The sequence below is a fragment of the Scyliorhinus torazame genome, chromosome 18 (assembly GCF_047496885.1).
Source record: "Scyliorhinus torazame isolate Kashiwa2021f chromosome 18, sScyTor2.1, whole genome shotgun sequence".
NCBI lineage: Eukaryota > Metazoa > Chordata > Chondrichthyes > Carcharhiniformes > Scyliorhinidae > Scyliorhinus > Scyliorhinus torazame.
Window position 1 is genome coordinate 17,023,877 of NC_092724.1, and position 144,179 is coordinate 17,168,055.

Consider the following 144,179-nt stretch of genomic DNA (forward strand, 5'->3'; position numbering starts at 1 on the left):
GATGGAGGGTGTTGGAGACAGCTGTGACAGAAAGTAAGTGTCATCCTCAGACCCGAGTTCCGGGGTGTCCTGGGTCTGGGGTGGAGGGCTGGTGTCCGAGCTGCTCCCATCACTGCTCGGCTCACAGGGGGGCTCCGGCTGTGGCACTGTCTGGGGGTGGGGATACCCAGATGGACCAGCCCCAAGTCCAACAGGTCCCGCAAGACACAGGACAAGACGCATGATTAGACCGCGGGTTGGGGGAGGGGGGGGAGTGGGGGTGAGCGTGAGGGTGGTGTCCAAGAGGGTCTCCAGCTCGGCATTGGTAAACCTCGGGGCTGGCATCCTCGCTGCCATCTTGTTGGCTGGGATGGTGTGCGTGAGGAGTGAAGTGTGTATATGCGGCTGCAGCTTGGCAACCTTTGAGCGTGAATCGCGAAACCGGCAAATCCCACACCGTTCCCATTGGAATCGATTGCGTTCTCAGTAGCGCTGGTGCCAGCCTCTGAGCAGCAGTGGAAGCGGTCCAGGTGTGGCGGCAGTTTTTCTGTCTTGAAAGTCCACGAATTCTGCATTGGCGTTAACACCTTGGGTGGGATCCTCCAGGCAGCGACGCCGAAATCGCGTTCGGCAATTGGCCGGAAAATCCCCATTTGTGGCGAAATCAGGGGTGGCGCCACTTCTGCGGTGCTCCTCCCCCACGCCAACACCACCGCATGGACAGCCTCAGGACGTCACCTGAGGCCCTCTCCCGGTGCTCCGCCCCCGATGGGCCGAATTCCTGAGGGCATGGGCCACTCATGCCTATTTTTTACCGGGAACACGGCGTGGTGGCTGTGCATTGAGTCCAGCGCCGCCACAGTCGGGAGGGAGTCATTCCCCAGGCAGGGGGGAGGCTTTGGCGGGGGCTGGAAGCATTGGTTGGGGGGGGGGGGGGGGGTCCGGGGGGGGGGCGAGGTGGGCTTACTGAGGGGCAGTATGTGGCAGGCCGGGTCTGCAGACTGCCTCCGTGCGCATGCGCAGCCACGGACCCGGCCATTCTCCGGCCCTGTCCGCAGGTAAAGCCGGGTGCTTTACGCTGCGTGCCTGCTAGCCCCCCCGCCAGACCGAGGATCGGTGCAGCTGTTCCCACGCCCGCCTCAGCACATGGTGTTCAAATTGGAGAAACCAGCCCCTAGTCTCAGAAATGGAGACCCCCGCCCCTGGTCTACAAGATGTGCCGCCGTCTACGTCCGCTCGACAGCACCTTCCAAACCCACGACCCCTACCACCAGCATGGACAACAGGCGCACGGGACCATCACCAGCTACAATTGCCCTCCGCCTCACACATCCTGACTTGGAACCAAATCGTCGTTCTTTCACATTGGGGTGACAATCCGCGAACTCTCTCCCGAACAGCACTGTAGGTATGCCGAACATCAGGTGGACTGCCCCAGTTCAGGAATGTCACTCAACCGCCACCTTCTCGTTGTTAATTAGGGTTGAGTAACGAATGCACGCCCAATGACGCCCACATGACATTACAGAATAAATAAAGAATGACATTCAATTAGATCAGTCATTGAATCTGCACATAGTGCAACAAAACTAAAGGGTTGGGTAAATGTCACGTTCATATCCTGACAGATCAAATCATAGAATTTACAGTGCAGAAGGAGGCCATTCGGCCCATCGAGTCTGCAAAGGCTCTTGGAACGAGCACCCTACCCAAGCCCACACCTCCACCCTATTCCCATAACCCAGTAACCCCACCCAACACTAAGGGCAATTTTGGACACTAAGGGCAATTTAGCATGGTCAATCCACCTAACCTGCACATCTTTGGACTGTGGGAGGAAACCGGAGCACCCGGAGGAAATCCACGCAGACACGGGGAGGATGTGCAGACTCCGCACAGACAGCGACCCAAGCCGGAATCGAACTTGGGACCCTGGAGCTGTGAAGCAATCATGCTAACCACTGTGCTGCCGTGCTGCCCACTTCTTTGCCCAAAGGTTTATTTTGGTTGAACCAAGTTGTGACCTTTGCACAATAATTGGGGAGAGAAGAACTGCTTTAATTGTTCTCGAATTTGAAAAGAAGCTTTTTCATTCACAGGCTGCAAGGGGAGTTTGGTCAGGGCCGGCCAACCCAGAGGTTGCAGGAGGGGTCACTGGGGAAGAATTTACTGTGATCTTAAAGATGGAGATGGGAAGGAAACATGGGGTGGGGATTTTCCACGACCCCCCCACCTCCCGCAGCATATTTCACGGTCCTACCCCCGCGATTCTCAGTGCCGGATGAGCCGAGCGGCCTGCCCAAAACGGCGGGATCCCCCCGGCACCGTCCACACCTGGTCGCTGCCGGCGGGGGTAGCGCGGGAACGCTGGGGGGGCGGCCTGCGGGGGGGGGGGCCTCAAATGGGGTCTGGCCCGCGATCGGTGCCCACCGATCGTCGGGCCGGCCTCTCTGAAGGAGGACCTCCTTCCTTCCGCAGCCCCGCAAGATCCGTCAGACATCTTCTTGCGGGGCGACTCGGAGAGGACGGCAACCACGCATGCGCGGGTTGGCGCCGGCCAACCCGTGCATGTGCGGGTGATGCCAGTTATGCGGCGCCGGCCGCGTCATGTATGCGGCACCGCCTTTACGCGGCGCCAAGGCCTGGCGCGCGTAAATGATGCGGCGCCGCTCCTAGCCCATTATCGGGCCCTGAATCGGTCGGGATAGGGGCCGTTTCGCGCCGTTGTGAACCTCGACGGCGTTCACGACGGCGCAAGCACTCTGCCTCCATTTTGGAGAATCCCGCCCCGAAGCAGGGGTTTCGCCGTTCGTGGGATTGGGAGATCCCGCCTGCGGGAACGGCGAGAAAACTCCGGCCATATAATTTGGCTGAAGTTGAAATTCGTCCAACTGATCAACAACGGGTTTGCGTTGCCAGGGAGATGAATCCTGAGCGCAGCCTGCCCCCTTGTGATTCCAATGGATTGAGAGGTGAATGGATAACCCACCTGCTCTATGGAGGTGCGTTGCTACTTTGACGTTGTAGCGAGGCTGCGTGTCTCACATTTCAACACCATTTCAAATGTAACTCACACGATCATGTCTTCTGGGACTCAGGAAACCTGGCAGCTGAAGCGAGGCAAGGGCTGCCAAACCGGCACTCCCTCCCAAGGTTGCCAATATCGAATCCCTCCATCCGCCCTTACGAATGTAAGACCCCCAGAAACTATTCCGCCTCCTGCCCTGGGATCTGGGAACTCAGCGATGTATGGGGAGGTGATGGCGTTATGCTATTGTCATGGGATGGATGACAATGCTCTGGGTCGGCAGGTTCGCATCCCACCATTGCAGGCGGTGAGATTTGAATTCAATAAAAAAGAAATGTGGAATTGGGGACTGGATTCTCCGCACCCCGACGCCGAAATCACGCCCGGCACCAGGACGGAGAATCCGCTTTCGTGCATGGAATCGGGACCGCCACCGGTTCGGTGATTCTCCGACCCCGAAAAGCGGCGTACTCGGGTATCCACCGTCGGAGGCCATTGCCAGAGGCCCGCCCTGCTATTCTCCGCCCCCGACCGGCCGAATCCCCGACGGCGTGGACCACTCATGGTCCTGCCGTTCGGGATACACACGAGGTGGCTGCGGATTCTGTCCACGGCAGCCATAGTCGGGGGAGGGCCTATCGGGGGGTTGGGGGGGGGCATCATACAGGACTGGGCCTTTATTGTCCGGGTTGGGTGCGCGGCCGATCGGGGGCACTTTTCGGCGGTCCAGGTCCGCGGTCTGAGTCCGCCATGGAGCAAGGTGCGGCCGCTGGAGGCCGCTGCCGTGCGCATGTGCGCCCTCTGACCCGGACGTGCGGGGGGGCCGTATCTGCAGCTAGAGCTGCGAGCTCCACGACGGCTGCCTGCTCACCCCCTGCAAGGTTGTGAATCGGTGGCCATTTGACGCCAGTGTTTCTGCTGTAAAAGGCCACAGTTTCCATGACGGCGTGGGGACATAGTCCCTGAAACAGAGAATCCAGCCCTGGAAGTTTAACGATGACCATGAAACCATTGTCGATTGTTGTAAGAACCCATCTGGTTCACCAATGTCCTTTAGGGAAGGAAATCTGTCGCCCTTCCCCAGTCTGGCTGACATGTGACTCCAGACCCACAGCAATGTGGTTGACTCTTAATTGCAACGGCCCAGCAAGCTACTCAGTTTAAAGGCAGTTAGGGATGGGGAATAATTATTAGTTCAGTGATACTCACATCCCATGAATGAATAAAAAATCCAGACTTGTAAGTTTCTACATGCTTCCAGGTTCCTTTGCAGACCTCCTGGTGGACGTTCTTCCCAAAGAATCTGTTTGCTCCTCTATAAGCTGGAGGAAGGCAGGGTGATGGGCATGTTGGTCAACTAATGGCGGAAACAGAAGGTCATCTGATGAAGTTTCTACGGATACTAGCCGTTGGGAGTTGGTGGCTCAGTGGGGAGCATACAAACCCAAACTTTCTGGGTTCAAATCCCATTCTGGGACATTAGCACAAGACGAAAGGCTGACACACCTTTGCAGGACAGAGGGAGTGTTGTACTGTCAGAGCTGGTGCATTTAGAATGACAAGTTATCATCCTCACGCTCACAAGGATGTCAAAGATTTCACAGCCACTAGTTTGAAGAAGCACTTGAGAGTTAATCCCCGTTCCCTGACCAATATTTATCCCCCAATCAACACCACACAAACAATCGCTTCTCGGCCTGTTGGCTCAGTTCAAGCATCAGATAATAATAGCTTATTGTCACAAGTAGGCTTCAATTAAGTTACTGTGAAAAGCCCCTAGTCGCTGTGGTGATATACATCATTGTAAGTACACAAAGGGTTAATGTACATACACTACACCTAGCTAGACACTAGAGGGAGCACCAGAGACATGACACACAGACATTCAACCAATAGGTCAGTAAGATAGGACACGACCAATGGGCATTCACGATACACATAGAGGTGACATTACCACAGGGGGGCATTACACCAACCCATATAAAAGGACACATCACACATGCTCAGGCTCTTTCCAGTGGAGACACTCGGTGAGTATAGACACAGGGTTGATTGAACATCTCACCCACCACGTGGATTGTAGCAGACTGGTTCGTCAGTCTGAGTAGCTATAGCAGGATTAACAGTAGAGTCGAATCCAAGTAGGAGAATTGTTAATAGTATAATAAACGTGTTAAAGCTATCTCCATGTCTGAACCTTCCTTTGTCAGACTGCACATCAAGGAAGCCGCTTATGCTACGTCAAGAGCATAACAAAACAGTCGCCACATTCCGGCACCTGTTCGGGGAGGCCGGTACGGGAATTGAATCCGCGCTGCTGGCCTTGTGCTGCACTACAAGCCAGCTGCTTCGCCCACTGTGCTAAACCAGCCCCTGTCAAGCCCAAGATGAGGGGCAATGCCTTTTCTTGCCAGCTTGGATCGAGGAGACCATGAATTGGGTTCAATTTGAATAGTTTTTTGGATCGAGCAATGAGATGGATTAAGGGTTTGCCCTATCCACTCTGCACATTGGCTTTGTACCTTTAAGGACGGGATAATTGGAAAAAAAAATCACACGGACAGGTTAGCTGGCTAGTAACGGATTGCTTTTTAAAAAAAAAGTTTATTAATGCATTTGGAAATGAAATAAACATCAAACAAAACCACAACCAAGATAAACAGATAACCAACAGATAACAAACGGGAGAACACAGCGTAACTCAATAAATAGCCAACAACCGCAACCCGCCTTCCCTACCATACCCCCCACCCTCTCTGCCTCCACTTTTTCTAGTTAATCCTAACCCCCCCCCCCCTGCCGCCGCTGGCTGGCTGAACTGTCCTGGAAGAAATCAATGAACGTTTTCCATCTCCGGGCGAACGCTTCCATCGACCCCCTTAAGGCAAATTTAATTTTCTCCAGCTTAAGGAAATCCTCGGGTCGCTCACCCACACCCCCGGATTCGGAGGCTCCGAGTCCTGCCACACCAACAGGATCCGTCTCCGAGCTGCCAGAGAATAAAGGCCAGAACATCGGCCTCTCTCGCCCCCTGGGCTACCGGGAATTCCGACACTCCAAACACTGCCAATTTGGGAGTCGGGACCACCTTCACCCCCAGTACCTCTGACAACACGCTAGCGAACCCCCGCCAAAATCCCTGCAACTTAGGGCAGACCAAAACACCATGGTTCCACCAGCCCCCCCCTCCTACCCTCCCCACCTATCCTCCACCCTGCTCATACTGGCCACCGTTATATGAGCCCTATGGATTACCTTAAATTGAATGAGACTCAGCCTGGCGCACGGGGAGGACCCATTTACCCTCCTCAATGCTTCCTCCCCGAACCCAGCCTCCAGCTCACCCCCCAGCTCCTCCTCCCACTTTTGTTTAACTACTCCTATCGGGGTGCCCTCCCAGTCCATCAATTCCTTATACATCTCTGACACCCTGCCCTCTCCAACCCCTGTCCTGCAACCCCGGGGGTAGCAGGGAAGGACGGCACCTGCTTTCTCACGTGGTTCCGCACCTATAAATATTGGAACCCATTTCCACTGGGCAACTTGCACTCCTCCACCAGTCCTACCAAACTCGGGAAGCTGCCCTCCAAACCTCTCAATCCCCGCCCACTGCCCTGAAAACCCCCATATCAGTTCCCACGGAGCGAACCTATGATTCCCGCAGATCGGGGCCCAAACCGAGGCTCCCTCAAGCCTCAAGTGCTTCGCCACTATCCCCACACCCTCAGGCCGCCACTACTACTTGGGCTTGGCGAGAACGGCAGAGGCGCTGTCAACAGCGCTCCCAGCTTCGTACCCTTACAAGAGGCTGCCTCCACCTGTTCCCAAACCAACCTAGTATTGCATTGCTATTAGTGGGATCTTGCTGTGCATAAATTGGCTGTTGTGCTTTATCCATTACAGCAGTGACTAAACTTCAAAATGCTTGAGCAGCTGTAAAGTGCTTTGGGATATTCATTGATCAAGAAATACCCTATTTGATTGCAAGTCCATTTCTAATCACATGTGCCAGAGCTGGAGGAATGCCAGATGCCATCCTACATTTGAGGAGGTAGCACCTGTACTGATTGACATTTTAAAACTGTTTGTCATTCCATGGATTGGGGTGGGGAGATGGCCGATGCTGGGGGCGGGGGGGGGGGGAGATTAATTCTGTTGTAAATGCCTTTGAAGGATTGTAACATATCATCAGTAGAAAGGAAGTTTGTCATGTGATCCAGTCTTCATTTCTTTTTTTTGCTTTGAGCCGAATACACACATTCACGCACACACACACACACACACACCTCTGATGTCTTCAAACCTTATACCTATGTATAAATGTTCTCATGTGCCAGGTCTTAATAAATAAACCCACTTATTCACCCAATCCCAAATGAGCGATTGGGGCCTTGTGTCATGCATAATAAATAAGCGAAAGGCATGGGGCTGGTTTCTCTGCCCCGCCGGGCCACATTTCTGCCCCGACCCGCTGGCGGGATTCTCCGTTACGTGGTCGGTCAATGGGGTTTCCCATTGTCGGGCATCCCCACGCCATCGGGAAACCCCCGGGCACCGGCAAAATGGAGAATCCCACCTATGGTATCTCATTATACTGACACCACCCACATGCACACTGCCCAAAGAATGCTGGAAACTCAATAATTTGAAGGAATTTCCTTAAAAGTAGGAACTCGTAGTCGAGGTCCTGGTTCTTGAATCATCTATCCGTTTGTTAGTGTTTAAAGTGATTTGTTTTTGTGCTTAATGCTTTTGCCATGTGCTTGACTTTTTAATGTATTGTTTGATATTTTGTTTCTAAGTTTTTATTCAGTTCTTATTCAAGTGTGCTCAAGTGAGTAATTAACAATAATAAAGTCGGATATTTGACGCCTCCCACCAACCGGACTACCGATTCTTATTAGAAGGTAAAATAAGAGTCCCACAGTTTGGCGTTATAGATTTATATATATTTCGATCCCCTCTGACTAGAGAATAGTCTACTAATTGAGGCACGGGGTTAGAAAATGCTATTTTGGAGTTGAAATGGCAGCTGAAAATCTGCCTACAACTTCTGGGATGGCCAAGCCCCACCGGATATTTCTGCCGAAAAAATATTCCAAATAACAAAGGCTCAGATAGAGCAGCGATTTGACTTGGCTGAAGCCAGCACAGAGATTGAGGAAAAGTACGATACCTCCACAGGACAATTGTCCTTGGAAGATATTAAAAGAGTCTGGGGGAAAAACAACACATATGAAAGACCAATTGAAAGTACTGCATGAACATATCCAGACAAGGAATGTCGAAACAGTGGCTTCTGCTGCTGAAGAGGGTTGCAGAGAAATACAAGCTTGGCCTGTATGAAATGAAATGAAAATTGCTTGTCACAAGTCGGCTTCAATGAAGCCCCTAGTCACCACATTCCAGCGCCTGTTCAGCAAGGCTGGATATAGGAATTGAACCCGCGCTGCTGGGTTGGCTTGGTCTGCTTTCAAAGCCAGCGATTTAGCCCTGTGCTAAACCAGGTCAGCTTATAGGCTTGCAGTTTGGCAGTGGTTCAATTTGAATTCTTCAAAACAAGTTACAAGTGAAATGTAAAGATTTCTTTCAAATTGGTTAAGTAACTAAATAGAAATTGGTTTAAAGGAATAAAATAAAGGATATAGGAAAATAAATTGGAGTACTGAAGTTAACTATTTTAGCATGCATTTGAATAATTTTTAAATTGCCCAGAAACCTAAGTGTCTAAATTCATAGGGCAATTTTGAACACTAAGGGCAATTTAGCATGGTCAATCCACCTAACCTGCACATTTTTGGACTGTGGAAGGAAACCAGAGCAGCCGGAGGAAACATACGCAGACACGGGGAGAACGTGCAGACTCCGCACAGACGGTATCCGAAGCCGGGAATCGAACCTGCAATCCTAGCGCTGTGAAGCAACAGTGGACCTTGGCTGCAGTGTCCTGTCTAAGATCACTCCGAGGTACGTTGGAGTTTGGAGGTGCTTTGACTAGTAGACATTCATTTGGATGTTAAGCTCTTCCTTGTCTTTTTGCATTGTGAAAAGTAGGGATGATTAAAGAAAAGGGGTCCCCCGATCATGTTTCCTCCTTCAGTCAAAACAAAGAGACATCCAGTTGAAAACTTTTACACCACCCCCTTTTCAAACAAGCAGAGAATTAACCCCTGCTTGTTAACAGCTGAAGATGTATTTATATTTGTACAGGAATTGGGAGTTACAAATTTTAAGTTTGAATTGTCAGATATTTGATTTGATTTGATTTGATTTATTGTCACATGTACCTAAGTACAGTGAAAAGTATTTTTCTGCGGCCGAGGGAACGTACACGGTACGTACATAGTAGACACAAGAATAATCGACAGAGAACATTGACAAATGGTACATCGACAAACAGTGATTGGTTATAGTTCAGAACAAGGGGCCAAACAAAGCAAATACATGAGCAAGAGCAGCATAGAGCGTCGTGAATAGTGTTCTTACAGGGAACAGATCAGTCCATGGGGGAGTCGTTGAGGAATCTTGTAGCTGTGGGGAAGAAGCTGTTCTTTTGTCTGGATGTGCGAGTCTTCAGACTGTTCACCTCCTGCCTGATGGAAGGGTCTGGAAGAAGGCAATGCCTGGGCGGGAAGGGTCTCTGATAATGCTGTCTGCCTTCCTGAGGCAACGAGAGGTGTGTACAGAATCAATGTGGGGGTGGCAAATTTGTGCGATGCGTTGGGCTGAGTTCACCACACTCTGCAGTTTCATGCGGTCTTGGCCTGAGCAGTTGCCATACCAGGCTGTGATGCAGCCGGATAGGATGCTCTCTATCGCACATCTGTAGAAGTTTGTGACCCATTATAAGTGACCTGGAGTCTGTTACTCCAACAGTTGCTGTTGGATATAGGGAATCCATATAGAACGCCCCTTGGTGCAGATTCTGATGATGGGAAGATTGAAAATGATTGCAGGTGCTAAAAGGGCTCAAGAGGAGTGTCTATTATTTAAATGAGTGGGTTACAGTGGTTAAGGACGAGAGGAATAGCCAAGTGGGATATACGGACATTGAGGAAAGGAATATGTATGTGATGTGCAGATTGGAATTGAGGAAGTGAGTAGGGCAGGAGAAGAGCGATTAGAGGTCATTGTGACCCTGTTTGTCGATGGGGTATGGCAGAATGAATGCAGAGTCAAGAACAGGATGGGCGATAGTTGAACAAGGCGGGATGCAATTAAAAGTGGAATCTACTTCCTGGGTAACAAGAGCAAAAAATAACATACAGTTCAGCTGGTGTCCATGTAGTTAAGGACAAAGCCTCTTTTGAAGAAGAAATCGTACTACTTAAGACAAAGAAGAGGTGAACTGGACATTAATAATTTGAAAGCCAACAACACTGTTGTTTGAATTTGGGACAATTCTGGGATGTAGGAAGACCGTCTAATTTAGCAAGTTACGTGAAGAAAAGATGTCATTTAAGACAAAGAACGAGCAATTAAAATGTTACTGCCTGGAATCAAATGGAAATGTTGGATTTCTCTTGTAAACATGAAGATATTTTATTGGACTGCAACCTTTCACTAGGGCTCATGGTTAGGATAGGGTTAAGTAATTGAGGGTACCCGACTGAGACAGGAAATCAAAACAGGGAATGGGAATTGGAATATTGGGTGCAATTCAAGTGAATATTTCAATCTGGCATTAATATGAAGGGGAAAGTCTAGAGGAGGCTAGTAAATTGATAAACTTTCTCTTGGTAATGCTTGTGTCCTTGTCTATGCTTTTATTTAAGAGAACAAAGTTTGATACTCTGGCCAGCACCCAAGGCATCTGGGCCATACGTGGAGAGATAAGCAACACCTTTGAGATCTTTTGATAAACTCACGAAAGGTTCAAGAATGTGGGGTATGGCATTGGGGGTACTGTGAACGTGTACAGGTGAGTTACGTGTGAAGTAAATAATAGACAGGAAACCAGTTCACAATAGACCCTTTCTTTTTATTTTATAAAAGTTTTATTGAGGTATTTCTTTGGCATTTCAACAGCAAAAAAATCAACAATATACATAACAAGAAAAATATAAACACAGTGCAAATTCCACCTCCCTCTCCCACAGGTCTTGCCATTATTTACCCCCCTAACCTACACTAACCTAACCCTCTCACTCTCCCCCCCCCCCCCCTTTCTGCTGACGATTAGTTCTCTGCGAGGAAGTCGACGAATGGTTGCCACCTCCGGGCGAACCCCAGCAGAGACCCTCTCATGGCAAACTTAATTTTCTCCAGGCAGAGGAAGCCAGCCATGTCTGAAAACCAGGGGCGAAATTCTCCCCCAACGGCGGGATGCCCGCCGACTGGCGCCAAAGCTGGCGCAAATCAGACGGGCATCGCGCCGGCAAAAAGGTGCGGAAGTCTCCGCATCTTTGGCGGCCTAGCCCCAACATTGAGGGGCTAGGCCGACGCCGGAGGGATTTCCGCCCCGCCAGCTGGCGGAAATGGCGTTTGTTGCCCCGCCAGCTGGCGCGGAAATGCGGCGCATGCGCGGGAGCGTCAGCGGCCGCTGTCAGTTTCTCCGCGCATGCGCGGGAGCGTCAGCGGCCGCCGAAAGTTTCCCGCGCATGCGCAGTGGGGAGAGTCTCTTCCGCCTCCGCCATGGTGGAGGCCGTAGCGGAGGCGGAAGGGAAAGAGTGCCCCCACGGCACAGGCCCGCCCGCGGATCGGTGGGCCCCGATCGCGGGCCAGGCCACCGTGGGGGCACCCCCCGGGGTCAGATCGCCCCGCGCCCCCCCCCAGGACCCCGGAGCCCGCCCACGCCGCCTGGTCCCGCCGGTAAATACCAGGTTTGATTTACGCCGGCGGGACAGGCAGTTTCTGGGCGGGACTTCGGCCCATCCGGGCCGGAGAATCCAGCGGGGGGTCCCGCCAACCGGCGCGGCTGGATTCCCGCCCCCGCCCAATCTCCGGGAGCGGAGACTTCGGCGGGGGCGGGGGCGGGATTCACGGCGGCCAACGGCCATTCTCCGACCCGGCGGGGGGTCGGAGAATGACGCCCCAGGTCTCCGATTTTGGGGGCTTTGAGTCCCTCCATGCCAGCAATATCCGCCTGCGGGCTACCAGGGAAGCAAAGGCCAGAACATCCGCCTCTCTCCCCTCCTGGATTCCCGTGTAAAGTGACAGGGTAAATTATGTGGATAAGAAAAGTAAGGGCCTGGTTGCAAGTAAACCTGGTGAGGAATGTTCACAAGGTGGATACAGATGACTGCAGAGCTGGAGAATATTTGAAGTCTATGCATGATGTTACTTTGAATGATGTTTGAGTAAGATGATTTGCAGAGTGTCAGAGAGAAAGGGGGATCAATCCAATTATTCGGAGATCACATTCAAGTTACAATAGTTACAATAGATTATGGAATAAGCTGGAATTTAACACAAGTTATGTGAAGGGAAAGCTGGAATCAAAAACAAAAACAAAGATGTGAATTTTCTCCCTGCACAGATCACCCCACCCAAGGGCTGGAGGAAGAAAGTGACCAAGAATAATAATGAGATAAGGGGTGGAAGGGTAAGATCTCACCCCGTGAAAACTGGAACCGTATTATCCGTTACTCACAAGTTGAAATGACATTTGATCCACATAGGGAACAAAGAATGAAATTAATAACAGCAAGTAATTAAAGATTGTTTGTTTGTGAGTTACAATGACATGGGCGAAGCCAGTCTGGTACCCACACTTACACAATAAGACACACAGCAGTGGAGTTATTATGTGGGGCATCAAATGCCCAGGCAATCCTGGCCTCAAGGTAGAGAAACCAATGTTAAATTATTTATTTTAGTTTAGTTAACACATAATCGATGTATGGAAACTCAATATGATTTTATAGTCAATTTCAGATCAAAAGCTCATCCCATGACCCAGTCTTAGCTTCACACTGAAACTTGACAAGGGAGAAAGAATATATGGCCTTAAGACAGTGCTGTGAGATGTCAAGGTTGAACAATTACTGATACAAACTATCAGTCCAAAGAAGTAAACGTGCTATTGCTGCACGTGACAGGTTTTTTGCTCTTTTTATTCCTTTTGATGGTGATGCCAAGGTAGCCGAAGGGTTTAATAAAATGGCAGTCATCATAGAAAAGATAGCTAATGATATCTCCGCAGCCCTGTTCAAGATTTCCGCTGAAATGCTAGCTATCCGTACTGTGGCCTTGCAAAATTGAATGGATCTAGATTATATTCTTGCCGAGAGAGGTGGGACATGTGCCCTGATTGGGTCAGAATGTTGTTCTTACATTACAGATAGCTCCGAAGGGATCACTGATTTGGCGAAAACACATCAAGATGGAGGTTGAAAAACTGAAGCAACCTGAGTCCAGCAGCCTTTGGGGTTAGGCGATTAGGTGGCTAGGGTCCTTGGGAGCCTCAGTGGTGCAAGGCATTGGTCATTTTTGTCGTTATTTTTGCTCTGTATGTTATGTTTCTGATGATCAAATGTACCTGCAAGAGAATGGCAAGTAGCCCTAAAATGGTGCCTCTGCATTCGCTTAAACAAATACCTCCACGGGGTATGAGCAGCTCTTACTATCAGCCCAAATTGATTGTAACTCTTTCAAGCCTCTCCCACTCCAGTGTTGAAGGCTGTTCTTAAACAAACGGACCATCAAAGGCAACAGTGAATGTGTTCTTTTAGCTTTTCCCCCCCTTTTTGCTTTACTTTAATTGTGATTCATTCTATTAGGTTTAGAAGAATCAAAGGGGGGATGGATAGAGTCTCGTTTTAGTCACAGGTTTATTCATATAGGTGCCAGATGAATTTATATTGCTCAAAGAATGCAAAATATTAAAAGTGTCTTGACTGTGAGACAGTGTCTCATTTAACCATTGTATTCCAGTGTATTCAGCACTGAGAACGTATTGTTATCTGTCTAATCAACTAATTAGGGGCTGGTTTAGCACAGTGGGCTAAACAGCTGGCTTGTGATGCAGAACAAGGCAGCAGCGTGGTTCAATTCTCGTACCGGCCGACCGAACAGGTGCCAGAATGTGGCGACTAGGGGCTTTTCACAGTAACTTCACTGCTTGTGACAATAAGTGATTATTATTATTAACCAATTATTAAGGTCTCTGCCAAGCTATGAGACATCGTGAAATGTGGGAAAAGATATGCAATACTTTTCTTAAGCACGCATATGCTAAGCTAGTTTTGATAGGCACCAGTCAATCTTGAATAATGTCCAATGTTTGATTCACAAATCATCCTCTAAGTAACAGACATTCATTTGAACAAATCTGAGGTCTAAGCTGAGAATTAGAAGCCAATGAAAGTAAATTAGGGGTTAAACCAGAGATAAAAATTCCCTTAAAAGTTGGACCTCGTGGTCGAGGTCTTTGTTCCTGAATTCTTGAATCATCTATCTGCTTGTTTGTGTTTAAAGTGATTTATTTTTGTGCTTAATGCTTTTGCCATGTGCTTGACTTTTTAATGTATTGTTTGATATTTTGTTTCTAAGTTTTTATTCAGTTCTTATTCAAGTGTGCTCAAGTGAGTAATTAACAATAATAAAGTCGGATATTTGACGCCTCCCACCAACCGGACTACCGATTCTTATTAGAAGGTAAAATAAGAGTCCCACAGTTTGGCGTTATAGATTTATATATATTGCGATCCCCTCTGACTAGAGAATAGTCTACTAATTGAGGCACGGGGTTAGAAAATGCTATTTTGGAGTTGAAATGGCAGCTGAAAATCTGCCAACAACTTCTGGGATGGCCAAGCCCCACCGGATATTTCTGCCGAAAAAATATTCCAGTTCTTATTCAAGTGTATACCAGTGAGTAATTAACAATAATAAACTCGGATTTTTGACCCCTCCCACCAACCGGACTACCGATTCTTATTAGAAGGTAAAATAAGAGTCCCACAGCAATTCACCTAAGCTGCACATCTTTGGACTGTGGGAGGAAACCGGAGCACCCGGAGGAAACCCACGCAGACACGGGGAGAAAGTGCAAACTCCACACAGACAGTCACCCGAGGCCGGAATTGAACCCAGGACCCTGGAGCTGTGAGGCAGCTGTGCTGACCATTGTGCCACCGTCCCGCCCATGTTCTGCGTACAGTTTAGAGACATCATATACTATCGATACACAATGTAAATTCATAGACATCGGGTGAAGCATGCAGAGTATAGTGACACTCAGTAGAGAAGATGTGTGGGGAGATCAATTCAGTCCATAAGAGGGTCATTCAGGAGAATGGTAACAGCGGGAAAGAAGCTGGTTTTGAATCTAGTAGTGTGTGTTCTCAGACCTTTGTATCTCCTGCCTGATGGACGAGTTTGGAATAGAGAATAACCTGGGTGGGAGCGGTCTTTGATTATGCTGCCCACTTTCCCACGTCAGCGGGAGGTGTAGACAGAGTCAATGAATGGGAGGCGGGTTCGCGTGATGGACTGAGTTGTGTTCACGACTCTCTGTAGTTTCTTATGGTCTTGGGCCGAGCAGTTGCCATACCAGGCTGTGATGCAGCTAGATAGGATTCCTTCTATGGTGCATCTGTAAAAATTGGTAAGGGGCAATGTGGAATGCTGAATTTCTTTAGTTTCCTGTTCTGCTTTCTTGGTCATAGCATCGACGTGGGTGGACCAAGACAGATTGTTGGTGATGTTTACACCTAGGAATTTGAAGCTGTCAACCATCTCCGCCTTGGCACCATTGATGCAGTCAGGGATATGTATGATACTTCACTTCCTGAAGTCAATGACCAGCTCCTTAGTTTTGCTGACATTGAGGGAGAGACTGTTGTTACACCACTCCACGAGGTTCTCATTCTCCTCCTGTACGCTGACTCATCATTGTTTGAGATCCGATCAACTACAGTTGTGTCGTCAGCAAACTTGTAGCTGGAGTTGGAGCCAAATTTTGCCATACAGTTGTGTGTGTAGGGAGTATTGTAAGGGACTAAATATGCAGCCTTGTGGGCCCCTGGTATTGAGGACTATCGTGGAGGAGGTGTTGTTACCCTTACTGTTTGTGGTCTAGAGGTCAGGAAGTTGAGGTTCCAGTTGCAGAGGGAGGAGCCAAGTCCTAGGTTTTGAAGTTTTGATATGAGCTTGGCTGGGATTATGGTGTTGAAGGTGGAGCTGTAATCAATGAATAGGAGTTTGGCGTAGGAGTCCTTGTTGTTGACATGCTCCAGGGAGATGGCGTCTGCTGTGGACCAGTTGCGGCAGTATGCGAATTGCAGTGGAGCAAGGCATTCTGGGAGTATGGAGTTGATGTGTCGCATTACCAACCTCTCGAAGCACTTCATAATGATAGATGTCAAGGTCACCAGACGGTAGTCATTGAGGCACGTTGCCTGTTTCTTCTTTGGCACCAGTGATGGTGGTCTTCTTGAAGCAGATAGGAACCTCGGAACGGAATATGGAGAGGTTGAATATGTCCGTGAACACATCTGCCAGTTGGTCAGATGTGTGTTGTCTGAGGCTGCTGGGCCAGTTGACAACGGTTTGTTGGTTTCCTGCTCGAAACGGACATAGAATGCATTGAATTCATCTGGGAGGAGTGCGCTGTTGCCGGAGATTCTACTCGGCTTTGCTTTGTAGCCCGTTATGTTGTTTAAGCCTTGCCACAACCAACAAACGTCCGTGTCTTAGGTCTGTGACTCGAGCTTAGTCTGGCATTATCTCTTGGCATCCCTGATGTCTTTGTGGAGGTCGTACCTGGATTTCTTGTATAGGCGAGGGTCGTCAATCTTGAATGCCTCAGACCTGGCCTTCAGTAGGGAGTGAATCTCCTGGTTAAATCATGGTTTCCGGTTGGGGAACGCACGTACTATCTCCTTTGGCATGCAAACTTCTTCACACTTACTAGTGAAGTCTGTGACGGTGGTGGCATACTCGTTTAGGTTGGCCACTGAGTTCTTGAATATGGGCCAGTCCACTGACTCCAAGCAGTCGCGTAGGAGCTCTTCAGTTGCCTTAGACCAGCACTGCATGACCTTCTTAATCGCATTCTCCTGCTTAAGTTTCAGCTTGTATGCTGGGAGAAGGAGCACCGTCTTGTGGTCCGAATTTCTGAAGTGTGGTTGGGGGATCGATCGGTAGGCGCCCTTGATGTTTGTGTAGTGGTGGTCAAGGATGTTGGGGCCCCTGGAGGGACAGGAGACGTGCTGGTGGAATTTTGGCAGTGTACTCTTGAGGTCGGCCTGGTTGAAGTCCCCGGCAACGATGAACAAGGCTTCCGGGTATTCTGTATCATTGTTGTTTATAGCGGTGTACAATTCATCAAGCGCCTTCTTCACGTCCGCCTGGGGTGGGATGTAGATCACCTTGATGATGGCAGAACTGCGCTCCCATGGAAGGCAGTATGGGCGACACTTCACAGTCAAATATTCCAAGTCCAGGGAGTAGTAATTCGCCAGGGTTGCTTCCTCAGTCGGCGGCTGCCTCTGGATGGTCCCGAAATCCGATGGGAGAAGTCTGATCTTGTGGACGGCAAGTTGTTGCGTCTGGCGGGGCCCCGGGCTCTAGTTACGATTTTGGGGTCAAGCCCGGCAGGGTCCCGGTTTCAATTTCAGTTGGAAACTCTCGGAGGAGTAAGGCTGGACAACCCTGATTGAAGGTATTTCTAGAGGCTTGAGCATGAGACCTTCTGACCACATGGCCATACCTGGTCACCTGGCATCTGGTTACATGACATTTGCCAAGGGGGCGTGGTCAAGGTGGCACTGGCATAACACCTGTCAGCTGTGGTTAAATCCTACAGTTTGAAAGCATTGGATAGCTTTTCAGTTCCAGACTTTCACAAATTGAATTCAAATTCCAGCAGTTGCCATAATGGGATTTGAACCGTGTTCCCAGAGTACTAACCTGTGCCTCTGGATAAATAATGCAGTGAAATCACCACTACAGGGGAGGCGGTAGCATAGTGGTATTCTGACTCCTCTAATGCTCTGGGGACCCGTCTTCGAATCCCACCCCGGCAGATGGTAGAATTTGAATCCAATAAAAATTAAAAGGCTAACGTCGACAATGAAACCATTGCTGATTTTCAAAAATAATCCACCTGACTGACTAACTTAGGGAAGGCCAGAGCCACAGCAATAGGATTGACTCATAAATGCCCTCTGTTCAATTCAAGGGCAATTAGCAATGGGCAACCAATAATGGGTCAGCCAGCGACATGATCGAATAAAAAAAAAACCCACTGTCTCTCCTGTGATAACCCGAAACTGGAACACACGGGACATTAAAACCTGCTGACTAGCTTAGGTCATGTGAAACCAAAGAGAAAATGCTGGAAAATCTCAGCAGGTCTGGCAGCATCTGTAGGGAGAGAAAAGAGCTAACGTTTCGAGTCCAGATGACACTTAGGTCATGTGATGTTGTCCATTGATGAGTCAGTTTAAGGTTAACAATCAGCTTCCATGGGGGGGGGGGTGGTGGATTTTGCGGCCTTTCCCATCAGTGGGATTCGGGGGTGGTGGATTTTGTGGCCTTTCCCGTCAGTGGGATTCGTCCCCAGTGGCAAAAACACCAGGCCACCCCATGCCACCAGAAAACATGCTGCGGGGGATAGTGGTGGGGGGAGGGGGGGCCACAAAACACTGCCTATGTTTTTGGTCAAAGTTCAATGTTCACCTTAGGTGATGCAATGTGGATATTAGTGCACCGGCAGCATTAATGGGTTTTGTCAGCTCTCTCTCTTTGTTCTAAGTCCAGGCCGTTTGCTGCTCCCTTATTTTATTGACTGCAATTAGTCCACACAGTGTGAGGTTACACACGGCTGTCGTTTGAGCTTTGCCCTGTTTTACTGTTGGAAGTTTCCAGAGTTGCAGCCAAGTTGCAAATCACATGATCTGTAACAGCCCTCTTTTTTTAGGTCCGGCAAAGCAGAACAGTAGCGTTTGATTTGCAGTTTATGATCTCTTTCATGTCCTCTGGTCATGACAGAAAATCTTAATTGATTGAGCCACATGTTGATGGAAAACAGAGGAAGAATTATGAAACCTTGTGGGAGACCAGTCCATCTCTATCCCTGGGCTTTGTATGTACACACAATGGGTCTTCTTTTGCTACCAGAATGCTTCTAAACTCATAGAATCACTACAGTGCAGAAGGAGACCATTCAGCCCATCGCGTTGCGCCGACCCTCTGAAAGATCACCCTACCAAGCCCACTTCCTCACCCTATCCCTGTAACCCAGTAACCCAACCTCACTTTTGGGCCCCAAGAAGTAATTTTATCATGGCCAATCCACCTAACCGGCACATCTTTGGACTGTGGGAGGAAACCGGAGCACCCGCAGGAAACCTATGCAGACAGGGGGACAACGTGCAGACTCCACTCAGGCAGTCACCCGAGGTAGGAATTGAACCCGGGTCCCTGGCACTGTGAGGCAATAGTGCTAACCGCTGTGCCACCGTGTCGCCCTGTCATTAGTTATGTCACGGATGGAAAAATAAACCAGACTAAATCGAAATTCTTAACTGAGGGCTCAATTTCTGCCCCAACACCAAAATGGACCCACCCGTTTCATCCTGGACCACAACGTATTCACCTTCGACAACCAGTTCTTCATCCAGACACACGGAACAACTTTGGGGACCAGATTTGCACCTGAATATGCCAACATCTTCATTCACAAGCATGGGACGTGCAAACGATGCTATACACCAGATACATTAACGACATTTTCTTTGAACTCATGGCGAAGAATAACTGAAACGCCTATATGATGACATAAACAAGTTCCATCCCACCATCAGACTCACCATGGACTACTCTCCAGAATCGATTGCATTCTTGGACACGCGTCTCCATCAAGGATGGATACCTTGGTACTTCACTCTCCCACAAGCCCTCAGATAATCTCACGATACTCCCCTTCACCAGCTTCCACCCTGAACACGTTTGTGGTATTATAGGTATTACGGTACCTGATAGGCTAAAGCACCATTGGTGGAAACTGTATGCTTTCTATTGGTTAGAATGTATGATCTCTCCGCCCTGCAAGGCGGGGTATATGAACCCGTGCCGCCCCTGCAGCCTTCATTCTGTACCTGAGCTGCTGGGGAAACATCTAGCTTATTAAAGCCTTCAGTTGGACTACAACCTCGCTTTAGTGGTCATTGATCGTGCATCAATTTAATAAGCTAGTTCTTTTAAGTAGAAAGGATGGAGCTCCGAATCAAGCCGTAGTGTCTGCAACTTAGGCCCCACGTGGCGAACTCAGCGGCAATATTTAAGCACTGGCTGGCGTGCTTTAAAGAATATCTCGAGACGGCCGAAAACGCACCAACGGGAGAGCAGAAACTGCACGTCCTGCACTCAAGGGTGAGCCCGGAGATTTACACCCTCATCGAGGAAGCGGAAGACTTCGATGCAGCAATAGAGCTGCTAAAAGGACACTATATTCGCCCGGTAAACCAGGTACACGCCCGGCACCTGCTTGCAACAAGGCAACAAACCCCTGGGGAATCGCTGGAGGAATTCTACCGTGCACTCCTGGTGTTGGGCAGAAGCTGCGGCTGCCCGCAAGTTTTGGCGAGCGAACACACGGAACTCTTAGTCTGGGATGCTTTCGTGGCAGGTATGCTATCGTCACAAATCCGCCAGCTCCTGTTAGAAAAGGACACCCTGGGTCTCAGGGAGGCACGGGCCCTTGCAAGCTCCCTGGACGTGGCCTCCAGGAACACCCGCGCTTACGTTCCCGACGACGCGGCAGACCCCTGGGTCGCGTGGAACCCCTCCGCGGCCGACCCCCGAGACTTCCTCCATTCCACCACAGGCCTGCGCTGCAAGGCGGCCTGGCAACTCCGAGCGGCCCCGCTGCTACTTTTGCGGGCAGGCCAAGCACCCCCGCCAGCGCTGCCCGGCCCGCACATCCACCTGCAAGGGATGCGGCAAAAAGGGCCATTTCGTGGAGGTATGCCAGGCCCGGGCGGTTGCCGCGGTCTCCGGCGGCGAATGCGGGCCGCAACCACTAACTTCTCCACGGGCCCCGTGCGGCCAGCGGTCGCCGCCATCGTCATATTCCAGGGCCACGTGCGGACCCCGGGGGCCGCCATCTTGTTCCGCGGACGCCATGTTGGAGGGATGGGCGCCGCCATTTTGTGCACTCCCGGCCATGTGCGACATGGGCCCGTGCCTCCCTGAGACCCAGGGTGTCCTTTTCTAATGGGAGATGCCATCTTGGATGAACCCCAAGTACCCAGCTCGGCTGACCATGCACTGCCTGAAGAGAACTCTCAACTGCTGCGATTAGCCTCGGTGACTCTGGATCAGTGCCGGCCTCGAACTCTCTCAACTGCTACGACGACCATATTCATCAACGGGCACGAGACGTCCTGTCCAATCGACTCTGGGAGCACAGAGAGCTTCATACACCCTGACACGGTAAGGCGCTGTTCTCTCCTCATCCACCCCATAAACAGCACTTCAAGGGCGGTAGAGCGGTGCAGTGGTTAGCACTGCTGCCTCACGGAGCCAAGGATCCCGGCTCTGGGTCACTGTCCGTGTGGAGTTTGCACATTCTCCCTATGCCTGCATGGGTTTCACCCCACAACCCAAGGATGTGCAGGGTAGGTGGATTGGCCACACTAAATTGCCCCTTAATTGGAAAAACACAGCACGTCAAATGAACTTGGAAGTAAAGGTGATACTTGCATTTACGAAGCAGTTTTTCTGCTGTTTGTGAAGTTCCTTCAGAAACCTTCATGAACTCTCTCTCAGTGGCTTTTCAAATCCTTCTGCTTACCTGTTCAAACAGGATTCTTTCTCTCTGTAAGTTCCACCTCGCCCCTCAAACAATGGTTCTTACCTGGGTGTTCCCAGCTTGAACACATTACTGTTATCTTGGCTGTTTGATTTCCCATTCCCTCTTATACAAACAGAGCCCTGCTGTTGATATGCAACCAACCTTCCATTTATAGACTTTGAAATGGGCCTGGGGCCAACTTAGCTCACTTGGCTAGACAGCTGGTTTGTGTTGCGGAGGGCAGGTTCAATACCCGTACCGGCTGAGATCATTCATGATGGCCCAGCCTTCTCAACCTTGACTTTCGCCTGAGGTGTGGTGATTCTCAGGTTAAACCAGCACCACTCAGCTCTCTGGGACCATGGCACCTTTACCTAATGGGTTAATGGTAGGTCATTGGATCTTGAGTGACTCATCCCGACTGAACAGGGGTACCCTGTGTATTCCCACTAAAGGGTTTCAGTCTGAATGATAAAATGTAACTCTGGCCAGGGCGTACCTATGCTGAGGGTTTTTCCCTCAGTCTGTTAACCCCTAAATTGCCGACTACATCTTCAATACCGTTTCTGGACCCAAGTTCCAAATATCTCCCTCGTGACAGGGCAAGCAGGATATAACAAAAACAGAAAATCCTGGACAATCTCAGCAGGTCTGACAGTATCTGTGGAGAAAAAACTGAGCTAACGTCTCGAATCCAGATGACTCTTTGTCAAAGCTTTGATTGTCCAGCATTTTCTGTTTTTGTTTCAGATTCCAGCATCCGTAGTAATTTGCATTTATTTCAGCAGGATACAACCTGTGGTTTTGCTGCTGAGCTTGGCTAGTGGTCTTTATCTACACTGCACATGACAATTTTTCTACAGGACATCCCCTGTGGATCCCATTGATGCAGCGTACAATCAGGCGGATCACCCTGTGATTGGTCAAACTGTGGCAGACCTCACTTATCCTCACTTTCCTGGTCCGTTGAGGCCCTACACTCCTTGGCCATGCGTCCTCCCCGTCCACAATGATAACAGTACTGATCGTAGGTCCCTCTACTACCAGTATGCGGTAGTCACCACTGTTGTATTATATTGTATATATGGGTATTACGGTAAGGCCCCTGTACTACAGGTACGGGGGTTGATCCCTGCCAGCTGGCTCTGCCCAGGAGGCAGAGTATAAATGTGTGTGCTCCCCGAACAGCAGCCATTTCGTAAGCTGCTGTAGGAGGCCACACATCTCTGTGTAATAAAGCCTCGATTACATTCTACTCTCGTCTCGTTGTAATTGATAGTGCATCACTGCACTGGGTTGTCTTTGTGCTTTTCCCTTTTTCAGTTTTGGCTCCTGTCTGACTCCTGGTCAACGTCGAAGGGCTCGCCGTCAATTCTAGTGTCCTGTCCCATGTAACTGCTCACAGGCATTGGGCGGGATTCTCCTATCGCCGACGCCAAAATCGTGTTGGGCGATTGGCCGGAGAATCCATATTTACGCCGGAATCGGGGACAGCGCCGTTTTTGCGATGCTCCGCCTCCTCAAAAACGGCGTAGTCGGGGCGTACACCGCACACTGTCAATATTTCCATTACAGAAAGTACAATGATGTTCACATTATACACATAGGTCTTGTTGCACCTTGAGGTTCTTCAGAACAGCTACATTTACTATGTAGAGTCAAAAACAAGCTTACAAGCTTACATCGGAGGGGTTTTATACGGCTACCAGCCCCTCGATGTAAAACAGTTGGAAGGCCTTAACTCACAGGCCTTTCCACATTGTGTCTCTTGACTGATGTTTATCTTCTGTCTTCTCTTCCTCTCGACGATGATGTGCGCTTATCTTCCAAACCCTTATTTTATACACTGTTCCCAGCATTGCTCTGTGTCATATTAGGTAAAACCCCATTTCTGTCCATTTGATTGGTCAGTCAAAACGTAACTGCCCCCTTCAGAATGGTTTCCTAAGCCTGTTTTAGGTCATCGCCGTTCGGAGGTCTCAGTGTGGTGGCTGGAGACAGACTCCGGAGGCTTCCAGTACTAAACAAAGGCTGTTATTTAAAAAAGAAAACTTAGGGTATCCAATTCTTTTTTTTTCCAATTAAGGGGCAATTTAGCGTGGCCAATCCACCTACGCTGCACATCTTTTGGGTTGTGGGGGTGAGACCCACGCAGACATGGGGAGAATGTGCAAACTCCACACGGACAGTGACCCAGGGCTGGGATCAAACCTGGGTCCTCAGCGCCGTGAGGCAGCAGTGCTAATTACTGCGCCGCCGTGCCTCCCTACAAAGCGGTTTATTGGTGACAGGCACAGAACACTATACAACACTGTTTTACACTTCAGCTCCCTGGTCCACACTGCCCAGGGTCCTGCTGCCAGGGACCCCGCACAAACTCCCCTTTGGCCAGGGTTCACCTGCTCCAAGCCAGTCACATGGCCTGTGGAGCCCGCCCTCTTAAAGGGGCCACGCTACCTCATCCAGTTTCCTGCTTCCTTGCTCTTTATTCATTAACGATGACCACTTAACAAGCTGTAAGGTGTTTGTCCAGTTGCATAGCCCATTTGGCTGAACATGTCTACTGTTGTTGCTGAACAAAAATGTGGTGATCCACTGCAATAGGAGATGTAAGGTAGAACCTGCACTACAGGTTCGCCGGTAGCTCATGCCGGCTGGCTCCGCCCAGGGAGAACTGTATAACCTCCAGTGCCCTGCCATTTCGCCAGCTGCAGCAGGAGGCCTCGCATCTGACTGTAATAAAGCCACAGTTGTACCCGACTTTAGTCTTTGTGCAATTGATCGTGCATCAATTTATTAGTCAGATTTTCCACAGAATGGATATCCGAATTAAGCCCGATCGCCTGCAGCTGGATCCGTACTCGCCCGACGTCAGAAAAGACTTTACTCACTGGCTAGCATGCTTCGAGGCTTACGTCAATGCGGCGGACTCCGAGCCAATGGAGGCTCAGAAGATAAACGTCCTGGACTCCAGACTGAGCTCCAGCGTGTTCCCGTTGATCCAAGACGCCACGACTTCCACAAAAGCGATGGAACTCCTCAAAGAACACTACACACAGAAGGCGAACACGCTCTTCGCCAGGCATGTACTTGCCACCCACTCGCAACTACCTGGTGAGTCCATCGAAGACTTCTGGCGGGCCCTAATTCCACTTGTCTGGGACTGTGACTGTCAGGCCGTCACGGCCACCGAACACGCGAATCTCCTCATGCGCGATGCCTTCGTGACGGGGATTGCATCGGACCGCATCCGAGAACGATTGCTGGAAGGGGCCACGCTTGAACTGGCGGAGACGAAAACCTTGGCGCTCTCCATGACGGTCGCATCCCGTAACATACAACCGTACCTCTCCCGCCGTGCTGCCCACCCTTCTATCCCTTCCTACCCCTCCTGGACACCGCCGCCGACCTCCTGCGCCGGGGCCCTGCCTTCGCAATATGCCTGCGCCGCACGCCGATCCGCGCACCCCGGGGGTCCCCGCTGCTACTTCTGCAGTCAGCAGAAGCACCCCCGCCAACACTGCCCGGCCCGCACTGCAGTTTGTAAAGCCTGCAGTAAAAAGGGCCACTTCGCGGCTGTGTGCCAGGCCCGCGCAGTCGCTGCGATCGCGCCCGCTATCGCCCCTCCCCCACGCCAGACGCACAATGGGAGCCGCAATCTTGTCCCGACCCCACAATGTGCGCACCATGGGCGCCGCCATCTTGTCCCGACCCAGCAATGTGCGCACCATGGGCGCCGCCATCTTGTTCCCCACAGGGTCCCCGGACATCTCGACATCGGAACCGCAGCCGCTCGGCACCCGAAGCATCCGATGGCTACCTGCAGCTGGCTTCGATGACGCTGGACCAATCTCACCCGCACAACCTGGCCACCGCGTCGACGACGGTTAAAGTCAACGGCCACGCGACCTCGTGCCTGCTGGACTCCGGGAGCACCGAAAGCTTTGTTCTCCCAGATACGGTAAGGCGCTGCTCCCTCGCGGTCCACCCGGCCAATCAAAGGATCTCCCTAGCCTCCGGATCCCACTCCGTCCCGATCCATGGCTTTTGTACAGTCACCCTTACGGTCCATGGCGTAGAATGGAGTAACTTCCGCCTCTATGTCCTTCCTAATCTCTGCGCTGCACCCCTGTTGGCCTGGACTTCCAGTGCAACCTCCAGAGCCTCACCCTCAAATTCAGCGGGCCCTTACCCCCCCCTTACCGTTTGTGGCCTCGCGACCCTCAAGGCGATCCCCCCTCCCTTTTTGCAAATCTAACTGCGGATTGCAAGCCCGTTGCCACTAGCAGATGGTACAGCACCCAGGACAAGACCTTCATCAGGTCCGAAGTCCAGCGGCTGCTCAAGGAGGGTATTATCGAGGCCAGCAACAGCCCCTGGAGAGTCCAAGTGGTAGTGGTTAAAACTGGGGAGAAACACAGGATGGTCGTGGACTACAGCCAGACCATCAATCGGTACACGCAGCTCGACGCGTACCCCCTCCCACGCATATCTGATATGGTCAATCAGATTGCGCAGTACCGGGTCTTCTCAACAATTGACCTGAAATCCGCCTACCACCAGCTCCCCATCCGGAAGTCGGACCGGCCATACACGGCCTTCGAGTCAGACGGTCACCTCTACCACTTCCTTAGGGTCCCTTTTGGTGTCACAAATGGGGTCTTGGTCTTCCAAAGAGAGATGGACCGAATGGTCGACCAGTACGGTTTGCAGGCCACCTTTCCGCACTTCGATAATGTCACCATCTGCGGCCATGACCAGCAGGACCACGATGCCAACCTCGTTAAATTCCTCCGCACTGCCACCCTTCTCAACCTGACCTGCAGCAAAGAGAAGTGTGCATTCAGCACGACCCGGTTAGCCATTCTCGGCTATGTAGTCCAAAACGGTCTTCTCGGGCCTGACCCCGAGCGCATGCGCCCCATCATGGAACTTCCCCTCCCCCACTGCCCAAGGCCCTCAAACGCTGCCTGGGGTTCTTTTCCTACTATGCTCAGTGAGTCCCAAACTATGCGGACAAGACCCGCCCACTCATTCAGTCCACACAATTCCCCCTTGCGGCCGAGGCACAACATGCCTTCGCCCGCATCAGAGCAGACATCGCCAAGGCCGGGATGCGCGCAGTGGACGAGTCACTGCCTTTCCAAGTAGAAAGTGACGCTTCAGACGTCGCCCTTGCCGCCACCCTAAACCAGGCAGGCAGACCAGTGGCATTCTTTTCCCGCACCCTTCATGCCCCTGAAATTCGACACTCATCCGTCGAGAAGGAGGCTCAAGCTATCGTTGAAGCTGTGCAGCATTGGAGGCATTACCTGGCCGGTAAGAGATTCACTCTCCTTACTGACCAATGGTCGGTAGCCTTCATGTTCAATAACACACAGCGGGGCAAGATCAAAAATGATAAAATCTTGCGGTGGAGAATCAAGCTCTCCACCTATAATTACGAGATCTTGTATCGCCCCGGTAAACTCAACGAGCCCCCAGACGCCCTCTCCCGAGGTACATGTGCCAGCGCACAAGTGGACCAACTCCGGGCCCTACACGACAGCCTTTATCATCCGGGAGTCACCCGATTGTACCATCTGGTCAAAGCTCGCAATCTGCCCTACTCAGTCAAGGAAGTAAGGACAGTCACCAGGGACTGCCAGGTCTGTGCGGAGTGCAAGCCGCACTTCTACCGGCCAGACCATGCGCGCCTGGTGAAGGCTTCCCACCCCTTTGAACGCCTCAGCGTGGATTTCACGAGGGCTCTGTGCGCTCTGTCCAATTCCAGGGGCCGAGGGAACACCCCAGCCCCCATCAACTTCTCCAACATGTCCGTCACATAGGCCCTCGCATCCGATCCCCCACTGCCTTCAGGGAGGCCAACAATTCTGAGATTCTGCCTCCTGGACCTATTCTCCAGGTCCTCCAGCTTCTCCTGCATTCTTTTCTGGCGGTCGTTCATCATCCCAACCTTGCTTTCCAGCATGGTTATATACTCCTCATGCTCGGACAACTTTTGTTCGACTTCCTGGATCGCTCTCCCGTGTTTCCTGATTCTGAACCACTTGATCAATCGAAGCCTTAATCGGGTCCAGCGTGTCCTTCTTCAGCTTGGCAAAGCAATCCTCGAAAAACTTCACCAGCTGCACTGTCAACCAGTGCACCGTCTCTCCGCGGCCCTTGCTCTCTGCCATGCTTTCCCGCGTTACCGGCTCTGTTTGCGTCTCCCTTATAGGACTTTGTCGTCCCACCCGGCCACTTCTGGTCCAATTCTCCATACACCGGAGGGGGATTTCTCCTTACTGTCTCACTCTTCACTGATTTATCCCATAACATCCGAACAAAACCAGGAGAAAAAGGTCCAAAAGTCCATAGGCGGGAGCTATCAAATGTGCGATCTACCTCTCCATGGTCACCACCAGAAGTCTGTGTCTGCACTTTCAACGTCACTAATTAACTCTATAGTGCTTTGTGATAAAAGCCATGCAGAAGATTGAGCATGATGTAGAGATGCTGGCGTTGGACTGGGGTGAGCACAGTAAGAGGTCTTACAACACCAGGTTAAAGTCCAACAGACACTAGCTTTCGGAGCACTGCTCCTTCCTCAGGTGAATGAAGAGGTATGTTCCAGAAACATATATATAGACAGATTCAAAGATGCAAGACAATGCTTGGAATGCGAGCATTTGCAGTTAATTAAGTGTTTACATATCCAGAGATAGGGGTAACCCCAGGTTAAAGAGGTGTGAATTGTCTCAAGCCTGGACAGTTGGTAGGATTCTTGGTGTGCATATAGGTGGCATAGTATTGTTGTCTCATCAAGATTGAGCAGCGAGACAGTTTTCTGCACTCCAGCTCATTCAGGGATCTTTAATCTGGTCCTGGCTGGGTGTTTCCCATTCTGAAAATGATCTCAGCTTTGAAGGCAACACTGAGAGGCTTTTAGATTTCAGATTCTTTAATCTGAGATTCAAGAGAAACGGCCAGAATACCAGAGCCCTGTTTAAAATTTTACTTCACTAAAAACAGATTCAAACGTACAACTTGGGCAATTCGTCAGAAACGTACATACACCAGGCCACGGATGATCAGGTCTGCATGAACGTTGGGGTTTTGGGGGTGATTGCCCAAGTCACATCATTCTAACCACAGCGATCTATTTATGCGTGAAAACCAGTTCCTACATTCTAACAGTGGCGGCACTTCAAAAAACTCTTCATTGACTTCGGAGCTCTTTGAGGTGCGCAGTGGTTGTGAAAAGTGCCATGTGAATGGAGGCTCTAAGGGTGGCGTAGTGGCACAGTGGTTAGCACTCCTCACGCTGCTGAGGACCTGGGTCCGATACTGGCTCCGGGTCACTGTTCCTGTGGAGTTTGCACATTCTCCCCGTGTCTGTGTGGGTCTCACCCCCACAACCCAGAGATGTGCAGGGTAGGTGGATTGGACACATTAAATTGCCCCTTAATTAGAAAAAACGAATTGAGTACTCTAAATTTATATTCTAAAAAACAAGTGAATGGAGGTTCTTTCTGTTAGTTATGGTTTGGGTAACTATTGTACAGACCAAGATCAAACTCCCACGGGACTCCCCCCACCCTGCTGACACCCAGAGCTATAATAATAATAATCTTTATTAGTGTCACAAGTAGGCTTACATTAACACTGCAATGAAGCTACTGTGAAAAGCCCCTAGTCCCCACACTCCAGCGCCTGTTCGGGTACACGGAGGGAGAATTCAATTCACCTAACAGCAAGGGCGGGATTCTCCGCGGTCGGCATGATGGCCCGACGCCGGCGCCAAAAATGGCGCGAACCACTCCGGCGTCGGGCCGACCGGAAGTACTGGAATTCTCCGCACTTCCGGGGGCTAAGCCCGGCGCCGGAGGGTTTGGTGCCGCGCCGGCCGGCGCCGAAGGGACTGCGCGAGTTAACGCATGCGCAAAACCGCCGCCTTGGTTCCGCATGTGCGGACCGGCCAGTGTATTTTGGCGCATGAGCAGGGGGGTGAATCCCGCCCCCGCCCGAAAACCGGGGGGGCGGTCGGAGAATCCCACCCCACGTCTTTTGGGACTTTGTGGGAGGGAACTGAGCACCCGGAGGAAACCCACGCAGACATGGGGAGAACGTGCAGACTCCGCACAGACAGTGACCCAAGCTGGGTCACTGACACTGTGAAGCAACAGTGCTAACCACTGTGTTACCAATTTCCCCATCCATGGGACTATCCTTCGATCCACAAGGGGTCTCCTGTCACACTCCATGGAACGCCCCCACCATGACCGCCAAATATTCTCCCACCAACAGTCTCTGACCAGGATTCCACACACCCTTCACAAGACCCCTCCCCCACCTCCCTGGGGGACTGACTCTCACCCTACTCCATAAGACCGTTAGATCCTGAGACATGGGAGCAGATTTAAACCGTTCGGCCAATTGAGTCTGCTCCGCCATTCAATCGTGACTGATATTTTTCTCATCTCTATTCTCCTGCCTTCTCCCCATAACCTCTGATCCTTTATTAATGAAGACTCCCCCAAGGCCTGACTGGACCTGACTGACCTGCCACTGACTGAGGAGTAATTCGGGCTGCTGACCTGCGATGATTGAATGTTCACATGGATGCCCTTTAAAAATGACGCCAGCACCTTTGACCCCATGAGGTAACAACAGGGCAGGCGACCTCCTGCCGCCCAGCAGGAATCATGCCGACTTTTCTGCCCACCACCTTTCATGGGCATAGCAACCCTGGACACCTGTCCTTTGGCAGTGCCACCCTGGCAGTGCTTCTGCCAGCTTGGCAGTGCCACATGGGCACCTTAACAATGTCAGGGAGGTACCCGCCTTCCAGGGGAGGGCCAGGGAGCTACCCAGGCCTATCCTTCACCACCCAGGGGCCTCCGATGGCCCCAGAGACCCTTGGTGTCGTTCCACCTAGTTCATGTCTGTGTGGACCAGCACTGAAAGGCGCCCAGCTGCAGCCTCGCTGGGGAGGTCGGTAGATCCCGGGCGGCTGGTAGATATCGGGAAAACTCGCCTAAGTAGATTTAAACCCTACTTAGGCGCACACGGTTTGGTCACACCCCTTTTGGGCAGGATTTCGATTCCGGCGCCTTGCGGGACATGGGTACATCCCACAAGGTGTGAAGGCTGCTGGGAAGCCCGCGGGAGGCTTCTGCCATGATCTACCAGCCACGCTGCACTCAAGCGAAAGCACAACGGGGCTGGTAGAACGCACCCTGAACGCTCTACTCAATCCACATCCCGTTTCACAAGCCCAGTCCCCAAAGAGTCACAAACTAGCTTAAATAGAGCCTGGCTCAGCCTCTGATAAAGCAAAGAGCCCAGAATTTCTGCAAATATCAGGCAAGGCCTAACTCATTGACTGGGCGTGCTGACTGACTGTCTTGTTGACCTGTCCAGATCCCCAACCCTCTCATGGAGCTGTCCTCTTTAACATTCGGAGACCCTCACAGCAGGTCACAGCTTTAATTATTATTTTGTCATCAACTCTTTGGAAAGGAGGTGCTGCAGCGCAGCGGGTAACCGCCCTGCCTCTGAGACAGAAGCTCCGAGTTCGAGTCTCGCCCCAGGACCTGGTGGCCAAGGAAGGTGGGTTTATAATGGGGCCAATCAGGTTGAGTATCAACTTGCAAAGTCCTTCCAACCAGGCCAGTGGCTGACGGTAAGAGTGGGAGAGACTCCTGATCATCCATGCTTATGTGGAGTCGTGCCCATCAAGCTGTAAGCCTCACCCGACAGGCTAGCAACCTATTCCGCGTAAAAAGACGCCACGGGAACAGGTTAAGCAAATCTGTCTTGTGCAACACCAGGTGCGGCAAGTGAAAAGAAATTCTCTGGATTGTGGCTGTTGCCAAGAAGCTGGATGGTTATTGAAACTGGCCGAGGACAAGGTGGTGAAAACCACAGGTATCTTGATCTCTGCAGTTCCTTGTGGTAAAGGTGCTCCCATGGGACTATTAGCGAGGGACTTCCTGGAATTTATCCCACTGTCAAGTGAAGGGATAGGAAGACCCCTACCTGTCCACATTGGGATGATGTGTGACTCAGAGGACATCACAACCAGGGGTGAGGAGTTGACCACCGTCTAAACCCCCCCAGGAGGATATCGCTGAAAGTCAAGTCAACTTCCTCCTTGGGCGCAGCCTTTATTACAAATAGCGTTTGCCATGGGTTCTCTGGCGCTCTTGTAGAACATTTTAACCCACATTGTTGAAGAGAAATTCCTTATGTTACCGGGATTTTAATTTCTTCACCAACTACATTTATTGGACTGAAGGAAGATAGACACAGAGGAAGAAACTTCATCCTGGCTGCTACCACCTCAAACTGTGAGCAAAAACAAGAGCTAAAATTAGGACTGAAACACTACAGAAAGACACCACTCAGCCAGTTGTTCCCAGGCCTGTGTTGGCTATTTCAGTCCTGGGGGCCAATAAAACTATTCAAATTTAGAATACCCAATTCATTTTTTTCCCCAATTAAGGGGCAATTTAGCGTGGCCAATCCACCTACTCTGCCCATCTTTGGATTGTGGGGGTGAAACCCACGCAGACACGGGGAGAATGTGCAAACTCCACACGGACTGTGACCCGGGGCTGGGATTGAACCCGAGTCCTCGGCGCCGTGAGGCAGCAGTGTTATAAACTACTCAGATTTCAACAAGAGACATTTTCTCTCCTTTTCCGCACTCTTCTCACAGGCCTTTCAGAGAGAATGTGCATGTTTACTCAATCCTGTCTCTCCAAGTTTCAACAGCAGTTGGCTTGGCCTTGTTTGGAAAAGCAGCACGAGTTTTAGCTGATAAAACCTGACTCTGTGGATCAGACTCTTAACGATTCAAGCAGCAGAATGGGGATAGGGGGACCTATCGAAGCTCGGTGCACTTACATTTAAAATAGGAGGAAACTTGATGCACTACCAATTACCACAAAGACGAGAGCAGTGGAATAATCAAGGCTTTATTGAGCAAAGATGTTGTGCCTCCTGTAGCTGGAACCAGAATGGCTGCAGCACCAGCGCGCACACACCTTTATACACCGCCTACTGGGCGGAGCCAGCAGGCAGGGATTTACCCATGTACCTCTACTATACCGGCAGTGCCGTAATACATATAATATACTACTAGTGGTGACTACCACATTCACCCCCTGTTAAAAAAGAGTCCGGTGGTGGTGGTGGAAAACATTACAAGTTTAGTTTGTTGGGGACCTTGACCCTCCTCTGCGATCGCCTCGGTCCTGGTGGTGACCTGCGACTTTGAGAGCGTGTTGTCCTCGTCTTCGTCACCCCTGAGTGGAACCAGTGGGAGGATGGATCCTGCTGGGGTGGAGGCTGCGGTGAGGTTCGCTGGAGGGAGGGTGAGTGGCGCAGGGGTGAATGAGGCAGCCGGGGGGGGGGGGGTGGGGGGGGCGTTGTCAGGTCGTGGGTGGGGATCCCGCGGGTGCCAGGTCCCGGAGGGAGACTGTGTCTTGGCGCCTGTCGGGGTGTGCCACGTAGGCGCACTGCGGGTTTGCATGTAAGAGGTGGACATTTTCAACCAAGGGGTCCGACTTATGGGTCCGCACATGCTTCCGGAGGAGGACGGGTCCAGGAACTGTCAGCCATGTTGGGAGCGAGACCCCGGAGGTGGGCTTCCTGGGGAAGGCAAACACGTTTGTGATGGGTCTCATTTGTCGCGGTGCAGAGGAGCGAATGGATGGAGTGGAGCGTGTCGAGGAGGACCTACTGCCAGTGGGAGACCGGGAGATTTTTAGATCGCAGGGCCAGCCGGACCGTCCTGTTCTCCCCCTCCACCTGTCCGTTTCCCCGGGGTTGGTCGTCCTGCTCGAGGCAATGCCCTTGCTAAGCAGGAACTAATGCAGCTCATCACTCATGAAGGATGATCCCCGATCGCTGTGGATGTAGGTGGGGAAACCGAACATAGTGAAGATGCTGTGCAGGGCCTTGATTACCATGGCAGAAGTCATATCGGGGCATGGGATGGCGAAAGGGAACTGTGAGTACTCAATCACGTTCAGAAAGAACGTGTTGCGGTCGGTGGAGGGGAGGGGCCCTTTGAAATCCATGCTGAGGCGCTCAAAGGGGCGGGAGGCCTTCACCAGGTACGCTCGATCTGGCCGGTAGAAGTGCGGCTTGCACTCCGCGCAGACTTGGCAGTCTCTGGTGACGGTCCTGACCTCCTCAATGGAGTAGGGCAGGTTGTGGGCCTTGATGAAATAGAAGAACAGGGTGACCCCCGGGTGGCAGAGGTCATAGTGGAGAGTCCGGAGTCGGTCCACTTGTGCGCTGGCACATGTACCGCGGGATAGGGCATCAGGGGGCTCGTTGAGCTTCCCCGGGCGATACAAAATCTCGTAATTATAGGTGGAGAACTCGATTCTCCACCTCAAGATCTTGTCATTTTTGATCTTGCCCCACTGTGTGTTATTGAACATGAAGACAGCCGACCGTTGGTCAGTGAGGAGAGTGAATCTCCTGCCGGCCAGGTAATGCCTCCAATGCCGTACAGCTTCCACAATGGCTTGGGCCTCCTTTTCGACAGAGGAGTGCCGAATTTCGGAGGCATGGAGGGTGCAGGAAAGAAGGCCACGGGCCTGCTCGCCTGGTTGAGGGTGGCGGACAGAGCTACGTCCGATGCATCGCTCTCCACCTGAAAGGAGAGGGACTCGTCGACGGCGTGCATCGTGGCCTTGGCGATGTCTGCCGTGATGCGGTTGAAGGCCTGGTGGGCCTCAGCCGCCAGGGGGAAAACTGTGGACTGAATGAGTGGGCGGGCCTTGTCCGCATGATTAGGGACCCACTGGGCATAGTAGGAGAAAAACCCCAAGCATCGTCTCAGGGCCTTGGGGCAGTGGGGGAGAGAGAGTTCCAGGAGGGGCCTCATGGGGTCGGGCCCTAGGACTCCATTTTCCACGACATAGCCAAGGATGGCTAAGCGGTTGGTGCGGAACACGCATTTCTCCTTATTGTATGTGAGATTAAGGAGTTTGGCAGTCTGGAGGAATTTTTGTAGGTTAGCGTCATGGTCCTGCTGATCGTGGCTGCAGATGGTGTCGTTATCTAGGTACGGGAAGGTGGCCCGCCGTCTGTACTGTTGTGTTGGGTGCTCTGGATCCGTGAAACACATACAGGCCACCAACACTTAAAATAGTGCAACACTATTTTATTAAGTTAGAAACTGTTGAACATACTTTCACTGTGGGTTAACATGATGTTAGATTAAACTAAAGACCTATGCCTGTCCTAACCAGTCTATGCACTCAGCACATGGTGAGGACCTGTGCTGTAAGCTGTAAGCTCTGTCCTTCTAGGAGGCTGCATCCCGAATGAGCGGGAACTCTGATGCCCCCTGTCTTTATAGTGAGTGTGCTCTAACTGGTGATTGGCTGCGGTGTTGTGTGTGTTGATTGGTCTTGCTGTGTGTCCATCAATGTGTGTGGCTGCACCATGATATACTGGTGTATATTATGACATCCCCCCTTTTATAAAAGAATGCATGTGTGTGGCAATAAATAATGTATGGTGAGAATGTTCCTAACTACGTGTGGGGTGCGAAGACATATTTACAGGACTACGTACATGAGAACTAAGCTATTTACATGGGAAGGTGCCTGTTGCAGAGAAGCAGTATGCAACAAGAGTAACGAGATCAACACTATATATAAACCAGGGAAACGATCAAACAAGGCAACGAAACAATTCAGAGAGTCCATAAGTTCGCAAAGTTCATAAATTTAGTCTCTGCGGTGGGCGACAAATTCTGGTTGACCGTAAGGGTGGCACACCACTCATCGTCTGGATCGATGAGTATACCGATAGAGGCTGGATTCTTTGCCTCGGGGACACCCTGTTTTTTGTGACAATACCGACTCGAAAAGGCGCCTTCGGGTCCTCGGTGTCAATATCGGGTAGCAGGTCCAAATCGGACTCAGTGACCATGGGTTGAATGGCCCGGACATTCCTGCGAGGCTGGCTGGAGCGAGAAGAGTTGGCAGGCTGAGCTGCTCTGCATACAGCAGCATAGTGGCCAAGTTTGCCACATCTCAGGCATTGTTGGGATTTGGCAGGGCATTGCCGCTTTAAGTGGGCGGAGCCACAGTTGCCGCACGTTGTAGCGTCAGTACGTTTGCTGCGCCACCGCGCATGCGCGGTGCGGTCGTACGTGGTACGCGCCTGCGCAGTACGTTCGTCGACGTCCCCTCGTTCGGTGCGCACAAGCGCGGGAGTCCGCGAAAAGCGCGCAAAATGGCCGCCATCATCCAGGCTGAGGCCCTGGAGTTGCTCGATTGCTTGGACCCGTTCTGCCTCGTGGGGACCTTGCCGCGCCGTTTCAGCCGCTTGGATGTGGGAATACCGACTAGTGGCGTGTTCGTGTAGCACGCAGGTCGCAATGGCAATCACTAGGGTGAGCTGCTTTACCTTGAGGAGTTGTTGTCGTAGGGGGTCCGACTGAACACCGAAAATGATCTGGTCGCGTATCATGGAGTCGGAGGTGGGCCCGTAATTACAGGACTGCGCAAGGATGCGGAGGTGGGTGAGAAAGGACTGGAAAGGTTCATCCTTACCCTACAAACGCTATTGGAATACATAGCGCTCAAAACTTTCATTCACCTCAATGTTGCAGTGACTGACAAACTTGAGGAGGACCGTCTTGAATTTTGATTTATCTTCACCATCAGCAAAGGTGAGAGAATTAAAAATGTGGATGGCATGTTCCCCGGCCGTGGATAGGAAGAGAGCGATCTTCCTGGTGGCTGAGGCAGTTTTCCGGTCTGTGGCTTCAAGGTAGAGCTGGAAGCGTTGTTTGAATATCTTCCAGTTGGCCCCCAGGTTACCGGTGATGCGGAGCGGCGGCGGCGGGCGGGCGCTGTCCATTTTGCAGGATGGCTGTATGCTGGTGGAAGGCAGATCACTTGCAAATAGGTCTAAGAAGTTCTAACATCCCTCAACTCCTGGTATCATGTTGTGTTGGGTGCTCTGGATCCGTGGAACACATACAGGCCACCAACACTTAAAATAGTACAACACTATTTTATTAAGTTAGAAACTGTTGAACATACTTTCACTGTGGGTTAACACGATGTTAGATTAATCTAAAGACCTATGCCTGTCCTAACCAGTCTATGCACTCAGCACATGGTGAGGACCTGTGCTGTAAGCTGTAAGCTCTGTCCTTCTAAGAGGCTGCATCCCGAATGAGCGGGAACTCTGATGCCCCCTGTCTTTATAGTGAGTGTGCTGTAACTGGTGATTGGCTGCGGTGTTGTGTGTGTTGATTGGTCCCACTGTGTGTCCATCAGTGTGTGTGTGTCTGCACCATGATATACTGGTGTATATTATGACACGTACCGGTCAACCATTCGGTCCATCTTTCGCTGCAAGACCGAGACCCCATTAGTGACGCTGAAGGGAACCCTAAGGAAGTGACAGAGGCGGCCATCTGCTTAGAATGCAGTGTATTGGCGGTCCTCCGGGCGGATGGGGAGCTGGTGGTAGGCGGACTTCAAGTCCACTGTGGTAAAGACCCGATACTGCGCAATCTGATTGACCATGTCAGATATGCGTGGGAGGGGGTACGTGTCGAGCTGCGTGTACCGATTGATGGTCCGACTGTAGTCAATGACCATCCTGTGTTTCTCCCCAGTCTTCACTATCACCACTTGAGCTCTCCAGGGGCTGTTGCTGGCCTCAATGACACCTTCCCGCAGAAGCCGTTGGACCTCCGACCTGATGAAGGTCCTGTCCTGGGCACTGTACCGTCTGCTCCTGGTGGCGACGGGTTTGCAATCTGGGGTGAGGTTCGCAAACAGGGAAGGTGGATCGACCTTAAGTGTTGTGAGGCAGCAGACGGTGAGGGGGGGTAGGGGTCCGCCGAATTTTAAAGTTAGCCTTTGGAGATGGCACTGAAAATCTAGGCCGAGTAACGGGGCAGCGCAGAGGTGGGGGAGGTCGTAGAGCCGGAAGTTGCTAAACTCTTCACCTTAGACGGTGAGGGCCGCGATGCAGTACCCCTGGATTTCCATGGAATGGGATCCGGAGGCCAGGGGGATTTTCTGGGTGACGGGGTGTACCGGGAGGGAGCAGCGCCTTACCATAGTGGGGTGGAGGAAGCTCTCTGTGCTCCCGGAGTCAAAGAGGCAGGTCGTCTCGTGCCCACCGATCTTCACCATTGTCGTCGCGGTCGCGAGGTTACGGGGCCGGGACTGATCCAGGGTGATAGAGGCGAGCTGCGGCAGATGCTGGGAGGTCCCGGGCTGGTCAGTGGTGGCGGAGGTAGCAGCAGGCGATGAACGGCCAGACGAGCAGAGGTCCTGAGACGGCGTCCAAAATGGCGTCGAAGATGGCGGCGCCCATGGCGGGCGGCATCAAAGATGGCGGCACCCACGGACCGCACGTGGCCTGCGGTGAGGAAGTGTGTAGGCACGTGGGGGGTGTAGGAACGCCGGGCCTGGAAACAGCGGCGACTGACCGGGCCTGGCAAACAGAAGCAATTCTGTTTCTTCCCACACCCGTTGCAGGTCGCACTCTGCGCCGGGCAGCGCTGCCTGGGGTGTTTGTTTTGCCCGCAAAAATAACACTTGGGCCCCCCAGAGTTGGCTGGCTGCCGCGCGGCACATGCTTGCGGTGAGCTGGTGTCGGCAGTTGGTGGGGCCCACGAGGGTGCCACGCGGTCGGGGGCGTCGGACTGAACATTACGGGAGGCCACTTCTAACGAATTAGCGAGCTGCCTAGTTCCCACAAGATCGAGCTTCCAGTACCCCCTTCCAGTAGCTGCTGGCGGAGGTACGCAGGCTTCATGAGCTCCATTGCTTCGGAGTAGGTGGGCGCATCCTGGATGAAGGGCAAAATGTCAGGGCTCAACCTTGCATAGAGGACTTGGAGCTTCTGCGAGTCTGAGGGTTCCTCAGCGGCTGTTCTGAGGTAGCTTTCGAAGCAGGCTAGCCAGTGATCAAAAGCGGACGTAGCGTTGGCTGCTTGAGGGCTCAGCTGCAGACAATCAGGCTTGATGCGGAGATCCATCATTTAAAATATCTTGCTCAATAAATTGATGCCCTATCAATTACCACAAAGACGGGAATAGTGGAACAATCGAGGCTTTATTGAGCAAGATGTTGTGCCTCCTGTAGCTGGAACCAGAATGGCTGCAGCACAGAAGAGCACACACATTTATACACCGCCTACTGGGCGGAGCCAGCAAGCAGGGATTTACCCATGTACCTCTACTATACCGGCAGTGCCGTAATACATTTAACATACTGTAGCGCCCAATGACTTACGAGAGAGACGAGTAGTGATGAAGTCGATGAGGCTTTATTAAGCGAGACTTGTCCCCAGCAGTTCACCAACAGAATGAAGCGGCGGGGAGAAGCTCAGGTTCTTATACTCCGCCTTCAGGGCGGAGCCAGGAGTCAACAGCCAACCAGGACCCGGGATCTGTCAGCCAATAGCATCACGGCTTCACAGTCCCACATGACCCCTAATACATACCACCACATTCACCCCTTGTTAAAAAGGAACCCGGCGGGGTGGTGGTTCGCATGGTGGTAGGGGTTTACAAGGCTAGTCCTGGGAGGAAAATTACAGGCATGTTACTACAGTTTTAGCCCTACACTGGGCTATGTACAAAGTTTGTGAAACTATTTACAATATTAGTAAGAGAAAAATATATTTTTTTTTGTTACAATCCAACAACATTCTTGGTGTCACGCCGATGCCACGAGTCGAGCGGGCGGTCTGGTCTTCCTCGTCGATCGCCTCAGCCCCGGTGGTGGTGCAGGTGCTTGTTCAGGCGTTGTCGTCTCCGGGAGCGTTTCGGTGTTCGTTCCTGTTTCACTCCTGGGCGGGCATGGGAGGAGGACCGATCCTCCCGGGAAGGGGGCGGTCGCGGGGTGCGCCGGTGGCAGGGAGGGGGTGATTGGTGTCGAAGGGGTGTGTGTGTTGCCGGCAGGCGCCAGGTCCCGCAGGGAGACCGTGTCCTGTCGGCCGTCGGCGTACGCCACGTAGGCGTACTGCGGGTTCGCGTGGAGAAGGTGAACCCTCTTGACCAACGGGTCCGATTTGTGCGCCCGCACATGTTTCCGGAGCAAGATGGGTCCTGGGGCCGCCAGCCAGGTCGGCAGCGACGTTCCGGAGGAGGACTTCCTGGGGAAGACAAGGAGGCGCTCATGAGGCGTTTGGTTAGTGGTGGTACACAGCAGCGACCGGATGGAGTGGAGAGCGTCCGGGAGGACCTCCTGCCACCGGGAAACTGGGAGATCTCTGGACCATAGGGCCAGTAGGACGGTCTTCCAGACCGTGCCGTTCTCCCTCTCTACTTGCCCGTTCCCCCGGGGGTTGTAGCTGGTCGTCCTGCTCGAGGCTATGCCCTTGCTGAGCAGGAACTGGCGCAGCTCGTCACTCATGAAGGAGGACCCCCTGTCGCTATGGATATATGCGGGGCAACCGAACAGTGTGAATATGGTGCCAAGGGCTTTAATGACTGTGGCCGCTGTCATGTCGGGGCAGGGGATGGCGAAGGGGAAACGGGAGTACTCGTCCACCACGTTCAGGAAGTATGCGTTGCAGCGCGGCGTAGAATTCTTCTAGTGATTCTCCGGGACTTTGCCGTCTCGTTGCGAGTTGGTAGCGCGCGTAGACCTGGTTCACGGGGCGAACGTAGATGCTCTTCAGTGATGCGAGCGCCGTCGGGAAACCCTCTGCGTCTTCTATGAGAGGGTAAATTTCCGGGCTTACCCTCGAATGCAGGACCTGCATTTTCTGGTCTTCTGTGATCCGGCCGGGGGCCGTTCGGAGGTAGCCTTCAAAACATGCTTGCCAGTGTTTAAATACTGCTGCCGAGTTCGCTGCGTGGGGGCTGATCCGCAGGCATTCCGGGGCGATCCGGAGCTCCATAGTCCTTTAAGCTCGCTTAATAAATTGTAGCGCACAATGACTTATGAGAGAGACGAGTAGTGATGAAGTCGATGAGGCTTTATTAAGCGAGACCTGTCCCCAGCAGTTCAGCAACAGAATGAAGCGGCGGGGAGAAGCTCAGGTTCTTATACTCCGCCTTCAGGGCGGAGCCAGGAGTCAACAGCCAACCAGGACCCGGGATCTGTCAGCCAATAGCATCACGGCTTCACAGTCCCACATGACCCCTAATACATACCACCACACATACTACTAGTGGTGACTACCACAAAGCTGTTGTATTAATTGTATGTTTTTGTGGAAACAGGAACATGTTGCAACCGCAGCTGGTTTCCTTCACCTCGTATATGTTACACTGCTGAGTACGGCTCGAGTTGCCTGCTGTTGATTAGAGGAGCCATTCCTTCCAGAATCAGCCTGTGAGCATTGGACGTAGCAGCTGGACAGGATCGGCTGAATGTGCAGCGCCAGTGACCCAAAGGTAAGAGTTCTATTATTCACTCCACTGAAGCAGCAAGGACAGGAATCTGGAGGGTAAGCAGGTAGAAGCAACGGTCATTCAGCCGAATGCCGCCCACACCAGCTGTGTAGAGTTTCACTCAGACAGGGGAACAGCAAATTCTGCACCCTGCTATCCACCCCATCGGGGGGCTCCACATCCGGGATGAGAGTGTGCCAGTGTGTGTGCCGGTGTGTGCCAGTGTGTGTGTGTGCCAGTGTGTGTGTGTGTGTGCCAGTGTGTGTAGGAGGTGTGCGGGAGTGTGTGCATTGGGGTGTGTGTGTGTAAGAATGTATATGAATGTGATTGAGAGTGTATGCCGATGTGTGGGAGGGCGGGGGGGAGTGCGGTGGGGGAGTGAGGGGTGGGAGTGCGGGGGGGAGTGCTGGGGGGGTGGGAGTGCGGGGGGGGGGGAGTGCGGGGGAGGTGGGAGAGCGGGGGGGGTAGTGCGGGGGAGTGCGGTGGACGAGTGCGGGGGGGAGTGCGGGGGGTGGGGGAGTGCGGGGGTGGGTGGGAGTGCGGGGTGGGAATGGGGGTGGGAGTGCAGGGGGTGGGAGTGCGGGGGGGCGGGGGGGGAGGGGGGTGGAGGAATACGTAATGGGAATCAGAAGTTGGGAATGTTTCCAGGTCTCGAATGTGGGAATGAATCACTCACTGAGATTTTGATGGAAGAGTGCCCTCAATTGTCAGGGAGGCAGGTTCCCTGTCCAGCTCAAGCTCAGAAGCCATTCAGAGACCTCCACCTTGTAAAGATCAGGAGGTGACAGTGGAGCGTAAGTGAGAAGGAAGGCCAACATTTTAAAGTGTTTACAAATTGTTCCTGCCTGACACTGTGGCGGCAGGAGGACCCCTTCTATAGGGTGGCCAATAGCTGCTCTCGAACCCTGGCTGCATGGCAGGGCCTGAAGCAGGCTTCAGCACTGAAAACCTGACTGTCCTCCCCGTGCCCATCGCCAGACTCTGGACCCTAACCTGTTGCCGTATGCTTGGGCTTGCCAAGGCTCTCAATGAGCCTAATCGGTTGCCCGCTGTGTGGGGGGCAGGCAGTCCTGGACAAAAGGTACCTGGCACCATGGTTCAGAAACTGGCACTCTGGCAGGAGCTGGTATTTGACAGGGTGGACGCTGGGAGATTGTTTCCATTGGTCGGCAAATCTATTACACGGGGGCAGAGTCTCAGGATAAAAGGCTGAACATTTGGGGTTGAGATGAGGAGAAATCTCTTCACTCAAAAGGTTGTGAATCTTTGGAATTTCCATCCCAGAGGCTCGTGAATGCCCCACATACAATATAGTCAAGGCTGAGACAGACAGATTCTCGCAGGGAATTATGGGAGACGGGGAGCCGGCAGGAAAATGGAGATGAAGCCCAGGATCATATTGAATGGCAGCAAAGGCTCGATGGGCTGAATGGTTTACTCCTGCTCCTAGTTCTTATCATCTTGTGTCCTTGACTCTGATGGGTGCTGAAAATCTTGCCCATTGTTAGTGAGACTCCACACAGACTGAAGGAAATTTCCACCTTACCTCAAAGCAGTAGCCAAAGGCTTCATTTCCTCCAGTTTCCCACCACTGAAGAGCGGTTTGTTGCACACGAGATAGAGACAGTCAGAAACGGTTTGAGGCCCAGCCTGAGCAGTGGCAGAGTGGAGATAGCAGGATATATCGGATGAATACGTAGCTGAAGAGATGGTGTGAGGGGGAGGGTTTCAGATTCCTGGGGCATTGGAACCGGTTCTGGGTGAGGTGGGGCCAGTACAAACTGGATGGGTTACACCTGGGCAGGACAGGGACTGATATCCGAGGAGGAGGAGTTACAAGTGTGGCTGGGGAAGGTTTAAACTAAAATGGCAGGGGGTTGGGAGCCTATGCAAGGAGTCAGAGGAGGAAGAATCAAGGACAAAAACAAAAGACGGAAAGGGGAATAAGGAAAGTGTAGACAGAGAAACCGAGGGCCAGATTCATACAGGGCCACAGTGAAAAATATTGGGAACGAGATAAGTAATATTAAAAAGACAAGCTTAAAGGTTTTGTGGCTTAACACGTGGAACATGCGCAATAAAGTGGATGAACTAATCACGCAAATAGATGTAAACATTATGATATAATACGGATTCTGGAGACATGACTGCAGGGTGACCAGGGATGGGAACTGAATGTCCAGGGGTATTCGGTATTTAGGAAGGACAGACAGCGGAGTGGCAGTTCTGATTAAAGAGGAAATTAACACAGTAGTGAGAAAGGATATTAGCTCCGACAATGTGGAATCTGTATGGGTAATGCTGGGAAACACCAAGAGGCAAAAAAACATTAGTAGGGTTTGTATATAGGCCCCAAAACTATAATGGTGATGTAGGGAATGGCTAGCTGGTTCCTCAATGTATTGGGCCAGAAAACACCCCGTGCACACTCCAGGAATTCCTCCTCTAGATATTGTGACTAATTTTGTTTTCCCAATCTATATGCAGATTCAAATCAGCCATTATTACAGATGGTAATTTATTGTATGGGTCTCTAATTTCCTGTTTAATTGGTTGGAGGCCATCCTAGACTGGGTATTACGCAATGAGAAAGGATCATTGGCAGTCTAGTTGTGCGAGACCTCTTGGGGATGAACGATCATAACATGAAAGAATTTTTCATCAAGATGGAAAGTGACGTAGTTGATTCTGAGACCAGGGTCCTGAATCTCAATAAAGGAAACTACGATGATATGAGGCGCGAGTTGGCTATGATCGATTGGAAAACGTTACTGAAAGGGATGAAGGTGGATAGGCAAACATTCAAGGACATATGGATGAACTGCAGCAACTGTTTATTCCTGTCTGGCAGTCAAATTATGGTTTAAAAAGGAAATTAGAGATAGTATTAAATCCAAGGAAGAAGCATACCAATTGGCCAAAATAAAGAACATACCTGAGGATTGAGAGCGGTTTAAAATTCAGCAAAGGAGCCCAAGGGATTGATTAAGAAGGGAAAAATAGCCTACGAGAGCAATCTTGCAGGGAACATTAAAACTGACTGTAAAAGCTTCTGTAGGTATGTGAAGAGAAATAGATTTGTGAAGACAAATGTAGATCCCTTACAGTCAGAAACAGGAGAATTATAATGAGGAACAAAGAAATGGCTGACCATCTAAATGCATACTTTGGTTCTGCCTTCACAAAGGAGGACACAAACAAGATAGCAGAAATGTTGGGGAATGCTGAGTTCAGTAAGAAGGAGAAACTGGAGGAGATCAGTATTAGTAGAGAAATGGTGTTGGGGAAATTGATGGGTTTGAAGGCTGATGAATCCCCAGGGCCTGATAATCTAAATCCCAGAGTACTTAAGGAAGCGGCCCGAGAAATAGTGGATGCATTGGTGGTCATCTTTCAAGGTTCTATAGACTCTGGAAAAGTTCCTGCAGATTGGAGGGTATGTTATCATAGATTATCATAGAATTTACAGTGCAGAAGGAGGCCATTCGACCCATCGAGTCTGCACTGGCTCTTGAAAAGAGCACCCTACCCAAGGTCAACACCTCCACTCTATCCCCATAACCCAGTAACCACACCCAACACTAAGGGCAATTTTGGACACTAAGGGCTATTATCATGGCCAATCCACCTAACCTGCACATCTTTGGACTGTGGGAGGAAACCGGAGCACCCGGAGGAAACCCACGCACACACGGGGAGGATGTGCAGACTCCGCACAGACAGTGACCCAAGCCGGAATCGAACCTGGGTCCCTGGAGCTGTGAAGCAATTGTGCTAGCCACAGCTAATGTAACCTCCACTATTTAAAAAGGGAGGTAGAGAGAAAGCAGGGAATTATAGGCCAGTAAATCTGATGTTGGTAGTGGAGAACATTCTAGAATCCATTATCAAAGATCCTATAGCATAGCAGTTTGAAATCAGTGGCAGGATCAGACAGAGTCAGCATCGATTTATGAAGGGGAAATCTTGCTTCAGAAATCTAGTGGAATTCTTCAAAGATGTAACCAACAGAGTTGATGAGGGGGAGCCAGTGGATGTGGTTTATTTGGGCTTTCAGAAAGCTTTTGACAAAGTCCTGCAGAAGAGATTAGCGTGTAAAATTAAAGCTGATCGGATTAGGGGTAATGTACTGAGATAGATAGAAAACTAGTTGGTAGACAGGAAACAAAGAGTAGGAATAAATGGGTCTTTTTCCACGTGGCAGGCAGTGACTAGTGGGGTATCTCAGGGATCAGTTCTGGAATCCCATATATTCACTATATACATATATATTAATGATTTAGATGAAGGTGCTATATGTAATATTTCCAAATTTGCAGATGACACCAAGTTGGGTGGGAGGGTGAGCTGTGAGGAGGATGTTCAGTGTGATTTGGACAAGTTTAAAAAAAATAAATTTAGAGTACCCAATTCATTTTTCCAATTAAGGGACAATTTAGCGTGGCCAATCCACCTACCCTGCACATCTTTGGGTTGTTGGGCGAAACCCACGCAAACACAGGGAGAATGCGCAAACTCCACACGGACAGTGGCCCAGAGCCGGGATCGAACCTGGCACCTCGGCGCCGTGAGGCAGCAGGGCTAACCCACTGCGCCACCGTGCTGCCCCATGATTTGGACAAGTTGAATGAGTAGGCAAATGAATGACAGATGCAATATAATTTGGATAAATGTGAGCTCATCCACATTGGAGGCAGAAATGGGAAGGCAGATTATTATCTGAATGGCCATAAATTAGGAGGGGGAATGTGCAACAAGGCCTGGGTGTCTTTGTTCACCAGTCACTGTGGATAAGCATGCAGGTGCAGCAAGCGGTAAAGAAGCCAAATGGTATGCTGGCCTTCAAAGAGAGAAGATTCGAGTACAGGAGCAGGAACTGCCTTGCTGCAATTATGCAAGGCCTTGGTGAGACAACATGTGGAATATTGTGTGCAGTTTTGGACTCCTTATGTGAGGAAGGATGTTCTTGCTCTCAAGGGAGTGCAGTGAAGTTTTACCAGACTGATTCCTGGGATGGTGGGACTGACGTATGAGGAAAGATTGAGTCGGTTATGACTGTATTCGCTGGAGTTCAGAAGAATCTGGAGGGGGATCGCATAGAAACCTCGAACATTCTAACAGGACAAAACCAGGATAGATGCAGGAAGGATGTTCCTGATGGCGGGAGGTGTCCAGAACCAGGGGTCACATCTGAGGATAAGGGGTAGACCGTTTAGGGCAGAGATGAGGAGAAATTTCTTCACCCAGAGAGTGGTGAGCCTGTGGGATTCATTACCGCAGAAGGTAGTTGAGGCCAAAATATTGTATGTTTTCAAGTGTCAGTTAGATATGGCACTTGGTGAGAAGGTGCATCGAAGGATATGGGGGGGAAGGCGGGATCAAGCTATTGAGCTGGATGATCAGCCAGGATCATAATGAATGGCGCAGTGGGCTTGAAGGGCTGAATGGCCTCCTCCTGCTCCTATTTTCTATGTTTCCAACAATACTGTTGGTGTACATACTTATCATTGGCCATCCCTCACTCGTGAGGATGATTATCTTCCCTGAGTCCGAAGATGGCTGATGAGCCACTTCAGGGTCTGCGGACTTTATTCAAGCATTTGTTGTCATGTGGAATATCTGGCCTTGCATCATCAATTTGTGTCTTGGCATCTTCTTTTCGCTGTGCTTGTTTTCCCTCTTCATTTTGTCATCAATAACGATGGGGTGATATTCTTTCATTCATCCAGCAATCTGTGTTCACTTGGAGGAAAGGGTAAACATATTAAAAGTATAAACGTTAACTGCAGCATAGTACACAGGACGCCAGCGACGCACAGTCTGAACAGGTCCTGAGCAGGACACTTGTGTCTCTCCATACGGTTGACTTATGGGGCGGGATTCTCCGATATTGAGGCAGAGTGTCCGTGCCGTCATGAACGCTGTCGTGTTTCACGACGGCGCGAAACGGCTGCAGGCACGATCGATCCAGGCCCCGAAAAGGGGCCAGCAGCGGGGCTGTGGGAAACGCGGTGGGCGTGGCGCCAGAGCGGCGACATCATCGCGCGACGCCCGGCTGGCGCCACGTCATTTAAAGTGCGCAGAATCCCAGCGGGAGGTTGCACAGTCCCTGACAAGGATGGTGCACTCCCTGAGCTTCATCGCTGGGAACGTTCAGACCCTGGTCGATTCCACAGCGGGCCTCCAGGACGGGCAGCGCCAGGTGTCGGTGGTGCCACGGCGCCTGTCTCCGCGCGCACCACCGTCCCATAGTGAAGCCCGGGGGCCACCGGGCTCCCCGAGGGAGGAAGAGGTTCTGGTGCCCGTTCCGGTTACTCCAGCAAGGGAGGTCCCGGAACACTTGGACTCCCGCCGTTCCGTCCCTGGTGCATCTGGTGGGCAGCGGGCAGAGCAGGGTGGCACCACGCCATCCAGCATGCCCACCGAGCAGCCTGGCCCATCCAAGCCGGGACGCCCCAGGAAACGTGCGTCGATGGGGACCAACGTCGCAGGGCAGGAGTCTCAGCAGTCCACCTCCACTCCTGCTGTACCGTCTGGGGAAACACCAAGACGTAGTGGTAGGGCCCTTAAGGCCAAGAAGTTAGACACGTAGTAAGTTGGCACGGGTGCAGGGCACAGCTTAGTTGTAGGGGCTAGGGTACTTGTGTGTGAATGTCACAATTAAAGTCACTGTTACACCAAACCTAGATGCCTCTGTGCTATGTCCGGTGCCTGAGGGGTTGTGAGGGGGACCGAGTGATGCTGGGGGTCGAAGTTCTGTACAACGGTGAGGCCGGGTGTGTGTTTCTTCCCCCCCCCCCCTCCAACACCCCGTCGACCTCAGCACACCAACGCCAGTTGCCCCACATGGCCATGTGGTGGATTGTCCGTGACGCATACAGGGATCACCGAGGTGGAGGGTTCAGATATGGCCATGAGTCAGACATTGTCTAGCGATCCGGAGCTCACAGCTCATCGCAGAGCGGGTTGTCATCATTCAACATGGCATTGATCACACCCGCTGACACAAGCAACTGTGTTAAAACGTTCACGATGTGCCGTAGGTGTAAGGTGCTGTGAAAGTGGTGGTGTGGGCGGTAGGGTTGTGCGCTGGTGCGGGAAGTGGGGGGTGCTGGGTGGTGCGGTTGTGCGCGATCCGTGGTGCAAGTTGATGCGCAATCAATTACACTCAAGCCGAAGTGATTCCATAACTGAAGGCTTTAATCTACTAGAACCTGTTCCCCAGCAGCTTTGATACAGAAAGTGAAGGCTGCTGGGACGGCACCATCTCTTATACTCCGCCTTCAGTGCGGAGCTACGTAATACAGCCAATGGTAGACTCCTGGGTCTAACCAATGGTCATCAGCCTCTCAGGTACCGCAATACCTGGTACTACCACACAAGTGCCTTGCTCAGCGATGCCCTCCCCCTAGTTAGTGAAACGTGCGGCGATCAACGCCTCGCGTGCTCGCTCTCCTAGCCGGTGTCATCGTGCAGTCTCCCGGCCATATCCCGCCCCCAGGTCGTGTCTGTGCCCCCCAGCCCCCGCCCCCTCCTCCTCCTCCTCCTCATGTGCAGAGGCGTCGCCTTCATCGGGTTCCCCCTGTCCATCCTCCTCCAGGACATCGCCCCTCTGTTGGGCAATGTTGTGCAACACACAGCAGACCACAACTATGCGCCCGACCCTGTCGGGGTGGTATGGAGGGCCCCTCCAGAGCGGCCCAGGCACCGGACTCTCATCTTCAGAAGGCTAAAGCACCTGTCCACAATACCCCTGGTTGCTGCATGGGCCTCATTATAGCTGGTCTCCGCATTGGTCTGTGGCCTCCGTATAGGCGTCATCAGCCACAACCGCAAAGGGTAACCCCTGTTGCCCAGCAACCAGGCCCTCAGCCGGCGGGGGGTATCCCTCAAAAATAGCGCAGATGAAAGAATGAGCCAGTATGAAAGCATCATGCACGCTGCCAGGGTATTGGGCGCACAAGTGCATTATCTTCATGCGATGGTCGCAGACCACCTGAATGTTCATCGAGTAGTTCCCCTTCCTGTTCAGGGAAACGTCCCTGTTATCCAAGGGTGGGTGAGTGCCGACGTGCACCCCATCAATCACCCCCTGGATCATTGGCATCCCGGCCACAGAGGGGGATCCTGCTGCTCGGTCAGCCTGGTGTGCGTGGTCCTCCGGAAAATTTATGTATCTGTCAGCGATGGCATACAGGGCGTCGGAAATGGCCCGGATGCACCGATGCCTGCGAGATTCCCGCAGGTCCCCGCTCGGCGCCTGGAAGGACCCTGTGGCAAAGAAATTGAGGGCAACCGTGACCTTGACAGTCACCGGGACAGCATGTCCTCCCTCCATTCCACATGGTGCCAGGTGCGCCATGAGGTGGCATATATGTGCCACGGTCTCCCGACTCAATCGGAGTCTCCTCTGCATGCCATATCCGGAAGGTCCTGGAGCGACATGCGGTCCCGGTACACTCGAGGCCGCATGGGGTGTCTCCGGCACCTTGGCACCACCACCTGCTCCTCCCCCTGCGCCCCATCAGTATCCGAATCCTCATCCTCTGCATGCCCGACGATGTGGTGGTCATTGTCACCATCCTGTCGGGCGGGAGGGCGTGCAGCATGAGCAGCTGGCACGGGGCCCTCTGCAGCCAGTCCCTCTGCTGCAGCCGCCGTGCCAGCAGCTGCTCTGAGACACCTGCGCCAGCGGCACCGAATAGTTACCTGCAGGGCAGCCGGTCCCGCCATTGCGGGAAACATAGCTGGCTGATGCGCAAACATGACGAACTACACGAAACACTGCCCAGAGTATCCATCCACTGCCCACTTCACCCCGTCCCTCCTCATTGCGGCACCACTGGCCTCAGCCCATCACCATGACCTGCACTTGGAAGGGTGTCTTCGCCACCGTCCTGCCATGGCAGGCAGGCTGGCATGTCGCTCCCGCGGGTAATCTTGCCCGCCCTCCACCCCCACAGCATGGCGGCATCATTTCCACCACCCCGTCCTCCTTCCTTCACCTCCTCCTCCATTCCCCACCCCCTCCTCCTTTCTCCACTCCTTCCTCCACCCCCTCCTCCTTTTCCCACCCCTCCTCCTTTCCCCTCCTCCTCCTCCTTTCCCCACCCCTCCTTTCCCCACTCCTTCCTTCAGCCCCTCCTCCTATCCCCACTCCTTCCTCCACCCTCTGCTCCTTCCCCCCCCCCCCCGCCCGTGCATGGCGGCATCCATCTCCTACTACCCCCCCCCCTGTGCATGGCGGCATCCTTCTCCCACCATGCCCCCCCCCCACGTGCATGGCGGCATCCATCTCCTACTACCCCCCCCCCCCCCCGGGCATGGCGGCATCCTTCTCCCACCACGCCCCCCCCCCCCCCGGGCATGGCGGCATCCTTCTCCCACCATGCCCCCCCCCCCCCCCACCCTCCCCGGGCATGGCGGCATCCTTCTCCGAGAACCCTCCCACCGCCCCCCAGCACCGGCCGTGGACACCATTTCCTGCTGCCTATGGTGAGTCCGGCCACTCACGTCCTTCCTCCACACCGTCAGCCAACACGAGTGGCTGACAAATTTATTTACCAGGGGTGAACGGCGACAGCGTTACCCTGGGGGCCCGGAGAATCGCTGTACTTAGCACCTCGGGCGATTCTCCGTCAGGCGCGGCGCTGACCTCGATGGCGCTGTTCTCGCCGGTTGGGAGAATGGCGGAACGGCGCCAGACCGGCGCCGCGGGAAAAAATGGCACGAAGAGCGATACTCCCATACGGCGCGGCAAGGGAGAATCCCGCCCATGGAGTTTGGTTTTGAAATCATTTGAAACGATTTAAAAGAAAAAAATGATTTCACAGGGTGCCAACAAGGTCATCATTTGTTGCCGATCTCTATCTGCCCTTGAGCTGTGTGTCTTGCTCGGCCATTCCACAGTCAGTTACAAGTTCAACCACATTGTTAGCCGTGCTCCTATTGTCTGGACTTTTTGCTGCCTGCCAAGAAAGCGACTGTCTTTCAAAGACATTCTGTTTCTCTTTTTTCAAAAGACTTTCTATCTTGGCACCATGTCAAGAGGCAATAACATTGCTCCCATGCAGATAACATTTCAATCATTGTGAAACACCGCAGACATTTGAGATGAAGGTTCGATGAGGAGCCGTGGGGGAACAGGGAGGTTCCTGAGCGGATTTTTGGAAGTGGGAGCAATGGGGCAAGATGAAAGGGGCTCAAGAATGGCGCCATGATGGCGTTATGGTAACCAGGGTGAGATTTTTCCACAGCTGGCGGAGGTCCCATCGGGGGGGGGGGGGGCTGGTTTACGGGTGGCCAGCTCGTGTAGGAGGGAGGTGAGAAGGTGGCACAGCGATTAACACGGCTGCCTTACAGCACCAGGGACCCTGGGTTCGACTCCGGCCTCGGGTGTCTATCTGTGTGGAGTTTGCACATTCTCCCCCTTTCCGTGTGGGTTTCCTCCGGGTGCTCCAGTTTCCTCCCACAGTCCAAAGATGTGCAGATTAGGTAGGCGGGCAGGGTTACACGGATAGGGCGGCGGAGGGCAAAGGTAGGGGGCTCTTTTGGAGGGTGGGTGCAGACTCGATGGACTGAATGCCCTCCTTCTGTACTGTAGGGGTACTATGCACTTTGCCCGCAATATTGGCAGGAGAAGGCAGGCGTGGGTGACGATGGGTGGGGTTTCCCCAATGCCAGTGCAATGCCTACTGATGAGTGTGTGACAGCGCCTCCATGCTGAGGCTCCCTTGAAGGATGGGCATTAAATAAATGTTTGCGTGCTGCGTCAAGAGATAGGGCCAGGAGAATGAACTGCACCCCTGCAGTTGGGGCTGCCGGGGTGTCACCTGTTCTCGTGACTTCCTCCTCATGCTCTGAAGCCTCAGGCTTCAGGCTTGAAAGACACACAGGAAGACGGAAGACACTGAGATATCACCTCTGGCCAGCTGGCAGCCTAACACACATTTGGGGGAGCCAGGAGCCAAGGTGATGGTGAGTTGCCTTCTTGAACTGTTGCACTTCCTGTGGTGTAGATACACCCACAGTGCTGTTAGGGAGGGAGTTCCAGGATTTTGACCCAACTACAGTGAAGGAATGGCCAGTATATTTCCAAGTCAGGGTGGTGAGTGTCTTTGAACCAGGTATCTGCTGCCCTTGTCATTCTAGATGGTAGTGGTCGTGGGTTTGGGAGGTTCTGCCTGAGGAGCCTTGGTGAGTTCCTGCAGTGCATCCTGTGGGGTTCCCGTCCGGGCCCGTCGCCTTCCGAGGGTTCACTTTCAGGAAAGCCGATCTGACTTTGGAAGCTGTGACGGTGGGTATGGGTGTGTTATGGGCTGCTGGGGCACTCAACAGCGGTTTGTTGGTTTCCTGCTCGAACCGAGCATAGAATGCATTGAGTTCATCGGGGAGGGGTGTGTTGCTGCTGGAGATACTGCTCGGCTTTGCTTTGTAGTCCATTATGTTGCCACAACCACCGAGAGCCTGTAACGCTAGTCTATGACTCTAGCTTGGTCTGGTATATCAAGATATATATTTCATATATTGATATATTTCAAGATAACACACACCGTGTGGGTAGCAGGAATGCCAAACCAGCTGCTCAGGAAGTAAACAGGATTCAGGAAGCATCTGAATAACCTTCATCGAAAGAAAAATAAGACTTAAGTAGATCTTTTCATAACCACAAGCTTTGTGGCAGCTAACTAGTACACACTCCCCCACAAGCAGCAATGTGAGAACGATCAGAACGTGATGCTGAAATATTAGTCAGAAACCAGTGAGAACTCTCTTGCACCACCTTTGATAATAAAAAGAATGTCTTTCGGGACTTGTGGGAGGAAACCGGAGCGTCCGGAGGAAACCCACGCAGTCACAGGGGGAAAGTGCAGATTCCGCACAGACATGACCCAAGCCGTGAATCAAACCGGGTCCCCGGCGCTGTGAAGCAACTGTGCAAACCACTGTGCTATCGTTGCCAGCCTTCTTCCACAAAGAAGTATCTCATCCGCTCTGCATACTGAACCTTATCTTTTAGGCCTACAAACAAAGAACAAAGAAAAGTACAGCACAGGAACAGGCCCTTCGACCCTCCAAGCCCGTGCCAACCATGCTGCCCGACTAAACTACAATCTTCTACACTTCCTGGGTCCGTATCCGTCTATTCCCATCCTATTCATGTATTTATCAAGATGCCCCTTAAATGTCACTATCGTCCCTGCTTCCACCACCTCCTCCGGTAGCGAGTTCCAGGCACCCACTACCCTCTGTGTAAAAAACTTGCCTTGCACATCTACTCTAAACCTTGCCCCTCACACCTTAAACCTATGCCCCTGAGTAATTGACCCCTCTACCCTGGAGAAAAGTCTCTGACTATCCACTCTGTCTATGCCCCTCATAATTTTGTAGACCTCTATCAGGTCGCCCCTCAACCTCCGTCGTTCCAGTGAGAACAAATCGAGTTTATTCAACCGCTCCTCATAGCTAATGCCCTCCATACCAGGCAACATTCTGGTAAATCTCTTCTGCACCCTCTCTAAAGCCTCCACATCCTTCTGGTAGTGTGGCAACCAGAATTGAACACGATACTCCAAGTGTGGCCTAACTAAGGTTCTATACAGCTGCAACATGACTTGCCAATTCTTATACTCAATGCCCCGGCCAATGAAGGCAAGCATGCCGTATGCCTTCTTGACTACCTTCTCCACCTGTGTTGCCCCTTTCAGTGACCTGTGGACCTGTACACCTAGATCTCTTTGACTTTCAATACTCTTGAGGGTTCTACCATTCACTGTATATTCCCTACCTGCATTAGACCTTCCAAAATGCATTACCTCACATTTGTCCGGATTAAACTCCATCTGCCATCTCTCCGCCCAAGTCTCCAAACAATCTAAATCCTGCTGTATCCTCTGACAGTCCTCATCGCAATCTGCAATTCCACCAACCTTTGTGACGTCTGCAAACTTACTAATCAGACCAGTTTCATTTTCGTCCAAATCATTTATACTACAAACAGGTCATGGGTTTGGAAGGTGTTATCACAGGCGAGTTATAAGTTGTTTCTGTGCTACAAGATAACCTCACTTGGGGTGTCCAAATCTGTAAATGAATCCTGCAAACCAACCTACCAAAGCTCAATGCATCACACCCCCATCACTCAAGCAGCAACGCTCACTCTCTGACATTCAGGATCTAATAAGGACACAGGGAGTCCCCACTGAGCAAAATAAGAACTAAGTTTTATTTACACAAACAATATATACATGACCAGGTAGATCCCTATCGAGTTGCGTTGCGGAATGTTACACAGGACTGGGACTAGGAGGTCTGTGTGGAGTTTGCATGTTCTCCCTGTGTGTGTGTGGGGTTCCTCCGGGGGCACCGCTTTCCTCCCACAGTCCAAAGATGTGCAGTTTGGGTGGATTGGCCATGATAAATTGCCCCTTAATATCCAAAGACATGCTGGTTATGTGAGGTTACCAGGTTAGGACATAGGAGTGGGCCTACGTAGGGTGCTCTTGCAGACTCGATGGGCCGAATGGCCTCCTTCTGCACTGTCGGGATTCTATGGACAGAAGGACGCAGAGAGGGTGGGACCAGGGCCAGCTTCTTACAAAGGAGCTGGTTCTCTGAATATTGGCCAACTGCGATGAGGCCTGTGGAATCCTGAGGAAAACAACATCTTCCTGCCTCATGCCCCTTTTCACCTCTCAGTACATCCTCTTCCTGCTCTCTGACGTGATGAGCAAGGTGCAGGCAATGTGGCTGTGAAATTCTTGCTTTTCACCCAAACCACCCCCCACCCCCCCTTCCCACACACACAAATTCCCTCCTATGTTCCTGACACCAAAGCACAGCCCCACCCACCCCTCCCCCACTGGCCAGCCAAAGGAGCAAGAAGAGACTGTGTGAGAGCACTGTGCTGATGATGCAGCCCCGTCACTTGTTCAAACACAAGCAGTCACCAGCTCAGACACTGCATGGCACGCGGTCTGGAGGAATTGGGATCATGACATTGTATGTCACGGGGCATGGGTGGGCGACAGCCAGGCTAGCGGTAAAGGATGACCCATTTGCCAGCCCAGCAGAGGGCCAAATGGCAGCTACGTCCTTCTGCAGTGGGTTCAGGTAAGGGCTTTGATGAGCTGGCATGCGGGAGTCAGCTGGTGGCTTGGTAGACTGAGATGCTGGTGCGTTCAGCAGCCTTCCACACAGCCTGGGCTCATTGGCAAGGAGCCGTTCATCTCCACCGTGGCAGGGGCAGGGCAAGGAGTTTGCCCGCTCCGTTGCTTCTGCTCCATCTACCTGTTGTGTTGCAGGGGCAGAGGCGCTGCCACTGATATCCTATACTTGTTGCTTCGCTCCCCACTGTAGGAAGTGATCGCTAGATCCCCCACCATGGCCTCAGGTTGGCAGCCAGGTGGCAATATCAGGGTACCAGGCTGGCATGCCCAGGTGGCATCAGCAGTGCCCAAGGTGCCACCCTGCCTGGAGGCTGACCACCCAGGGGCCTTCGATCGACTGGAAAACCGCGCCCCCTCCAAGTGCCGTCCCGCCTGGTTCCCGTTTGTGGAGATCAGTGCTAAACGGTGCCCAGCTGGGGTCTCCTCTGCGATGGGATTCGAGCCCTAACGGCACACTTAAATTTGCAAATTTAGGTCCCGCCCCAACCCAGATCACGACGCATCGCAAGATCCCATTAGGTCCCGCGAGGTGTGCCGAACTGGGCAAATCACCATGAGAATCCTCTTGTGGGATTTACGGGCCGTGTTGTGTCCTGTGTTGGGCGCGATGTGGCTGTTTGATCGTGCCTAAAATCTGCAAATATAATCTAGACATCTCCAAAAGAAAAAGTTCCATGAATTTGACATAACTGCATTTAGTTGCCTGGCCCTATCGCCGACCTCATCAGGACTCTGATCTCAGGGAGTGACAGCATAATTGGTACCAGATCCTACGTTAGAAAAGCAGCTCGCTGAAAGCCGGGTGACCCCGCTCCCGGGATGTACCCGGCTCACAACGCCTCGCGAGATTCAACGCAATCTTCCGAGACGTTGCAAGGGGAATCCCGCCCACAATGGGCAGGATCACAGTTTAGCAAATCTGCACATTGGAGCTCTAATGTGCAGATTCCCGAGGAACTTGAGGCTTTGGGATTCAATCCCTTCATCTCGGGACCTCGGGCGAGCGCATACGGATCCCCAATGAAACGGCACTCGTAGCGGTCTCCAAGGGGATTGGAGACTCCCAGCTTCATGCCCTTTTGGCAGGTTGGTGCCTTGGCATTGCTGGTGCCACTTGGGTACCCTGGCACTGCCAAGTTACCCAGGTAGCACTGTGAGCTGGGAGGGGCACTGCCAGGGTGCCAGCCTGGCACTGCCAATGTGCCCATGTGGCACTGCAAGCTGGGAGGGGGACTGCCAGGGTGCCAGGCTGGCACTGCCAATGTGCCCATGTGGCACTGCAAGCTGGGAGGGGCACTGCCAGGGTGCCAGGCTGGCACTGCCAAGGTGTCAACATGGGGGGGCTCCCATGTTGTGTTCGGGCGGGTGGGGGTGAAGGTCAGGGATTCTTTTCGGGGCCTCGGAGATCTCGCTACGATGGGGGGTTCCGGCGAGCGGAGCTCCCCACTGTACAAAAAGGGGCTATGTGTGGCCTCAGCCACATGCTCCCCATTCACGCCACTTATTCAAAGCCAGTTGCGTTGAATCACCATGTGTTTCTTGGCACTGCGAATGCCGGGAAACACGCAGTTTAACTCGCTCGCTCGGAGACTTTGTTCGCGGTATCGTGGCATCACAACAGCTGGTTGGGCTGAGTGACATCACACTTGTGTCGTTTCCACATGTTCGGGTAAGCACAACTGTTTTCCAATCCCTCTGACGCCTCAATACCCCTCCCCCTCCACTCCCACTGCTGTAACCTGCTCCAACCCTATAATCCCCTGGGATTTCTGCATTCCTGCAACACAGGCCTCTGTGATATTGCTCCACCATTGGTGGCAATGCCTTCAGCTGCCTGGTCTCTGAACTCTGGAATTCTCTCCTCAAAGCTTCCCTTCTTTCTAACTCTCTCTCTGTCGCTCTCCCCTCCTTTCTAACTTTCTCTCGAACTCACTCCCTTCCTTGCTCTCTCTCTAACTCTCTCCCCTCCTTTCTCTCTGATGCACTATCAATTACGACGAGACGAGAGTAGAGAGTAATCGAGGCTTTATTCCGCAGAGATGTGTGGCCTCCTGCAGCTGCTGCCGAAATGGCTGCAGCTCGGAGAGCCCACACATTTATACTCCACCTACTGGGCGGAGCCAGCAGGCAGGGATCTACCCCCGTACCTGTAGTACAGGGGCCTTACCGTAATACCCCTCGTATGCAGTATATACAATACAACAGTGGTGACTACCACACTCTCTCTCTAACTCTCTCCCCTCCTTTCTCTCTCACTCTCGCTCTCCGCTCCTTTCTAACTCTCTCTCTATCGTTCTCCCCTCCTTTCGAACTCTCTCTCTCTGAACTCTCTCCCCTCTTTTCTATCTGTCTTCTGACCTCTCCTTTCTAACACTCTCTCTATCGTTCTCCCCTCCTTTCTAACTCTCTCTCTAACGTTCTCCCCTCCTTTCGAACTCTCTCTCTCTGAACTCTTGCCCCTCCTTTCTATCTCTCTTCTGACCTCTCCTTTCTAACTCTCTATCGTTCTCCCCTCCTTTCTAACTCTCTCTCTAACACTCTCCCCTCCTTTCGAACTCTCCCGCTCACCCTCTCCCCTCCTTGCGACCTCTCCCTCTCACTCTCTCCCTCCCTCTCCCCTCCTATCGACCACTCTCTCTCTCACCCTCTCCCCTCCTTTCGACCGCTCTCTCTCACTCTCCCCTTCTTTCAAACTCTCTCTCCCTCCCTCTCACCCTCTTCCCTCCTTTTGAACTCTCCCTCTCATCTCTCCCCTCCTTTCAAACTCTCTCCCTCTCACCCTCTCCCCTCCTTTCGACCGCTCTCCCTCTCACCCTCTCCCCTCCTTTCGAACTTTCTCTCTCACCCTCTCTCCTCCTTTCGAACTTTCTCTCTCACCCTCTCCCCTCCTTTCGAACTCTCTCTCTCACCCTCTCCCCTCCTTTCGACCGCTCTCCCTCTCACCCTCTCCCCTCCTTTCGAACTTTCTCTCTCACCCTCTCCCCTCCTTTCGAACTCTCACTCTAACCCTCTCCCCTCCTTTCGACCGTTCTCTCTCTCTCACCCTCTCCCCTCCTTTCGACCGCTCTCTCTCTCACCCTCTCCCCTCCTTTCAAACTTTCTCTCTCACCCTCTCCCCTCCTTTCGAACTCTCTCTCTCACCCTCTCCCCTCCTTTCAAACTCTCTCTCTCTCACCCTCTTCCCTCCTTTCAAACTCTCTCTCTCACCCTCTCACCTCCTTTCGAACTCTCTCTCTCACCCTCTCCCCCCCTTTCGACCGCTCTCTCTCTCACCCTCTCCCCTCCTTTCGAACTTTCTCTCTCACCCTCTCTCCTCCTTTTGAACTTTCTCTCTCACCCTCTCCCCTCCTTTTGAACTCTCTCTCACCCTCTCCCCTCCTTTCGACTGCTCTCCCTCTCACCCTCTCCCCTCCTTACGAACTTTCTCTCTCACCCTCTCCCCTCCTTTCGAACTGTCACTCTAACCCTCTCCCCTCCTTTCGACCGCTCTCTCTCTCTTTCACCCTCTCCCCTCCTTTCGACTGCTCTCTCTCTCTCACCCTCTCCCCTCCTTTCGACTGCTCTCTCTCTCACCCTCTCCCCGCCTTTCAAACTTTCTCTCTCACCCTCTCCCCTCCTTTCGAACTCTCTCTCTCACCCTCTCCCCTCCTTTCAAACTCTCTCTCTCTCACCCTCTTCCCTCCTTTCAAACTCTCTCTCTCACCCTCTCCCCTCCTTTCGAACTCTCTCTCTCACCCTCCCCCCCCCTTTCGACCGCTCTCTCTCTCACTCTCTCCCCTCCTTTCAAACTCTCTCTCTCTCACCCTCTCCCCTCCTTTCGAAGTCTCTCTCACCCTCTCCCCTCCTTTCGACCGCTCTCTCTCACCCTCTCCCCTCCTTTCGACCGCTCTCTCTCTCTCACCCTCTCCCCTCCTTTCGAACTCTCTCTCTCACCCTCTCCCCTCCTTTCGAACTCTCTCTCTCACCCTCTCCCCTCCTTTCAAACTCTCTCTCTCACCCTCACCCCTCCTTTCAAACGCTCTCTCTCTCACCCTCTCCCCTCCTTTCGACCGCTCTCTCTCTTTCACCCTCTCCCCTCCTTTCGACCGCTCTCTCTCTCTCACCCTCTCCCCTCCTTTCGACCGCTCTCTCTCTCACCCTCTCCCCTCCTTTCGAACTCTCTCTCTCTCTCACCCTCTCCCCTCCTTTCGACCGCGCTCTCTCTCACCCTCTCCCCTCCTTTCGAACTTTCTCTCTCTCACCCTTGCCCCTCCTTTCAATTGCTCTCTCTCTCTCTCACCCTCGCCCCTCCTTTCAAACTCTCCCTCTCTCACTCTCTCCCCCTTTTCAACCGTGCTCTCTCTCACCCTCTCCCGTCCTTTCGAACTCTCTCACTCTCACCCTCTCCCCTCCTTTCGAACTTTCTCTCTCACCCTCTCCCCTCCTTACGACCGCTCTCTCTCTCACCCTCTCCCCTCCTTTCGAACTCTCTCTCTCACCCTCTCCCCCCCTTTCGACCGCTCTCTCTCTCACTCTCTCCCCTCCTTTCAAACTCTCTCTCTCTCACCCTCTCCCCTCCTTTCGAACTCTCTCTCACCCTCTCCCCTCCTTTCGACCGCTCTCTCTCACCCTCTCCCCTCCTTTCGACCGCTCTCTCTCTCTCACCCTCTCCCCTCCTTTCGAACTCTCTCTCTCACCCTCTCCCCTCCTTTCGAACTCTCTCTCTCACCCTCTCCCCTCCTTTCAAACTCTCTCTCTCACCCTCACCCCTCCTTTCAAACGCTCTCTCTCTCACCCTCTCCCCTCCTTTCGACCGCTCTCTCTCTTTCACCCTCTCCCCTCCTTTCGACCGCTCTCTCTCTCTCACCCTCTCCCCTCCTTTCGACCGCTCTCTCTCTCACCCTCTCCCCTCCTTTCGAACTCTCTCTCTCTCTCACCCTCTCCCCTCCTTTCGACCGCGCTCTCTCTCACCCTCTCCCCTCCTTTCGAACTTTCTCTCTCTCACCCTTGCCCCTCCTTTCAATTGCTCTCTCTCTCTCTCACCCTCGCCCCTCCTTTCAAACTCTCCCTCTCTCACTCTCTCCCCCTTTTCAACCGTGCTCTCTCTCACCCTCTCCCGTCCTTTCGAACTCTCTCACTCTCACCCTCTCCCCTCCTTTCGAACTTTCTCTCTCACCCTCTCCCCTCCTTACGACCGCTCTCTCTCTCACCCTCTCCCCTCCTTTCGAACTCTCTCACTCTCTAACTCTCTCCTCTCCTTGAAGGCAATCTTCCAAACCAGCTTCTTTGACCAGACGTTTGGTCACCTTTCTTGGTATCAGATTCAGTAAGGTTATGCCCCTCTGTGACGCACCTTGGGGCATCTTTACTGTGTTAAAGGCGCTATATAAATGCAAATTGTGGCTTTAACTATATAAGTGATTTGGGATCAGAAACCCAGTGTTGACCCTTCAATGCCAAACTGAAACATGAATTCATTGCACATGGTCTGTGAGAATCGAACATCAAAATAAAATGCTGGAGGTGTTTAGTCAGGGGAAATATAAAAAGTACATTCCTGACATATGACAAAGTCGTACAAGAAAGCTGAAAGCTAAGTTACATGAGTGATAAGTACTTCAAACATGTTAGTCAGTGATTAACAGAGCCAAAAGAGTGACAAAGGACAACGTCAACAGCAGAATGGTACAGTCCATTAACTACACCCTTGAATACTGTTACAGGCTGTGGTTGCCAAGGAACGAGAGAGAAATAACCACGCTCTGTGGCAGAGTAACGAGAAGCCTTGAACCTGATCTGCTATCTCAATTCTGCAGATAACTGGGAGGAAGTTTCGGCTCGTTAGCCTGGAAGTGAGGCGGCTTTGAGGACGGTGAATTCATACAGGGAGGCAAGAGACCCTTAAATGGGAGAAAGGTAAAAAAAAGACACACTTCTCGTATCAGCGTTGAATGGTGGAGTGAGCAGCAGAATGTAGCTTTGAGTTGCAGGCCCCAGATCAGGGAACTAATCTTTGCAAAGTAAGTATGGAATTGACTTTGGATAAAGGAGTGCAAACGAAAGCCTGGAGTCATGTAAGGAGCGACAGTGGCAATGTCCCTCTAGATGACGGTAGCACAGTGGTTAGCACCGTTGCTTCACAGCGGCAGGGACGCGGGTTCCATTCCCGGCTTGGGTCACTGTCTGTGCGGAGTCTGCACGTTCTCCCCGTGTCTGAACATAGAACATACAGTGCAGAAGGAGGCCATTTGGCCCATCGAGTCCCCACCGACCCACTTAAGGCCTCACTTCCACCCTATCCCCGTAACCCAATAACCCCTCCTAACCTTTTTGGTCACTAAGGGCAATTTATCACGGCCAATCCACCTAACCTGCACGTCTTTGGACTGTGGGAGGAAACCGGAGCACCCGGAGGAAACCCAGGCAGACACGGGGAGAACGTGCAGACTCCGCACAGACTGTGACCCAGCGGGGAATCAAACCTGAGACCTGATGCACGATCTATTACACAAAGTCGAGAGTTGAATGCAACTGAGGCTTTATTACACTAAGATGTGTGGCTTCCTACAGCAGCTGACGAAATGGCTGCTGTACTGGGAGCACACATATTTATACTCTGCCTACTGGGCAGAGCCAGCAGGCAGGGAACTATCCCCGTACCTGTAGTACAGGGCCTTACCACACATCTCTTAATATATACATCAGTGGTAACTACCACAGGACCCTGGCGCAGTGAAGCCACAGTGCTATTCACTTGTGCTACCCGCCTGCGCGGGTTTCCTCCGGGTGCTCCGGTTTCCTCCCACAAGTCCCGAAAGACATGCTTGTTGGGTGAATTGGACATTCTGAATTCTCCCTCTGTGTACCCGAACAGGCGCCGGAGTGTGGCGACTAGGGGATTTTCACAGCAACTTCATTGCAGTGTTAATGTAAGCCTACTTGTGAAAATAATAAAGATTATAGATGGATGAATTAAAATGTGCTAAGTGGCCTGTCTCATTGTTAACTATCCCGTGAGATGTAAACTGCAGTTTCTCGATGGGACTGAAGTTGTGAATCCCCCGTCTCCAGAGCAATGATTTATGCAATTACGCAACTTGGCGATACTCGTTCACTTAAACACACGGATCATTTCCTGTTCCTCAGAGAGATAGCTTTATTAACATCTCTGTACAACAATCACAGGAGAAGAGGAATATGAAAACTGAGGAACCATGTGCCAAATTCAGTAAAAATACACTTGGTTAAAACTGACCTGAAACTAGAGGCATAAGGAAAGAGAAACATTGAGGCACCTCTACAAGTTAAAAGCTGCTTTGGAGAATTCTGGAGAGTAAAGGTAATATATTGTATAAATTTGAGGAAGTATGAATGAACATTATGGGCGATTTTTAAAAAGAAATTTGCTGTTTCAGTTTCAGTGCTGATTTATGCGGTTTTCAGTTCCAATTTTCACATTTGTCATTCTTGGCTATCCCTTGATATGAACATATCCCTTTTAATACAGGAAACAGGGTTAGGAGAGAGAGAGAACAGGGATGGATTTGGGGCCTTGTTTATTTGTTAAAAAAGAGAGAGACAATGGAAAAAACAGCCAAACACAGGAATAAAACAAATGGCACATCACCAGCGTCGAATATTTTCAGAAGGGCACAGTGTAAATGTACAATCTCAGGAAAAATAACTTGACGGATTCTTTGTGTAGCTTTTATAAAAACAAACAGGAGAAACAAGCACGTTCTGTTTTGGAGCAAGTTCCTCTTGTTTACATACGACAGCATAAAATGACAAAGGGATATTGATAAATTAGGTGAATGGGCAAATCTGTGGTCGAAATTGATTTCAGTGTAAGCAAGTGTGCAGTTATCCATTATGGTCCAATAAAGGATAGATCAGGGTACGTCTAGATGGTATGAGGCTAAATTCAGTGGATTGCCAAAGAGTGCTGCGAACACAATTTTTTGCAATATACATTAATGATCTGGAAGAAGGTACTGAAGGCACTGTTGCTAAGTTTGCAGATGATACAAAGATCTGTAGAGGGACAGGTAGTATTGAGGAAGCAAGGGGCTGCAGAAGGATTTGGACAAGCTAGAAGAGTGGGCAATGAAGTGGCAAATGAAATACAATGTGGAAAAGTGTGAGGTTCTGCACTTTGGAAGGAGGAATTTAAGCATAGACTATTTTCTAAATGGGGAAATGCTTCGGAAAGCAGAAGCACAAAGGGACTTGGGAGTCCTTGGTCACGATTCTCTTAAGGTTAATCTGCAGGTTCAGTCGGCAGTTAAGAAGGCAAATGCAATGTTAGCATTCATGTCAAGAGGGCTAGAATACAAGACCAGGGATGTACTTCTGAGGCTGTATAAGGCTCTGGTCAGACCCCATTTGGAGTATTGTGAGCAGTTTTGGGCCCCGTATCTAAGGAACGATGTGCTGGCCTTGGAAAGGGTCCAGAGGAGGTTCACAAGAATGATCCCTGGAATGAAGAACTTGGCATATGAGGAACGTTTGAGAACTCTGGATCTGTATTCATTGGAGTTTAGAAGGATAAGAGGGGATCTTATTGAAACTTACAAGATACTGCGAGGCCTGAATAGAGTGGACGTGGAGAGGATGTTTCCATTTGTAGGAAAATCAAAACCAGAGGACACAATCTCAGACTAAAGGGACGATCCTTTAAAACAGAGATGAGGAGGAATTTCTTCCACCAGAGGGTGGTGAATCTGTGGAACTCATTGCCGCAGAAGGCTGTGGAGGCCAAATAACTGAGTGTCTTTAAGACAGAGATAGATAGATTCTTGATTAATAATGGGATCAGGGGGAAGGCAGGAGAATGGGGATGAGAAAATATCAGCCATGATTGAATGGCGGAGCAGACTCAATGGGCCGAGTGGCCTAATCCTGCTCCTATGTCTTATGGAGACCCGGGGTTTCAGGTGCATAGATGTTTTTAATGGCGCAAACAAGTACAGGCCGTAATCATGAAGGCCATTGGTACGCTGGCCTTTCTATCTAGAGGACTGGAGTACAAGGACACAAGAGGTTATGCTGCAGCTATACAAAACCCTGGTTAGACCCCATTTGGAGTTGCGGTGCGTAGTTCTGGGGAGCCATACCTTAGGAAGGATATTTTGGCCTTGCAGGGAGGGCAACGTAGGTTGACAAGAATGACACCTGGACAACAGGGATTGAATTATGTGATGAGATTATGCAAATTAGGCCAGCATTCTCTCGGTTTTAGAAGATAAAGGCGTGATCTGGTCGAAGTCTACAAGATAGTAACGGGAGAAGCCAGGGGTGGGAGGGTGAATTGTCCGCCTCCCCAGCCGCTTGTTTGCCGGCGGTGAGCCCTCGCTGGCAGTGGGATTCTCTTTTCCCGCAGCCGGCCAATGGGATTTCCCATTGTAGCCACTCCCACGCCGCTGGGAAACCCGGGGACCGGAGTGCGCTGCCAGCAGAGAATTCACCTCGGGGTCGGTAAAGATAAAGGGCAGGATTTTGTGATCCTGAGGCTAAGTGTTGATGCCGTCGGAAACGCCGTCGCGTTTCTCGACGGTGTTAACACGGCCTCAGGAGCAGCAATTCTGGCCCCGACAGGGGGCCAGCACGGCACTGGAGCGATCCACATCCTCCAGCTGCTGAACTGGGCGCTGCGGGGTCTGCGCATGCGCAGGGGCACCGGCGGCAACGTGTGCATGTGCAGTGGCCCCCTGCTCTGCGCCGGTCCCGACGCAACATGGCGCAGAGCTATAGCGAGGCCGGCCCGCCGATCGGGAGGGCCCCCCCCACACTCCTCGGGGTTGGACCCCCGTCTCCCCCCCTGACCATTGCCCCCATCCCCCTCATCTGGGGAGGACTGGGCCTCTTCCTGCTGCTCCTCCACTCCGCCCTCCTCTGCCTGCGGCACATCGCCCCTCTGCTGGGCTATGTTGTGCAGGACGCAGCACACCACAATGATGCGGCCGACCCTATCTGACCGATACTGGAGGGCGCCCCCAGAGAGGTCCAGGCACCTGAAACGCATCTTCAGCACGCCAAAGCACCTCTCGATCACTCCCCTTGTCGCTACATGGGCACCATTGTAGCGGTTCTCCGCCTCATTGCGTGGCCTCCGTATAGGCGTCATCAGCCACGATCGCAATGGGTAGCCCCTGTCGCCCAGCAACCAGCCCCTCAGCCGGGGATGGCGTCCCTCGTACATGCCGGGGATGGATGACCGCGACAACACGAATGAGTCGTGTACACTGCCTGGGTGACGGGCGCAGACGTGCAGGATCATCATGCGGTGGTCGCAGACCACCTGTACGTTCATTGAATAGGTCCCCTTCCTGTTAGTGAACACGGCCCTGTTCTCTGCAGGTGGCCGCACGGCGATGTGCATCCCATCGATCGCGCCCTGGACCATGGGGAACCCGGCAACGGCAGAGAAGCCCACGGCCCGGGCATCTTGGCTGGCCCGGTCCACGGGGAAGCGGATGTAGCGGTGCGCCATGGCATAAAGGGCATCTGTCACTGCCCGGATGCACCGATGCACCGATGTCTGCGATATGCCGGACAGGTCCCCACTCGGTGCCTGGAATGACCCCGTTGCATAAAAGTTCAGGGCCACCGTAACCTTGACGGACACGGGGAGAGGGTGTCCCCCGCCAGTGCCACGCGGTGACAGGTGTGCCAGCAGGTGGCAGATGTGTGCCACGGTTTCCCGGCTCATCCGGAGTCTCCTCCTGCATTCCCGGTCCGTGAGGTCCTGGTATGACTGCCGGGGCCGGTACACACGGGGCCCCCTCGGGTGCCTCCGTTGCCGTGGGGCCGCGACGTCCTCCTCCCCCTCCTCGTCCTGTCGGTCAGGTGTCCCTCCAGCCTGGGCGGCTGCCGCCTGCCCCTCTGCGGCAGCCTGCGCCGCCTCTCTGGCACGCTCCTCCTCCTCCTCCTCCTCATCCAGGGCAACATAGACATGAGCGGCTGCCACCACGGCGGCCAACATCGCTGGGTGATCTGAAAACATGACGGCCTGGTGGGGGGGAGGGGAACGACGACATGTCATCATTGCCCATATCCCCTCCTCCCCCCAGCCAGGTGGCATGGACCGCATGGGTCCAACTGTTGGAGGCTGGCACCTGGCCAGGTGGACCAACTCATTTGCCCAACCATCACCCACCCCGGCACGGACCCCCTCCCCAACCTCCACCCCGGCACGGAACCCCCCCCCAACCTACACCCCGGCACGGACCCCCTCCCCAACCTCCACCCCAGCACGGACCCCCCCCCAACCCCCAACCTCCACCCCAGCACGGACCCCCTCCCGGCACTCCCCCGGAGCCCAGCCTACTCTAACCACCCCCCCCCCCCCCCCGCCGCACACACACACAAGCCGAGACACACCTCTCCTCACGCAATCAGTCTGCGGCCACGCCATTTCCTGCCCAGAGACAACCCCCCAGGCCGTCACTCACCTCCTCGCTGGTCGGCGTGAGCCTGGAGCACCGGGTCACGCCGATGAAAAGGAGGTTTGATTCACGTCGACGTGAACGGTCATCACGTCGACGGGACTTCGGCCCATCCGGAAGGGAGAATATCGGCAGGCCGAAAATCGGCTGCCTTGCGCAGACCCATGACATTCTCCGCGGCAGCGGCGCCATTAACGCCCCGCCGACTTTTCTCCCTTCGGAGACTTCGGCGGGGGCGGGGGCGGGATTCACGGCGGCCAACGGCCATTCTCCGACCCGGCGGGGGGTCGGAGAATGACGCCCATGGAGTCAGGCCACAAATCAACCTTGAGCTCATTGAATGGCGAAGCAGGCTCGAGGGGTTGAATGTCCTACTCATGTTCCTATAAACGTTTCATACGGACGGGGGCTGGGGTTTCGGGTTGTCCCTGGGCTGGGGGGGTGAGTGTCTCGATGTCTGTGAGACCTAGAAGCCATCCTCCAATATTGTGTATATCCATTAAAGGGGCAACTATAGCTGCCACCTGCCTGTCCTACCAATTATCTCCAGGACAAAGTTTAATTATTGGTTATATGCCGAAGGTCACTTTAACTCTCTTTGACTGTGAGGAGCCCCTAGCTGCACAGCTGTAGGCTATTGCTAATAAGGAATTGGCATTGTTAGTTATGTGAGCACTCCACAATTCTCAAGTGGTGCTGAACGCTGTGTTTGCTGCTTGCTCCTGCCAGTGGCTGCAAATGCTTGAAGTCCATTGGCTGGATTCTCCCTCCCGCCGCACCCGTTTTCTGGCGTGGCGCACCCCCGCCGGCAGGCCATCCCCACACCGTTGGGAAATCCCCGGGCGTGAGTGAGCTGCCGACGAAGCAGAGGATCCCACCCCATGTAATTGTTTGCTGCCACCTCTGCGATCTACAGAAGGTGGCATGTGTGGGCACGGCACCTGGGCATGGAGGGTACGTGCTGGTGGGTGCCAGGATGTGCTGGGGCACAAGCACAGTGATAGGGTGTGGGGAGGGTGCTAGGTGCCAGCCGCTGACTTGTTGGGGGTCGGAGGTCAGGGGGGTGCCAGGGAGAACTGATTCCAGGGGGCCGGTGCAGCTCGGTGGAGGTTGTTGGAATTCTTCCTGCCCTGCACGGCGGTCCACCTGGTCACGCTGCCCGAATAGATGTCCGCTGCCACTGCCTCCCAGGCGGCAATGGTGACCCTGCTGCTGGTCCTTCGACCCCCCCTCGGGGGAACAGGATATCCCGACTCGCCTCCACTGTGTCCAGAGGCTTGTTCAGGTCAGCAATCCCGAAGCATGGATCAGGTCTGCGTGGTGCCATGCTGGTGTGCTGACTGGGAGTGAGGTGTGAGGGAAAATTTGAAAGCAGCTCCCCCTTGTTAGTGGGGGACGCCGAGGTCCCAGGTTCGATCCCGGCTCTGGGTCACTGTCCGTGTGGAGTTTGCACATTCTCCCCGTGTTTGCGTGGGTTTCGCCCCCACAACCCAAAGATGTGTAGGGTAGGTGGATTGGCCACGCTAAATTGCCCCTTAATTGGAAAAATATGAATTGGGTAATCTAAATTTATAAACAAAATGTTCAGGCATTCCCCGGTAATGTCAACCATGATGCATCATATGTTTAACATAATATTGCACCCCCTCTGAGTCCAGTATGTGATCCGTTGCTGTAACATGGGGGATACTCCGAGGAAATTCAAGGCAAGGACAATGTTTTGTGGCACTGGTGGGTATGGTGCACTTTCCGGTAACGGGAGACGGCTCAAGGCACCTATGTTTGATACACACACTCTGCTTCTCCCCCCCACCCCCCTCCTCCATTTTGTTTGCTTTGAAGAAATATCGTCGGCCTTCACGGAGTGATAATGATGCTGCCGATGACTCTGACTCCAATTTCTCGATGGGGCAGCCCATAGGATTCGCAAGCTCCGGCCCAGTTGGCTGAATGGGTCACATGACCGTCCGAGAACCCGCCCCTTTAAGGGGCAAGTGACCACACGTGTTCAGTGCCTGGATCTTTGGGCTGGATATTACAGTTTTTGTCAAGGTGAGGGGGACAGAACTGAAATTGAGTGTTCGGTGTGCCCCTGACCCTTCCACCTCAGTGTAGCAAGTCAAGCGTTTATTGTCCAATCAGCAGCTTGAAAAGGGATACGTGAAGTTGGTCATACCCATCAATTTAAAGGCCCCCTCTGCCCACTGACTCTGATTGTTACTAATGACAGGCTCAAAGCAGGAAACACGCAGATTGATGCTGTGACAGTGACCATCAGAGGGTGGCACGGTGGCGCAGTGGTTAGCACTGCTGCTTCACAGCTCCAGGGTCCCGGGTTCAATTCCGGCCTCGTGTGACTGACTGACTGACTGTGTGGAGTTTGTAGGTTCCCCCCCAAGAAAACAAAATAAAACATCAACTTCAAGATGGTTTCATTTTTCACCTTTGCACCATCCTTTAAGAAATGCACACAGTAAATACACTTTTCGTTTAAAAAAAAACAACACACGCAAACAGGTACAATAATATAACCAATTTTTTTCATTCTTCTTCCTCCAACTGAAATTCGTCTCGATTAATAGTCACTTTGCACAAGAAGGTCTCTGCACGATCTGTCCATTGCTCTATGCCTCGGCATTTCTCCTTAAAGTCAGATAATTTAGTTGAATCTGATCACAGAGTCCCTTGCAATTCTGCAACACAGGAGCATTGGTTATCACAGTTTTCAGGCAGTCAAATGCCTGTTGAAACTCCGCTGTCCATTGAAATTTTCGACGGTTCTTCAGCAAGTCCATCAGTGGAGCAATCGTGCTACAAAACATTTGCACAAATGATCGATCAAATGCACTCAGTCCAAGAAATCCCATTATTTCCCTTTGTCTCAAGGGTATCGAAAGCTCCCCAAGGAAAGTGATTCGGGCTTTTTCAAGTTCACATTTGGCTAGGTTTATCACCAAACCCGCCTCCTGAAGTTGATCAAATAACTCCATCACATGTTTTAAATGTTCTTTCCGTGTCTGGCTGAAAATTACCAGATCGTCAATGTATACCGCACAATTGGATAATCCTGAAACAACTTTGTTAGTTAACCGCTGAAATGTGGCTGGGGCGTTTTTCATGCCAAATGACATAACTTTGAATTGGTATATACCATCTGGAGTCACAAAAGCTGAAATTTCCTTCGACCTTTCGGATAAAGGTACCCGCCAGTAACCTTTAAGTAAATCCAATTTGGAAATAAAAACGGATTGTCCCACTTTCTCAATGCAATCCTCCAAACGTGGGATAGGATAAGAGTCTGTTCTTGTAACTGCATTAACTTTTCTATAGTCCACACACAACCACTGGGTACTGTCTGGTTTAGGTACCATCACTATGGGTGAGCTCCATTGGCTGCAACCCACTTCAATTATGCCATTTTAAAGCATACTCTCAATCTCTTTGTTAACCTGTGCCAATTTTAAAGGGTTAAGTCTATATGGATGTTGTTTGATTGGAACAGCTTTTCCCACATCTACATCATGTAGAGCCATTTTAGTACTTCCCAATTTATCTCCACAAACTTGCCCATGTGATATCAATAACTCTTTCAGGTCAGTTCGTTTTTCCTCTGGAAGGTAACTCAACAATTTATCCCAATTTTTAAGAACATCCTCATTTTCCAATTTGATTTGAGGTGTGTCGAAATCACAGTCATCTGGATTTGGTTCATCACTTTGAGTTACAATCATTAAAACCTCCTCCTTTTTCTCTCCTTCCCTTTCAAAGTGCCTTTTAAGCATATTCGCATGACACACTCTGTGAGTCTTCCTTCTACCTGGTGTTTTTACCACATAATTCACCTCACTTAATTTCCTTTAAATCTGATGAGGTCCACAAAACCTAGCTTATAAAGGTTCACCTACCACTGGTAACAACACTAAAACTTTATCTCCACTGGCAAAACTACGAACTTTGGATTTCTTGTCTGCTCCCCGTTTCATCACATTTTGTGCAACTTTTAAATGTTGTCTAGCCAATTCACCTGCTCTATTTAATCGTTCTCTAAAATTTGACACATAATCCAATAATGTAATTTCCGATTTCTCACTCACTAATTTTTCCTCAATCAATTTAAGTGGTCCTCTTACCTCATGACCAAAAATTAGTTCAAAGGGACTAAATTTGATTGACTCATTAGGTGCATCCCTAATTGCAAACAGAATGAATGGAATTCCTTTATTCCAATCTTCTGGATAATCTTGACAATACGCCCTCAACATTGTCTTTAATGTATGATGCCACCTTTCTAACGCTCCCTGTGATTCTGGATGGTACGCAGTTGATTTAAATTGATTTATCCTAAGCTATCCATAACTTCTTTGAATAACCTTGAGGTAAAATTTGATCCTTGATCCGATTGTATTTCTGTGGGTACTCCATATCTCGTAAAGGATTTAAGTAACTCCTCCACAATCTTTTTAGCTGTAATATTATGTACTGGAATGGCCTCTGGAAACCTAGTAGACACATCCATTATAGTCAAAAGATATTGATTCCCACTTTTTGTTTTAGGAAGCGGTCCTACGCAATCAATTAGGACCCTTGTAAAAGGTTCCTTAAATGCTGGAAGGGTATTAAGGGCGCTGGTTTTATCACTGCTTGAGGTTCCCCTATCACTTGATAAGTGTGACATGATTGACAAAATTTAACTACATCTTTATGTATTCCAGGCCAATAAAAATGTTTCTGGATTTTAGCTTGAGTTTTCCTTATCCCCAAATGACCCTCCACTGGTACCTCATGTGCAACTTGCAACACCTCCTTTCTGTACCGTCCCGGCAATACTACTTGATGAACTTCTGCACACTTTTCATCTGCCTGCATATGTAAAGGTTTCCATTTTCTCATCAAGACATTACTTTTACGGTAATAACACTCTGGTATACACGCAGATTCCTCTTCCGTATCCGCTTTCTGATACATCCGTTTTATTTCTACATCTTTTTGTTGTAACTCCGCCAATTTTCCTGAACTAAAAATATCTGCCTCATCCTCCACCTGTTCTTGTTCTTTTTCAACCATCTGATCAAAAATCGTTTCTGATAATTGCACTTCAACATCATCTTCACTCTTTGATTTCTCCTCTTGTCTTAACCTGCGACTTTGCGACCTTGTTACTACACAATCCGGAAAAATCCCAGGATATTCGTCCTTCAACACTTCAGTTATCTGATTTTCCACTGGCTTATCAACCACAGTAGGCATCACTCCCACCTGCGATCCAGCTATATCATTACCCAAGATAAACTGTATTCCTGGACAAGATAGTTTCTCTATTACTCCTACTACCACTTCACCACTCTTCACTGGACTTTCCAACCTTATTTTATATAACAGAACGCTACTCCTCTCACCCGGAATTCCACATCTTACCACCTTTTCTGGCAACATTCTTCCCAAACTACATAACTCCTCATCTCTTACCATTAAAGATAGACTAGCTCCCGTATCTCATAAAATTGTGACTTCTTTACCTGCTCCTCCTGATACACATGAGTAAACTTTACCCACACAAGTAAATTCTTTAAAGAGATCTGGCACCTTCTTATCAATCACCTCTTGATCAGGCTGTACAATCTTTCGCACCTCCTTCGCTTAACTTGGGCTTTCCTTTACCACTTTAACAAACCCCACTATCTTATCCTGTTTTACCACATCAGCCTTCCCAATGCTTTTCTTCAACTACCAACACTGTGACTTTACATGGCCTAGTTTATTACAGTGAAAACATTTGAAACTTTTCATATCTCTTCCACCCTCCTGGATTAAAAAAAAAATCTGAGGTACACTCTCCTTGTTATCTCTCATCAGATCACTTTTACCGTTACCACTTGAGTATTTCTCATCTCCCCAGTTTCTATCCCTCACAGGCTGAAACTGATGTCTGAAATCAAGCTTTGATTTATGAACTAATTCATAATCATCTGCCATTTCTGCTGCTAATCTCGTAGTTTTAACCCTCTGTTCTTCCACATGAGTTCTCACTACATCAGGAATTGAATTTTTAAACTCCTCCAAAATTATAATTTCTCTGAGAGCTTTATACGTTTGGTCTATTTTCAAAACCCTTATCCTCCTATCAAAATTACTCTGTTTGAGCCTTTCAAACTCCATGTATGTTTGACCAAATTCCATGTCTGTTTGACCAAATTCTTTCCTTAAATTTCTAAACCTTTGTCTGTAGGCTTCAGGCACTAGTTCATACGCACTCAAGATGGATTTTTTCACCTCCTCACACGTCCCGATACCTCCTCTGGTAGTGACGCAAACACTTCACTAGCTCTACCTACCAGCTTTGTTTGAATCAGTAATACCCACATGTCCTGTGGCCATTTCATTTGTTTAGCTACCTTCTCAAATGAAATGGAAAAGGCTTCTACCTCCTTCTCGTCAAACCTTGGCAATGCTTGGACATATTTAAATAGATCCCCACCAAGCCTTCAACTTTGACGCTCTTTGTCACTATCCTCATCACTATCATCCAACTGTACGTTTCCCTTTACATCTGCCAATTTTAACTGACTGTTATGTTTCATGGCCATTTCTGAAGTTCAAACTCTCTCTCTTTATCTTTTTCCCTGATCTGTATCTCCCTTTCTCTTGGACCAGTAGTTTTTAAAACAAAACAATGTTTATTCTATGAACTCGTTTTTTTTTCTTAATAAATGTTTTATTAAAGTTTTCCAATGAGCATTTTTACATAACAAAAATAGAAATACAGATAGTAATAAAAAATAACAATAAACATATCCCAAAGCTTACAGTGAAACTACTTACACAACAGAATTTTGGGGGAAAAAAACAGAACAAGGTGGGTTTTGTCTCCATGCCCAACTCACATTATATCAACAGTACCCCCACCTGAACCCCCCCCCCCCCCCCCCCCGCCTCCACCCCAGGATGCTGCTGCTGCCACTTACTGCACCCCTAGAAAGCCAAGGAAAGGTTGCCACCGCCGGGAGAACCCCATCAAAGACCCTCCTCTCAAGGCGAACGTTATTCGCTCCAGGCTGAGGAACCCCACCATATCGCTAACCCAGGTCTCCACACCCGGGAGTTTTGAGTCCCTCCACATTAGCAAGATCCGTCTTCGGGCTACAAGGGAGGCAAAGGCCAGTACCTCGGCATCTTTCGGGACTCCCGGATCCTCCGACACCCCAAATATCGCTACTGTTGGACTCGCCTTCACCCGGGTGTCCAAAATCCTAGACATCACCCTCGCAAACCCCTGCCAGAATTCTTTAAGCGCCGGGCATGCCCAAAACATATGGGCATTGTTCGCCGGATTCCCTGCAAATCTCGGGCATCTGTCCTCCACCCCAAAAAACTTACTAATTCTTGCCGCCGTTATATGCGCCCGATGCACCACCTTAAACCGAATTAAACTGAGCCTGACACATGATGAGGAGGAGTTCACCCTGACCAGGGCATCGGCCCACAGGCCCTCATCCAGCTCCTCACCCAGCTCCTACTCCCACTTGCTCTTCAACTTCTCCACTGAGGCTTCTTCCACCTCCTGCAGCTCCTGATATATGTCCGACAGCTTCCCCTCCCCTACTCAGATGCCAGACACCACCCTGTCCTGGATCCTACGCGGGGGCAGCAGAGGAAATGTCCCCACCTGTTTTCTAAGAACGTCCCGAACCTGTAGGTACCTGAACGCATTCCCCGGGGGTAGCCCGAACTTCTCCAGCGCCTGCATGCGAGGGAAAGTCCCGTCTATAAACAGGTCCCCCCATCCTCCTAATACCTGCCCTATACCAGCCTTGGTATCCCCCATCCAACCTACCCGGAGCAAATCTGTGGTTATTCTGTTTCGGGGTCTACACCAAGGCCCCCTCCTCTACCCTGTGTCTCCTCCGCTGCCCCCAGATCCTCAGTGCCACCGTCACCACCGGACTAGTGGTGTATCGCGCCGGCGAGAACGGCAGCCGTAACAAGTGCCCCTAGACTGGTACCTCTACACGACGCTGCCTCCAACCGCCCCCTCCTCCATCATCCATTTCCTGATCATGGCCACATTGGCCGCCCAGTAATAACCGCAGAAGTTCGGCAGAGCCAGTCCCCCCCCACCTCACGGCTACGCTTCAAGAATACCCTTTTGACTCACGGGGTTTTATTCGTTCACACAAATCCCGTCACAATCCTAGTCACCCTCTTAAGGAAGGAATTGGGGATGAAAATGGGGAGGCACTGAAATACGAAGAGGAACCTGGGGAGAACCGTCATCTTCACAGTCTGCACCCGTCCCGCCAAGGAAAGCAGGAGCAGATCCCACCTTTTAAACTCTCCCTCCATCTGCTCCACTAGCCGGGTTAAGTTGAGCCTGTGCAGGGCATCCCAGTTCCTGGCCACTTGTATCCCCAAGTACCAAAAGCTCCTCTTCACTATCCTGAGCGAGAGCTCCCTCAGTCTCTCCTCCTGGCCCCTACCGTGGACCACAAACAGCTCACTCTTCCCCACGTTCAAACTTATACCCCGAGAACCTCCCGAAGTCCCCCAGGATCCGCATGACCTCCCGCATCCCTTCTAACGGGCCCAAAATATACAACAGCAGGTCATTCGCGTAGAGGCAGACCCGGTGCTCCTCCCCTCCGCGCACCAGTCCCCTCCAATCTCCCGAAGTCCTGAGCGCAATGGCCAACAGCTCGATTGCCAGGGCAAACAGCAATGGGGACAGGGGACACCCCTGTCTCGTCCCCCGATGCAGCCTGAAATATTCCGACCTTAGTCGGTTTGTGGACACACTCGCTACAGGGGCCTGATACAGCAGCTTGACCCACCCGATAAATCCCTCCCCAAATCCAAACCTGCCTAGCGCCTCCCACAGATACTCCCACTCCACCCTGTCAAAGGCCTTCTCCGCGTCCATCGCAGCCACCACCTCCACCTCCCCCCGCTCCGATGGCATCATGATAATATTCAGGAGCCTCCTCATATTCGCGTTCAGCTGCCTGCCCTTAACAAAACCCGTCTGGTCCTCCCCAATCACTCCCGGGACACAGTCCTTTATTCTGGTAGCCAGAATTTTTGCCAACAGCTTGGCATCCACGTTTAGGAGCAATATCGGCCTGTAGGACCCACACTGAAGCGGATCCTTCTCCTTCTTCAGGATAAGCGAGATCAACGCCAGCGACATTGTCGGAGGGAGGATCCCTTTCTCCTTTGCCTCATTGAAGGTTCTTATTAGGAGCGGGCTCAACAGCTCCGAGAACTTCTTATAAAATTCTACGGGGAAGCCGTCCGGGCCCGGGGCCTTGCCCGTCTGCATGCCTGCCAGCCCCCTAACTACCTCCTCCAAACCAATCGGGGCCCCTAGTCCCTGCACCAGCTCTGCTTCCATCCTTGGGAACCTCAACCGGTCCATGAACCGCCTCATCCCTTCCCTCTCCCCGGGGGGTTCCGACTCGTATAACCTTCCGTAGAACTCCCTGAAGACTTCACTGACCCTCTCTGGGCTCAGCACCATGTTGCCTTCCCTATCCCGCACTCCCCAATCTCTCTGGCCGCCTCCCTCCTGCGCAGCTGATGCGCCAGCATCCGACTCGCCTTCTCCCCATACTCATAAACTGCCCCCTTCGCTTTCCTCAGCTGCGCCTCCGCCTTCCCCGTGGACAGCAGGTCAAACACCGCCTGTAATTTCCGGCGTTCATTCAACAGCCCCCCCTCTGGGGCCTCCGCGTACCTCCTATCTACCCTGAGTATCTCTCCCACCAGTCTCTCCCTCTCCGCCCTCTCCTTCTTCTCTTTATGGGACCTAATGGAGATTAACTCTCCCCTAATGACCGCCTTCAGAGCCTCCCAAACCACTGCCACCGTCACCTCTCCTGTGTCATTCGCTCCCACATAATTCTCAATACTCCTCCTTATCAGCCCGCACACCTCTTCGTCCGCCAGCAGCCCCACATCCAGTCGCCAGAGTGGGCGCTGACCCTGTTCCGCCCCCAGTCGCAGGTCCACCCAGTGCGGGGCATGGTCCGAGACCACAATGGCCGAGTATTCTACTCCCTCCACCCTCGGGAATAACGCCCTACTCAACACAAAGAAGTCTATTCGCGAACAGACTTTATGGACATGGGAGAAAAAGGAAAACTCATTCGTCCTTGGCCGTGGAAACCTCCAGGGGTCCACTCCCCCCATCTGGCCCATCAACTCCCACAAGGACCTGACCGCCACCGGCCTCTTTCCCGTTCTGGACTTGGAACGATCCAAGCTCGGATCCAAGACCGTATTAATGTCCCCTCCCATAGTCAGGTGACTTATCTCCAAGTCTGGGATCCTACCCAACACTCGCCTCAAAAGTCCGCATCGTCCCAGTTCAGGGCATATACATTCACTAACACCACCCAGGCTCCCTGCAGCTTGCCACTCACCATTATATACCTGCCCCCCTTATCCACCACGATGCTCCCCGCCTCAAATGCCACTCGTTTACTGACCAAAATAGCCACTACTCTGGTCTTTGAGTCTAACCCCGAGTGAAACACCTGTCCCACCCATCCTTTCCTTAGCCACGTCTGGTCCGCGAGCTTTAAGTGCGTCTCTTGCAACATGGCCACGTCCGCCTTCAACCCCTTTAAATGTGAGAACACGCGGGACCGCTTGACCGGCCCATTCAGGCCCCTCACATTCCACGTGATCAGCCTGGTCGGGGGGGTAACCACCCCCCCCATCCCACCGAATAGCCATCTCCCTTTTTCGGCCAACCGCATGCCCCCGCCTCCCTCCTCCAGCTCTCCCCCCGGCGGCCCCCTCGCCCGCCTCTCCATCCATAAGCCTCACCTGGCTCCTCTTCAGTCAGCAAAGCAGCACCCCCCCCCCAAACCCCCCCCCCCCACCCAGCATCCGCTAGCTCTGCTTTCCCCCCCATTGTGAGTCAGCTCACCCATGCTGACCCCAGCCGCTCCTGTCTCTATATACCAACCCTTAACTTGTTGCCTCCTTCGGGCCGCCCTCCCCCCACTCCCCCGCAGGGTAGAGGGGCAAGCGCCATTTGGGACCTCCCCGTGCAACGGACAGCCCGTCCTGGGCGTTTCCCACCCCCTAGCACCGAACACCTGGAAAACAAAACACCTGGAAAACAAGCAAAACAAACAACAAAACCCCCAACTAAACTAGGGCAGACATGCCCATAAACTTATGCTTTACCCGCCGTCCTACCCACCCGCACATTTCACCCCCATACAACAGTCCCTTAGTTGAGGTCCAGCTTCTCCTGCCTGATGAATGACCACGCCTCGTCTGGGGTATCAAAATAGTGGTGCCTGTCCTGGTATGTTACCCACAGTCTCGCCGGGTGCAGGAGCCCAAACTTCACCCCATTACCGTGGAGGACCGCCTTCGCCCGGTTAAAACCTGCACGCCTCCTCGCCAGCTCAGCTCCCAGGTCCTGGTAAATTCGGATCTCGCCATTCTCCCACTTACTGCTCCGCTCTTTCTTCGCCCACCTCAGGACTCGCTCCCGGTCTGCCAAGCGCTGAAACCGTGTCACCATCGCCCTCGGTGGCTCGTTTACCCTCGGCTTTCTGGCGAGAACCCTGTGCGCCCCATCCAGCTCTAAGGGCCGCCCCGCCCGCGCCCACCAGCGTCCCCAACATTGTGGCCACGTACGTGCTCCCGTCCGCCCCCTCCGCTCCTTCAGGAAGGCCCAGGATCCGCAGATTGTGGCTCCGAGATCTGCACTCTAGGTCATCCAGCCTCTCCTGCCATCTCTTATGGAGCGCCTCGTGCGCTTCCACTTTCACCGCCAGGCCCAGGATCTCGTTCTCATTCTCCGCCACCTTCCTCCTCACCTCCTTGATCTCCTTCTCCTGCGCCTTCTGGGTCACCACAATTCTCTCCATTGAGGCCAGCATCTCCGTTTTCAGCTCCATGAAGCAGTTTTTAAGGAGCTCCTGCTGTTCTCTGGCCCACTGGGCTCACACCTCCCGATCCTCTCCGGCCGCCGTTTTGTCCTCCCGGTCCTTCTTCCCCGTGTTCGCGCGTCTGCCGGCTCCGCTCCTGGTCCTCTCCATGCACCAGCAGGGGGGGACGGGGGACGCACGGGACTCTCCCACATCTATTCCCACGCTGGTCCCTCCTGTTAACTGCCACCGCCGCTCCTTTTAGCGGCCCGAAACACCGATCCCGGCGGGAGCTGCCGTTCGCATGGCCGCTACCGGAAGTCTCCTATGAACTCAAGTTAACCTTTTTAAAACAAACAGTCAATATCTTAGCAACCAGTCAATCAAATACATCCCCCAAAGAATACAACACTAAATAACCTGTATGGTGTCCTTTTAACATCCAAAAGACTTAACAAACCTTCAAACAGGAGCACATTAGATTTATATTCAATACTGAGACGTTTTTACAATTCTGAGTTCACCCAAATGATCCATAGTCTTTTGATGGCAGAGATCAACAGCAGTGCTGCTCACTTTTAACTTCAGATTCAGCGTACTGAAAAACACAGACACACCCAAGCTTTCTCAAACTGAAACTCAAAAAGCAGAAACAGAGCTCAGCTCCACCCACACTCTGACATCACTCCAGTAACATGAGCAGCTCCATTTCTAAAAGGTGCATTTCTTAAACACCCATTTCTTAAAGGGTACTCTCACGTGACACCTCCCTGACTGAAAATGTGTCCTTCCCTCACGGCGCCGAGGACCCGGGTTCGATCCTGGCTCTGGATCACTGGCTCTGTGGAGTTTGCACATTCTCACCCCCACATCCTAAAGATGTGCAGGTTAAGTCGATTGGCCACGCTAAAAAAAAGAATTGGGAGCTTCAAATTTATTTTTAAAATGTTTCCGCTTTGGATGCTTCCTTTTTTGATGTGGAGATGCCGGCGTTGGACTGGGGTGGTCACAGTAAGAAATCTTACAACACCCGGTCAAAGTCCAATAGGTTTAGTTGGAATCACTAGCTTTCGGAGCACAGCTCCTTCCTCAGGTGAGACTCAGGTCCCCGGGGTCAGGAATCACGTTGGTGCGGATCACTGGTGGTATCTACCAGCCTGGTCCTGGCAAGTTGCCCCCAAGGCCCTTCCGAGGGCACCCCTCCCCCTCCACACACAATGCACTACCTGCCCACCCCTCCTCTGCCACACCCTCCTTCGACCCTCGCCCTTAATAGGAAGATGCATCCAGGGACAGAGACCCCATGATTAGGGAGACCCCTCCCCCAGGACCCCATGGATAGGGAAACCCCCCAGGGACCCCATGAATAGGGAGATCCCCCGAACTGAAGGAACCCCTCATAGCGACCACTTAACTACAGGGACCCATCACAGAGAGCCCCTGACCAAAAGGACCCCCCACAGGGACCCTCTGGCTGAAGCACCCCACTGGGACACGCTGACTAGAGGGATCCCCCACAAACCCCCTTCTGAGAAAAAGAGTCCCTGTCTGGAAGCTAGAGAGCAATTCAGGCAGGGGCAGTGAAAAGAAATGACAGCTGTAACACTTACCTGGAGGCTCCACGTATCCATTCCTGGAAGGAGAACAGCTGACACCTATGCTTCAACCCCACAGATCCATTAGCTGGCCATTCATAGCTTTCTGGTAAAGAATCATGGAATCCCTACAGTGTAGAAGGAGGCCATTTGGCACACAGAGTTTGCACCGACCCTTTGGAAGAGCACCCAAACTAGGCTCACGCCCCCATCGTATCACCGTGACCCAGTAACCCCACCTAACCTTTTAGATACTGAGGGACAATTTGGCATCACCAATTCACCTAACCTAAGACCAGAAGACATAGGAGCAGAATTAGACCACTCGGCCCATCGAGTCTGCTCTGCCATTCAATCACGGCTGATATTTTTCTCATCCCCATTCTCCTACCTTCTCCCCATAACCCCTGATCCCCTCATTAATCACATCTTTGGATTGTGGGAGGAAACCGGAGTCCTCGGAGCAAACCCAGTACGCTTCCAAAGACCAGCTGCAAGCTTGATTTATTCATCTCCCTCCTTGGATCTGTGACACAAAGTGGTGGAAACCCCAATGTTTACAAACATTGACCACATCAAAGAGAGGTAAGTGCATTGGAATCACACGCTTGAGTTATTGGAATGCACTAAGTGCTTGGAAAGCACTATTCCTCACCTTGCGTAAATTTGCATGGGATTTGAAATTTCATCCCACTTTGCGCTCCTAGGCGGGATGGTAAAACGGGTGCAATTCTCCTCCGGCGGGAGAATATAGTCTCGCAAATGGAGAATCCACCCCCTTGTGTTGACCATTTTGGCCACGTATCTGCACCGTCGAGGCAGCTGACACTCCGCTCTCCGACCGGCCCCATTCTCCAGGACAACGGTAAAGCAGTCACGGCTGCTGTTTGTCTTCAGGTTTTGCATTCCACAGTCAGTTACTAATCCGAGCAGCACACGGCGTCACTGCCACCAATATGGCCCAATCAGTGGCATTGCATATTAAAATAGCATTGAGTCAGTGATGCAGATGTGGCATGCGGTCAGGACCATGGAAACCATCGAGGGGCCGCACCTTCAACCCGGAATTGAAAATCCTGCCCTGGATTTCTCTGTCCATTGCTAATTTCAAAGGCGATGCAAACAAGATACTTTAAAAAACAAATTTAGAGTATCCAATTAATTTTTTCTAATTAAGGGGTAATTCAGTGTGGCCAATCCACCTACCCTGCCCATCTTTGGGTTGTGGGGGCGAAACCCACGCAAACACGGGGAGAATGTGCAAACTGCACACGGACAGTGACCCAGAGCCGGGATTGAACCTGGGACCTCGGCGACGTGAGGCGGCTGTGCTATCCATTGTGCCCCCGTGCTGCCCTTCAAACAAGATACTTTTTGCTACAATATAGGCGATATAGCCTGCTCCCCTCATTACCTCAGTAATGTGGGTTGTAATTCCTTACACAATATTTGCCCTTCAAAGGTTGCATCATGCAGGTTGTTTGACGTTTGAAGTGAATAAAACTATACAATAAGGAATTTAAATGAGCAACTTCCTTCTTCCCAACCCTAGAAATTCCGTTAATATCTACACAAAGCATTGCATGAATAAGTCAGGGTAATGCTGTGAACAGGTGCAACTCTGTTCACTATGTTACTTGTCAGACTAGCTCAGTTGGCTAGACAGCTGGTTCGTGATGCCACAGCTGGTTCGTGATGCCAACAGCCCGGGGTTCAATTCCCGTACCGGCTGAGGTTATCCGCAAAGTCTCAACCTTGCCCCTCGCCTGAGGTGTGGTGATCCTCAGGTTAAACCACCACCAGCCAGTCCCTTTGAGGGGCAGAGAGCAGCCCATGGTCATCTGGGCCTATGGCCACTTTACTTTAACTTTGACAGCGTCAACATTTATCCAGGGACCAAACACCAGCCCCTTGATGGCAAGTTGACATAGAACATAGAACGTACAGTGCAGAAGGAGGCCATTCGGCCCATCGAGTCTGCAACAACCTACTTAAGCCCTCACTTCCACCCTATCCACGTAACCCAATAACCCCTCCTAACCTTTTTTTGGACACTAACGGCAATTTAGAATGGCCAATCCACCTAACCTGCACGTCTTTGGACTGTGGGAGGAAACCGGAGCACCCAGAGGAAACCCACACAGATACGGGGAGAACGTGAGGACTCCGCACAGACAGTGACCCAGCAGGGAATCAAACCTGGGGCCCTGGCGCTGTGAAGCCACAGTGCTAGCCACTTGTGCTACCGTGCTGCCCAATCTCATGGGGATCGGGAAACAAATAGAAGAGTCACTGATCTGTAATCGACAAATGGTATTTTGTTAGAGTTTCTCATGACCTCAGAATCGCTTCCTGGTGCTTTACAACCAGTGTAATATTTTTCAAGTGTGCAAAGCCTTTTTTCAGGGGGGTTTCAAACTCCGGGTCGCGACGCGCGGGTGGGTGTCGGGGCGATCAGTCGTGGCGTTCCCGATCACAGGAGGTGCGCCCAAGAACTGCGACCGGTTTTTAGGTTGATAATGTCGCCTGCAGCTGTCAGCAGCCTCATGTCAGATCCGTCTCATTGTTCTGCTGACCAATAGGAGGAGGTGTTCCTCCTTTACCATCTTCTTCCTTTACCAGCTGCTGCCCACTGAACTAACAGGCGCCGGAATGTGGCGACTAGGGGATTTTCACAGTAACTTCATTGCAGTGTTCATGTAAGCCTACTTGTGACAATAAAGATTATTATTATTATTAGAACGTGCATTTGGGGTCACAAGCTTGGTTCATTTTCTCAAACAATTATTTTGATAGACATGTTAAAAGTCATGAGGGGGGGAGACTTCCGGTTGCGGCGATGACCAGCTAAGCCGCACGTTTCGGCACCTCCCGTTTCAACAGACTTTTGGGCTCTTATCGGGAGCCCCAACGGAAATTTTTTGCGGCCAAACCCAGTGTGAGGTGACAAAGGAAGGAGTCCCCCCGGGTGTGGATGGAAAGGAGCGACAGTAGTGGCCAGATTGCGGAGGATCCTTTGGAGCAGCGGCAGAGAAGAGAAGGGAGAAGCAAGATGGCGGCCGAGGGAGCCCAGATGGTATGGGCCCCGGAACAGCAGGAGTTCCTCCGACGATGTGTGGAGGAGCTCAAGAAAGAGGTGCTGGCGCCGATGTTACTGGCAATCGAGGGACTAAAGGAAGCACAAAAGGTCCAGGCGTTGGAGCTCTGTGGAGTGAAGGCAAAGGCAGCCGAGAACGAAGACGAGATACAGGGTCTGGTGGTAAAAACGGAGACGCACGAGGCACTACACAAGAGGTGCAGAGAAAGGCTGGAAGCCCTGGAGAACAGCTCGAGGAGGAAGAACCTACGGATTTTAGGTCTCCCCGAAGGAACAGAGGGAGCTGATGCTGGGGCGTATGTGAGTACGATGCTCCATACTCTAATGGGAGCTGAGGCCCCAACGGGCACCCTGGAAGTGGAGGGAGCGTACCGAGTCCTCGTGAGAAGACCAAAGGCAGGGGAAACACCAAGAGCAATAGTGGTGAAGTTCCATCGCTCCAGGGACAGGGAGATGGTCCTGAGCTGGGCTAAGAAGACACGGAGTAGCAAGTGGGAGAACGCGGTGATACGCGTGTATCAAGACTGGAGTGCGGAGGTGGCGAGAAGGAGGGCGAGTTTCAACCGGGCCAAGGCAGTGCTCCATAGGAAGAAAGTCAAATTTGGGATGCTGCAGCCGGCGAGATTGTGGGTCACACATCAGGGCAAACACCACTACTTCGAGACGGCGGAGGAGGCATGGACATTTATTCAGGAAGAGAAATTGGACTAGACTTGAGAAATTGCCTGGAGAGGGGTAGCAAGGTGGTGGCACAGAAATGTAAAGTGGGGAGAGGGGAGGGCTAATGTATAATAATGTTGGACGGGGAATTTTTCTCCCCCCGATGTGGGGGACATGAAGAAATGTGGGCGCCGGTGGAAAAGGGGACAGGGAAGGGGAATGAGGGAACTGCGCCATTAAGGGCGGGCCCGAGAGGAAGGCGCGGGTATTTTCCCGCGCTATGGAAACTATGGCGGGAAAAAGGGCGCAGGAAGGAAGGGAGCCTCACACGCAGGGAGGTCAAAGGATGAACGGGGGAAGCCGAGGTCAGCCAGAGTTAGCTGACTTCCGGAAGCAATATGGGGGGAGCAATCAAGCAAGAGGGGGATCTGGGGGGGGGGGGGGGGTAGGGAGGGGGGCGAATTAACTGGGTTGCTGCTGCTGAGAGTAAGGGGGAGCTGATACGAGACGAGGTGGTCGGGACGGGATTGCGCCGTCTGGGGGACAGACGGGTGCGTGAGACCTGGTTGAGGAGATGGTTTAAAAAAGGGGATGGCTAGTCGACGAGGGGGGGGGGGGTAAATGGCCCCCCAACCCGGCTGATCACGTGGAATGTGAGAGGTTTAAATGGGCCGATTTAGAGGGCAAGGGTGTTTGCGCACTTAAAGAGATTGAAGGCGGACGTAGTTATGCTCCAGGAGACGCACCTGAAGTTAGCGGATCAGGTTAGACTAAGGAAAGGATGGGTGGGACAGGTATTCCACTCAGGGTTGGACGCAAAAAACAGAGGGGTGGCAATACTGGTGGGGAAACGTGTATCGTTCGAGGCTAAGACCATAGTGGTGGATAGTGGGGGCAGGTATGTGATGGCGAGTGGCAGATTGCAGGGTGAGGCGGTTGTGCTGGTGAACGTATATGCCCCGAACTGGGATGACGCGGGATTCATGAAGCGAATGCTGGGACGTATCCCGGACCTGGAGGTGGGAAACTTGTTAATGGGGGGGGGACTTTAACACAGTGCTTGACCCAGGGCTGGACCGGTCCAGATCCAGGACCGGGAGAAGGCCAGCAGCGGCCAAGGTGCTTAAGGGGTTCATGGAGAAAATGGGGGGAGTAGATCCGTGGAGATTCGCCAGACCGATGGGTAAAGAGTTTTCCTTTTTCTCCCACGTCCACAAGGTATATTCCCGGATAGACTTTTTTGTTTTGGGAAGGGCACTGATCCCGAAAGTGGCAGGAACGGAGTACTCAGCCATAGCCGTTTCAGATCATGCCCCGCATTGGGTGGAGCTGGAACTAGGAGAGGAAAGGGACCAGCGCCCACTCTGGCGATTAGACATGGGACTACTGGCGGACGAGGGGGTATGCGGAAGGGTGAGGGGATGTATCGAAAGATACCTGGAGGTCAATGACGATGGGGAGGTCCATATGGGAGTAGTATGGGAAGCGCTGAAGGCGGTGGTTAGAGGAGAGCTGATTTCCATCAGAGCCCACAAGGGGAAACAAGAGGGTAAAGAAAGAGAGAGAATAGTAGGGGAAATTTTGAGGGTGGATAGGAAGTATGCGGAGGCCCCAGACGAAGGGCTATACAGGGAAAGACGAAGATTACAGACGGAGTTTGACCTGCTGACCACGGGAAAGGCAGAGACACAGTGGAGGAAGGCACAGGGGATACAATATGAATATGGGGAAAAGGCGAGCCGGCTGCTGGCCCAACAACTTCGGAAGAGGGGGGCGGCGAGAGAGATTGGAGGAGTTAGGGACGAAACGGGAAAGATGGAGCAGAGAGCAGGGAAAGTGAACGAGGTGTTCAAGACATTCTATGAGAGGCTGTACAAGTCCCAACCCCCGGAGGGGAAAGAGGGAATGATATACTTTTTGGACCAGCTAGAGTTCCCGAGGGTGGAGGGGCAGGAGGTGGCAGGTCTGGGGGCGAAATTGAGGTTGATGAGGTGATCAAAGGAATTGGGAGCATGCAAGCAGGGAAGGCCCCGGGACCAGATGGGTTCCTGGTGGAATTTTATAGGAAATATATGGACCTGTTGGCCCCGTTTTTGGCGAGAACCTTTAATGAGGCTAAGGAAAGAGGGGCATTACCCCCGACAATGTCGGAGGCGACGATATGGCTAATCCTGAAACGAGACAAAGACCCGCTGCAGTGCGGGTCATACAGGCCCATCTCCCTCCTAAACGTAGACGCCAAACTGCTGGCCAAAGTGATGGTGACAAGGATAGAGGATTGTGTCCCAGGGGTGGTACATGACGACCAGACAGGGTTTGTTAAGGGGAGACAATTGAATGCCAATGTACGAAGGTTGCTGGGGGTGATGATGATGCCCCCACCGGAGGGAGAGGCAGAGATAGTGGTGGCGATGGATGCAGAGAAGGCATTCGATAGGGTAGAGTGGGACTATTTGTGGGAGGTGCTGAAGAGATTTGGGTTCGGGGAGGGGTTCATTAGATGGCTTAGACCCTTGTACGCGGCCCCGGTGGCAAGCGTCGTTACAAACAGGCAAAGATCGGGATACTTTCGATTACATAGGGGTACAAGACAAGGGTGCCCCCTGTCCCCGTTACTGTTCGCGTTGGCAATTGAACCATTGGCCATAGCGCTGAGGGACTCTAAGAAGTGGAGGGGGGTGCTTAGAGGGGGAGAGGAACATCGAGTGTCACTATATGCAGACGATTTGCTGCTATATGTGGCGGACCCGGTAGAGGGGATGCCAGAGGTAATGCAGATACTCAGGGAGTTTGGAGAGTTCTCGGGATACAAATTAAACATGGGAAAGAGCGAACTTTTTGTGATGCACCCCGGGGAACAGGGCAGGGGGATAGATGCTCTGCCGCTGAGGAGAGTAGCAAGGAATGTTCGATACCTGGGGATTCAGGTGGCCAGGAACTGGGGAACCCTACATAAACTTAACCTGACGCGATTGGTAGAGCAGACGGTGGAGGACTTTAAGAGGTGGGATATGGTGCCCCTGTCATTGGCGGGCAGAGTACAGGCGATTAAAATGGTGGTCCTCCCGAGGTTTCTTTTCGTGTTTCAGTGCCTCCCCATCCTGATTACAAAGGCCTTCTTCAAAAAAATAGACAGGAGCATTATGAGCTTTGTGTGGGCGGGAAAGACCCTGAAGGTAAAGAGGGGGTTCCTGCAGCGCAGTAGGGACAGAGGGGGATTGGCACTGCCGAGTCTGAGTGACTATTATTGGGCCGCCAATGTGTCGATGGTCTGTAAGTGGATGAGGGAAGAAGAAGGTGCGGCGTGGAAAAGGTTGGAGACGGCGTCCTGTAAGGGAACAAGCCTAAAAGCTCAGGCGACGGCACCACTACCGTTCTCCCCAAAAAGGTACACCACAAACCCAGTGGTGGTGGCGACCTTGAAGATCTGGGGGCAGTGGAGACGACATAGGGGAGTGAGGAGTGCCTCGGTGTGGTCCCCGATAAGGAATAACCACAGGTTCATCCCGGGGAGGATAGATGGGGGTTTTCAATGTTGGCAGCGAGCAGGAATTAGGAAGCTGAAGGACCTGTTTGTGGACGGGACGTTTGCGAGTTTGGGAGCATTGGAAGAAAAATATAAGTTGCCACCAGGGAATGCTTTCCGATACATGCAAGTGAGGGCATTTACGAGGCAACAGGTGAGGGAATTTCTGCGGCTCCCGACGCAAGGGGTCCAGGATAGAGTGATTTCGGGGGCATGGGTTGGAGAAGGTAAAGTGTCCGAAATATACAGGGAGATGAGAGATGAGGGAGAGGCGATGGTAGAGGAGCTGAAGGGAAAATGGGAAGAGGAGCTGGGGGAAGAGATTGAGGAGGGGCTGTGGGCAGATGCCTTAAGTAGGGTAAATTCCTCGTCCTCGTGTGCCAGGCTTAGCCTGATTCAATTTAAGGTTCTACACAGAGCGCATATGACGGGAGCAAGACTGAGCAGGTTTTTTGGGGTGGAGGACAGGTGTGGGAGGTGCTCGGGAAGCTCGGCGAACCACACTCACATGTTCTGGTCGTGTCCGGCACTGCATGAGTTCTGGGAGGGTGTGGCAAGAGTGATCTCAAAGGTGGTGGGGGTCCGGGTCAAACCAAGCTGAGGGTTGGCTATATTTGGGGTTGCAGAAGAGCCGGGAGTGCAGGAGGCGAAAGAGGCCGACGTCTTGACCTTTGCGTCCCTCGTAGCCCGGCGAAGGATTCTACTTATGTGGAAAGAAGCGAAGCCCCCGGGCGTGGAGGCCTGGATAAACGACATGGCAGGGTTCATAAGACTGGAACGAATAAAATATGCGTTAAGAGGATCAGCTCAGGGGTTCACCAGGCGGTGGCAACCGTTCCTTGACTATCTCGCAGAACGATAATGGAAAAACAGAAGACAGCAGCAGCAACCCAGAGGGGAGGGGGGAGGGGCGGGGGGGGGGGGGGGGGGGGGGGAGAGAGGATTATTCTGTGTTCTTGTTTTTTCTTAGTTAGTTGTTGATATTGGCTTTTTGTTTATTTCTTTTTCCATCTGTTGTTAGTTTAATATATTATTTAAATAATGTTTAAAGTATATTCCTTTATTAAGTTGTAAAAACGGAAAATCTTTGTTTGAAAAACTTCAATAAAATATATATTTTTTAAAAAGTCATGAAGGGGCTGGACGGAGTAGATCGGGAGAAGCGTTTCCCGCGCGTAAAAACGATCGAGAACAAGGGGGTGCAGTTTTAAATGATTGGCAATACAAGCAAATGTGATATGAGATAAAACATTTTTCGCAGAGCAAGTGGTTCTGGTCTGGGAATGCACGGCCTGGAAATCTGGTGGAGGCAGGTTCAGCCAAGGCATCCGAGAGGGCGTTAGATGATTACATGTGCAGGAGTATGGAGAAAAGGCAGGGGAACGGCACTAAGTCGTGATGCTCGCTTGGAGAGCCGATACAGCCACGATGGGCCAAATGGGGTCTTTCTGCACTGTAACAATTCTGTGGTTCTGTGATTTATGGAAATAGAAAACTCATTTCAAAAATCCGAGTGAGATTATACGAGTACGTCTGAGGTTATATTGAATTCGCTAAGTGTCTGGTTGGACTCAGTGCAGCTTGGCAGCTAGACCCTTGTTTAACTCCTCAGATAATGAAGCACTCCATGTCCAAATGCGGCAACACCTGGGCAATACCCAAGCTTTGGCTGACAAGTGGCAAGTTACATTTGCGTCACACAAGTGCCAGGCGATGACCATCTCCTACAAGAGGGGATCTAACCATCGCCCTTTGACATTCAATGTCATTACCATCGCTGAATCCCCCAGAATCAATATCCTGGGGGTTACCATTGATCAGAAGCTGAATTGGATTAGCCACATTAATACTGTGGCGACTAGGGCAGATCAAAGGCTAGGAATCCTATGATGAGTATTTCACCTCCTGACCCCACAAAGCCTGTCCACGATCTACAAGGCACAAGTCCGGAGTGTGATGGAATACTCTCCCCTTGCCTGGATGAGTGCAGCTCCAACAACACTCAAGACACTCGACACCATTCAGGACAAAGCAGTGCGCTTGATTGCTCCTCCTTCCACAAACATTAAATCGCTCCACCACTGACGAACAGTGGCAGCCTGTGTACCATCTACAAGATGCACTGCAGTAACTCACCAAGGTTCCTTAGACAACACCTTCCAAACCCATGACCACTACCATCTAGAAGGACAGGAGGACCAGATACCTGGGAACCCCACTACCTGGAGATTCCCCTCAAAGTCACTCATCACCCTGACTTGGAAATATATTGCTGCTCCTTCACTGTCGCTGGGTCCAAATCCTGGAACCCCCTCCCTAACAGCATTGTGGGTGTGCCTACACTCAAGAGTCTGCAGCCGTTCAAGAAGGCAACTCCTCCACCACCTTCTGAAGGGAACCAGCTATTTCTGATAGGTAAAAGGAACATTGATTAAGCCATTTTGATGTAAATATTTTTAAATGAATTCTATCATAAGACTGCAAATACAGTCTAACTTCAGATTACAAATTGTACAGCTTGCAATAATGCAAACATAGATTTGAAACATCCACAGTAAGCAAATGACACAATTCAATAAAGGTCACAATAAGTTAACATGAATAAAATGAATCTGCCATTGTTCAAAATATGAATAGTACAACAGTCAGCGAATACCAACCTTGATAAAAAGTGTAAGTTACATTCCAACACATAAAAAGCACCCAAAGATGCAACATATTCACATATATGTTGCACATTGAGGATTGACAACTAACCATCCAATCAAATGTATTTGAAACTCACCCAAACCGATCAGTATGACACAGGGGGAGGTACAGATGGTTTCAGATTGATAACATTTTCCTTAAAGATAGAGGTCCGGGCAACCATTTTCCATTCCGGGATCACTCTATACTATTTACCTAACTACTCGCTATCTTTATTTCGTATTTTTATATTTCTACTGTAACTCTAAAGTCTGCGCAAGCTGTTTTGCTTTGAGCAAGAAACCATTACTGTATTTTGAAATTTCAATTTGATTGGAAACCATTAAGTTAATTATATCTCTTAAAGTCTTCTGCTGGCAGGGGCTTTACTGAGAACATTTGATTTGTAACTAACAAAGAACAGCAAGCAGTGTTTAACGAACAAAGCTAATTTATTACCCTACACTGAATTAGATTTGAACATACTACTAAGGAATTAGTTGAGCAAAGATTACACCACACATCTACACTATTAACTAATCTATTAGTTCAACTGTCTCGCAACTACTGTCTTCCTCTCTTCCACTCTCTCCATGTAGCTCCATCTATCTTCTGTTTTCCACAAGTCAAGGAGGTATGTGATATTTATGTGGTTGCTCTAGGGCACCATCTAGTGACTAGAGTAGTAACATTACATTAACCCTTTATGTACTTTACAATATCCATATATTGTGACACTACTCAGTAGATGTGTGAAGAGATCAGTTCAGTCCATGTGAGGGTCATTCAGGAGTCTGGTTACAGCAGGGAAGAAGCTGTGTTTTTGAATGTGTTAGTGCGTGTTCTCAGACTTTTGTATCTCCTGCCCAATGGAAGAGGTTGGAAGAGAGAATAACCCAAGTGGGAGGGGTCTTTGATTATGCTGTCTGCTTTTGCAAGGCAGCGGGAGGTGTAGACAGAGTCAATGGATGGGAGGAGGGTTTGTGTGATGGACTGGGGTGTGTTGATGGCTGCATTGACAGAGGTCAATCATAAGGGAGCACTGCACTGTCAGAGGGCCAGTGCTGAGGGCGTGCTGCCCTGTCAGAGGGTCAGTACTGAGGGCGTGCTCCACTGTCAGAGGGTCAGTACTGAGGGAGTGCTGCACTGTCAGAGGGTCAGTACTGTGGGAGTGCTGCACTGTCAGAGGGTCAGTACTGAGGGAGCGCTGCACTGTCAGAGGGTCAGTACTGAGGGAGTGCTGCACTGTCAGAGGGTCAGTACTGAGGGAGTGCTGCACTCTCGGAGGGTCAGTACTGAGGGAGTGCCGCACTGTCAGAGGGTCAGTACTGAGGGAGCGCTGCACTGTCAGAGCGTCAGTACTAAGGGAGTGTTGCACTTTCAGAGGGTCAGTACTGAGGGAGCGCTGCACTGTCAGAGGGTCAGTACTGAGGGAGTGCTGCACTATCAGAGGGTCAGTACTGAGGGAGTGCTGCACTGTCAGAGGGTCAGTACTGAGGGAGTGCTGCACTGTCAGAGTGAGTGTCTTTTTATTTGATGCTTGCTCTGGAGTTGCCTGCGTTCTTTATCAAATTATGGTTGCTACGTGGGTTATTGTTGTTGCCAGGCTGCGCTACATGCATTAAGTGTGCTGGGGGTGGATGAAATTGTGGCAGCCACTTCATCCACATGCTTCGTGTTCAGGCACGATTTAGTCCCTGGTTGAATGTGTGCTTGAGGTTGGGTTTGTAATACGCTCGCTGGGCTTTGAGACTGAGCTTCGTCCCCATCGTTCTATTGATTATTATTTTGTTTCCCCTTGCTGAGACATTAAAGCAAGGCCCCATCTGAGCTCAGGTGGAATCGTTACATACAATCTCACTCCTTCAAGGAACAGGGGAATTCTCTTTGTGAGATCTTGCTGTATACAAACTGGCTGCAGTGTTTTCAACGTTGCAGCAGTGACTCCGTGGGTAAAATACTTTATTGCTCACCAAAGGGCTTTGGAATGTCTTGAGACTGTGAAAGTCAGTAAATAAATGCAAGCTTTCCCTTTCTACAACAAGAATAGTTGCCTTTGCATGAACCGAGAGAATGGAATAGATCAAGCTGCCAATCTGATCAACAGTGATAACAATAATTGCTTATTGTCACAAGGAGGCTTCAATGAAGTTACTGTGAAAAGCCCCGAGTCGCCACATTCCGGCGCCTGTTTGGGGAGGCAGGTACGGGAATTGAACCCACACTGCTGGCCTTGTTCTGCATTAGATGCCTTCTATTTAGCCCAGTGTGCCAAACCAGTCCCTGATTTAGTTAATGTGGCATGTATGAGCAAATCAAGAATGTGCATCAATTATTCTTGATAATCCTGAAGTAGTTACCTACAGCAGCAGGCAGAAATGAGGGCCGCGTGCCTCATTTAGTGCTGGGAAGGAGAGAGGGCTGGAGAAGGTGGGGGATCTTTGTTTGGAGGGGCAGTTCGCTATGCGCTTTAGGAGACGGGCGGATTTAGGCACCTTCAGGTACAGAGCTGGGTTCAGCCGTTCTTTTCGGCCTTCCCAGTGGTTCAGCGTCCACCTAGTCGGAGCGGATTTTATCCTGCGCATGATTGGTGGAGGGTGGTACGTCCGGGATGTACCGACGAATAGCGGGGGAGGAGTTGGGTTCGATTGAGGGGGTGAAGGCGAAATGGGTGGAGGAGTTGGGGATCGATACTGGAGGAATGCGTATGGTGTGAGGCGTTGAGGAGGGTGAATGCGATACCATCTTGCGTCAGGCTGAGCCCCATTCAGTTGTGCACCTCGAGGTCAAATACACCTTGAGAGGGTCAATTGAGGGGTGCTGTCGAAGATGGTGACAGTTTCTAGTGCACTTCAAAGAATTGGTCACTGCTAGAGTGTAAGGAGAGGAAGAGACTGTGTCTGTTTATCGCAGGGGTCGATTTAATAAAAATCTTTTCCAAAGACAAGGAAATTAAGGTATTTACATTCTATGGATACTTGGTGCTGAGCTCTGAAGAAATCACCGATTCCACCGGTGTCTCATTTCACTGTCCCCGAATATCACATGACTGATAATTCCTCAATAAGGAGGCCTTGTGGGCTGTTTGACTTTGTAGGTCATCACAGTCGAATCCCTTGCCCCGACGGTCATATGCGTCATTTCATTCTGAGAGAGAGGAAGAGAGGGATGAAGAGAGGAGGAGGTACAACGAAGAGTTGAAGATTTACAGCAATGCCTCTATGGTTGCCTCCAAAACAGGTCATCCGTTGCCACAGCAACATTGCAGCACATCGCAAAAACAAAATTAATGGACAGGCAGGCCATTCTACACAAATGTGCTTTGGTAATTGAAGAATTTTTTTTTTGCATTTATATAGCACCCAAAGGATTAGAATCCAAGATGGCGCCGGAGCATGAAATGAAATGAAATGAAAATCGCTTATTGTCACAAGTAGGCTTCAATGAAGTTACTGTGAAAAGCCCCTAGTCGCCACATTCCAGCACCTGTTCGGGGAGGCTGGTACGGGAATCGAACCGTGCTGCTGGCCTGCCTTGTCTGCTTTCAAAGCCAGCGATCTAGCCCTGTGAGCTAACTCTGCGAGCTCTCTCCCCTGTCCCTTTTATTTTATCTCCTAACAGCATTCTGACCTACTAAAACTATTTTCCTCTTATATAATTACTAACAATGTTCTTCTATGTCATGTATTTGCTTTGTTTGGCCCCTTGTTCCTCACTGTAACCAATCACTGTTTGTCGATGTACCATTGTCAATGTTCCCTGTTGATTATTCTTTTGTCTACTATGTACGTACTGTGTACGTTCCCTCGGCCGCAGAAAAATACTTTTCACTGGACTTCGGTACGTATGACAATAAATTAAATCAAATCAATTCAAGTGCTTTACAGACAGTGACGTACCAGTGAAAGGTAGTCATTATTGGAGGAAACGTGGCAGCAAACATGCACACAGCCGGGTCCCACAAGCAGCAATGAGATGATGGGCACACTCCTGATGTTGACTATGTTCCCTTTGCTGTCTTGTGAATCGTACCCAGGAACCTTTCACATCAGCCTAACAGGGAAAGTGGGGTCTCAGCTGAATGACTTGTTCTAAAGATTGCGACTGGCACAGTGCAGAGAACTCCAGTGCACAGAGTGGACCCCCGGATCAATGAGAGGAAGTGAAAATCTTGGGGATCATTTAAGAACCAAGAGGACACTGCAACGAGGAGAGGGCCAAGGCAATTATAGATGGTTGAGCTCAGATGGCCATTATCCACCAGTATCTTTTATTGGGCCCAATCAACTAATTAGAATAAAGCAACAAGTGGACAAATTAAAAGGAGCCCCTCCCTAAGATCAACCGGAGCACAGCCCGAAAAGAATAAAGAAGTAACAGAAACTTAAAAACCATCATAGAATTTACAGTGCAGAAGGAGGCCATTCGGCCCATCGAGTCCGCACCGGCTCTTGGAAAGAGCACCCTACCCAAGGTCAACACCTCCACCCTATCCACATAACCCAGCAACCCCACCCAACACGAAGGGCAATTTTGGACACTAAGGGCAATTTATCATGGCCAATCCACCTTATTACCTGCACATCTTTGGACTGTGGGAGGAAACCGGAGCACCCGGAGGAAACCCACGCACACATGGGGAGGATGTGCAGACTCCGCACAGACAGTGACCCAAGCCGGAATCGAACCTGGGAACCTGGAGCTGTGAAGCAATTACGCTATCCACAATGCTACCGTGCTGCCCCTCAAACCAAGGTGTGAAAATCGGGGTCGATAAATTAGTCCAACCCTTACGGTGCCCACCGAGCACGGAAGGTTTATCCACCTGTAGTTGTTTTAGAACATTTTAGCTCATCATTCAATTAACTTAGTCCATCCATGTGAGAAATAGTGCACTGTGGAAACGTTGGGCAGGATTCTCCGAAATGGAGGCAGAGTGTCCGAGCCGTCGTGAATGCCGTCGCGTTTCACGACGGAGCGAAACAGGCGCGGGCACTACCGATTCTGGCCCCCACAGGGGGCCAGCACAGCGCTGGAGCAGTTCACGCCGCTCCAGCCTCCCTTCCTGGCGCCAACCCACGCATGCGCAGTGGCGCCGCGCCAACCCGCGAATGGGCAGGGGACTTCCTCAACGCGCCGGCCCCGACGCAACATGGCGCAGGGGTTCAGGGGCCGGCCGCGTAATAAAATAGGGCCGGGGCTGGAGAGGCCAGCCCGATCGGTGTGCCCCAATCGCTGGCCAGACCCCATCGGAGGCCCCCCTGGTGAATGAGCCCGCCACCCCCCCCCCACTGTGTGCGCAGAGTTCGCCACGGCTGCGAGCAGGTGTGGATGGTGCTGGCGGGACTCCGCCGTTTCCGCGCGGCCGCTTGGCAAATCAAGGCTGGAGAATCGGTGCCATTTGCGCCGGCGTGTTTGGCGCGGCGCCGGTGGCGGGCCGCTGTCCGCGTGCGGGCCGCTTGGCAAATCAAGGCTGGAGAATAGGCGGCCCGCACGCAGACAGCGGCCCGCCACCGGCGCCGCGCCAAACACACCGGCGCAAATGGCACCGATTCTCCGCTCCTCGGAGAATCGCGTGCCGGCGTCGGGGTGGCGCGGTTGAAGCGATAATCCGGTGCGGGGCTTGGAGATTCCCACCCAGGATCACTGGATTCATGTGAATGACTAAGATACAGATGGCAACATACAGAAGCGCCTTCGGCATTAATTAGGAACTTCAAATGGTTATTGAAGAACAAATATGAATATGTATTCTTGGGGAAATCTGCATACAATGGAGCTGAAGTATTTGCGTGTAAACGTGTCATTAATTTCTCAGGGGTGGGGGAGCAGGAGGGAGAGCTTTGGTGGCATTAGAGGCAGAACGGGGTGGAGGAGTGCAAAGAAAGAGTAAATTATTTGACACCAAACAGGCTCAGTGGGCAGCAGTCTTGCCTCTCGGGCAGAGGTCTGTGGGGGTCAAATTCCACTCAGAATTGTTACGCCGCAGAAAGGAGGCCATTCGGCCCATCGTGTCTGTGCGGCCCTTCAAACAAGCCTTATGGTTCAGTGACCCTCCCTTGCACATTCAATACGTCAAATCAAACCATTGTTTCCATTCAAGTAATCACTCTCTTGAATGCCTCAACTAAACCTGCCTCCACCCACACTTCCAGGCAGCGAATTCCAGGCCCGAACCACACCTGGTGTGAAAAAGGTTGTGCTCACTCCAGAGAGTCGAGTGCAAAATCTGGGCAGATACTCCAGTGCAGGACTCATGGTGTGTGATGTGTTGGGTGTTCTGGATCACAAACAGGTCACCAACACTTGAAGTGGTGCAACTCTATTTTATTACAAGGTTAACTATTTAAACATACTTGAACTGTGGGTAAATACGACACCAGCTTTAACTATAGACCTTTGCCTAGGCCGAACCATTTGATGCACTCAGCAATAGTGAATGTCTGTGTTGCAGGCTGCGAGCTCTGTGCTCTTTGCTGGCTGCTCCCAAGAGCGGGAACTCTGATGCGCCCTGTCTTTATAGTGCGTGTGCTCTCACTGGTGATTGGCTGCGGTGTTGTGTATGTTGATTGGTCCCACTGTGTGTCCATCAGTGTGCGTCTGCACCATGATATACTGGTGTATATTATGACCGTGTGCTGCATTGTTTTTAAAAAAAATCTTTTTATTGGTATTTTCCACATTTATCAACAGTTATATACATTTTCTGCTGCGTTAGTTTATTGCATCATACAGGGAGGTTTATCCTGTCATTCCCATAATTTACTTTATGTACATTTTGCCACCCTCTGGCTCGGCCTGTGGTCCCTTCCACCCCTCCCCTCCCGCCCCTCCCTGTCCACCCCCTCACTCCCCTCCCAGTCCCCCCTCACTCCTTTCCCTGCCCCCTCCCTGCCCCCCTCTCCCCTCCTTCCCGCCTCTCCCTGCCACCCTCTTGTGTCCTCCCCATTTCCCTCCCCCCCTCCCTTTTCTTCCCTCCCCCCTCCCTTTTCTTCCTCTCCCCCCCCCCCCCCGATGACTTCAGCTGTGTTTGCCTTGTGATCAGGGAGGGGGGATTGCCCCCCCACATTGTTCCCTTTTTGTGACTTTCCAGCCTTTCCTCTTTCTCCTCCTCTCCCCCTCCCTCCCCCAGGTTGCACCTCTATGTTTGCTTTCCCCTTGTCCTTCCCACTTTAAAAATGGTATCATTTAGTTCAGAGTTCCAGCGTCTGTCGTCATTCAATATCAATATATTTCCAAATTAATCCCTCCCCTCTTGTATTTTTGATCCTTGATGCAAATGAGACAGAGTTATTTAAAGTGGGGCTGATACAATAGTTAAAGGCAGTTCCGGGTGTGGGCTCGTGTTTGCTTGCAGTAGATTTTTCTTTAGCTCTTTGGGACTTTTCATACCCTGAGGATTCTTAACAATCCTGCACTGATTTTGAATCTGAAATAGTGCGACCGATTCTTCAAAGAGGTAGGAATCCTTTGCTGTTTTGCCACCTATTTGGATTTTCTTTTAGAAAGGGCGATTTTGAGGGAAATTGTGAAATTGTTGCCTAAACCCTCTTCTCTACCCACTCACACACACTCCCTCTATTTCTATCTCTGTAACTCTTCACCTTTTCTTTCTCTCCCAGCCTTTCAATTCTCTTCTCTCAAATCCCCCTCTCCATTTCTTCCTCCCATCTTATTTATTCGTCTCTTCCACATTCTCGTTGCTCTGTCCTTTTCACCGCCGTCTGTCAACCTATTTTTTCACTTCTCTCCACTCTGTCTCTATCCATTCATCTCTGCCTCTGCTTTCCTTTCCTTCCCTCTCTCTTTCTGATGGGGAATATGAAATGACCCGGCGGGGGGTCGGAGAATCTCGCCCCAGATGTTCTGTTAATGTTGCAAATACTGTTACAATTGAATGTGTGCTCTAGTTGTGATTTAGAGCGGCTGATACTAATTGGAGGAAGGTTAGAGAATATATATAGCCACTTTCTACTCGTGGTGGGGGGGGGGACTGTAGAAGGGAAAGATTATCCTTTCTGAATATTTGAGGATTTATGAATATACCAGTGGTTCCAGCTTCCTTTACCAGATGTGTGCTCAACAAAAACTTGCATCAAACCAATTGTCGAAAGGTGTTGGTTGGCCACAGGTTTGGTCATAAACTTGGATTTTGAGGAGTGTCTAGAAAGAGCAAAGCGGTGGACTGTGCTTTGTTTCTGTCGCTGTCTCTGTCTATGTCTCTCTCTCTCTCTCACACACAACACAATTTTTATGTTATAGTGAATCAAATATTGAACCAATTCTCTGGTCTGTGGATAAATGGACACCTGGGGCAAAATTCTCCGGTATCGGCGCGATGTCCGCCGACTGGCGCCCAAAATGGCGCAAATCAGTCAGGCATCGCGCCACCCCAAGGTTGCGGAAAAGGCCTTTGGTGCCCCGCCAGCTGCCGCGGAAATGACATCTCCGGGTGGCGCATGCGCGGGAGCGTCAGCGGCCACTGACGGCATTCCCGTGCATGCGCAGTGGAGGGAGTCTCTTCCGCCTCCGCCATGGTGGAGATCGTGGCGAAGGCGGAAGGGAAAGAGTGCCCCCACGGCACAGGCCCGCCCGCGGATCGGTGGGCCCCGATCGCGGGCCAGGCCACGGTGGGGGCACCCCTGGGGCCAGATTGCCCCGCGCACCCCCCAGGACCCCGGAGGCCGCCCGCGCCGCCGGTAAGGTAGGTGGTTTAGTCTACGCCGGCGGGACAGGCATTTTAGCGGCGGGACTTTGGCCGATCCGGGCTGGAGAATCGCGGGGGGGGGGCCGCCAACTGCCGCGGCGCGATTCCCGCCCCCGCCGAATATCCGGTGGTGGAGAATTCGGCAACAGGCGGGGGCGGGATTCACGCTAGCCCCCGGCGATTCTCCGACCCGGCGGGGGGGTCGGAGAATCTCGTCCCAGATGTTCTGTTAATGTTGCAAATACTGTTACAATTGAATGTGTGATTTAGAACGGCTGATACTAATTGGGGGAAGGTTAGAGAATATATATAGCCACTTTCTACCCGTGGTGGGGGGAGACTGTAGAAGGGAAAGATTATCCTTTCTGAATATTTGAGGATTTGTGAATATACCAGTGGTTCCAGCTTCCTTTACCAGATGTGTGCTCACCAAATTAACATGTACGGTTGGTGTGTTTCAGGACCCTGTGGGAGTCCTGATGTACAGATCTCTAGGGAGATTTTCCAGGGAAGTTCAACCCTTTGGGCAATTTCCATGCTTCCTGGGACCCGCTGTGATGTCTCTTGAGTTAGAGCAAAGGTGTTAGACAATGCGGCGGTACTTAACTAGATAGTGACCCAGGAAATGTTAGATAGATTAAAACCTAGTCTAACTCCTGGGTAACTACACAACGGCCAGCCCCCACCATGCACTACCCTGCCCCAAGCCTCCCCACACACTACCCCCCCTGACTTGATCACCTACTTATCCATCTCATCCACCTCAGTCGCCCTACCCACTAATGCACCTCGTCCCACCTACCAATTCACTCACTCTCTCGCATTCACTCATTTTCAGATTGGACATTTAAACTTGGGGCACATTGTGTTTTAATAAGGATGCGCGATCTGCCTTCTCCGTCCAAGGGATTCTCATTTCTGAGACAGCTGGGTTTGGAACACCTCTGTAGAAAAGTGGAGCAGTATCAGGTCCGGGAAATCCAACATTGTTTTCTGCTCCTCCTAAGATTTGGTTCATTCTCATTTATGGTGCCTGGGGTTAGATGTGGTGGCACCGATTGGCAACTGGCTGGATTTCTGAGTACGAGGGGAAGGGGGATTATTCAGGAGTTTTACCCACCAGGTTGCGCACGCAGAAGCCTCTTTTTTTTTTCGAGAAGGTTCCCGCCCTGGAGTCCACCTGAATGATGGGTTTGGCTCCTTGTCCAGCGGGGAATGGCTTTGGAGGAGAGACCAGCCCCAGGGAGAGTTTGGGATTGGTAGAAGTTAGTGGGAGCGCGGCGTTGGCGAAGTGTCTTTTAGATGGAATCTGCCGCATGTGGGCGCAGATAAAGCAACAGCACTGTCCCCTCAACCAATCGTATTAAAAATTCCCACTCGGGCCACAAGAGGGGGGGCCACCAAGAGAGGGGGTTTAATGGCTAAAAACTGGGTGGATTTGGAGTGGGTGGGATGTTAAAATTGTAAAAAGAAATCTCCAGTTTCATCTCACCCTTCTGTTTTTTTGGGAAGGTAGATCGCTGGGCAGGCCATGCAATAAATATTGATGTAAAATTCAATATTAATTTAAATGTTGTAAAGAAGATACTTGACAGAATCTTTCCCTGTTTTTGAGGGTTAACACTAGCTAACCTGGATCTTTTGGTGGGGGGGGGGGGGGGGGGAAGAGGGTGAATTGAGGGAAGGACCTGGTTCTAGGCCTGAGGAGCAGGAGAGCTTCTTTCTAACCCACCCAACGACCCTGCCTCGACCCTGCCCATCGCCAGACACTCTCCTGACATAATCTTTGTTTTAATTCAATCACCGAACTCTGACATCGTCGGCAAGGTTCATACTTATTGCCTACCCCCCTGTAAATGGTTTTAACTGACTGGCTTGCTTGGCCATTTTAGAAGGCCTGGAGTTGCAGGTAGGTCAGATCGGGGTAAAGACAGCAGATTTCCTTCCCTCTCCGAAAGGGCACTGGTGAATCTGAAGGATTTTTAATGCCGATCTTGTAACTCTGCAGTCAGCATTGCTGAGACCAGCTTTCGATTTCAGATTAATCATTGTAACCATAATTTCTATTCCCTCAGCTCCTGTGGGGGGGATTCAAACTTGTGCCTCCAGATCATTATTCTAAAAACGAAACTTGTCCGAGCACTTTGGGATTCCCTGAAAGGCGCTATATAAATGCAAGTTCTCGCTTTTGTTTCCTTTCATTCACTTTTTTCACCTTTTTTGTTTTTTGTTGCTCTCCGACAGGTAAAGAATGAGAAAATATTTACGGATATTTGAAAAAGCTGCGCTGGTGTGCACAGGCGTACTGGGATTGGTGTTCCTTTTCAGTCATGACCGTCCACCACAACGGATTGATGAAACTCCCACGGAGGTTGTCCAAGCCACCACCGTACGCCACAACAGCAGAGAGAAACGAAAAACGGCTCCCTTGTGCATAGGAAACAAAACCGTCTTGAGTCTGCCAAAATTTGCTGAGGAGCCTCAGCACATCAAAGACTTCCTGATGTACAAACACTGCAGGGAATTTGACCTCCTTCAGAATGCCCCGGGAAAGTGCGGGGGTCGAAATAATTCCCCAAATGTTTTCCTGCTTCTGGTGATCAAATCTAGCCCCTTGAATCACTACCGGCGAGAAATGGTGAGGAGGACCTGGGGGAAAGAGCGAGTGTTCCGAGGGGTCCAGATCAGGACGGTCTTCATCACTGCAGTCTCTCCTGACCAAAAGGAAAGGAAGAAGCTGAATCGGGTATTGGAGTTGGAGAACCAGCAGCATCAAGACATCTTGCAGTGGAATTTCATGGACACCTTCTTCAATCTCACTCTCAAGCAGTACAAACTGATGCAGTGGCTGGATGATTATTGCCCCGGGGCCCAATTCATCTTCAATGGTGATGACGATGTCTTTATCCATAGTGACAATATGGTGGAGTACTTGCAAGACAGAAACGCTTCTCAGCACCTGTACGTGGGATACCTCATTGCTCGGGTGGGCCCTGTCCGGGAAAGGTGGAGCAAGTATTACGTCTCGCAGTTGGTGTCTCAGACCAAGTCCTATCCACCCTATGTAGCCGGAGGGGGCATCCTCATGTCCAGGTTCACATCCATCGCCATCTACCGTGCTGCCCGCGCCATTGAGTTCCTCCCCATTGATGATGTGTTCTTTGGCATGTGTCTGGAGATGGGTGGGCTGGCCCCCCAGTCACACATGGGGTTCCGGGTGAATGGAGTGAAAGGGATGTCTCCCCAGGATGACTCGTTCAACCCATGCTATTACCGTGACATCCTCATGGTACACCGTTTTCAGCCCCACGAGCTGTTGCTAATGTGGGAGGCTGTGCATGACAGCAGCCTGGAGTGTGCTCAATCGCCACAGCAAACTGCTTGACAACAGAAGCAGGTCTCGAGAAGTTAGCAAACGACTGTGGGAGGCACTCAGAACACTGTGAATGGGATATGATCTATTTATTTTAAAAACGTGGAGAATTCAACAGGTTATTACATTTTTCGATTGGCCATGAAGGGAGATATCTTGTTTAATAATTGTCTTGTCACCCTCCTTTTCTTTCCACTACGATTCAGCCTCCCAGTTGCTGAATGCTGGCAGGACCTTGGACCATAAGGAGCGGCAGAGCTCCGTCCACTGTTAACCTTGCCTTGTGTCCTCCCCAAACACACTCATTACAGAATGATCCGGAACTGCCCAAAGTGGACATAATCGGGAAGTGGCCATCCCAGATGGCTACAACTGGGACGGACCAACGCATTTGGCACTGAACGCTTAGTCACACACACACACTCACACAGTCATCGGCGAGAGTTTGAGCCAACATTTTTTATATCTCGTCAATGTTTCTATTGGGTTTACCTCTAATATATATATATATATATATGTATCTTTTTCCCTCCCTCTTGCCCCACCCAAAGCTTGGAGGGTCAGAACCAATGTTGTTTAGTGTTTCACTGAGCACAATGTCTGGAAGTGTCCTTGGATAAGGGACTGAATTAAGGATCTTAAAATCTTAAGGCACATTGACGTTGTAATATGGAGCGAGTGAATGGATGAACGAGAGGGGGTAGCAGAACTGGATGGGCTGAATGGCACCCCCTCATCCTCAATTCTAATAAACAGCTCAAACTCAATTGTGTTCCTTCCTGTTGTCAAAGGTGTTGGTGTAATTCCTCAATTCCTTGTCATTTAAGTTTGGCTGAGTTTTTGCCATCTTTAGACCCTGATACTCATGTCCCAGGCTTCTTCCTGTCCTGTAAAAATCTACTTATATTTTTCCCACTGTTTGTGGAACATTGCTGTTTGGAAGAAAAATCAAACAAATCTGTTCCTCGTTTATTTAAAAAAATGAATTTGTTAAGAACCAACTATTCGCCTGTCAGATTGATTCTGTTCCTACAAGGGATTGGAATTGGATTGGTTTATTGTCACGTGGACCGAGGTACAGTGAAAAGTATTGTTCTGCAAGCAGTTCAGACAGATTATTCCGTACATGAGAAGAAAATACATAGGGCAAACATTAAGTACATAAACACAGGCATCGGGTGAAGCGTACAGGGGTGTAGTACTACATAAACACGGGCATCGGGTGAAGCATACAGTAGAGAAGATGTGTGAAGAGATCATAAAGGAGTTCGGTAACGGGGAAGAAGCTGTTTTTGAATCTGTTAGTGCGTGTTCTCAGACGGGCGGTACGGTAGCGCGGTGGTTCGCACTGTTGCTTCACAGTTCCAGGGTCCCAAGTTTGACTCCCTACTTGGGTCACTGTCTGTCAGTGCGGCGTCTGCACGTTCTCCCCGTATCTGCATGGGTTTCCTTGGGGTGCTCCGGTTTCCTCCCACAAGTCCCGAAAGACGTGCTGTTAGGTGAATCGAGGACGTGGGGAGAGGAAGGGACAAGGAGGGGAGGGGTGGGGAGGGGGAGGGGGAGAGCAGAGGGGAAGGGACGGAGGGGTGGAGGTGAGGGGGCTGGGGAGGGTCTGTGGAGGGGAGGTGGAAGGAGAGGAGGAGGGTGTAGTTAGGGGGAAGTTGGAGAGAGGTTGTAGAGAAGGGGGTGAGGGAGCTTTTAAGAAAGGTAAGGAGGGAGGAAGAGGGGTTTGGGGGGGGGGAAGAGAATTGAAGGAAGGATGTTGGGAGGTCGAGTGGAAGGATGGGATATGAACTATTCGTCCTTGTTTATTTTTATTTGTCTGAAGCACCTTTCCTGGTGCAGCTTCACGCTCCATGTCAGTGGCTCCTGCATGGCTTCAATGAGGTGGCCTCTGAACGCCTCGCCGGCCATTGTGACAACTCTGGGCTTCAAAAGCCGAGCTCCAGGCTGCACCATTTTGTGATGAATGACCACAGCAGTCGATGCTGGCTAGTGGGCCTGCTAACCAACCCTGCATCTCAATGTGTGCGTGCAGCAGCCTTGATCGATCTGCTGCTCCATCTCGATCCTCACAGTCCCCAGCAAACAAACTAGAGCTGAAAAAGGGGCAACCTTTCCCTGTTGGTCTGGCTGGATCCCAATTGTACCTGGTGACTCACCATATACTGACCACAACACTACAGTACCCTCTGAACACCTTGTGATACACCATCAGATCAAGTAACAGTGTCTTGTCATCTCTCGCTTCGGGAGAATAGAATGTAGGAGGTTGGCCAGAAGAGTATTGGAACAGGCGAGTCTCGAGGTAACAATGGGATGGCTGACGATATCCGTACCTAGACAATGTGACCATCTGCGGCCATGATCAGCAGGACCATGACGCCAACCTCGCTAAATTTCTCCGCACCACCACTCTCCTCAACCTCACGTATAACAAGGAGAAGTGTGTGTTCCGTACAAACTGCTTAACCATCCTCGGCTACGTAGTCCAGAACAGAGTTCTGGAGCCCGATCCCGACTGCTTGCTCCTCATGGAGCTCCCCTTCCCCCACTGCCCCAAGGCCCTCAAACGCTGCCTGGGGTTCTTCTCGTATTACGCACAGTGGGTCCCAAACTATGCAGACAAGGCCCGCCCACTCATACAGTCGACTCATTTCCCCCTGACGGCCGAGGCCCAACAGGCTTTCGCCGGATCAGAGCTGATATTGCCAAGGCCACAATGCACGCTATAGACAAAACACTTCCTTTCCAAGTAGAAAGCGACGCATCGGACGTCGCCCTTGCTGCCACCCCCAACCAGGCAGGCAGGCCCGTGGCATTCTTTTCCCGCACCCTCCATGCCTCCGGAATTCGGCACTCAGCCGTTGTAGCGCACAAAGACTCACGAGAGACGAATAGAGATGAAGTCGATGAGGCTTTATTAAGCGTGACTTGTTCCCCGCAGTTCAGTAGCAGACTGGCCTGCGGGGGAGAACTCCTGGTTCTTATACTCCGCCTTCAGGGCGGAGCTAGAGGTCAACAGCCAACCAGGACCCGGGATCTGTCAGCCAATGACATCACGGCTTCACAGTCCCACATGACCCCTAATGCATACTACCACATTCACCCCTTGTTAAAAATGAACCTGGCGGTGTGGTGCTTCGTATGGTGGTAAGGGTTTACAAGGCTGGTCCTGGGAGGAAAACCTTTGCATGTCATCACAGCATGTACAGAGGTTTTTTTTTGTTTTGAACTATTTACAGTAAAAGGGGGAAAAAGAAAACGTTCTCGTTACAGTCCACAATATAGTAGTGTTACATCGATGCCACGAGTCGGTCGGGCGGTCTGGTCGTCCTCGTCAATCGCCTCGGCCCCGGTGGTGGTGCTTGTTCCCGTGTTGTCTCCGGGAGCCTTACGGTTTCTGCTTCCGCTTCACTTCTGGTCAGACCTGGGAGGAGGACCGATCCCCCCGGGAAGGGGGCGCTCGTGGGCTGCGCCGGTGGCAGGGAGGGGGTGATTGGTGTTGGGGGGGTGTGCGTGTTGCCGGCGGGCGCCAGATCTCGCAGGGAGACCGTGTCCTGTCGGCCGACGGGGTACTCCACGTAAGCGTACTGCGGGTTCGCGTGGAGGAGGCGAACCCTCTCGACCAACGGGTCCGACTTGTGCGCCCGCACATGTTTTCGGAGCAAGATGGGTCCTGGGACCGCCAGCCAGGTCGGCAGCGACGTTCCAGAGGAGGACTTCCTGGGGAAGACAAGGAGGCGCTCATGAGGCGTTTGGTTAGTGCTAGTACACAGTAGTGACCGGATGGAGTGAAGAGCGTCCGGGAGGACCTCCTGCCACCGAGAAACTGGGAGGTCCCTGGACCGTAGGGCCAGTAGGACGGTCTTCCAGACCGTGCCGTTCTCCCTCTCTACTGGCCCGTTCCCCCGGGGGTTGTAGCTGGTCGTCCTGCTCGAGGCTATACCATTGCTGAGCAGGAACTGGCGCAGCTCGTCACTCATAAAGGAGGACCCCCTGTCGCTGTGGACGTATGCAGGGCAACCGAACAGTGTGAATATGGTGTTAAGGGCTTTAATGACTGTGGCCGCTGTCATGTCGGGGCAGGGGATGGCGAAAGGGAAACGAGAGTACTCGTCCACCACGTTCAGGAAGTATATGTTGCGGTCGGTGGAGGGGAGGGGCCCTTTGAAATCCAGACTGAGGCATTCAAAGGGACGGGAAGCCTTGATCAGGTGCGCACCATCCGGCCTGAAAAAGTGCGGTTTGCACTCTGCGCAGATGTGGCAGTTCCTTGTGACTGTACGGACCTCCTCCACAGAGTAGGGGAGGTTGCGGGACTTTATATAGTGGTAGAACCGAGTGACCCCCGGGTGGCAGAGGTCCTCGTGGAGGGTTTGGAGGCGGTTAATTTGTGCGTTGGCACATGTGCCGCGGGATAGGGCGTCGGACGGCTCGTTCAGCTTTGCGGGACGGTACATGATCTCATAGTTGAAGGTGGAGAGCTCGATCCTCCACCTTAAGATCTTGTCGTTCTTAATTTTGCCCCGCTGTGCATTATCGAACATGAAGGCTACCGACCGTTGGTCCGTGAGGAGAGTGAATCTCCTGCCGGCCAGGTAATGCCTCCAATGTCGCACAGCTTCCACTATGGCTTGGGCTTCCTTTTCCACTGAGGAGTGGCGGATTTCTGAAGCGTGGAGGGTTCGGGAGAAAAAGGCCACGGGCCTGTCCGCTTGGTTAAGGGTGGCCGCTAGAGCTACATCGGAGGCGTCGCTCTCGACCTGGAAGGGGAGGGACTCGTCGATGGCGCGCATCGTGGCCTTTGCGATATCCGCTTTGATGCGGCTGAAGGCCTGGCAAGCCTCTGTCGACAGAGGGAAGGTTGTGGTCTGTATTAGGGGGCAGGCCTCGTCTGCGTACTGGGGGACCCACTGGGCGTAATATGAAAAAAACCCCAGGCAGCGTTTTAGGGCTTTTGAGCAGTGCGGGAGGGGAAATTCCATGAGGGGGCGCATGCGTTCGGGGTCGGGGCCTATTATCCCATTGCGCACTACATATCCCAAGATGGCTAGCCGGTTTGTGCTAAACACGCACTTGTCCTCGTTGTATGTGAGGTTCAAGGCTTTAGCAGTCTGGAGGAATTTTTGGAGGTTGGCGTCGTGGTCCTGCTGATCGTGGCCGCAGGTGGTTACGTTGTCGAGGTACGGGAACGTGGCCTGCAACCCGTGTTGATCAACCATTCGGTCCATCTCTCGTTGGAAGACCGAGACCCCGTTTGTGACGCCAAATGGGACCCTTAGGAAGTGGTATAATCGCCCGTCTGCCTCGAAGGCTGTGTACTTGCGGTCACCTGGGCGGATGGGGAGCTGATGGTAGGCGGACTTGAGGTCCACGGTGGAGAAGACCTTATATTGGGCAATCCGATTGACCATGTCGGATATGCGGGGGAGAGGGTACGCATCTAGTTGTGTGTACCTGTTGATGGTCTGGCTATAGTCTATGACCATCCTTTGCTTCTCCCCTGTCTTTACTACTACCACCTGTGCTCTCCAGGGACTCTTGCTGGCCTGGATTATGCCTTCCTTCAGTAGCCGCTGGACTTCGGACCGAATGAATGTCCGGTCCTGGGCGCTGTACCGACTGCTCCTAGTGGTGACGGGTTTGCAATCCGGGGTGAGGTTTGCAAACAAGGATGGGGGCTCAACGTTGAGGGTTGCGAGGCCGCAGATAGTGAGTGGGGGTATTGGGCCGCTGAATTGAAACGTTAGGCTCTGCAGGTTGCACTGGAAATCTAATCCCAGTAATGTGGGCGCGCAGAGTTGGGGAAGGACGTAGAGCCTGTAGTTTTTGAACTCCCTCCCTTGCACCGTTAGGGTCACTATGCAGAAGCCTTTAATCTGTACGGAGTGGGATCCTGCAGCTAGGGAAATCTTTTGCGCACTGGGACGGATGGTCAAAAAACAGCGTCTTACCGTGTCGGGGTGGATGAAGCTTTCCGTGCTCCCGGAGTCGACCAGGCATGGTGTCTCGTGCCCGTTTATCAGCACCGTTGTTTTTTTTTAAATAATATTTTATTGAAAATTTTTGGTCAACCAACACAGTACATTGTGCATCCTTTACACAACATTGTAACAATACAGATAATAATGACCTTTTTTAATTTAAACAAAAACAACAACAAATAAATAAATATTAAATAACAAAAAAATAAAAACTAGCCCTAATTGGCAACTGCCTTGTCTCAGGCCACCCCCCCCCGCCCATCCCCCCCCCCCTCCCCCCCCCCCCCCCCCCAAGTCCTGGGCCGCTGCTGCTGCCTTCTTTGTTCTCCCCCATCTATCTTTCCGCAAGATATTCGACGAACGGTTGCCACCGCCTAGTAAACCCTTGAGCCGACCCCCTTAGGACGAACTTAATCCGCTCTAACTTTATGAACCCCGCCATATCATTTATCCAGGTCTCCACCCCCGGGGGCTTGGCTTCTTTCCACATTAGCAATATTCTGCGCCGGGCTACTAGGGACGCAAAGGCCAAAACATCGGCCTCTTTCGCCTCCTGCACTCCCGGCTCTTGTGCAACCCCAAATATAGCCAACCCCCAGCTTGGTTCGACCCGGACCCCCACTACTTTTGAAAGCACCTTTGTCACCCCCATCCAAAACCCCTGTAGTGCCGGGCATGACCAAAACATATGGGTATGATTCGCTGGGCTTCTCGAGCACCTCGCACACCTATCCTCCACCCCAAAAAATTTACTGAGCCGTGTTCCAGTCATATGTGCCCTGTGTAATACCTTAAACTGAATCAGGCTTAGCCTGGCGCACGAGGACGACGAGTTTACCCTGTTTAGGGCAACTGCCCACATCCCCTCCTCAATCTCCTCCCCTAGCTCTTCTTCCCATTTCCCTTTTAGTTCGTCCATCATAGTCTCCCCTTCGTCTCTCATTTCCCTATATATATCCGACACCTTACCGTCCCCCACCCATTTCTTTGAGATGACTCTGTTCTGCACCTCTTGTGTCGGGAGCTGCGGGAATTCCCTCACCTGTTGCCTCGCAAAAGCCCTCAATTGCATGTACCTGAATGCATTCCCTTGGGGCAACCCATATTTCTCGGTCAGCGCTCCCAGACTCGCAAACTTCCCATCCACAAATAGATCTTTCAATTGCGTTATACCTGCTCTTTGCCACATTCCATATCCCCCATCCATTCCCCCCGGGGCAAACCTATGGTTGTTTCTTATCAGGGACCCCCCCAGTGCTCCGGTCTTTCCCCTATGTCGTCTCCACTGTCCCCAAATCTTCAGTGTAGCTACCACCACCGGACTCGTGGTATAGTTCCTTGGTGAGAACGGCAATGGGGCTGTCACCATAGCCTGCAGGCTGGTCCCCCTACAGGACGCCCTCTCTAATCTCTTCCACGCCGCTCCTTCCTCCTCTCCCATCCACTTACTCACCATTGAAATATTAGCGGCCCAATAATACTCACTTAGGCTCGGTAGTGCCAGCCCCCCCCTATCCCTACTACGCTGTAAGAATCCCTTCCTCACTCTCGGAGTCTTCCCGGCCCAAACAAAACCCATGATACTCTTTTCTATCCGTTTGAAAAAAGCCTTCGTGATCACCACCGGGAGACACTGAAACACAAAGAGGAATCTCGGGAGGACCACCATCTTAACTGCCTGCACCCTCCCTGCCATTGACAATGCTACCATATCTCATCTCTTGAAATCTTCCTCCATCTGTTCCACCAATCGCGTCAAATTTAGCCTGTGCAATGTGCCCCAATTCTTAGCTATCTGGATCCCTAGGTAACGAAAGTCTCTTGTTACCTTCCTCAACGGTAGGTCTTCTATTTCTCTACTCTGCTCCCCTGGATGCACCACAAACAGCTCACTCTTCCCCATGTTCAATTTATACCCTGAAAAATCCCCAAACTCCCCAAGTATCCGCATTATTTCTGGCATCCCCTCCGCTGGATCCGCCACATATAGTAGCAGATCATCCGCATATAAAGATACCCGGTGTTCTTCTCCTCCCCTAAGTATTCCTCTCCATCTCTTGGAACCTCTCAGCGCTATCGCCAGGGGCTCAATCGCCAGTGCAAACAGTAATGGGGACAGAGGACATCCCTGCCTTGTCCCTCTATGGAGCCGAAAATATGCCGATCCCCGTCCATTCGTGACCACACTCGCCACTGGGGCCCTATACAACAGCTGCACCCATCTAACATACCCCTCTCCGAACCCAAATCTCCTCAACACCTCCCACAGATAATCCCACTCCACTCTATCAAATGCTTTCTCGGCATCCATCGCCACTACTATCTCCGTTTCACCCTCTGGTGGGGCCATCATCATTACCCCTAACAACCTCCGTATGTTCGTGTTCAGCTGTCTCCCCTTCACAAACCCAGTTTGGTCCTCATGAACCACCCCCGGGACACATTCCTCTATTCGCATTGCCATTACCTTGGCCAGGACCTTGGCATCTACATTAAGGAGGGAGATTGGTCTGTAGGACCCGCATTGTAGCGGATCCTTTTCCTTCTTTAAAAGAAGCGATATCGTTGCTTCTGACATAGTCGGGGGCAGTTGTCCCCTTTCCTTTGCCTCGTTAAAGGTCCTCGTCAGTAGCGGGGCGAGCAAGTCCAAATATTTTCTGTAAAATTCAACTGGGAATCCGTCCGGTCCCGGGGCCTTTCCCGTCTGCATGTTCCTAATTCCTTTCACCACTTCTTCTACCATGATCTGTGCTCCCAATCCCATCCTTTCCTGCTCTTCCACCTTGGGAATTTCCAGCCGATCCAAAAACTCCATCATTCTCTCCCTCCCATCCGGGGGTTGAGCTTCATACAATTTTTTATAAAATGTCTTGAACACTTCATTCACTCTCTCCGCTCCCCGCTCCGTCTCTCCATCTTCGTCTCTCACCCCCCCTATTTCCCTCGCTGCTCCCCTTTTCCTCAATTGGTGTGCCAGCAATCTGCTCGCCTTCTCTCCATATTCATACTGTACACCCTGCGCCTTCCTCCATTGTGCCTCTGCAGTGCCTGTAGTCAGCAAGTCAAATTCCACATGCAGCCTTTGCCTTTCCCTATACAGTCCCTCCTCCGGTGCTTCCGCATACTGTCTGTCCACCCTCAAAAGTTCTTGCAGCAACCGCTCCCGTTCCTTACTCTCCTGCTTCCCTTTATGTGTCCTTATTGATATCAGCTCCCCCCTAACCACCGCCTTCAACGCCTCCCAGACCACTCCCACCTGAACCTCCCCATTGTCATTGAGTTCCAAGTACTTTTCAATGCATCCCCTCACCCTTAAGCACACCCCTTCATCCGCCATTAGTCCCATGTCCATTCTCCAGGGTGGACGCCCTCTTGTTTCCTCCCCTATCTCCAAGTCTACCCAGTGTGGGGCATGATCCGAAATGGCTATAGCCGTATATTCCGTTCCCCTCACCCTCGAGATCAATGCCCTACCCAACACAAAAAAGTCTATGCGTGAATAGACTTTATGGACATAGGAGAAAAACGAGAACTCCTTACTCCTAGGTCTACTGAATCTCCACGGGTCCACCCCTCCCATCTGCTCCATAAAATCCTTAAGCACATTGGCTGCTGCCGGCCTCCTACCAGTCCTGGACTTCGACCTATCCAGCCTTGGTTCCAACACCGTGTTGAAGTCTCCCCCCATTATCAGTTTTCCGGTCTCTAGGTCTGGGATGCGTCCTAGCATTCGCCTCATAAAATTGGCATCGTCCCAATTCGGGGCATACACGTTTACCAACACCACCATCTCTCCCTGTAATTTGCCACTCACCATCACGTATCTGCCCCCGTTATCCGCCACTATAGTCTTTGCCTCGAACATTACCCGCTTCCCCACTAATATAGCCACCCCCCTGTTTTTCGCATCCAGCCCCGAATGGAACACCTGCCCTACCCATCCTTTGCGCAACCTAACCTGATCTATCAGTTTCAGGTGCGTTTCCTGTAACATGACCACATCTGCTTTAAGTTTCTTAAGGTGTGCGAGTACTCGTGCCCTCTTTATCGGCCCGTTAAGCCCCCTCACGTTCCACGTGATCAGCCGAGTTGGGGGCTTCCCACCGCCCCCCCTTGCCGGTTAGCCATCATCTTTTTCCAGCTTCTCGCCCAGTTCCCACGCAGCTGTATTTCTCCCAGACGGTGCCCCCCCGCCCATCCTTTCCCGTACCCACTCCCCCCTTTCCCCAGCAGCAGCAACCCAGTAATTCCCCCCCCCCCCGCTAGCGTAATTACTCCCCCCATGTTGCTCCCAGAAGTCAGCAAACTCTGGCTGACCTCGGCTTCCCCCCGTGATCACGGCTCGCCCCGTGCGGCGCCCCCTCCTTCCTGCTTCTCTATTCCCGCCATAATTATCATAGCGCGGGAACCAAGCCCGCGCCTCTCCCTCGGCCCCGCCTCCCATGGCCAACGCCCCATCTCCTCTCCCTCCCCACCTCCCCCCATCACCACCTGTGGGAGAAAGAAAAGTTACCATACCGCAGGATTAATCATACAATCCCTCTTCGCCCCCCCCCCACTCGTCCCACCACTTTGTCCAAACGTTCATTTTCGTAGTCCAATCATTCCAATTTTTCTTCTACAATAAAAGTCCACGCTTCATCCGCCGTCTCAAAGTAGTGGTGCCTCCCTTGATATGTGACCCACAGTCTTGCCGGTTGCAGCATTCCAAATTTTATCTTTTTTTTTGTGAAGTACCGCTTTGGCCCGATTAAAGCTCGCCCTCCTTCTCGCCACCTCCGCACTCCAATCTTGATAGACGCGGATCACCGCGTTCTCCCATTTACTACACCGAGTTTTCTTCGCCCATCTAAGGACCATTTCTCTATCCTTAAAACGGAGAAATCTCACCACTATGGCTCTGGGAGCTTCTCCTGCTCTCGATCCTCGCACCATAACTCGGTATGCTCCCTCCACCTCCAACGGACCCGTCGGGGCCTCCACTCCCATTAACGAGTGCAGCATCGTGCTCACATATGCCCCGACGTCCGCCCCCTCCACACCTTCAGGAAGGCCAAGAATCCTCAAGTTGTTCCTCCTTGCGTTGTTTTCCAGTGCCTCCAACCTCTCCACAGATCGTTTCTGGTGTGCCTCCTGTATCTCCGACTTCACCACCAGGCCCTGTATATCGTTTTCATTCTCTGCTGCTTTCGCCTTCACGACCCGAAGCTCCTGCTCCTGGGTCTTTTGTTCCTCTTTCAGCCCTTCAATCGCCTGTAATATCGGGGCCAACAACTCTTTCTTCATTTCCTTTTTTATCTCCTCCACGCAGCGTTTCAAAAACTCTTGTTGTTCAGGGCCCCATATGAAACTGCCACCTTCCGACGCCATCTTGGTTTCTGCTTGCCTTCCTTGCCGTTGTTCCAAAGGATCCGCTGCAATCCGGCCACTTTCCTCTCCTTTTTCCATCCGTGTCCAGGGGGAACACCCTTCTGGTTTACCGCACGGTGTTTTCAGCCGTTAAAATTGCCGTTGGGGCTCCTATCAAGAGCCCAAAAGTTTGTTCCACCGGGAGCTGCCGAAACGTGCGACTCAGCTGGTCATCGCCGCACCCGGAAGTCATCAGCACCGTTGTTGTCGTCGTCTGGAGCGTCCGGGACCGTGCTTGGTCCAGCGTCATTGAGGCCAGACGTGATCGTAGTGCTTGAGCGTCTTCCTCGAACCCCGTGGAGCCATCGACACTGGGGTCCGTTGTTGCATCGCACATGGCTGGGGGTCACAAGATGGCGGCGGGGGTGGACAAAATGGCCGTCCCCATGCGTCGCACAGGTCTGGGGGTCCCAAGATGGCGGCGCCCCTCCTCCCCTCGTGGTGGCCGGGACCCAAAATGGCGGCGCCTGCAGGTCGCACATGGGGCGCTGGGGGGTTGGGGAGCGTCAGAAACGCGCAGATCACCTTGTTCTCCGGGGACAGCGGTAGCCAGGACCCAAACTGGTTGCGCCTGCGGGTCGTACATGGGGCGCTGGACAGCGGTGGCCGGGACCCAAACTGGTTGCGCCTGCGGGTCGTACATGGGGCGCTGGGGGGGTTGGGGAGCGTTAGGAGCGCGCAGGAATCCTTGTTCGCCGGGGGCAGCGACGACCTCCCGGGACCGGCACACAGCCGCGAAATGGCCCTTTTTCCCGCAGCTCTTACAAATCGCTGCGCGGGCCGGGCAGCGCTGCCGGGGGTGTTTCGCCCGGCCGCAGAACTGGCAGCGGGCTCCCCTGGGACGACTTGGCGTCTGAACCGCGCAAGCCTGTGGGGTGGGGGGGGGGGGGGGGGTTTGTCGCGACGGGGGTCCACGGAGCCCAAGGGGCTGCCGCGCGGTCGGGGCCGTAGGCGCGGGCGTTTCGCGCGGCCACATCTAGTGAGGCTGCAAGGGCCCGTGCCTCTGAGAGTCCTAGCGACTCTTTTTCTAAAAGTCTTTGGTGGATTTGGGAAGAGTTCATACCAGCCACAAAAGCATCACGCATCAACATGTCCGTGTGTTCCATCGCGTTTACCGGCGGGCAGCTGCAGGCCCGTCCCAAAATTAGTAGCGCGGCGTAGAATTCATCTATCGATTCTCCGGGACTTTGCCGTCTTGTTGCGAGTTGGTAGCGTGCGTAGATCTGGTTCACTGGGCGAACATAGATGCTTTTTAGTGCTGCGAACGCCGTCTGGAAATCCTCTGCGTCTTCGATGAGAGGGAAAATTTCCGGGCTTACCCTCGAGTGCAGGACCTGTAGTTTCTGGTCTTCTGTGACCCGGCCGGGGGCCGTTCTGAGGTAGGCCTCGAAACAAGTCAGCCAGTGTTTGAAAACTGCTGCTGAGTTCACTGCGTTGGGGCTGATCCTCAGGCATTCCGGGATGATCCTGAGCTCCATAGTTCTTTTAAGCACGCTTAATAAATTGTAGCGCACAAAGACTCACGAGAGACGAATAGAGATGAAGTCGATGAGGCTTTATTAAGCGTGACTTGTTCCCCGCAGTTCAGTAGCAGACTGGCCTGCGGAGGAGAACTCCTGGTTCTTATACTCCGCCTTCAGGGCGGAGCTAGAGGTCAACAGCCAACCAGGACCCGGGATCTGTCAGCCAATGACATCACGGCTTCACAGTCCCACATGACCCCTAATGCATACTACCACAGCCGTCAAAAAGGAGGCCCAGGCTATCGTTGAAGCTGTGCACCATTGGAGGCATTACCTGGCCGGCAGGAGATTCACTCTCCTCACTGACCAACGGTCGGTAGCCTTCATGTTCAACAACACACAGTGGGGCAAAATCAAAAATGATAAAATCTTGCGCTGGAGAATCCAGTTCTCAACCTATAATTACGATATTAAGTATCGCCCTGGCAAACTCAACGAGCCCCCAGACACCCTATCCCAAGGTACATGTGCCAGCGCACAGGTAGACCGACTCCGGGCCCTGTACGACAGCCTTTGTCACCCAGGGGTCACTCGGTTGTACCACTTCATTAAGGCACAAAATTTGCCCCACTCCATCGAGGAAGTAAGGATGATCACCAAGGACAGCCAGGTCTGTGCGGAGTGCAAGCCGCACTTCTACCGGCCGGACCGCGCGCACCTGGTGAAGGCCTCCCGCCCCTTTGAACGCCTCAGCGTGGATTTCAAAGGCCCCCTCCCCTCCTCCGATCGACACACATATTTCCTCAGTGTGATCGATGAATGCTCCCGGTCTCCCTTCGCCATCCCATGCCCCGGCATGACGTCTGCCACTGTCATTAAAGCCCTTAATTCTATCTTCACTTTGTTCGGCTTCCCCGCCTACATCCACAGTGACAGGGGATCCTCATTCATGAGTGATGAGCTACGTCTGTTCCTGCTCAGCAGGGGTATCGCCCCCAGCAGAACGATGAGCTACAACCCCCGGGGAAATGGACAGGTAGAAAGGGAGAATGGGACGGTATGGAGGGTCGTCCAGCTGGCCCTACGGTCCAGAAATCTCCCGGCCTCCCGCTGGCCAGTGGTCCTCCCTGATGCACTACATTCCATTCGCTCATTACTCTGCACTGCTACTAACAGTACACCGCATGAACGTCTTTTTGCCTTCCCCAGGAAGTCCACATCCGGGGTATCGCTACCAACTTGGCTCACAGCTCTGGGAACCGTGTTTCTCCATAAACATGTGCGGCTCCACAAGGCGGATCCGTTGGTGGAAAGGGTGCACCTGCTCCACGCAAACCCACAGTACGCCTACGTGGCGTTCCCCGACGGCCGCCAGGATACCGTCTCCCTCAGAGATCTGGCACCAGCAGGTTCCACCCCCACACCACCCCCGGTGCCACCTTCCCTCCCCCGCCGCCTCCATCATGAAATACAATGTTGACAAATGTGAGGTTATCCATTTTGGTAAGAATAACGGCAAAAGGGATTATTATTTAAATGATAAAATATTAAAACATGCTGCTGTGCAGAGAGACCTGGGTGTGCTTGTGCATGAGTCGCAGAAAGTTGGTTTTCAGGTGCAACAGGTGATTAAGAAGGCAAATGGAATTTTGTCCTTCATTGCTAGAGGGATGGAGTTTAAGACTAGGGAGGTTATGCTGCAATTGTATAAGGTGTTAGTGAGGCCACACCTGGAGTATTGTGTTCAGTTTTGGTCTCCTTACTTGAGAAAGGACGTACTGGCACTGGAGGGTGTGCAGAGGAGATTCACTAGGTTAATCCCAGAGCTGAAGGGGTTGGATTACGAGGAGAGGTTGAGTAGACTGGGACTGTACTCGTTGGAATTTAGAAGGATGAGGGGGGATCTTACAGAAACATATAAGATTATGAAGGGAATCGAGAGGATAGATGCGGGCAGGTTGTTTCCACTGGCGGGTGAAAGCAGAACTAGGGGGCATAGCCTCAAAATAAGGGGAAGTAGATTTAGGACTGAGTTTAGGAGGAACTTCGTCACCCAAAGGGTTGTGAATCTATGGAATTCCTTGCCCAGTGAAGCAGTAGAGGCTCCTTCATTAAATGTTTTTAAGATAAAGATAGATAGTTTTTTGAAGAATAAAGGGATTAAGGGTTATGGTGTTCGGGCCGGAAAGTGGAGCTGAGTCCACAAAAGATCAGCCATGATCTCATTGAATGGCGGAGCAGGCTCGAGGGGCCAGATGGCCTACTCCTGCTCCTAGTTCTTATGTTCTTATCACCCCTCCCTAGGACCATCCATCCTCCCCCTGCCCACCCCTGTTGATGAAGAGGATTTTGGCACGCTCCCGGAGTCAACTTCGACCACGACAGCACCAACATCGCCGGTTCAACTTCGTCAATCCCAAAGGACTATCAAGGCGCCGGACCGACTGAACCTCTGACCGGCCCGCCGCATAACCAGACATTTTTTTACTGCTCTTTAAATATTTAAGATTACTAATTGCATATAGTTATCCACCACCCCCCGCCGGACTCAATTTTAACAGGGGGCGAATGTGGTAAACCACTGTGTTCTTATATTAAGGGTTGTATGGCAGAACCTGCACTACAGGTTCACCTGGGCCCTGTCATGATATCCATATTACCATATCATGGTGCAATCACACACACACACTGATGGACAGGTAGATGGACCAATCAACACACACACAACATCACAGCCAATCACCAGTGAGAGCACACGCACTATAAAACCGGGAACACCACAGTTCCTGCTCATTCTACCAGGAGATAGCACAGAGCACAGAGCTCACAGCGTGCCACTCAGATATACACCATGTGCTGAGTGCCTCACTAAGATAGTGCTAGGGCTGGGTCCACAGGTTAGCTGGTGAAGTACGAACCACAGCCAGAAGTTAATAGTTATTACTGTACAGAATAAGAAAACAGAGTTGTACCATCTACAACCGTGTTGGTTCGTTTGTGTATCGGAACACCCAACACGACAGGCCCCTGCATGCTAGCTCCGCCCAGGAGCCGGGTTATAAATATGCATGGCCTCCAGCTCGCAGCCATTTCATCAGCTGCTGTGGGAGGCCACACATCTGATACTAATAAAGCCTCAGTTTGGATTCAACTTCGTCTCCAGTCAAATTGATCGTGCCTCAGAAGGGTATTGAACATTTTTAAGGCAGAGCTAGATTGGTTCTAGATTGATTGGCAGCACGGTGGCACAGTGGCTAGCACTATAGCTTCACAGCGCCAGGGTCCTAGGTTTGATTCTCGTCTTAGAACATAGAACATACAGTGCAGAAGGAGGCCATTCGGCCCATCGAGTCTGCACCGACCCACTTAAGCCCTCACTTCCACCCTGTCCCCGTAACCCAATAACTCCTCCTAACCTTTTTGGACACTAAGGGGCAATTTAGCCTGGCCATCCACTTTCCGCCACATTCCGCCGCCTGTTCCGGTGGGTACACGGAGGGAGAATTCAGAATGTCCAATTCACCTAACAGCGCGTCTTTCGGGACTTGTGGGAGGAAACCGGAGCACCCGGAGGAAACCCACGCAGACACGGGAGAACGGGCAGACTCCGCACAGACAGTGACCCAGCTGGGAAGTGGCTTGGGTCACTGACTGTATGGAGTCTGCACGCTCTCCCCGTGCACGCTCCCGGCACAAGAAGTTCAAGATAGGGTGATCTCGGGGGTATGGGTCGGGGAGGGCAAGGTGTCGGAAATATACCAAGAGATGAAAGAAGAGGGGGAAGCGCTAGTAGAAGAACTGAAAGGTAAATGGGAGGAGGAGCTGGGGGAGGAGATTGAGGAGGGGTTATGGGCTGATGCCCTAGGTAGGGTTAATTCCTCCTCCTCGTGTGCCAGGCTCAGTCTGATACAATTTAAGGTGGTTCACAGAGCGCATTTGACGAGGGCGAGACTGAGTAGGTTCTTTGGAGTAGAGGATAGATGTGAAAGATGTTTAGGGGGCCCGGCGAACCATGTCCATATGTTTTGGTCATGCCCGGCATTGGAGGGGTTCTGGAGTGGAGTGGCGGGAGTAAAATCCCAGGTGGTGAAAGTCCGGGTCAAGCCAAGCTGGGGGCTAGCAATATTTGGAGTAGTGGACGAGCCGGGAGTGCAGAAGGCGAAAGAGGCCGGAATTCTGGCCTTTGCGTCCCTAGTAGCCCGGCGAAGGGTCTTGCTCTTGTGGAAGGAGGCGAAGCCCCCTAGCCTGGAGGCCTGGATAAACGACATGGTGGGGTTCAGAAAATTGGAGAGAATTAAGTTTGCTTTGAGAGGGTCTGCACAGGGGTTTTACAGGCGGTGGCAACCGTTCCTAGAATACCTTGTGGAGCGTTAGAGGAAGTTCGGTCAGCAGCAGCAGCAACCCTGGGGTGGGGGGTGGGGGGGAACGAGAGACTGTTTGAGGGGATGGACGAGCGGGAGATGGCACGAAGGGTGGGGAGAAATGGAACGTGCGGCCAAGAGCCAGGGTATAAAGCTACGTAAATATACCATCTCGCCATGTACATATCTTGCTCAGGGAGAAATTACGTTATTTTGTTAAGGGGGGGGTTATTGTTTGTAAGGGGAAAAAATTGTGTTGTTAAAAAACCTTAATAAAAATTTTTTTTTTTAAATAAATAAAAAGATACATCACACATGCTCAGGCTCTTTCCAGTGGAGACACTCAATGAGTGCAGACACAGGGTTGATTGAACATCACACCCACCACGTGGGTTGTAGCAGACTGGTTAGTCAGTCTGAGTAGCTATAGCAGCATTAACAGTAGCGTCGAATCCAAGTAGGAGAATTGTTAATAGCTTTGAGAGTTTGGCTGATGATCGATAAATGAGAGTTTGGCACAAGGTGGATTGGAGCTTTATGGGAAAAACAAAATGTTAGATAAAGCTTTGTGTGAAGAAATGTCAAGACAGGCTTCTGGTAGCAAAATGTATCACTTGTTTTTGAACCAGACAAATTGCAGTAACGGCCTTGGGAATGGGTGCACTAGGCTTAAAGATAATTATAATTGAGGGGTAGCGTCCGACTTAGATGGCGTGGTGGATGCAGAAAAAATAAAGCTTCTACTTACCACCGCAGGTCCAGAAGCAGCTGAAATCTTCCAGACCTTCAAATACTCAAAGGGGCAAAACAAGAGTGATTTCCAGGCAGTCCTGGACAAATTCCAAGAATTCTGCGAGGACCATACAAGAAAAAACAGTAAAAAAGGCGCCAAAACTCACCACGAGGCGAAGGTAGAATTTCCTTTGAAGAAAACGGCAGTTTAGAATTGCAGCCATCTTGGAAAAGGTGCTGCACATGTGCAGTTGCACACAGAGCGCACAGAACAGGAAGGTCCATCTGCGTATGCACGAGAAGCCGCACATGCGCACTTGCGAAAAAGGCCCAAGTACAGGAACAGCGATCTGCGCATGTGCAATCGCTTCCGACGCACTACGACACATGCTGCGTGACGTCAGAGGCACCGGACCATGCCCACTTAAAGGGGAAATGTCCCAAAACACACAAAAAAAATGTTACGCCTCAAAACCAGATTCTTTCCCCTGGAACGACAGCGCAATGCCTGAAATTCGACCAGTAGCTGAAAGTAACCTCCGCAGAACCCTGCAACAAGCAGTTAGCACCTTGTTAGTCCTTGAACACTATGACTTAGACCTTGAATTCTTCTTTGGACATCGCAAGCCCAATGCCAGCTCCGACACAAAACGTGATGGTATGGTCCTAGAAGACAACGACTCAGACGAACATTTCACCTTGGGAGGCTACACCAGTACCAAATCCGATCCGCTACTAGACGTCTTCTACATTGAAGACCCCGACGACGAGTTCTTCGGATTGGGGAATCTTCATCCCAGCATATATGACATCCCGACTCGTGAGTGCAGGATTATGCTGCGGCCTGACACCAAGAGACAGAGAGCGGTACAAGCCCACAGAGAGCGGCCTGCTGCCACACATAGAGTGGTCCATGCACCGCGAAGGGTCCCCAACTCCACACAGAGAGTGGTCCACGCATCACAAAGGGTCCCGGCCTCCACACAGAAAGCGATGAAAGACTCCACAGCGAGACAACTGCACGTCTCCACACAAGAAGTGACTCGAGTGACACAAGCCTCCACAGCGAGCTCGTGGACAGACTCCACGATAGAAGCAACGCAAGACTCCAGAGCGCAGTCCTTGCATGAACAAGATGTGATGACAGTTCCCACAGAGAGACCAATGCACGATTCCACACAAGGAATGCAGCAAGACTCCACAGAGGGAGTGACACAAGCCTCCACAGCGAGCTGGTGGACAGCTTCCACGATAGAAGCAATGCAAGACTCCAAAGCGCAGTCCTTGCATGAACAAGACCATGAGAGTCTAGCAACCTCCTCTGAGCAACCAGCAGCAGACAATGCAAGTCTGCCACGCGCAAGTGAACAACAGAAAGACTCTGACAGTCTGCGATGCTCAAGTGTACAGCAAGCAGATTATGGCAGTCTACCACGCTCCAGTGAACAAGATGAAGACTCTGACAGTCTACCACACACAAGTGTACAGCAAGCAGACTATGACAGTCTACCACGCTCCAATGAACAAGCAGAAGACTCTGACAGTCTACCACACACAAGGGTACAGCAAGCAGACTATGACTGTCCCCCCAGATTATTTGAGCCACCGGAAGACTCTGACTGTCTACCCAGCTCAAGTGAATGACAAGAAGACACTGAGGCTCTACCCACTGTATGTGAGACAAGTGACGACGGCATCCCACTTCCCATACCAGATGTGCAACGTGACAGACCTCAGCTAGAATGTACAGAGGCACTCGACAATCGCAGTGAGACTACTGGTGACTCCGGTGACACCACGTTACTTCAAACCTCATTCGCTCGAGCCTCTCCACAAGCAAATGAATTCCTGAATGTTTTGACTCCGGACGTGGAGCATCAAGAAACCAAAGCTGATTCAGGTGAACCAGAAAGGGCTCCAGACGGGGAGCATTGACAAACCAAAACTGACTCAGGTGAAACAGACATGACTCCAGACAGGAAGTGCCGCAAACTCAGTGACGGCATGCTCAAGGAGTCAGAAGATGCCACAAAGCACGCTGACACGAGTAACTGTGTGAAGGACTCGTATTATCCTCAGAGTGTGGTCCTTGAGCGCAGCAAACACGGCAACAAAACCAACCAACACAACATCAAAGACAACAGCAAGAAGAGTATCAGAGGCAACAATGTCGACAACAAGCACAACAAAAACAACAGCAATGTAACTACGACTGGTACGACATGGTACAACTCTGCAAATGAGGGACACTGTTACTGCTCAGCTCAGTACAATGACATGCAATGGCAGGCCGATGCATCTTACCAATTCACGTTTGCTGCACTACCAACAGGCAACCTGGCTTTCAGGACCGATGCCATCAAGAATTACCACCACAAGCATCGAAAGAAAAAAAAAAGAGTCCAAATCCGACAACTAAGTGGTTTGACCATTTCATGGTTCCTTCAGCACAGGGACACTGATGATGTTTAGAATGCAATGCCACCATCAACATCACCAACTCACCAACCTAACAAGAAAACCACTCGACCATAATAATTAATGAACTTTGGACTCATGCATATGATTTGGACTTATTGTTTAATGATCACTGTTATCATAACTTGTACAGAGTATCACTCATCTACCTAGTATGTTCAATTTTCTTTAACACTGTACAGAAAATATGTAACACAAAAAAGGGGGGATGTGGTGATATACATCACTTGGCCGGTGCAGACACGATGGGCTGAATGGCCTCCTTCTGCACTGTAAATTCTATGAAATACCAGCCCTGTCAACGATGCTCAAATCCAAAGAATGATAATTTTTAAAACCGAGTTCCTAGGGCTGGATTTATCGACCACCCCACTGCGTGTTTTTCGGCGCCAGACGTGGCCCGCCAGCGGGATCTACCAGTCCCACCGTTGTCAGCGGGATTCCCGTTGACTGCGCCCCTCGTTTCCGGGAAACCCTTGCACCGGTGTGGGACCGGAATTTCCCGCCAGCGTCAACAGCCGGTGACTCCCGCCCCTAATCTTTAACAATCTGCCTCTTGAACCCTTAACCCATGGTGAAGTTAATTGACTGGATCAATACTCCCAATTGCATATCATCAACTTGTAAATGTCAGTTCAATGAGCTGAAACCCTGCTGTTTGTATTTTCACTGAGGTTCAGTGCTGCCCGTTGCTCACAGAACGGCAAACCGCTCTACATTTAAAGTGATAATCTCACTAATTCAATAAATGGTTTCAAAATAACTCTTTTTAATGTAAGTTCAAACTCTTCTAAAGGCACCTCAGCATTTCATGAGTTGGAAGAAAGACTTCTGGAGAACTTCAGGCTGTCTTTTAGTACTTCAAATACAATGGGCTGGTTTCTCCCAAAATGGGACTATGCCCCCACTCCGGCGTAAAAACGCTGGAATTTTACTCTGGAGACTCCTGGGAAAAAGTACAGCTAATTCACATCCCTGCAAGGGGCTGGCAGAGACCAGGAGTAATTCACGCAGCTTTAACTGCGGATACGGGCCACCGCAGTTCTGGTTTTGAGTCCGCACATGCGCACGGCGGCGGGCTCCAGTGGCCATGCGAGCGCCATGGCGGACCCGGACCACGGAGGGAGACACAAAAATTAGAGGTTCCCGATCGGCCGCACGTCCGAGGATCTGACCGCATGGATCTCAACCCCGGCCACCTAGAGGAGCTTAAAGGCAAGTGGGAGGAGGAGTTAGGAGGGGAGTTAGAGCCGGGACTATGGGTGGAAGCCCTAAGAAGGGTCAATTCCTCCTCATCATGTGCCAGGCTCAGTCTCATACAGCTTAAAGTGGTTCACCGGGCACACATGACGGCGGAAAGGATGAGCAAGTTTTTCGGGGTAGCGGACAGATGTGCAAGGTGTGCGGGGAGCCCAGCAAACCATGTCGATATGTTTTGGGCATGCCCGAAACTTGAGGACATCTGGCGGGGGTTTACCAGGGCAATGTCCAAGGTGCTCGGAACACGGGTGGTGCCGAGTCCAGAGGTGGCGATCTTTGGAGTGTCAGAAGACCCGGCAGTTCAGGGGGTGAAAGAGGCCGACGTTCTGGCCTTTGCCTCCCTGGTAGCCCGGAGACGGATCCTGTTATTGTGGAGGGACTCGAAGCCCCCAAGTGTAGGGACCTGGATCAGTGACATGGCTGGGTTTCTCAGCCTTGAGAAAATAAAGTTTGCCTTAAGAGGATCAATGTTAGGGTTCTCCCGGAGGTGGCAGTCGTCCATCGACTTTCTTGGGGAAATGTCGGCAGTAGCAGCTTTCTGGGGGTGGGTGGGGGGGGGGTTAGTGTTGTGTTTGTTTTTTGCTATTTTTGATGGTCTGTGAAGAGAGAGCCGTTCGGGGAAATATCTATTTTTGCACTATGTTAATGTTTAAAGCCTATTGTTCTTTTCTGTTTTTGTTGTAAAACTTTGCAAATATTTCAATAAAAAAATATATATTTTTAAAACCCGTCCACCTAGAAGCCCCCCCCGTGCCCGATCCCTCTGCCCCCCCCCCCACCCCCCACCAGGGCGGCCGCGGACTCCCGCCAAATTCTCAACGCTCTCTCTATCTCTGGGAAAAACATTCCTCCTGAATTACCGTTTGGATTTATTGAGCGCAATTCTCCAGAATGGTTTCTAAGTGTGGTAGCGAGCGGGAACTGCCGTCAGTTTCCTGGCGCTTGGTCCAGCGAGGCCGGCAACGCTATTCAACATTAATTGGTCCATTTAACAAGGTCCCAGGGTCTTCTCGCTGCAAATGAAGGCTCGCCAGCCGATTTGCCGGCACCTCGCTCGCCAGTCCCCCGCTAACAAGGTTGAGCAGCACGTGAACAGCTCTTCCACAGCCAATTCCAGCCAGCTCACAACAATGGCGGCCAGGTGACCGGCCCCAATATTCGGGGATGCAGATCTGGCCAGGCTCCTGTACGCAGTGGAGGTCAGGAGGGAAGGCCTGTTCCCCCGAGGGTCCTGGAGGGTCAGCCACAGGGCAGCCAGTGCTGCCTGGGACGAGGTGGTGGCAGCTGTGAGCACTGGGAGTGTGACTAGGTGGACTGGCCTCCAGTACCAAACAAAGGTCAATGGCCTACACCGGGCAGCACGGGTGAGTAGACACCAACAGAACTCCCCCACCCCGCTCCCAACCCCCCGCCTCCACCTGAGATCTTTCCGCTCCCATGCGAGCATCCACCCCCCCAACCCTCCCTCCACCCCCTCTCCTTACAATCGCCCAAACCACCTTCCACACTCCCACACCCTTCAAGCCCCCCAAACCGTCCTTCGCACCCCTCCCGCCCCACCACTGTGAACCACCAGTGTGGCTAACGATGCCCTCTCTGTGTCTCTTCAGGAAAAGCTCTTCCACAACAGTCAGGAGAGCAGGAGAGGGCCCAGACTGGCGGTGGGATGCCGGACATAGAAATTCTCACCTCCTTCGAGCCCTGGGGTGACCGAGGACAGGGTGCTCACCAATGCGGAGGTTGGCAGTGAGATAAGGATCCACCGGGCGCCACCCGGAGGACCTGACAAACGTGACTTACTGACTGACCCATCCCTCCCACTGACGACATGTCAATTCTCCCACAGGTTGTCCAGCCGATGGCGCCAACCCATCCCAGATGGCCCCCCTCTCCAGCCTCCCAGGAGAAAACCTCGGAGGAGAGCTCCGTGGAAGAGACAATCGAGGCATTACCGCTGTCATCCCCACCCTCCACCAGCGCATATACATGCATCTCGGTGGGAAATGTTAGTGGACAGGCTTCTGGGGCACAATCTGGCGAGCACCACATAGCTGCTGATGCACATCAGGTGGGGCAGGAACCCCTAGGCGAGACAGCAGTCGGAGGTCTGTTGGATCCCAGGACTCAGCTGGGTCCCAGCCTGATGCTAAGTCTGTGGAAGATGTATTGCCGGAGCTGAAGGAGATGATAGGGAGCGGCCGGGACATTCACAGGCAAATGTTGCGCAGTCAGTGACGGCCATGGCTGAGGCTCTCGGCAGAATGTCCGGCTCACTGGGGCTGTGACCCAGTACCAGATTGACCTTGATGAGGTTCTGCGGGACATGAGCACAACCAGTATGATGCCTCTGTCACTTTTTTCCGCAATGCGGGCCAACCTCCGAACCCTTGGCCCATCTCTCCTAGTACCCTGGAGTGATGTGACACATATCCTGGGAAGGTAGGAAATGGGAGTGGGGGGTGACGGACCAGGCGACATCCCATGTGAAGCGGGCAAGTATGAGAGTCTCCCTGGCCCGCCGGGCTTGACGGGCCCTCACTGCTGCTGCCTGTCCTGCAGCCTCCAGCTGGGCCTCAGGTTCCTCCCCAGCCTCGACCTCCAGCCCCTGCTGGACCAGCGCTGCCTCCTCGTTCTCATCTTCCTCCCCCTCCTCCTTCCCCCCCCCACCCCCTTGCCACATATTCCTCATCACCAACCTCCAACTCGTCACCCCGAGTGGCTGCATGGGCCTCATTTTAGCGAGTCTCCGCTTCAGTCCCCGGCCTCCATACTGGCATCATTAGCCAGGGCCTGAGCGGTACACCTTATCCCCCAAGAGCCAGCCACCCATCCTGGGGTGGTCCTCAAAGAGGGCAGGGATGACCGACTGCCCCAGCATGTAGCTGTCACGCACACTCAGTGGGAAGCGTGCACACTCATAGAATCATAGAATTTACAGTGCAGAAGGAGGCCATTTGGCCCATCAAGACTGCACCGGCTCTTGGAAAGAGCACCCTACCCAAGCCCACACCCCCACCCTATCCCCATAACCCAATAACCCCACTCAACACTAAGGGCAATTTTGGACACTAAGGGCAATTTAGCATGGCCAATCCACCTAACCTGCACATCTTTGGACTGTGGGAGGAAACCGGAGCACCCGGAGGAAACCTACGCACACACGGGGAGAACGTGCAGACTCCGCACAGACAGTGACCCAAGCCGGGAATCGAACCTGGGACCCTGTGCTGTGAAGCAATTGTGCTAACCACTATTCTACCATGCTGCCCATTGATTGACCATCTCCAGTTGCCCTTGTGAAGGTCAGGATTGGCCTTCTTGTACTGCTGCAGTCTGGGGTGAGGGACTCCCGCAATTTAAGGAGGGCGTTCCAGGATTCTGACCCTGCAACGATGAAGGATGCCGGACCGCTTGGATGGGAGCTTGGAGGGCTTGGCACTCGAATGCACCTGCTGCCCCAGCATATTTTCATCCCTAAATGAACCAAGTTGCGGAATAAACTACCGGGAAGACCACTGAGGTGGACAGTGGATTGAATGTCCGAATACAGGAGGGAGATAGAGAACCTAGTGGAGTGGTGTAGTGACAACAATCTCTCCCTCAATGCCAGCAAAACTAAAGAGCTGCTAATTGACTTCAGGAAGCAAAGTAATGTACACACCCCTGTCAGCATCAATGGCGCCGAGGTGGAGATGGTTAGCAGTTTCAAATTCCTAGGGATGCACATCTCCAAAAATCTGTCCTGGTCCACCCACATCGACGCTACCACCAAGAAAGCACAACAGCGCCTATACTTCCTCAGGAAACTAAGGAAATTCGGCATGTCCACATTGACCCTTACCAACTTTTACAGATGCACCATAGAAAGCATCCTATCGGGCTGCATCACAGCCTGGTATGGCAACTGCTCGGCCCAGGACCGCAAGAAACTTCAGAGAGTCGTGAACACCGCCCAGTCCATTACACGAACCTGCCTCCCATCCATTGACTCCATCTACACCTCCCGCTGCCTGGAGAAAGCGGGCAGCATAATCAAAGATCCCTCCCACCCGGCTTACTCACTCTTCCAACTTCTTCCATCGGGCAGGAGATACAGAAGTCCGAGAACACGCACGAACAGACTCAAAAACAGCTTCTTCCCCACTGTCACCAGACTCCTAAATGACCCTCTTCTGGACTGACCTCATTAACACTACACCCTGTATGCTTCATCCGATGCCAGTGCTTATGTAGTTACATTGTCTACCTTGTGTTGCCCTATTATGTATTTTCTTTTATTCCCTTTTCTTCTCATGTACTTAATGATCTGTTGAGCTGCTCGCAGAAAAATACTTTTCACTGTACCTCGGTACACATGACAATAAACAAATCCAATCCAATCCAATGAGTCACCGTTTTTGTTTCTGGAGAGAAAAGGAGGGGCAAAGGGATTTTTGGTGAGTATTGTTAGGTGGAGTGAAGATAATTTTTAACAGGCGGCACAGTGGCGCAGTAGTTCAATCCCGGCCCCGGGTCGCTGTCCATGTGGAGTTTGCACATTCTCCCCGTGTTTGCGTGGGTTTCAACCCCACAACCCAAAAAGATGTGCAGGGTAGGTAGATTGGCCACGCTAAATCGCCCCTTATTCAGAAAACAAATGAATATGAGTACTTTAAAATTATAAACAAAAAAAAGATCATTCGTAAGGTTATCGGCCTAATGGTCTTTTCCAGTTCCTAAAGATTGATGTATTCGATTGTCCAAATGTTTAGGGCAGTTGTAGTTACTCAATCCTAACACTGGAGGCCACCAGAAGCTAACGGCTCCTCCGGTTAGCACTGGAGGTGATGGGCAACAAAAACATCAACAAGGCAATGTGGAATAACTCAAATAATGAGAGTAAAGCTGCACTTTAGAGCCACTCTTCAGGGACTTGAACACAAAATCTGTGCCAGCACATGCCAGTGTTGTGGTAATCATTGAAGGTGCAAATCTAAACCTGCTCTGCATCATCGGATGTGGTGTAATCTATGAACTTGGGTAATCATCGGGCAGACGATAGGACCAGACGTGTTAACCAAGCTCCTAGATATTATTCTAAACATTTTAATCTTGTCAAATAGAAGAGCCCACCCAATTGAGTTAACCAATCCTCATCCATGCGGTTGGTGTGTTTGTCCAAGGCAGATACCACAACACCCAGTGGAGTACTGCGGAATGCAGTATCATGGAGTATCAAAGTGTATCATGGAGATCACCTGACCCACAACTTTTAATAGATTGTGGTATGGGGAGCACACGGCCCACTCTACAGGTGTGGTACAGCAGAAATGGAAAAGTATTTTTTAAAGCAAAACAATGTTTATTCTATGAACTCAAGTTAACCTTTTTAAAACATACAGTGAACACCTTAGCAACCATTAATTCAAATACAACCCCCAAAGAATACAACACTAAGTAATCCTTACACTGTCCTTTTAACAACCAGAAGACTGACAAAATAAACACCTTTTAACAGAAGCACATCAGGTTAAAGTCACTACTGACAACATTTATAATTCTGAATTCACCAAATGATCAAGAGATAGTTTTTTCATGGCAGAGAGATCAACAGTACAGCTGCTCTGTCTGGCTTCAGCTCCCACACTCAAAACAAAACTAAAACACACCCTGCAGCAAACAGCCTAAAATGAAAGTAAAAAGCTGACAGACAGCCCAGCTGCACCCACTCTCTGACATCACTGCAGTAGTAAACACCCATTTCTTAAAGGTACTCTCACGACAGATATTTATATACATACCCATTCGTAATCACCTATTTCTTAAAGGTACTCCCACATGACACCTCCCCACAAGAAAAAATAAATAAACCATGAACTTCAAGATGGTTTCATTTTTCACCTTTTCACCATTCTTTCAGAAATGCACACAGTAAATATACTTTTTTGTTTCAAAGAACAACACTCGTAAACAGGTACAATAATATAGTCCATTTTTTTCCCCGTTCTTCTTCCTCCAACTGAAACTGCTTCCGTTCATCACATTCGTGACAAAACATCGGCTATCACGTTTTCCCGTCCTACCACACGTACTATTTTTAAATGAAATGGCTGCAACAATAAACTCCAGCGAAACAGCCGTGCATTGTTATTCCGAAATCGTTCCTAAAACGTCAACGAATTATGATCAGTATATATAACGGTGTCAGGCGGATTGCTGGTCACATGAATGTACAAATGTTGCAAAGCCAGCACCAAACGCAAAGTCTCTCAATCGTTGAATACTTTTTCTGGTGAGAATTCAATTTCTTTGAAAAATAACCAATGGGCCGCTCTAGCCCATCATCGTCGTCTTGTAGAAGCACCGCACCTACGCCCACATCACTCGCACCAACAGCCACTTTGAATGGTTTCGTATAATTTGGGATGGCTAACACAGGAGCAGTGGTTAACACAGCCTTCAGTGCCTGTTGACACTCCGCTGTCCACTGGAACCTGTTATGCTTCTTGAGCAAGTCCATCAGTGGAGCGACCACACTGCTAAAATTGGGTACAAATTTCCGGTAAAATCCACTCACACCAAGAAATCGGATTATTTCCTGTCGTGTCGAGGGTATCGGAAACTCCCCAATAACTTTTGTTTTCACATCCCGTGGGACCATTCGGCCCCGTCCGATTGTATGGCCAAGGAAAGTGACTTGGGCCTTTCCAAATTCACTTTTGGCTACGTTTATCACCAAACCCGCCTCCTGAAGTCGATCGAATAACTCCATCAGATGTTTCAAATGTTCTGTCCATGTCTGGCTGAAAATTACCAGATCGTCGATGTATACCGCACAATTGGGTAATCCTGAAATGACTTTATTAGTTAACCGTTGAAATATGGCTGGGGCGGTTTTCATGCCAAATGGCATAACTTTGAATTGTTATATACCATCTGGAGTCACCAAAGCTGAAATCTCCTTCGCCCTTTCGGATAAAGGTACCTTTAAAGGTACCAGTAACCTTTAAGTAAATCCAGTTTGGAAATAAAAGCTGATTGTCCCACTTTCTCAATGCAATCCGTATCCGCTTTCTGATACATCCGTTTTATTTCTACATCTTTTTGTTGTAACTCCGCCAATTTTCCTGAACTAAAAATATCCGCCTCATCCTCCACCTGTTCTTGTTCTTTTTCAGCCATCTGATCAAAAATCGTTTCTGATAATTGCACTTCAACATCATCTTCACTCTTTGATTTCTCCTCTTGTCTTAACCTGCGACTTTGCGACCTTGTTACTACACAATCCGGAAAAATCCCAGGATATTCGTCCTTCAACACTTCAGTTGTCTGATTTTCCACTGGCGTATCAACCACAGTAGGCATCACTCCCACCTGCGATCCAGCTATAATCATTACCCAAGATAAACTCTATTCCTGGATAAGATAGTTTCTCTATTACTCCTACTACCACTTCACCACTCTTCACTGGACTTTCCAACCTCACTTTATATAACGGAACGCTACTCCTCAGACCCTGAATTTCACATATTACCACCTTTTCTGGCAACATTCCTCCCAAACTACATAACTCCTCATCTCTTACCATTAAAGATAGACTAGCTCCCGTATCTCATAAAATTGTGACTTCTTTACCTGCTCCTCCTGATATACATGAGTAACCTTTACCCACACAAGTAAATTCTTTAAAGATATCTGGCACCTTCTTATCAATCACCTCTTGATCAGGCTGTACAATCTTTCGCACCTCCTTCCCTTCACTTGGGCTTTCCTTTACCACTTTAACAAACCCCACTGTCTTATCCTGTTTTACCACATCAGCCTTCCCAATGCTTTTCTTCAACTACCAACACTGTGACTTTACATGGCCTAGTTTATTACAGGAAAAACATTTGAAACTTTTCATATCTCTTCCACCCTCCTGGATTTAAAAACAAATCTGAGGTACACTCTCCTTGTTATCTCCCATCAGATCACTTTTACCGTTACCACTTGAGTATTTCTCATGTCCCCAGTTTCTATCCCTCACAGGCTGAAACTGATGTCTGAAATCAAGCTTTGATTTATGAACTAATTCATAATCATCTGCCATTTCTGCTGCTAATCTCGCAGTTTTAACCCTCTGTTCTTCCACATGAGTTCTCACTACATCAGGAATTGAATTTTTAAACTCCTCCAAAATTATAATTTCTCTGAGAGCTTTATACGTTTGGTCTATTTTCAAAGTCCTTATCCACCTATCAAAATTACTCTGTTTGAGCCTTTCAAACTCCATGTATGTTTGACCAAATTCCATGTCTGTTTGACCAAATTCTTTCCTTAAATTTCTAAACCTTTGTCTGTAGGCTTCAGGCACTAGTTCATACGCACTCAAGATGGATTTTTTCACCTCCTCATACGTCCCAGATACCTCCTCTGGTAGTGACGCAAACACTTCACTAGCTCTACCTACCAGCTTTGTTTGAATCAGTAATACCCACATGTCCTGTGGCCATTTCATTTGTTTAGCTACCTTCTCAAATGAAATGGAAAAGGCTTCTACCTCCTTCTCGTCAAACCTTGGCAATGCTTGGACATATTTAAATAGATCCCCACCAAGCCTTCGTCTTGCTCTTTGTCACCATCCTCATCACTATCATCCAACTGTACGTTTCCCTTTACGTCTGCCAATTTTAACTGACTGTCATGTTTTATGCCCCTTTTCTGAAGTTCAAACTCTCTCTCTTTATCTTTTTCCCTGATCTGTATCTCCCTTTCTCTTTCTTTTTGTTCTTCTAGGGCTATTCTTTCTTTTCTCCTTTCTTCTCTCTCCTTTTCTTTTTCCTCTCTCTCTCTTTCTTTTTCCGCTCTCTCCTTTCGTATTCAAGCTGCTTTAATTCTTTCTCATGTTCCGTTTGTTTAATTTGCAACTGAATTTTTTGCCATTTCCAATGAGTCAAACTGTATCTCAGGCAATTTTAAATGCTAAGCCACCACCATAATTACCTCATCGTTTCGCATTTTGTCAGGTAATGTTAACTGCAATGTTTTTGCCAAATCTAACAGTCTGCTTTTAGTCTCTGTCTGTAAGGTACTGCGTGTGACCGTCTCCACCCCCAAAAACTTCTGAGCCTCTGAAAAAGCCATTGTCCACAACACACTCCCTATTTAAACTAAAATACCACACCTGAAAAGCAACCACAATATGCTCACCCCTCACTGTCTTTAAATTCACTAAGCCAATCCAACAGATAGACTTTTATCCCCCTCGAGCCCCCAATTGTTATGGGCCAGGGTTTAGAGAACCCCAAAGTGTATCATGGAATTCACCTGACCCACAACATTTAATAGATTGTGGTATGGGGAGCACACGGCTCACTCTACAGGTGTGGTACAGCAGAAAATGGACCAGTGGTTTTTAAAACAAAACAATGTTTATTCTATGAACTTGTTTTTTTTTCTTAATAAATGTTTTATTAAAGTTTCCAATGAGCGTTTTTACATAACAAAAATAGAAATACAGATAGTAATAAAAAAATAACAATAAACATATCCCAAAGCTTACAGTGAAACAACTTACAAAACAGAATTTTTTTTGAAACAGAACAAGGTGGGTTTTGTCTCCATGCCCAACTCACATTATATCAACAGTACCCCCACCTGAACCCCCCCCTCCACCCTAGGATGCTGCTGATGACACTTACTGCGCCCCTAGAAAGTCAAGGAAAGGTTGCCACCGCCGGGAGAACCCCATCAAGGACCCTCTCAAGGCGAACTTTATTCGCTCCAGGCTGAGGAACCCTGCCATATCGCTAACCCAGGTCTCCACACCCGGGGGTTTTGTGTTCCTCCACATCAGCAAGATCCGTCTCCGGGCTACTAGGGAGGCAAAGGCCAGTATCTCGGCCTCTTTCGCTTCCTGCACTCCCGGATCCTCCGACACCCCAAATATTGCTACTGTTGGACTCGCCTTCACCTGGGTGTCCAAAATCCTAGGCATCACCCTCGCAAACCCCTGCCAGAATTCTTTAAGCGCCGGGCATGCCCAAAACATATGGTCATGGTTCGCCGGACACCCTGCACATCTCGGGCATCTGTCCTCCACCCCAAAAAACGTACTCATTCTTGCGCCCGATGCACCACCTTAAACTGAATTAAACTGAGCCTGGCACATGATGAGGAGGAGTTCACCCTGCCCAGGGTGTCGGCCCACAGGCCCTCATCCAGCTCCTCACCCAGCTCCTCCTCCCACTTGCCCTTCAACTCCTCCACTGAGGCATCCTCCACCTCCTGCAGCTCCTGATATATGTCCGACAGCTTCCCCTCCCCTACTCAGATGCCAAACACCACCCTGTCCTGGATCCTACGCGGGGGCAGCAGTGGAAATGTCCTCACCTGTTTTCTAAGAACGTCCCAAACCTGTAGGTACCCGAACGCATTCCCCGGGGGTAGGCCGAACTTCTCCAGCGCCTGCATGCTAGGGAAAGTCCCGTCTATAGACAGGTTCCCCATCCTCCTAATACCTGCCCTATACCAGCCTTGGTATCCCCCATCCAACCTACCCGGAGCAAATCTGTGGTTATTCTGTATAGGGGTCCACACCGAGGCCCCCTCCTCTCCCCTGTGTCTCCTCCACTGCCCCCAGATCCTCAGTGCCGCCATCACCACCGGACTAGTGCTGTATCGCACCGGCGAGAACGGCAGCGGAGCCGTAACAAGTGCCCCTAAACTGGTGCCTCTACACGACGCCGCCTCCAACCGCCCCCTCCTCCATCATCCATTTCCTGATCATGGCCACATTGGTCGCCCAGTAATAACTGCTGAAGTTCGGCAGAGCCAGTCCTCCCCCCCCACTGCCCCCCCCCCCCCCGGCTACGCTCCAAGAATACCCTTTTGACTCGCGGGGTTTTATTCACCCACACAAATCCCGTCACAATCCTATTCACCCGCTTAAGGAAGGACTTGGGGATGAAAATGGGGAGGCACTGAAATATGAAGAGGAACCTGGGGAGAACCGTCATCTTCACAGTCTGCACCCGTCCCGCCAAGGAAAGCGGGAGCATATCCCACCTTTTAAACTCTCCCTCCATCTGCTCCACTAGCCGGGTTAAGTTGAGCCTGTGCAGGGCATCCCAGTTCCTGGCCACTTGTATCCCCAAGTACCAAAAGCTCCTCTTCACTATCCTGAGTGGGAGCTCCCTCAGTCTCTCCTCCTGGCCCCTACCGTGGACCACGAACAGCTCACTCTTCCCCACGTTCAAACCTATAGCCCGAGAACCTCCCGAAGTCCCCAGGATCCGCATGACCTCCCGCATCCCTTCTAACCGGCCCAAAATATACAACAGCAGGTCATCCGCGTAGAGGCAGACCCGGTGCTCCTCCCCTCCGCGCACCAGTCCCCTCCAATCCCCCGAAGTCCTGAGCGCAATGGCCAACAGCTCGATTGCCAGGGCAAACAGCAACGAGGACAGGGGATACCCCTGTCTCGTCCCCCGATGCAGCCTGAAATATTCCGACCTTATTCGGTTTGTGGACACACTCGATACAGGGGCCTGATACAGCAGCTTGACCCACCCGATAAATCCCTCCCCAACTCCAAACTTGCCTAGGGCCTCCCACAGATACTCCCACTCCACCCTGTCAAAGGCCTTCTCCACGTCCATCGCAGCCACCACCTCCACCTCCCCCGGCTCCGAGAGCATCATGATAATATTCAGGAGCCTCCTCACATTCGCGTTCAGCTGCCTGCCCTTAACAAAACCCGTCTGGTCCTCCCCAATCACTCCCGGGACACAGTCCTCTATTCTGGTGGCCAGAATTTTTGCCAACAGCTTGGCATCCACGTTCAGGGGCGATATCGGCCTGTAGGACCCACACTGAAGCGGATCCTTCTCCTTCTTCAGGATAAGCGAGATCAACGCCAGCGACATTGTCGGAGGGAGGATCCCTTTCTCCTTTGCCTCATTGAAGGTTCTCATCAGGAGCGGGCTCAACAGCTCCGAGAACTTCTTATAAAATTCTACGGGGAAGCCGAACGGGCCCGGGGCCTTGCCCGTCTGCATGCCTGCCAGCCCCCTGGCTACCTCCTCCAAACCAATCGGGGCCCCCAGTCCCTGCACCCGCTCTGCTTTCACTCTTGGGAACCTCAACCGGTCCATGAACCGCCTCATCCCTTCCCCCTCCCCGGGGGCTTCCGACTCATATAACCTTCCGTAGAACTCCCTAAAGACTTCACTGACCCTCTCTGGGCTCAGCACCATTTTGCCTTCCCTATCCCGCACTCCCCAATCTCTCTGGCCGCCTCCCTCCTGCGCAGCTGGTGCGCCAGCATACTACTCGCCTTCTCCCCATACTCATAAACCGCCCCCTTCGCTTTCCTCAGCTGCACCTCCGCCTTCCCCGTGGACAGCAGGTCAAACTCCGCCTGTAATTTCCGGCGCTCATTCAACAGCCCCCCCTCTGGGGCCTCCGCGTACCTCCTATCTACCCTGAGTATCTCTTCCACCAGTCTCTCCCTCTCCGCCCTCTCCTTCTTCTCTTTATGGGAGCTAATGGAGATTAACTCTCCCCTAATGACCGCCTTCAGAGCTTCCCAAACCACTGTCGCCGTCACCTCTCCTGTGTCATTCACTCCCACATAATTCTCAATACTCCTCCTTATCAGCCCGCACATCTCTTCGTCCGCCAGCAGCCCCACATCCAGTCGCCAGAGAGGGCGCTGACCCTGTTCCGCCCCCAGTCGCAGGTCCACCCAGTGCGGGGCAATGGCCGAGACCGCAATGGCCGAGTATTCTACCCCCTCCACCCTCGGGAATAACGCCCTACTCAACACAAAGAAGTCTATTCGCGACCAGACTTTATGGACATGGGAGAAAAAGGACACCTCCTTCGTCCTTGGCCGCGGAAGGCTCCAGGTTTCCACTCCCCCCATCTGGCCCATGAACTCCCACAAGGCCCTGGCCGCCGCCGGCCTCTTTCCCGTTCTGGACTTGGAACGATCCAAGCTCGGATCCAAGACCGTATTAAAGTCCCCTCCCATAATCAGGTGACTTATCTCCAAGTCCGGGATCCTACCCAACACGCGCCTCATAAAGTCCGCATCGTCCCAGTTCGGGCCATATACATTCACTAACACCACCCGGGCCCCCTGCAGCTTGCCACTCACCATTATATACCTGCCCCCCTTATCCGCCACGATGCTCCCCGCCTCAAATGCCACTTGTTTACTGACCAAAATAGTCAACTCCTCTGGTCTTTGAGTCTAACCCCGAGTGAAACACCTGTCCCACCCATCCTTTCCTTAGCCTCATCTGGTCCGCGAGCTTTAAGTGCGTCTCTTGCAACATGGCCACGTCCGCCTTCAACCCTTTTAAATGCGAGAACACGCGGGACCATTCAGGCCCCTCGCGTTCCACGTGATCAGCCTGGTCGGGGGGGTCAACCCCCCCCCCCCATCCCGCCGACTAGCCATCTCCCTTTTTCGGCCAACCGCATGCCCCCGCCTCCCTCCTCCAGCTCTCCCCCCGGCAGCCCCCTCGCCCGACACTCCATCCATACCCCTCACCTGGCTCCCCTTCAGCCAGCACCCCTTCCCCCCCCAAACCCCCCTTCTCACCACCCCCCCCGCCAAGCATCCGCTTAGCTCTGGTTTCCCCCCCATTGTGAGTCAGCTCACCCATGCTGACCCCGGCCGCTCCCGCCTCTATATACCAACCCTTAACTTGTTGCCTCCTTCGGGCCGCCCTACCCCCCCTTCCCCCGCAGGGCAGAGGGGCAAGCGCCATCTGGGACCTCCACATGTGACGGACAGCCCGTCCCGGGCGTTTCCCACCCCCTAGCACCGAACACGTCTGGAGTATCAAAATAGTGGTGCCTGTCCTGGTATGTTACCCACAGTCTCGCCGGGTGCAGGAGCCCAAACTTCACCCCTTTACCGTGGAGGACCGCCTTCGCCCGGTTAAAACCTGCACGCCTCCTCGCCAGCTCAGCTCCCAGGTCCTGGTAAATTTGGATCTCGCCATTCTCCCACTGACTGCTCCACTCTTTCTTCGCCCACCGCAGGACTCGCTCCCGGTCTGCCAAGCGCTGAAACCGTGTCACCATCGCCCTCGGTGGCTCGTTTACCCTCGGCTTTCTGGCGAGCAACCTGTGTGCCCCATCCAGCTCCAAGGGCCGCCCCGCCCGCACCCATCAGCGTCCCCAACATTGTGGCCACGTACGTGCTCGCGTCCGCCCCCACCGCTCCTTCAGGAAGGCCCAGGATTCGCAGGTTGTGGTTCCGAGATCTGCACTCCAGGTTATCCAGCCTCTCCTGCCATCTCTTATGGAGCGCCTCGTGCGCTTCCACTTTCACCGCCAGGCCCAGGATCTCGTCCTCATTCTCCGCCACCTTCCTCCTCACCTCCTTGATCTCCTTCTCCTGCGCCTTCTGGGTCACCACAATTCTCTCCATGGAGGCCAGCATCTTCGTTTTCAGCTCTATGAAGCAGTTCTTAAGGAGCTCTTTCTGTTCTCTGGCCCACTGGGCCCACACCTCCAAATCCTCTCCAGCCGCCATTTTGTCCTCCCGGACCTTCTCGACCTTCTTCCCCGGGTTCGCTCGTCTGCCGGCTCCGCTCCTGGTCCTCCCCATGCACCAGCGCGGGGGGGGGGGGGGGGGGGACTCTCCCACATCTATTCCCATGCTGGTCCCTCCTGTTAACTGCCGCCGCCGCTCCTTTTAGCGGCCCGAAACACCGATCCCGGCGGGAGCTGCCGTTCGCATGGCCGCTACCGGAAGTCTCCTATGAACTCAAGTTAACCTTTTTAAAACAAACAGTCAATATCTTAGCAAACAGTCAATCAAATACATCCCCCAAAGAATACAACACTAAATAACCTGTATGGTGTCCTTTTAACATCCAAAAGACTTAACAAACCTTCAAACAGGAGCACATTAGATTTATATTCAATACTGAGACCTTTTTACAATTCTGAGTTCACCCAAATGATCCATAGATAGTCTTTTGATGGCAGAGATCAACAGCAGTGCTGCTCACTTTTAACTTCAGATTCAGCTTACTGAAAAACACAGACACACCCAAGCTTTCTCAAAGTGAAACTCAAAAAGCAGAAACAGAGCTCAGATCCACCCACACTCTGACATCACTCCAGTAACATGAGCAGCTCCTTTTCTTAAAGGTACATTTTTTAAACATCCATTTCTTAAAGGGTACTCTCATGTGACACCTCCCTGATTGAAAATGTGTCCTTCCCTCACGGCGCCGAGGACCCGGGTTCGATCCCGGCTCTGGATCACTGTATGTGTGGAGTTTGCACATTCTCACCCCCACCATCTAAAGATGTGCAGGTTAAGTGGATTGGCCACGCTAAAAAAAAGAATTGGGAGCTTCAAATGTATTTTTAAAAATGTTTCCTCTTTGGATGCTTCCTTTTTTGATGTGGAGATGCCGGCGTTGGACTGGGATGGTCACAGTAAGAAATCTTACAAAACCCGGTTCAAGTCCAATAGGTTTAGTTGGAATCACTAGCTTTCGGAGCACAGCTCCTTCCTCAGGTGAGACTCAGATCCCCGGGGTCAGGAATCACGTTGGTGCCGATCTCTGGTGGTATCTACCAGCCTGGTCCTGGCGTGGTGCACCGCAGTGGGCCAAGGGGGTAGCACCTTCGGGGAGTTGCACCCAAGGCCCTTCCGGGTGCCACCCTCCCCCTCTACGTACAATGCACTACCTGCCCACCCCTCCTCTACCACACCCTCCCTCCAACCTCGCCCTTAATAGGAAGATGCATCCAGGGACACAGACCCATGATTAGGGAGACCTCTCCCCCAGGACCCCATGGATAGGGAAACTCCCCAGGGACCCCATGAATAGGGAGATTCCCCCTAACTGAAGGAACCCCTCACAGCGACGACTTAACTACAGGGACCCTCCACAGAGACCCCCTGACTAGAAGGACCCGCCACAGGGACCCTCTGGCTGAAGCACCCCACTGGGACCCGCTGACTAGAGGGATCCCCCACAAACCCCCTTCCGAGAAAAAGAGTCCCTGCTAGAGCTAAAGCTAGAGAGCAATTCAGACAGGGGCAGTGAAAAGAAATTACAGCTGTAACACTTACCTGGAGGCTCCACGTATCCATTCCTGGAAGGAGAACGGCTGACATCTATGCTTCAACCCCACAGATCCATTAGCTGGCCATTCATAGCTTTCTGGTAAATAATCATGGAATCCCTACAGCGTAGAAGGAGGCCATTTGGCACACAGAGTTTGCACCAACCCTTTGGAAGAGCACCCAAACTAGGCTCACGCCCCCATCGTATCCCCGTGTGGTAATACCAGGTATTGCAGTACCTGAGAGGTGGATGACCATTGGCTAGACCTAGGAGTCTACCATTGGCTAATGTACATAGCTCCGCCCTGAGAGGCGGAGTATAAGAACCAATGCCATCCCAGCAGCCTTCACTTTCTGTATCGAAGCTGCTGGGAACAGTTCTAGCTGATTAAAGCCGATTAGTTATGACTCACCTTGTCTCGAAAGTAATTGATTGCGCATCACCCAGTAACCCCACCTAACCTTTTAGATACTAGGGGACAATTTGGAATCACCGATTCACCAAACCTAAGACCAGAAGACATAGGAGCAGAATTAGACCACTCGGCCCATCGCGTCTGCTCTGCCATTCAATCACGGCTGATATTTTTCTCATCCCCATTCTCCTACCTTCTCCCCGTAACCCCTGATCCCCTCATTAATCACATCTTTGGATTGTGGGAGGAAACCGGAGTCCTCGGAGCAAACCCAGTACGCTGCCAAAGACCAGCTGCAAGCTTGATTCGTTCATCTCCCTCCTTGGATCTGTGACACAAAGTGGTAGAAACCCCAATGTTTGCAAACATTGACCACATCAAAGAGAGGTAAGTGCATTGCAATCACACGCTTGAGTTATTGGAATGCACTAAGTGCTTGGAAAGCACTATTCCTCGCCTTGCGTAAATTTCAAAGGCGATGAAAACAAGCTACTTTTTTTTAAATTTAGAGTATCCGATTCATTTTTTCTAATTAAGGGGTAATTTATTGTGAAATGAAATGAATGAAAATCGCTTGTCACAAGAAGGCTTCAAATGAAGTTACTGTGAAAAGCCCCTAGTCGCCACATTCCGGCGCCTGTTCAGGGAGGCTGTTACGGGAATTGAACCATGCTGCTGGCCTGCCTTGGTCTGCTTTCAAAGCCAATGATTTAGCCCTGTGCTAAACAGCCCCTAATCCACCTACCCTGGCCAATCCACCTACCCTGAACATCTTTGGGTTGTGGGGGCGAAACCCATGCAAACACGGGGAGAATGTGCAAACTCCACACGGACAGTGGCCCAGAGCCGGGATCAAACCTGGGGCCTCGGCGCCGTGAGACAGCAGAGTCTGGTTACAGCAGGGAAGAAGTTGTGTTTTTGAATGTGTTAGTGCGTGTTCTCAGACTTTTGTATCTCCTGCCCAATGGAAGAGGTTGGAAGAGAGAATAACCCGAGTGGAAGGGGTCTTTGATTATGCTGTCTGCTTTCGCAAGGCAGCGGGAGGGGTAGACAGAGTCAATGGATGGGAGGAGGGTTTGTGTGATGGACTGGGGTGTGTTGATGACTCTCTGTAGTTTCTTACGGTGTCAGGCCGAGCAGTTGCCATACCAGGCTGTGATACACTGTCTGAGGGTCAATATGAGGGAGTGCTGCACTGTCAGAGGGTCAGAACTGAGTGAGGGCTGCACTGTCAGAGGGTCAGTACTGAGGAAGTGCTGCACTCTCAGAGGGCCAGCACTGAGTGAGGGCTGCAATATCAGAGGGTCAGAACTGAGGGAGTGCTGCACTTTAAGAAGGTCAATCCTGAGGGAGTGCTGCACTGCCAGAGGGTCAGTACTGAGGGAGTGCTGCATTGTCACAGTATCAGTACTGAGGGAGTGCTGCACTGCCAGAGGGTCAGTACTGAGGGAGTGCTCCATTGTCACAGTATCAGTACTGAGGGAGTGCTGCACTGTCAGAGGGTCAGTACTTAGGGAGTGCTGCATTGTCAGAGGGTCAGTACTGAGGGAGTGCTGCACTGTCGGAGGGTCAGTACTGAGGGAGCGCTGCACTGTCGGAGGGTCAGTACTGAGGGAGTGCTGCACTGTCAGAGGGTCAGTACTTAGGGAGTGCTGCACTGTCGGAGGGTCAGTACTGAGGGAGTGCTGCACTGTCAGAGGGTCAGTACTGAGGGAGTGCTGCACCGTCAGAGGGTCAGTACTGAGGGAGTGCTGCACTGTGAAAGGGTCAGTACTGAGGGAGTGCTGCACTGTCAGAGGGTCAGTACTGAGGGAGTGCTGCACTGTCAGAGTGAGTGTCTTTTTATTTGATGCTTGCTCTGGAGTTGCCTGCATTATTTATCAAATTATGGTTGCTACGTGGGTTATTGTTGTTGCCAGGCTGCGCTTCATGCATTAAGTGTGCTGGGGGTGGATGAAATTGTGGCAGCCACTTCATCCACATGCTTCGTGTTCAGGCACGATTTAGTCCCTGGTTGAATGTGTGCTTGAGGTTGGGTTTGTAATACGCTCACTGGGCTTTGAGACTGAGCTTCGTCCCCATCGTTCTATTGATTATTATTTTGTTTCCCCTTGCTGAGACATTAAAGCAAGGCCCCATCTGAGCTCAGGTGGAATCGTTACATACAATCTCACTCCTTCAAGGAACAGGGGAATTCTCTTTGTGAGATCTTGCTGTATACAAACTGGCTGCAGTGTTTTCAACGTTGCAGCAGTGACTCCGTGGGTAAAATACTTTATTGCTCACCAAAGGGCTTTGGAATGTCTTGAGACTGTGAAAGTCAGTAAATAAATGCAAGCTTTCCCTTTCTACAACAAGAATAGTTGCCTTTGCATGAACCGAGAGAATGGAATAGATCAAGCTGCCAATCTGATCAACAGTGTTAATAATAATCGCTTATTGTCACAAGGAGGCTTCAATGAAGTTACTGTGAAAAGCCCCGAGTCGCCACATTCCGGCGCCTGTTTGGGGAGGCAGGTACGGGAATTGAACCCACACTGCTGGCCTTGTTCTGCATTAGATGCCTTCTATTTAGCCCAGTGTGCCAAACCAGTCCCTGATTTAGTTAATGTGGCATGTATGAGCAAATCAAGAATGTGCATCAATTATTCTTGATAATCCTGAAGTAGTTACCTACAGCAGCAGGCAGAAATGAGGGCCGCGTGCCTCATTTAGTGCTGGGAAGGAGAGAGGGCTGGAGAAGGTGGGGGATCTTTGTTTGGAGGGGCAGTTCGCTATGCGCTTTAGGAGACGGGCGGATTTAGGCACCTTCAGGTACAGAGCTGGGTTCAGCCGTTCTTTTCGGCCTTCCCAGTGGTTCAGCGTCCACCTAGTCGGAGCGCATTTTATCCTGCGCAAGATTGGTGGAGGGTGGTACGTCCGGGATGTACCGACGAATAGCGGGGGAAGAGTTGGGTTCGATTGAGGGGGTGAAGGTGAAATGGGTGGAGGAGTTGGGGATCGATACTGGAGGAATGCGTATGGTGTGAGGCGTTGAGGAGGGTGAATGCGATACCGTCTTGCGTGAGGCTGAGCCCCATTCAGTTGTGCACCTCGAGGTCAAATACACCTTGAGAGGGTCAATTGAGGGGTGCTGTCGAAGATGGTGACAGTTTATAGTGCACTTCAAAGAATTGGTCACTGCTAGAGTGTAAGGAGAGGAAGAGACTGTGTCTGTTTATCGCAGGGGTCGATTTAATAAAATTCTTTTCCAAAAACAAGGAAATTAAGGTATTTACATTCTATGGATACTTGGTGCTGAGCTCTGAAGAAATCACCGATTCCGCCGGTGTCTCATGTCACTGTCCCCGAATATCACATGACTGATAATTCCTCAATAAGGAGGCCTTGTGGGCTGTTTGACTTTGTAGGCCATCACAGTCGAATCCCTTGCCCCGACGGCCATATGCGTCATTTCATTCTGAGAGAGAGGAAGAGAGGGATGAAGAGAGGAGGTGGTACAACGAAGAGTTGAAGATTTACAGCAATGCCTCTATGGTTGCCTCCAAAACAGGTCATCCCTTGTCACAGCAATATTGCAGCACATCGCAAAAACAAAATTAATGGACAGGCAGGCCATTCTACACAAATGTGCTTTGGTAATTGAAGACATTTTTGTTTTGCATTTATATAGCACCCAAAGGATTAGAATCCAAGATGGCGCCGGAGCATGAAATTAAATGAGATGAAAATCG

The 144,179-nt window shown here is 51.5% G+C and overlaps 1 long non-coding RNA gene and 1 pseudogene across 1 annotated transcript; both read left to right on the forward strand.

The window, feature by feature from the left end:
* The first annotated feature begins 10,072 nt into the window (after window positions 1-10,072).
* On the forward strand, window positions 10,073-12,690 carry LOC140394780 (uncharacterized). Its single transcript, XR_011936001.1, has 3 exons — window positions 10,073-10,350; window positions 10,783-10,928; window positions 12,486-12,690. It is a non-coding gene; the product is annotated as an uncharacterized lncRNA (long non-coding RNA).
* A 28,228-nt stretch (window positions 12,691-40,918) lies between these two features.
* On the forward strand, window positions 40,919-103,037 carry LOC140394979 (N-acetyllactosaminide beta-1,3-N-acetylglucosaminyltransferase 3 pseudogene; annotated as a pseudogene).
* Window positions 103,038-144,179: the final 41,142 nt, after the last annotated feature.